Genomic DNA, 144,179 nt, shown 5'->3' with positions numbered 1-144,179 from the left:
GGCTTCTGGTGGCGTTTGTACGTTGGTCCATACAGACATTGCTAGCACGTGGATTCCTCTCCAAACTACATTGGAAGCGGTTGCTGTTAGGGTCCACTTAGACTCTGCAGTCACAGTATGCAATCTTTATCTCCCTCCTGACAGGACTCTTACACCTGCTGCCTTAACCACCCTTCTTCAGCAACTTCCTTCTCCCTTCCTCCTCCTTGGGGATTTTAATGCTCATCATCCTTTGTGGGGCAGTGCCTTTCCATCTAGACGAGGTCTTCTTATAGACCAATTTATTGCAGACCACGACCTGTGCCTTCTTAATGATGGCTCCCCTACTCATTTCAGTGCTGGTCATGGAACCTTTTCTGCCATTGATCTTTCTCTTTCTTCTCCCTCTCTCCTCCCTTCATTACACTGGTCGCCACACGACGACCTTTGTGATAGTGACCATTTCCCGTTGATTATCACGCTCCCTTCCCGCTCCCCGATGGAGAGGTTACCTCGTTGGTCTTTCCACCGCGCCGATTGGCCTCTATATACTGCACAGGTCGAGTTTTCTCCCTCTTTGTCGGGTTGTATTGATGACGTCCTACGTGACGTGTCTGACGCGATTGTTCGCGCTGCTAACCTTGCTGTCCCGCGCTCATCTGGACAATTTCGTCGTCGGCAAGTCCCGTGGTGGAGTACGGCCATTGCCATTGCCATCCGTGATCGCCGTCGAGCTTTGCAACACTTTAAGAGGCACCCATCTGTAGCCAGCCTTTCTACCTTTAAGCGCCTTCGCGCTAAAGCCCGTTATTTAATCAAACAGAGCAAGCGGATATGTTGGGAACGATTCGTTTCTTCCCTTGGTTCCACTGTCCCTCTGTCACGGGTATGGGCTACACTTCGCTCTCTCCAAGGTTGCCATCGGCAGTCCACCCTCCCAGGCCTTCACCTCCCAGATGGCATTTGTACGGACCCATTAGTTCTTGCAGAACATCTTGCGACCCATTTTGCAGTGGCATCAGCGTCGGCCTCCTATCCAGCTGCTTTCCTTCATCAAAAACAGCAGGCTGAAGCTGTCACCTTATGTTTCACCACTTGTGAGTCAGAATCTTACAACGAACCTTTCACTGAATGGGAATTTCTTTCTGCTCTATCTGCTTCTCATGATACGGCTCCTGGCCCAGATTCCATTCATAACCAGCTGCTTCAACATCTCAGTGCTCCACAATGGCACCATCTTCTTCGGGTGTTTAACCGTATCTGGCTCCAGGGTGACTTCCCTTCTCAGTGGAGGGATAGCATTGTGGTTCCTGTCCTTAAGCCTGGTCAGAACCCCCTATCTGTTGACAGCTATCGGCCAATTAGTTTGACCAATGTTGGTGGTAAGTTACTTGAACGGCTGGTAGCCCGTCGGCTCACTTGGGTCCTCGAATCTCGGGATCTATTGTCCCCTTACCAGTGTGGCTTTCGAGAGGGACGATCTCCAATCGATCATTTGCTTCGCTTGGAATCCGCAGTTCGGCAGGCTTTTTCCCAGCGCCGCCATTTGGTTGCAGTGTTTTTTGACCTTCGCAAGGCCTATGACACGGCCTGGCGCCATCACATCTTACTAACCCTTCATCAGTGGGGTCTTCGGGGCCCACTCCCGATTTTGATCCGCCAGTTCCTGATCCATCGGTCATTCAGAGTTCGAGTTGGTACTGCTTTTAGTTCTCCACGGACCCAGGAGACGGGCATCCCACAGGGTTCTGTCTTGAGTGTCCTTCTTTTCCTCATTGCTATCGATGGACTTGTGGCCTCTGTCGGTCCCTTGGTCGCCCCTGCCCTGTATGTGGATGATTTCTGCATTTGGGTTAGTTCCTCCTCGATGCCATCTGCAGAACGGCAGCTCCAGGTGGCTATACGGCGTGCCTCTGCATGGACCCTCTCCCACGGGTTTCAATTCTCTCCTTTAAAATCGCGGATGGTCCACTTCTGTCGCCGTACTACGGTCCACCCTGATCCAGAGCTCTATCTCGCTGCACAAAGATTGCCTGTGGTTCCACAGTTTCGTTTCCTATGTCTTCTTTTCGACAACAAGCTCACTTGGCTGCCCCATATCAGACTCCTGAAGGTAGGATGTTTCCGTAAACTCAATGTCCTTCGCTTCCTTGCCCACTCCTCCTGGGGTGCGGACCGTTCCCTCCTCCTCCGTCTTTATCGTGCTCTAGTTCTGTCACGTTTGGACTATGGTTGTCAAGTTTATGGTTCAGCTGCTCCTTCCACGCTGCATGTGCTGGATCCAGTCCACCATTGTGGTATCCGTTTGGCCACCGGTGCCTTCCCTACTAGCCCTGGTGATAGTCTCCTGGTTGAAGCTGGGATCCCCCCCCTTTCTGTTCGGCGGTCCCAGCTTCTGGTGTCTTATGCCCTTACTATCCGTTCTTCTCCCGCTCATCCTTCCTATTCTATCCTATTCCCAGACCATGGACGTCGCCCGCCTGACTCCCGCCCTCGGGCGGGTTTACCGGTTGGGCTGCGCCTTGCGTCTCTTACCCGTGATTTTCGGCTTCCTTCTTTGTCCTGTCTTCCTCGCTCCCTCCCCTCCACCCCTCCTTGGTTAGTTCCTCGGCCTCGACTTCGGATGGATCTCCGCCGCGGACCGAAAGATTCCATCCCCCCGGTGGTGTTCCGTACCTTTTTCCGCCAAATTTTATGGGAGTTTCGGGATGCTGTTATTTTTTACACTGATGGCTCTAAATCTGCTGATCATGTTGGTTATGCCTTCACGTCCTCTGTTGGAACGGAAAATCATCTGCTGCCACCTACATGTGGGGTCTTTACTGCGGAATTGATGGCAATTTCCCGGGCACTTACCTTTATTAAACAATCCCAACACAACCGCGTTTTGTTATGTACGGACTCGATGAGTGGCCTTCTTGCTATTGACCGGTGTTTTTCACGCCATCCCTTGGTCTCTGCCATCCATGACCATCTCGCTGATCTTCACTGTGCTGCTTGTTCCATTGACTTCTTATGGGTCCCGGGCCATGTGGGTATCCCGGGTAATGAGCTCGCTGATCGTTTGGCTGGGGGAGCAGTTACTTACCCCCCGTTTTCCGTAACCCCTCCTGTAGCGGATTTACGGCTTCACATCAAATCCCACTTTGCACAGTCATGGGCCAATTCTTGGGAGGCTACTCCACTGTCTAATAAACTTCGTGCCATTAAGGTGAATACAGGCCCATGGCGTTCTTCCTTTAGCCTCTCCCGCAAGGACTCGTCCACACTGTGTCGTCTCCGCATTGGCCATACCAGGCTGACCCATGGTTTCCTTTTGCGTGATGAGCCACCCCCGCTATGTGGTTGTGGAGCCTTCCAGTCAGTGGCCCACATTTTGGTTGAATGCCCCCTTCTTTTGGCTCTGCGTGCTAAGTACAGACTCCCCCACACTTTACCTTTGATGTTGGCTGACGATTCCCGGATGGTCTCTCTGGTTCTAGGTTTCCTCCGGGAGAGTGGTTTTTATTCTCAGTTTTAAAGTTTTTAATCTCCCTCTGGTGTTGGGGCAGTGCGGTGAGTGTTTGGGTGTCTCCCACTGTAGGCAGTGTTCAGAGATTCCCGATTCACCTCCCTGACCGGAATCCTCTTTTCTTTCCCTTTTACTCTGTTTTTACCCCTTCTTTTTAAGGCTTGGTTAGTTTTTCTATTCCCATACGTACTTTCTGCATTATAGCAGTTGTACCTTTTAAGTCACAGGTGGTCTTGCCTATGCTGTTTCAGCATAGTGTTGGGTTCGTTCTCTTGCCAACTTCCCTCATTTGTTTTTACTAATGACAACGTGACTGCCCTTTTACGTTTCCCCTTTATCCGTTTTATTTTTCTGACTATACTGAGATGTCCCGTTAGCAGAATGGAGTCTATTTGAAACAAGGGACTGATGACCTTGCTGTTTGGTCCCTTTAACCTCAAACAACCAACCAACCAACCAACCTTTCATTGTTTCCAATGATCTCTGTGTTGCCATCGGTCAGCAGGTAGCGTCCCTTTGGCATTACCACTGTTCTTCCTTTAATGGGAACAAGCTCCAGGGAATAAAAACCTCTCTCAAACGCTTGGCCAACCTCCTCCTCGGCCCTCTCACAGTGAAGGGATCATTTTAGGTAGGTTGTATATTAGCCACTGTCATTTTAACCGTATCATTTGTTAAGTGGTGATCCCTTACAATTTTGTGTTAATTGTCATCAACCTTTGATGGTTCACCATTTTCTGACAAAATGGCTATTTTTTTAACCACTTACAGTCCAATTTTTTTCCATGTGAGTTACTGGCCATTTTAGCAAATGATGTGCACGCCATCAACTGTGTTTTACTTCTTATCCATCGTAGAAATATGGACATTTCATCTTCAGTTCAGGACATGCCTCCTCTCTACAGTTTATTTTATGGATCTTTTTCCAGGAGGAAGTTGTTATTTTTAGCTGTTTTTGCATCTGTCAGTTGGGATTAGTGTGTACCCATTTTTAACACCTCCTTTGTCTTTGTTCTAAGGTCCTGGCATGGGTGCATTTGACCTTAGTAGATCTTGTGCCACAGAACTAAACAATTAGTATTAAGAACATCCTTGATGGATCAGCTAAAAACAAATACAATTTGAATCTGAAGAACCTTACAGATGTGCAGCTCTTCACAACTTTGACTGGGCTGCCTTTATGGGTGCTGACAAGAAATCTACTATTGGGTTCTGTAGAAGTCAAGTAGGGTTTTTCCATGTATAAGGAACTATTGAGCTCAAAATGTCTGCGACTTGGCGTGTAAAAATATTGAAATGACAGAAGCCTTTAAATGGGGCAAACAAATTTAATGTAGCTGATAAAAATCAAATGAAAGTGATTTCATCAGCAGCTTTTGGTATGTATGTTTAGAAACTTCTTGTCCCTTTGTGGCCATAATTTGTCACTAAAAATACTCTATTTATTATAAAATTTTGTAGGAAAGAATAAGGAGAAGATACATATAAGACACAATTTGCTGTATGACATGCTTGATTATTTTAAAAAACAGTTGATCAATTCCTATAAAATACTTGATGTATTCCATCATAGAGTTAAAATTTGGTAAATTGGAATACATTTTGCAATAAACATTTATTTATCATTCTTTCACCTTTTAACAACAGACAGTATTGCTGAACTGTGAAGAATTCTGTTCATAGCAGTTCCTCTTGACCCATGCACTGATGAAAAGTTTGTTGTTACATCAACATAGTACTGTAAGTGATCGTTGAATGGCATTAGATTATTAGCGGTCTGCCTCCTGCCCACACCACTACTGATTCACAGCAAAACCATGCAGATTGATGCTTATCAATCCTATTCCCTCATCACTTGTACTTGCACCAATACAATTCATTTTAATGCGGAATATTGTGTTTATAATGAATCATTTAAGATTGATTTACTGCCACAAACCATTAATAATTACTGCACAAGTACTTTTGGTGTGTGTAGTTTCTTAAGCTTGCTATACATGCATTTAATGGTGTCATTTTTTGTCAACTGGGACTCAAAATTTCAAATTATATTTCAAAAAATATTGACAAGTGGGAGCCTGCTGTGACATGCGGAGATTTGGATGGGAGAGCTGTTGTGGAGAGCTGCATCAATCCAATGTCCTGACTGAAGACAACAAGAACATTATTTTTGTTTTGAGTTGCTGTGCACTGAAAGGCAGGAAGTGCTATCATATGAAATCAGTGTCATTGACAGGGTCTAGGTCTTGTTTTCCTGTCAGATCACACATTGTCAGTTTCTTCCTTTACTCCTCCATTTGGTCTCCTATCTATTTTCTGGGGTTTGGTTCTGCTCAGAAATCATGATAACTTTGTAGTGCGTTTCAGAATTCATCACTGGCATTGAGTGCATTTTTAATGATGATGCTAGTATTTTATTTTTATAAAGTGATTCAACCTAGCTGAAGAGTACAGTGTTGTGCTGTCACCTCCCTAACTGCCAAAGTGGGAGGGAGGGCTATTTTTTTAAAGGCTGTTGTCAGTTGGCTAGTGTGTGATGATGAACACTATGAACTGCAACACACCTTCCAACAACAGGTAAAACTTGATCTTTTATGCAAGTCATTGGTGCTTAAGCTAAAAGAAAGTGTGCTAAATTGTCATGTGAAATACATACCTAAATGCCAAGCCTCATACAAATGAATTTTGTTGCACCAAAGGATGAAATCACCACCTGCTGCTCCAGTGTAAGGTTTGAGGATGACACCATTGTGCTTTCTCAACTGTGGAGTTTCAGTGGAGTGATTAAAACACAATAGGATAGAAGAGGTCATATCAAGGAACTGGATAAGGAGTTCATTGTGGCTTTCGATATTGGAATACAGTGTTGCAGATGCACCTAAAATTATGTAGCATGTCCACAAGTTGTACTAACCAAGTGAGAATAGTGTTATGTTCTACTGTGCTTTAATTACTTCACTGAAATGACACACTTACATTTTATTGCTGAATAGTGGAATAACATAGGTGAAGAGAAACGTCTGTTTTGGGAAAAACCACGACACACACATTGGATGTGTGAGCATATATTAATCATACAGATGTTTTAGTTTCTTGCAAAATAGTACCACATCTATGATTTTGGAATCTTGTGGTAGTAATGATTTGCTGCATACTATCGTTTCTTCAGTGGCTTATTTCTGTAGTCCCTGTCATGTCTTTCAAACAAAAATTATACACAAATTTTGAGCTTTACAGCTAAATGATTTTGAAAGGTGGTAGCACAGAAGCAGACTAGTACTTAAAATCATGTTTATTCAGGTTTAGACTATTGAGTGGAGGTATTTTCCATGGTAATATACTTTAACTGATAATGTTCCAGCTGCCAATTAACTTTCATTGTAGTCCATTTGGTAAAAGACATACTGATGACACTTGACAGAGTTGCTATTTGTTCCATGTGTGTGTCCTCTCACAGCACCAAACAGAATCCTCCTCTCAAACACAGTTACCTGCTGTAGCTGTGTATTGTAAGCAGATGGCATTGACTGGATTCCTCTGCTCTAGTAGCAATATAAGCATTTGTGACTGTTGCTTCCTGTTTTCCTGAGTTATTTCTGTTTGTGATCCCCTATAATTTCTGAGAGACTGTCCAGTTCTGCATGGTCCAATTGAATGATATTCAAAGATGAAATATTTGTTTTATAGCTTGATGCAATAGAAACTGAATAAAATCAATGCTTGGTTCAGCCTACTAAAGTGTGTGTTAAAATAAAGATTGAGGAGCTAGAGTGAGTGTTGAAAGTAATGGTTGTCAGCCACAAATAGTGTGGGAGAGGTCATTGTATCACATTTTGTACTGCTTCTAACTGGTGGTAATAGTAGTTGCTCCTTCTAGAATATACAGTATCGTTACCCAGTCTAACATAAGTGGAATATTAATGAGCACTTACTACAGATATTTATTTGCTCGTATTTGCAGTTACATCAGTCATCACCCTTGGGTGCATTGTGCTTCGTGTGTGGGAAAGCTGCTGTATCTAATGCATCACCACTGTCATCGCGGACAGAGACACGAAAAATAAAACTGTATAAGTGTCTCCAGCTTCTTGCAGAAGATATATTAGACATAGAGATAAATCACGATGGAGTAGTCTGCAATGACTGCTGCTGCATAATTAACATAATTGATGAGTATGAAAGCAAAATAAAGAAGTTCAGGAAAAAAATTCTGCAGCAACTGCTCCATCGTGATGAAGTCTTTCGTCACCATGTGGATGATGCCACACACTCCGCAGGTGAGTAACATTATCTGATTTTTAGTGTATATGATCATTTTGTTTGATGTTACTTGCTAACATGAAGTCTTGAAACAAATTTTCTGAGAGCTCAGGGCAACACGGGGAATGTAGGGAGGATATGGTGTGATCATTCTAGTGGAGAGCTGTTTATGGTTATTGTAATGAACTTTCCATGTTCTAGTGTGAGAGGGAAACTTCTAATGCACTCTTTCCTGTTTCGTATTTTATTTTGCTATGGCAGGGGTTCCAAAACTACCACTCTGATAAAGCACTCTGAGAATTCCACTACATTGACGGAGCACCTAGCTTATCTTGAAAGCTAATAAATGTAAAAGAGTCAGAACCTTATTTTATTCAGTGATTTTTTCGGTTTTAAATTAGAGCTTGTAACCCTCTCACAATTTTCCGGGAAGCCACTTGTAACACTCAAGTGTCATACGCAATATGTCATTAAAACTTATACTATGGTAAGTTGATGGGCTTCACCTTATAAGAAAGGATTTTGGTATATATGTTGACCGCGTGTACCTGAATGGAGGCAAAATCAGACTTTCACCCACTCAGTAACAACCATGATACGCCAAGCAAGTCTGAAGTGTAACTACTCGTTAGGACGGACAAGAAACGACACCACAGATGCTACCAAATTATTAATAATACGGTCGCCAGCCTAATTAGGCATTAACTGAGTTTCATCCCACTACAAGTTCAAGTACGTTCATACCAAACAACACGTAACAACACTGCATAATATGGTAAATTTTAGAACCAGAAAATCTACTGAACTAATAATTCCACATTCTGTACTAATATGAACAAGCCATAAATACACAACAATACACTATAGTGTTTACTACAAACTTTGTACTGTCTACTGATCTGATTAAAATCGGGCATAGGTTACCCTAGAATTAGCACTTTCAAAACACACATACAATGTCAATTTTGAAAAAGGTAAAACACTAATAAATTTTGGTTTTATATTGACTTTAACTTTGCTGGTCAAATCAGTTCAGTACACTTCATTATTCAAATGAATAGAAAAGAAAAAAGGGGGGGGGGACCCTGAAACTGTTATGATCACTGTATTGAAACTATTAACTATTGAAAGCATTAAGCACTCAAGATTTCAAATATATGAGTTACTACTCTTTTTGTCTTATTACCTGCTCATTTAACTACCATTATTTTTGTCTCAAATTAATTAAACTTCATTACTAAACCAATTTCAACATTCTCTTCCAACTTTGTCATACCTATTTTATTTGCTTATATATTCTTTAACAACAAAGTTCTTTAAACATCGTTCTAACATAGATAGGTCTGCTGGTAATTATTATTAACATAAACTTTAAATCTTCATCTCGGGACACTCGGATTGCACAACATGTGGAAAGGACCCTGTCTAGGTTAGTGATGAGGATCATTAAATGATAGGACAGTTCTGGTAAAAGTTAAGTTGTTATTGAACAGTCAGGAACAAAAGTAACACTGGTCCACACGAATACAGTACTAAAAGATTCAACCTGTTCATATCGATGTGGCAATTGGTGGACGGTGAGATGGCGAGGCACAGAGCACACATACAATCACAGCTCTTGATGTATCGGCACTTTACTTCTTCATAGCGTCGCAATGCTTTCCCTTTAGTGCCTATGGAATATTGCCATGCTGTATAGGCGTCTGAAACAGCACATCCGAGGCTCAATGAAATCACGTTTTCCAGGAGAGCCTCCTCGATCCAGAACGTGTTGCTCAGATCAAAGCCCAACTCCAACTACTACTGCTGAGCCCATTATGCCGTGCCGCGCCGGTGTGCATTTTTCCCATGCTTGCCTGCCATCCACCTTTTACCGCTCCCCTACAGACAGGGTATTCACCAAAGGTTTTGCATTCTACATATCCTAATACATTGCCTACATATGGACCAGGCGCACAATTACAACTTTAACATCTTCCAACAGTTTCAACATTTCTTACATTTAAATTTTGTTATAATATTGCTTGCAATTTGACATAAACATTAATATTTACACCGAAAATTGTTTACAGTTTCTTTAACATAATGACATGACAAGAAAAGAAATGAATTCAGAACATCGATTACACTAATTTATCGAAAATTGGAAGAAAAAATTATTATATGTACAGTTGTTGTTGTTACAAGCTAACAACACAGAAATCAGAACAAGGCAAAAAAACCTTTTGTGATGATCCAAAGGTTTTATTATTTTGGGATGTGTGTGGAGACTGTGAGAAAATTATGGAATATGTCCAGTGAATCAGTGTGCCTTACCTCTGATATTCACAATATTTATTGCCATCTTCCTAACATCCAGAAATTTAGTTCTAAAGAAAACCCTATTCATGAGAGACGACATGCGGCATGACATCCAAAATACTGATTTCTCTATCATGTGCAACTACATCTATTAATCATTGGTGTAATTCTTTGAAATCTTCACCAGAAATGACTTCACAACACATGGTAACACATTTCCCTGTTACACTATTGTTTATTACTGCTGGTATCACTGAAAGAGCTGTGTCAGTGTCAGTTTTACAGCAAATGTGTCAGTTTAAATCAGTTGTTCCTGTCTGGAAACACAATATTGGAAAGCAGCATGTGTACTTAGTAAACTTCATGTTCTCATACACAACCTATCGAAATTTATTCCATACTTCATTGTTTGAATCCACCATATTTACTTCTTCAATGTGTATGCATTGGTTTCAGTCTTACTTCTCACTGCATTGGCTTTCTCATGCTACAGGATCATTCATGCACAAAGCAGAAGACAGTACTGGAGATAATCAGGGACTGTAGACACATTTAACACGTTTGGAGTGAAAACTATTTAGGGCTGACAAAAGAAATTTGACTTTTACTGGAATAATGGATAGAAACAACACAATCATGACACATGAACATTTGTGCCACACCAGGATGCAAACAAAAATTTTTCATTTTATGCCATTTGTTGCCTTGACTGCTTGGGTTATCAGTGTGTGTTCCCTATTAATTTCCATATTCTGGAAACTGCAGACTAGTGTATCCAGTATGTTATTCTTCCTTGCTTCTAGATCTACTGTATTTGTGAGGGACACAAGACATTACAGTCCATCTGCATGAGAGGCTGGTATGCTGTCAGGCACATATATTTATATAGGTGTGGCACCCATTCCTTCAGAATAGATAGGCTGAAACTATCAAATCTCACATTTTGTACTCGCTTACTCAGTTGGGTGGGACTCCAACCCCTGTGTGATTCATCTGTGAACTGCAGTTTCCTTCTCATGTTGTACTTTCCTATGGCTGCAGTCAGGTGTCTTGTGGTGAAACTATTTAGTAAAATGTGGTATTATCTTCCACGTCTTATCTTCCGTACATCTTCCCAAAATGTATTAAAAGTACTTTAAAATTTGGATTGTGTGTCATTGCTACACCACATGTTTAATAACTTTCCATATTACTTTTGACTTAACAAATAATTTAATTCTTTCATCTTTACATTTACGAACTACACTTAAACACCACCTTCATTCATTCAGTATAAAAGAGAGACAATGATTTCCAATTTTCCCCTTCCGTATCTCACAATAACTGTCCTTTGGAAGCCCATGTATCTGCAGCACAGTGTGGTGACCCACAGAATACCTATTTCTACAGCTGGGCAGGTACTTTCTCATGAAAGCTGCTGCAATAGCTATCCTGTGCTGAAGGTTAATATTGGCCCCTGACATAAATCACCACACATAAAATAGAAATAAAACTAATGAACAACATCTGCACATTTATGTTCAACAGGTTCTATTAGGTTGCTATTTACATGATGATGTATAAGTAATTCCATTTTTGAAAATGTCATTCATTGTTAACAATGCATAGGTATGTGCATCACTCCTGGAGTGATATGTATATGCACAGTCCAGAAAAGTTGTATCCCAATGGACTCATTTTATTTGTCTTTTTTCTTTTTTTATTACACAAATGGCATGATACTGATTACTGTTTCTTACTAATGGCATCTGACATTAGTTACAGGGCCAGTATACCATTGTGTGTTTTAAAATATATGTATATCTGTCATTGCAACCATTTAGGAATAGTAGGAGCAGCATGTCAGTAAAGCAATACATAAAGTTCTTAAAAGATGTTTCCCTTTGTACAACCGTAGGCACAGCTGAACCACAGCAGCTTCCCACACAAGAGGCTGGAAGCAATACTGAAGCTGGGGCCAGGACAGCTACAGATGTGCTCAGTGAGTAACAGAAATAGCCCACAGTGGGAGGCTTGTGTTCCTACTCTATACACCAGTGAATGAAATGTATCTGGACACTTATTAGTGGACATTAAGACTGTGTGTGTCCACCCTTCCCCTTTATGATGGCTTGAACTCCTCTGGGGGCACTTTCAGTGAGATGTCTTAATCTGTTAGAACGAATGGCAGCGCATTCTTCCTCTAGGGCTGAAACCAGAGAAAGTACAGATGTTGGGTGCTGGATTTAGAGTGAAGTCACCTTTCTAACTCATCCCAGAGGTGTTCCATTCAATTCAGGGTGGCACATGGGGCAGGAAAGGTCACTTTAGGAGTGCCACATCCACAAACCATTGCATCACAATGCTGCTACATGACAAGTGGCATTTTTGAAACAATTCAAGCAATCATTGCCTCTGAATTGTTCCTCTGCTGCATATAGTACACAATACTGCCAAATATGTACTTGTTCTTCTACATTTGACATTTCCTAAAGTGTGATAAGGAGAGAACAAATTAATAAGGAGAAATTGCATGCTGTAATACTGCCTTCCTGCACTTCATTGTTGGCATGAAAGATGACACGTAATGTTCACATTGGATTCAACAAACCCAAATTCATCCATTGGATTACTGTGGGGTATTGTCTCCAAAAGTCCACTGTCCTGTGGTCATTGCTCTTTACACTACCTGGAGAATGGCTTAATGTTGAGAACAGAAATGTGTGATTTTCAGAAGCTGCTCAGCCATTGTGACTAGTTTCTTGTAACTCCCTGTGCACAGACCTTTTCTTATGGGACTGCTAGTAGCATATCAAAACTAAGTGACCACAGCAGCTATATTTTACCACCACCCACCACAATGTTAGACACCCCCTGTCCAGCAGCACATTAGGTCTGCCCAGACTTCATTTAGCTTTTAATAATTTTTTTCATAATGTAGGGCCACACTCATAATATATTTCCTTATATTGCCATTAGACTGTTGTTTATTTGCAGTGTTACATTTACACTTACACGAACATGATTTTGTCTTCAAAGTGCCATTATCAAGTGTTTTAAGTGTTATACAGTGCCTAAGGTGGCATACTCTCATATTTCAAATACACTATTAGATACATTGTCTAAGGGTCGATATTTCTGGTAAAACCTGCTGCTTTGTTTCATCTGTGACTATACCATCTTGACTGAATGACAGTTGGCCAACTGTCATTCAGTCAAGATGGTATACTCAGTGATGAAACAAAGCAGGTAGGCTTTACCAAAAATATCAACCCTTAGACAATGTATCTAATAGTGTGTTTTAAATAAAAGAGTATGCCATATTGGTCACTGTATAAAACTTAACACTTGATAATGGCAGTTTGAAGCCGAAATCATGATCATGTAAGTGTAAATGTAACACTGCAAATAAACAACAGTCTAATGGCAGTACTGGCTTTAAAGTCATTTAGCCTTGTTTTTTACTTAATATTCCCTCTTCACTGTCACATCCATGACTGTTGACTTGTGCAAATTCAGGAGGGTTGAAATGCCTTCCTGTTTTAATTATTCAGGTGACATCCAAAGACAAATCCATGTTAAATGTGCTGAGCTCTCCTGACTGACCAAGTCTGCCATTACTGCTCCTTAACTGATAAAGCAGTACCACCTGGCACCTTCTGTAATGGTAGGTCCACCTCTTCAGAAATATAGTGGTCAATTCTGCCCTAAATAAGTGTCCAGGTGCTTTGATCAGATAGTGTTTGGTAATTCTTATTTGTGATATCTGTAACCCCTTAGTCATCTGGCCACACTAAAATGAATTAGAATTGACAAATTACAATATGTTTTATTGCAATACTGTTCATTAATATTGAGGAGCAAGTAGATACTGACTTACAAAATTGAAAGTTTGTGTGGATAGCAGTGGAGAAATGAAAGCAGAGAATTACCTAGAGAGACAGGGAAACAAAATGATCAGGGAACAGACTGGAGTAGGAGACTTCGTGGGAAGGAAGTGGTGTGGCATGCATTTGGGGAATGGGCTGCAGATGGGATGAGAGAAATACATCCTGTAATAGTGAAGAGGAGAAAAACTGTGGTGATAATCTGACTAAATGGGGAGTGGACATGCGTATAGCTTGTGACTGGAATACCAGGAGAAGTCTGGAGGGAGGCTTTGTCCAACAGTGGGGCTCCAGTGATGATGCTAGTAGAAAAAATTAGGAAGATTGGAATTTCAAAATTGAACATCTATGTGCAACCCAGTAAGGTAGTAACTGAAATGAAATATTGGGGTGTGAATCTGGTTTATAACTGGCCCTAGCTGTTAAGTGAAATACTACCATATGAAGTGCTTGGTACTAACATTTTTCAGAGGCTCCCTCAACCATATTGTGATCAGTCAGATGTAAGCATCCCATCAACACATTTGTTTCAGTGTCCTTAGGACTATAGGAATGTCCCATTTCTGTGGGGAAATGTTTTTGCTTTGTTGGTACAGTAGTGTGTACAGTATGTTTCATAGAAAGAGCTTCCAATCTTTCGCTTTGGTTTCTGTAAGTGACAGTCTGTGAAGATACACGTTATCTGTTGCATTATTTGCTATCTATATAGTGTTAAACATATATATATATTCATTGATAACATTTTCTTGAAGAGAACAGGTGTCCATCTCTCTTAATCAGAAGGTTAAGAGAAATAAAAATTTTCATCATTTCTTCACATTCAAAACTACATTCCTATACTTATAATAGCGACCACAGCTAATTCTGATCATCATTCATTGGACAACATGTCTGGTATTGCAGTAATAGACTATACAAACCAACCTTGCTAATTAATCCATGTATATGCTTATGAGAACCATATAAAAATCCCAACTGTAAATGGGGTTAGCACTCAAAAACGTAGATATATGGTTTCCCATGTACTATTTTTCTTACTTACTGTGAGATGGGGCACTGGAGACAGTTGTATTATCTTTATTTTGTCTTGGGTGTCCTGATAGCTTTTTGGAGTCTTCAGTTGCTACAGTCCTTCTTGGAGGTATCTGTTGTCATTCTTCGTTGGGGGGGGGGGGGGGGTGTTATAAAGAAGCCTCTCAGCAGAAAATAAGGTTTCTGTGATCTATGTTAAGATAAGAGAGCTAATCATCTCTGAAATGAAGGTGCTGGGAGTAAATAGTGTAATGTAAACAGCTGTAGCATAGCACACAGGACAAATGGGTTGACATTGAAAAGAATGGCTGATAAGTAACCAGAGGTTATGTACATACTGTATCAGTTCTTGTTCCCTTCTTCTATTTCAGGTGACACTCCATCTGAACATAAATGTTTCATTATATGACTTCCACTACAGTTTGTTTCTAGACCAATCTGTTCATCTTTGTGCCTCACATCTCTACAGGGAGACCAGCAGAAAACTTGCTTATGCCATCTGCAACCGATTCTCCTGGCCACATGTCCCAAGTATTGTGGGTGATGAATGCACAAAAGAAATGTGCTCAAGGAGCAATGAGTGGCAGCCCTTCATTGCAACATGGAAGGTACATAATGTTGAGCAAGTGAAACAGTTTCCTAGTGAAGGCAACATAAAAATTGTCCTGATGTGCTTTGAGTGTCACCAACACAGTGAACCTGCTTGAAGGTACAAATTGAGCACTGGCAGCTGCACTTGGGGTGTCCTAGATTCCAATGATATATGCTGCACTCAGAGGAATAGTTGTGACTGGACCGACAGCAAAATATAGGGAACTGTCACCTCAATGAATTAGATGGCAGTGCCATCCAGGAGGCACAGACCTTAAACAAAACTACAGGAATCAGGCAAGGACATGATTAAGGAAAACTGTTGCGTGGCTCAAGGCAGCTTGATCTGGTGAGGCTACGCTTGTGGCAAAATTTCCAGTATCAGGGAAGAGGAGTGACAGTGAAAGACAACTGAGGATCCAGAATCGGTGCCCTGGAGAAGAGGCTGGCACTCAGGAGATGACAAAGATTGGAGATGACCAGGGTCAAATGGCAATGACCTGAGGCTGGGTGATGGCATGCTGCGAAGGTGCCTGTTGGAGGAGAAACCCATTGTGTTACAGATGCTACAGTGAAACTCAGAATATTTGGGTGGGGAAGGAAGTAGTGACCCCAAGAATGGGTGCAGAGCAGCAGCAATGGGTGGGAAGCTTGAGGGAATGAAGGGCCACTTGTTTGGAGGAGACAAGAAGTGGACAGTATTGATAGATGTGGATGGATATTTGCCACCATTGTACTGACCCCTGCAGGTCTGGGGGTTAGAATAGCCCCAATGTATTCTTGCTCGTCATAAGAGGCAACTAAAAGGAGTCCCACATATTTTGGCCTCATGTGGTGGTCACTTTTAGGGTTTGAACATTTTTCAAAATTTTCCCAAAGAGTGAGCCAATTGGGGAAGGGCGCCTTAAAAGATGCATAGTGTCCATCGTGCACTGAGACATTTAGCCCACTTCGTCGTGGCATTGCAGTCCCACTCATTCTCCATCTCTTGGGCAAGGGCACCTTCCTGGGTGTGTTTCCCTCCATCCACTATGCAGTGTCCTTTTCAGCACTGATGACGACCATAGACTCACTTGCACCTCATATCCAGCATGGTAGCCAGTCTGTTGTTGTGGGCCACCATGTAGCCTGTTGGTTGTAGCCCCCTGACCCCACAGAGTTCACTCTGCTCATGCCTTTGCCATTAACCCCCCACGTATGCCAAGGAATAGTTCCCTGTCACCCTGGGCCATCGGGACTCACGGCAGTGGCATCGTGACAGGTGGCCCTGGCTGCGGCTAGGTGGCACACAAGGGGATGGGCATTGGAGTGGGTGGCATCAGGGCTGATGACGTGCCATGAAGTGTAGTAAGTCTTTAAGCAGTCGAGGTCTAATTTCAATGTGTAGAAGTATGACCCCAAATCGTTCTCCTCCCTGGACACACCATGGGAGGAATGCCAGGCTAAGGATGGCAACAAAGCTTATTCACCCCAGTAACTTGTATGTACAATACTTTATGGGGAATTTTCCATGTCAATGAAGCCTCAGTTTTCTGTGGAGAGTTAGACAAGTTTGGGGAGGTGGACGGTTTGTCCAAAATGTGCTCTGGGTCAGTCTTGAGAAAAACAGCATCCTCCGTCCAGTCATGGGCATTACTAACACCATTGGGGGATGTTTGTTACCATCACGCCACATAACAGCTTAAATATGGTCAAGGGTATTATACTCCATAGGGACCTTCATTTGCAGTCTGACGATGAGATGCACGCCAATTTAGAGCAACAAGGTGTTCATTTCACCTGGCGCATTCACCGGTGTCAAAGGGATAATCAGGTTGCCACCGGTGGCTTCATCTTGGCCTTCGAGGGTCAAGGTGATGGTCTACCACTGTGATGTCAAGCCATATATCCCTCCCCCGATGTGGTGCTTTAAGTGTTGGAAGCTTGGCCATATGTCTTCCTGCTGTACTTCCAGCATCACGTGTTGAGATTGTGGATGTGCATCACATCCCAGTACACCTTGTGTCCAGCCTCCCATCTGCATCAACTGTGGAGAGCAGCATTCACCTTGCTCCCCAGCCTGCATGATTTTGCAGAGAGAGAGGAAAATAATGGAATGCAAGACCCTTAACTGACCAACCTACACTGAGGCTGTGCATATGACATTGACTTAAGCTGCTGCTGCTATGGCAACAGTTTTAGCACCTTCTGTTCTGCTGTGTACCTCTGAGCCGTCAGACTTCACCTGCCTCCTTGATGGGGGTGGGCACTTCCCTCCCTGTTGCTCCCCCACTTCTCAGCTGGAGAAGCAAAGTCTTCTTTGGTTCCTCTTGCTAGTAAGGGGTCACTTGGGTCACTCCCTTCCCAGGTTCCTACCAGTGGCAAAGCAGACACCCGCCAGTGGATGAAGCAATGACAGGTAGCTGGTTGTAGGACATCACGGTCCTCTGTCCAGGAGATTGACTCAGTGAAGCCCTCAGAGCTAGAGAAACCAAAGGAGCAGTGAGAGAGCCAAAAAGTGGTAGTCCCCCAAGAACTCGAACCTTGCAGTGGCACCCATACCTCTACTCCATAAAAGCTCTGTGTCTGAGGATGGTTGAGAATCTGGTGTCCCCTGAGAACCTAGATCTCTCTAGGTCCTCAGACACAATGCATATTGATTGCACAGGTACTTGGTGGCAGCCAGTGACGCCGTGGTGTAGCCTGCCTCACTGAGTGTTTCATGCCTTCCCTGCCTCATACATCGTCATATTCCAGTGGAATTGTGGTGCTTATTTTCTCCACCTGGCTTAGCTGTGGCAATTGTTAAGCTTCACACCTGCTTTCAGCATTGCCCTCCAGGAAACCTGGTTCCCAGCAATGTGGAACCCTGCTTCTGTGGCAATAGGGGATATTACAAGCACTGTAACAAATATACTGTCTGGAGTTTGTCTATGTCCTGGATTCAGTATGTAGTGAACCTGTGCCCCTTCACACTCTTAAAGCTGTGGCTGTTAGGATAAGGACACTGCAGGAAATAACTGTCTGCAACGTATATCTCCTTCCAGATGGTGCAGTAGCCCTAAACATTTTAGTTGCACTCATTGATAAACTCTGTAAACTTTTCCTACTTTTGGAGATGTTAATGCCTATAACCCATTTTGGGATGCCACTATGCCTACTGGCAGAAACAGAGGGGTCGAAAATTTACTGTCCAAGCTCGACCTCTGCCTCCTAAATATTGGGGCCCCCACACATTTCAGCGTGGCTCATGGTACTTACTTGGCCCTTGATTTATCAATTTTGCAGCCCAGGACTTCTTCCATCTGTCCACTGGAGAGCCGATGGTGACTTGGGGTTGTAGTGACCACCCTCCCATCTTCCTTTCACTACCCCAGCACCCTGACTACGGATGACTACCCAGATGGGTTTTAAACAAGGTATCCTCGAAACTTTGACTTCTGCTGTCACCACTGAATCTCCCCCACATGGTACCATCGATTTGGTAGTTGAGCTGGTTACCAGAACAATCGTTTCTGTGGCAAAAAACGCGATTCCTTGTTCCTTAGGGTGCCCCGGCAGAAGGCTGTACCTTGGTGGTCGCTGAAAGTAGCTGAGGGCATTCAAAAGTGCAGGTGGGCTCTACAGCGACATAAACAGCACCCTTCTCTGGAGCACCAAACCGCATTTAATTGGCTCCATGCCAGCATTCATCAGCTTATAAAAAGACGAAAACAGGAGCATTGGGAGAGGTATGTCTTGACAATTGTGCGCCATATGTCACCTTCCCGAGTCTAGACCAAGATCAGATCTGTTTTTGGGTACAGACCTCAACAGGTGCCCCTGTCATTCACACCAATGCTGTATTACCTATGATGCAAATGTGATTGCCGAGCACTTCGCTCAGCACTATGCTCAAGCCTCTGTGTTCGAGAATTACTCCCCATCCTTTCGTGCCCTCAAATGGTTGATGGAAGGGAATGTCCTCTTGTTTACTACATGCCACAGTGAACCCTTTAACACACCTCTGAGTGCGAGCTCCTCAGTGCCCTTGCACATTGCCCCAACACAGCTTCTGGGCCAGATCGGATCTACAGTCAGATAATTAAACATCTCTCATCCAATTACACGTGACATCTCACCATCTTCAGCTGGGTCTGGTGCAATGGCATCTTTCCATAGCAATGGCAGGAGAGCACCATCATTCCCTTGCTCCAACCCAGTAAAAACCCACTTAATGTGGATAGCTATCAGCCCACCAATATTCTTCATAAGCTGCTAGAATGTATGGTGTGTCAGCCGTTGCGTTGGGTCCTGGAGTCACGTGGTGTTCTGGCTCCATGCCAGGGCAGTTTCCACCAGGGTCGCCGTACCACTGATAATCCTGTGTCCCTCATATTCTTGCCACATTACATGAGTGGGGTCTTCAGGGCCCGCTCTTGATTTTTATCCAAAATTTCCTGTCGCTCCATATGTTCAAAGTTGGTGCCTCCCATAGTTACCCCCCATAACCAGAAGAATGGGGTCACCACAGAGCTCTGTCCCCCCTGCGGGTCCGGGGGTTAGAATAGGCCCGACGTATTCCTGCCTCTCGTAAGAGGCAACTAAAAGGAGTCCCTCCACCTCAAGGGGGTAGTTAGCACCTGCGTCCAGAGACGGATGGTTCCACGACCTATATTTGCGGTCATTTTGGTTTTTCACTTCTTCTGGTCTCTTCCTTCCTTTGGTTGGTTCCTTTCTTTGTTCTTCTCCATCTCACTGTCTTTCTTACTCTTTCCCTTGCCTTCTTCTCCTTGCCTTCTTCTCCTTGCCTCCTTCTCCTTGCATTCTTCTCCTTGCCTTCTCTGGTCTCCGCCTCTGCGTTTGAGACAGTCTCTCTCCCTCTCTCCCTTCTTTTTCCTCTTCTTCCTTCCTCCCTGTGCGTGCCTGAAGGCCGATCCACATGTTAGCATGCGTAGCCAGTGACGGGGTAACGTGTAATTCCCCACCCTGGGTAGACAAGTAAGGCACGCACGTACCCCCTGGTAAAGGCCAGGCCCAGGGAGGGGTGATTGCCTGAGCTGACACCTTCCGACCATTCCGATTGGTCCCTCCCTCCGTCCGTTTCTCGGGAGGCGTGACCTGAGGTGTAAACATTCAACTAAGGTGGGAGTGCCCTCTGAGAGGGTCCCCACAAGGAAGGAGCACGCCATCGGAGACGTTGGCCATCATGGGGGATTCCTCTGCAATGGATTTCTCCTCTCTCTCGACTTCTGCCCACAAACGGAAACTTGACCAGCCACCAGTGACAAAAGTAATACCGCCTGCCCCACAGTTCCTCGTAGTTTCTCGATCTGAGGACGGAAAGGATTTTTCTTCTGTCAACCCTTTCGTTATCCAGAAGGGCTTAGATGCCATAGCCAGATGTGTCAAGTCCTGTACCAGGTTGCGTAACGGTACCTTGTTACTTGAAACTGAGAGTGCCTTTCAGGCACAAAAACTGCTTCAGGCCACACTCCTGTACATGTTCCCAGTCCGGGTGGAGGCTCACCGCACTTTGAATTCGTCTCGTGGTGTGGTATATACTAGATCACTCGACGGATTGACTGACGAGGAAATTGTCTTTCCTCGCTGTGCAGGGCGTGACAGCTGTCCATAGGGTCATGAAAGAGGTCAACAATGACCTTCTACCGACCCAGACACTTTTCTTGACCTTTGATAGTGTTCAGCTGCCGTCACGCATCAAAGCTGGCTACGAGGTTATTTCTGTTGGCCCCTATGTCCCGACACCTACGCGCTGCTACCAGTGTCAGCGTTTTAATCACACTCGCCAGTCTTGTTACAATGCGGCTAAATGTGTCACTTGTGGCAGGGATGCCCATGAGGGTGACTGTCCACCTCCGTCTCCTTATTGTGTGAACTGTCAGGGTGACCATACAGCATCCTCACACGACTGTCCCATCTACAAGGAAGGACACTGTATACAGGAAATTCGGATCAAAGAGAAAGTGTGCACGTCGGCTGCTCGCAAGCTATTTGCTAGTAGGAAGCCCACGCTGCTCCCAGCGGGGAAATACAGTATTGTCCTCGCCTCTCCTCGGACTACCAGGGAGGTGGCGACGCAGACATGCGATCTGACTTTCAGCACTACAGTCGTCCATTCGGCCAGTGCTAAGATCGCCCGGTTGATATCTCCTCTTACTCCAGTCACCCCTCAGACACAAGCACCTTCATCAGCTTCTGCCAAAACGAAGACCCAGAAGTCAGATGCACGGGCCTTCAGGAAGGAACCGTCCCGTGCAGACTTCCTACGTACCTCGAACTCCCAGCCATCGACCAGTACTTCCACTAAACGACCTTCCAAGAAGGCTCATAGGAAGTACAGTTCCCCTTCTCCGCCACGGCGCATTTCTTCTCCTGCGCCACCCAGCGGTTGCCACACCAGGCCATCATCCGTTTCGCCTGGCTGCACCGCTGGTAGCCGAACATCTGGCCGTTCACCAGCGGAGGAAGCTCCCCCTCTCGTCCATCTTCACAAGATGGTCGATGACCCTATAGAACCAATGGACGATGACTGTCTGCCTATTGACAGCGGCGGCAGTGCTCGCTCGAAGCCAGGCCCTCGGCAGCCTTCGAGGTGACCCCTTCTTGCTTTTTCTTCTCATGATGGCACTTCTTCACTGGAATATTCGTGGCATTCACTCCAACCAAAAGGACTTCAAGTTGCTGCTCCACTTGCACCGTCCGCTCGTCGTAGCCCTCCAGGAAACGAAGCTACACCCATGCAATCAAATTGCCTTGGCACACTACACCTCTGTGCGTTTTGACCTAACCCTGTGGCAGGTGTTCTGGCTCATGGCGGGGTTATGTTGCTGGTCTGGGATGATGTTTACTACGATCCCATCACATTGTACACCGGCCTGCAGGCAGTTGCCGTCCGAATTACTCTCCCCACTTTTACATTTTCCATTTGTACCGTTTACACTCCATCATCGTCTGCTGTTACTAGGGCAGACATGATGCAAATTATTGCTCAGCTCCCTGCACCATTTTTGTTAACTGGAGACTTCAATGCCCACCATCCCCTTTGGGGCTCTCCAGCATCCTGCCCGAGGGGCTCCCTGTTAGCAGACCTTTTCAACCAGCTCGATCTTGTCTGCCTCAATACTGGCGCCCCTACTTTTCTTTCGGACACATCTCACACCAATTCCCATTTAGACCTCTCTATATGTACTCCCCAACTTGCACGCCGGTTTGAGTGGTATGCACTTTCTGATACATATTCGAGCGACCACTTCCCGTGTGTTATCCATCTCCTGCAGCATACCCCCTCTCCGTGCTTCTCTAACTGGACCATCTCCAAGGCAGACTGGGGGCTCTTCTCTTCCAGGGCGACCTTTCAGGATTAAACCTTCACAAGCGGCGCTCGTCAGGTCGCACACCTCACGGAAGTCATTCTCGCTGCTGCTGAATATTCCATCCCTCACCCTCCTTCTTCTCCACGTCGCATACCGGTCCCCTGGTGGACCGCAGCATGTAGCGACGCTTTACGTGCTCGTCGACGTGCTTTACGCACATTTAAACGCCACCCTACAGTGGCGAATTGTATCAATTATAAACGATTACGTGCTCAGTGTCGTCGTATTATCAAAGAAAGCAAGAAAGCCAGCTGGCCTGCTTTCACAAGCACCTTCAACAGTTTTACTCCTTTTTCTGTTGTCTGGGGTAGCCTGCGCCGGCTATCTGGCACTAAGGTCCACTCACCAGTTTCTGGCTTGAAGGTCGCGAATGACGTCCTTGTGGCCCCTGAGGCTGTCTCCAATGCCTTCGGCCGCTTTTTCGCAGAGATTTCGAGCTCCGCTCATTACCACCCTGCCTTCCTCCCCCGCAAACAGGCAGAGGAGGCTAGGCCACCTAACTTCCGCTCCTCGAATTGTGAAAGTTATAATGCCCCATTCACCATGCGGGAACTCGAAAACGCACTTGGCCGATCACGGTCCTCCACTCCAGGGCCAGATTCTATTCATATTCAGATGCTGAAGAACCTTTCTCCTGCGGGTAAAGGTTTTCTTCTTCGTACATACAATCGCATCTGGATTGAGGGACATGTTCCCGCATGCTGGCGCGGGTCTATTGTTGTCCCGATTCCTAAGCCGGGGAAGGACAGGCACTTGCCTTCCAGTTATCGACCTATCTCGCTTACCAGCTGTGTCTGTAAAGTGATGGAGCGAATGGTTAACTCTCGATTGGTTTGGCTGCTCGAGTCTCGACGCCTACTTACCAATGTACAATCTGGATTTCGTAGGCGCCGCTCGGCTGTTGACCATCTGGTTACCTTGTCGACCTTCATTATGAATAACTTCTTGCGGAAGCGCCCGACCGCGGCTGTGTTCTTTGATTTGGAGAAGGCTTACGACACCTGTTGGAGGGCGGGCATTCTCCGCACCATGCATACATGGGGCCTTCGCGGTCGCCTCCCTCTTTTTATTCGTTCCTTTTTAATGGATCGACAGTTCAGGGTACGTGTGGGTTCTGTCCTGTCCGACACCTTTCGCCAGGAGAATGGGGTGCCACAGGGCTCAGTTTTGAGCGTCGCTCTCTTCGCCATCGCGATCAATCCAATAATGGATTGCCTCCCAGCTGATGTATCAGGCTCCCTTTTCGTGGACGATTTTACCATATATTGCAGCGCGCAGTGTACACGTGTCCTGGAGCGCTGTCTTCAGCGTTCTCTTGACCGTCTTTACTCCTGGAGTGTCGCCAATGGCTTCCGTTTTTCTGCCGAGAAGACGGTCTGTATTAACTTCTGGCGCTACAAAGAGTTTCTCCCACCGTCCTTACGACTCGGTCCCGTTGCTCTCCCAATCGTGGAGACAACCAAATTTTTAGGCCTTACATTTGACAGGAAACTTAGCTGGTCTCCACATGTGTCATATTTGGCCGCCCGTTATACCCATTCTTTAAATGTCCTCCGTGTTCTCAGTGGTATGTCGTGGGGAGCGGATCGAACCGTCCTACTTCGTCTATATCGGTCGATCGTCCGCTCCAAGCTGGATTATGGGAGCTTCGTATACTCCTCTGCACGGCCATCCATCTTACGCCGCCTCACCTCCATACAACATCGGGGTTTACGACTTGCGATCGGAGCATTTTATACCAGTCCCGTAGAGAGTCTTCATGCTGACGCTGGCGAATTGCCACTCACCTACCGGCGCGATATACTGCTTTGTCGGTATGCCTGTCGGCTACTGTCAATGCCCGACCATCCGTCTTATCGTTCCTTTTTTGACGACTCTCTTGACTGTCAATACGGGTTGTATGTCTCTGCCCTGCTACCCCCTGGAGTTCGCTTTCGTCGCCTCCTTCAACACCTTAATTTTTCACTCCCTGCAACCTTTCGAGTGGGCGAGAGCCGCACGCCACCTTGGCTCCAGGCTCAGGTCCGCGTTCACCTTGACCTCAGCTCGCTCCCAAAAGAGGTCACCCCCGGTTCTGTCTACCACTCCCGTTTTGTCGAAGTTCGTTCGAAGTTCATTAATATGACCTTCATTTATACAGATGGCTCTAAGACCAATGACGGGGTCGGGTGTTCCTTTATTGTCGAGGCACAAAGTTTCAAATACCGGCTCCATGGCCATTGTTCGGTCTTCACAGCTGAGCTCTTTGCCCTCTACCAGGCTGTTCTTTACATCTGCCGCCACCGACATTCTGCTTATGTCATCTGCTCAGATTCCCTGAGCGCCATCCAGAGCCTCAGTGATCCGTACCCGGTTCACCCTTTCGTACACCGGATCCAACGCTCTCTTCAGCAGCTGGTGGACGTCGGTTCTCCAGTTAGCTTTATGTGGGTTCCTGGCCATGTCGGTATCCCTGGGAACGAAGCTGCAGATGCTGCGGCCAAGGCTGCGGTCCTCCAGCCTCGGACAGCTTCTTGTTGCGTCCCTTCGTCCGATTTTAGCAGGGTCATTTGTCGGCGCATCTTATCGCTGTGGCATGCCGATTGGGCTGCACTTACCGACAACAAGCTTCGGGCCTTAAAACCTCTTCGCGTGGCTTGGACGTCCTCCTCACGCCCTTCTCGGCGGGAGGAGGTCGTTTTAGCCCGGTTAAGAATTTGACACTGCCGGTTCAGCCATCGCCATCTGCTGACGGCTGCGCCGGCGCCGTTCTGCCCATGTGGGCACTTGCTGACGGTTAGACACATTTTAATGTCCTGTCCAGATCTTAACACACTGCGCCTTGATCTTAACCTGCCAAATACTTTCGATGCCATTTTAGCAGATGACCCACGAGCAGCTGCTCGTGTTCTTCGTTTTATCAATTTGACAAACCACGCTAAGGACATTTGATGATGCTGTTTTTTAATCCTATGCCTGTCAGTCTGTCTTTTATCGTGTTTTCCCTTTTAGTTGTTGTGGTCAACTTGTGCCTCGCGGTGCAATCTTAGAGTAGTCAGGGCGCTAATGACCATTGAAGTTGTGTGCCCTAAAACCACAAAAAAAAAAAAAAAACACCAGTTTCTGGCTTGATGGTCGCGAATGATATCCTTGTGGCCCCTGAGGATGTCGCCAATGCCTTCGGCCACTTTTTCGCATAGGTTTCGAGCTCCGCTCATTACCACCCTGCCTTCCTCCCCCGAAAACAGGCCGAGGAGGCTAGGCCACCTAACTTCCGCTCCTCAAATAGTGAAAGTTGTAATGCCCCATTCACCATGCGGGAACTCGAAAACGCACTTGCCCGGTCATGGTCCTCCACTCCAGGGCCTGATTCTATTCATATTCAGATGCTGAAGAACCTTTCTCCTGTGGGTAAAGGTTTTCTTCTTCGTACTTACAATCGCATCGGGATTGGGGGGCATGATCCCGCATGCTGGCGCGAGTCTATTGTTGTCGCGATTTCTAAGCCGGGGAAGGACAAGCACTTGCCTTCCAGTTATCGACCCATCTCGCTTACCAGCTGTGTCTGTAAGGTGATGGAGCGAATGGTTAACTCTCGTTTGGTTTGGTTGCTCGACTCTAGACGCCTACTTACCAATGTACAATGTGGATTTCATAGGCGCCGCTCTGCTGTTGACCATCTGGTTACCTTGTCGACCTTCATTATGAATAACTTCTTGCGGAAGTGCCCGACCGCGGCTGTGTTCTTTGATTTGGAGAAGGCTTACGACACCTGTTGGACAGCGGGCATTCTCCACACCATGCATACATGAGCCCTTCGTGGTCGCCGCCCTCTTTTTATTCGTTCCTTTTTAATGGATCGACAGTTAAGGGTACGTGTGGGTTCTGTCCTGTCGGACACCTTTCGCTAGGAGAATGGGGTGCCACAGGGCTCAGTTTTGAGCGTCGCTCTCTTCGCCATAGTGATCAATCCAATAATGGATTGCCTCCCAGCTGATGTATCAGGCTCCCTTTTTGTGGATGACTTTGCCGTCTACTGCAGCGTGCAGCATACATGTTTCCTGGAGCGCTGTCTTCAGCTTTGTCTTGACCGTCTTTACTCCTGGAGTTTCGCCAATGGCTTCCGTTTTTCTGCTGAGAAGACGGTCTGTATTAACTTCTAGTGCTACAAAGAGTTTCTCCCACCGTCCTTACGACTTGGTCCTGTTGCTCTCCCATTCGTGGAGACAACAAAATTTTTAGGTCTTACATTTGACAGGAAACTTAGCTGGTCTCCAGATGTGTCATATTTGGCTGCCCGTTATACCCATTCCCTAAATGCCCTCCGTGTTCTCAGCGGTACATCGTGGGCAGCGGATCGAACAGTCCTACTTCGCCTATATCGGTCCATCGTCCGCTCAAAGCTGGATAATGGGAACTTTGTATATTCCTCTGCACGGCCGTCCATCTTACCCCTCCCCAACTCTATACAACATCGGAGGTTACATCTTGTGATCGGAGTGATCTATACTAGTCCCATTGAGAGTCTTCATGCTGAAGCCGGTGAATTGTCACTAACCTACCAGCACGATATACCGCTTTGTCGGTGTTCCTGTCGGCTACTGTTACTGCTCGACCACCCGTCTTATCGTTCGTTTTTTGACGACTCTCTCGACCGTCAATACAGGTTGTATGTCTCTGCCCTGCTACTCCCTGGAGTTCGCTTTCGTCACCTCCTTCAACACCTTGATTTTTCACTCCCTGCAACCTTTCGAGTGGGCGAGAGCCACACTCCACCTTTCCTCCAGGCTCAGGTTCGCGTTCACTTTGACCTCAGCTCGCTCTCAAAGGAGGTTACCCCTGGTTCGGTATACCACTCCCGTTTTGTCGAACTTCATTCGAAGTTCATTAATATGACCTTCATTTATACAGATGGCTCTAAGACCAATGATGGGGTCAGGTGTTCAATTATTGTCGGGGCACAAAGTTTCAGATACCGGCTCCATGGCCATTGTTCGGTCTTCACAGCTGAGCTCTTTGCCCGCTACCAGGCTGTTCTTTACATCTCCCGCCACTGTCATTCTGCTTATGTCATCTGCTCCGATTCCCTGAGCGCCATCCAGAGCCTCAGTGATCCATATCCAGTTCACCCTTCCGTGCACCGGATCCAACACTCTTTTCAGCAGCTGGTGGATGATGGTTCTCCGGTTACCTTTATGTGGGTTCCTGGCCATGTCGGTATCCATGGGAACGAAGCTGCAGATGCCACGGCCGAGGCTGCAGTTCTCCAGCCTCGGACGGCTTCTTGTTGTGTCCCTTCGTCAGATTGTAGCAGGGTCATTTGTCGGCTCATTTTGTTGCTGTGGCAAGCCGATTGAGCTGCACTTACGAACAACAAGCTTCGGGCCTTGAAACTTCTTCCCACGGCTTGGACGTCCTCCTCACGCCCTTCTCGGTGGGAGGAGATCGTTTTGGCCCTGTTACGAATTGGACACTGCTGGTTCAGCCATCGCCATCTGCTGACGACTGCGCCGGCGCCGTTCAGCCAACGTGGGAAATTGCTGACGGTTAGCCACATTTTAACGTCCTGTCCGGATTTTACTACACTGCGTCTTGATCTTGGCCTGCCATGTACTCTGGATGCCATTTTAGCGGATGACCCAGGAGCAGCTGCTCACGTTCTTCGTTTTATCAACTTCACAAACCTGTCTAAGGACGTTTGATTATGCTGTTTTTTTTTTTAAGCCTATGCCTGTTAATACGTCTTTTATAGTGTTGTCCCTTTTAGTTGCTGTTTTAACCTTGTATCTTGCGGTGCATTTCTAACTTAGTCTGGGCGCTAATGACCATTGTAGTTGTGCGCCCTAAAACCACAAAGAAAAGAGCTCTGTATTGTCTGTCTGTATTTTTAGTGGCCATTAACGGTCTAGCAGCAGCTGTTGGGCCACCTGTCTCACCTTCTCTGATGCAGAAGACAACTGCATTTCGTACTGCTGCTCCAGTACTAGTGCTGCTGAGCAGCCCCTACCGGGAGCCATCCACAAGGTGCAGTCATGGGCACTCGCCCACAGCTTCCTATTTCTGGTTGTGAAGTCATGTCATGCATTTCTGTCGACGTCGCACCATTCATCCAGAACCAGAACTTTACCTTCACGATGATCCACTCACTGTAGTGGAGACTTCGATTCTTAGGACTGGTTTTCGAATCCCAGTTGACTTGGCTACCTTACCATCGTCTTAAGCGGAAGTGCTGGCAGCACCTCAGTGCCCTCCGCTGCCTGAGCAACACAAACTGGGGTGCATATCGCTCTACGCTATTGCAGCTCTACAGAGACCTTGTTCAATCCCACCTTCCCTATGGGAGTCCGGTTCATGGTTCGTCAGCACCCTAGCATTGTTTGCACTTGATCTAGTGCACCACTGCGGCGTTAAACTAGTGACAGGAGCTTTTAGGAAGAGTCTGGTGACCAGCATACTGGTGGGGGCTGGAGACCCTCCATTGAAGGTTAGGCATACACAACTGCTCGACAGTTACATTGCACACCTTCATAGTTCTCCTGAGTATCCAAATTACTGTCTACTCTTCCCAACCATGGCATTTCATCTTCCACATCTACGTCCCAGGTCAGCACTTATGATTGCAGTTTGCATGTGATCACTTCTGTCTGAACTGGAGTCCTTCCCTTTACCACCTCCATTCCAGGTCAACCCACATACTCCTCCGTGGTGTTAACTTTGGCTGCGGCTTTGTCTGGAAACTTTCATATGGCCCTAAGGATTCAGTTACTCTAGCGGCTCTCTGCTGTCACTTCCTCTCAATTCTTGACGTTTTCTGGGGCTCTGACATGGTTTACACTGACGGCTCAATGGCAGTCATTGACAGAGTTGACAGAGGCCCTATTGAACAGCATTCCTTCCCTGATGGCTGCAGTGTTCTCACTGCACAGCTGGTGACTGTTTTGTACTTTTGAGCATATCCGTTCTTGCCCTGGGGAGTCGTTTCTTTTGTGTACTGAGTCGTTGAGCAGCCTACAATATATCAACCAGTGCTACCCTTGTCATCCTTTGATTTTGATTGGATTTGATTTTATCAGAGAAGCTAAAACAGCTTATGACTAACCCGCCAATGCCCACACCGAAACTAAGTTTATTGCACGGTATCACTCCCTGTCTACCTAGTAAAGCCAACCAGTGCCCCTAAATATTGCAAGGAGACCAACTACCAGTTTTTTGTTAGACACAATTTCTTCAGGTCTGGATCTTCAGAAGATTCTGTACCTTTTACTCTCCAATGCCATGCATTCAAAGATTAGGTATGATGAAGTTTCTTATCCCTCATCACAGATCCTACATTTAGGGCCCTCTTCCATTTTACCCATTGTGTGTAGGTGTTTTTTGAGATTCCTATGGCTGGTCGTAACTCCATTCATGAGTTTGATCTCTTTCCTGTTCAACCCCAGGATTAAAGAGATTCTTTTAAAACATGACTTGGGCATTATTACCTTCCCATGTTTTTGTTTATGGACCTTGGTCCAGTGTCCTACTTGCTGTTTCCTAAGCCAGTTCCATAGTTGTAATTTAATCGTAGCCTTGGTGATTGTCAGGACAGGTTCCAATCCAATAAATGGAGTTGTTGTCCACATCCTAACCAACCTGTCGGCTTGTTCATTGCCACAGATCCCTGAGTGGCCAGGGACCTACACTAGGTTTACCATATTGCTTCCCCCTAGCTCCACCAGAGCCCTGTGTCATTCTGCAACAATCTTAGATCTCATTGTAGGAGCTGCCAATGGTTTCAGAGCTGCCTGCCTGTCTGAATAGATGCAGATACTAGGCTTCTTGTAGCACCTATGTATATTCTCCTCCACATGTGCCCCGATTGCGGTAATTTCAGCTTGGAATACAGAGGCCAGTTTTCGTTGAGAGGTGGTGCCCTCCAGTCTTGGCTGAACCACATACACCCCTGCCCCAATGTCTTGGTCAATGTTTGATCCATCAGTGAACCAAATTATGTCCCCGTACTGTGTCGAACTGTTCCCTCACTTCTCCCTGCTTCCAATTATATTTTAAGGCTTGTCAAAGCAGTTGGGAATTATTATGTAGTCAGCAGGCATTTCCCTAGCCATTCCTATATTTACCTCACTCACTATGTTAGTGTGTGACTCTCGATATCTGAGTGAGACCCAGTTTTTGCCAGTTTTAGGTCTGTGTGCCCCAGCTGCTGCTTCCATCCTGACCTAAAGGTGTAGTGGAGGCATGTCCAGTGTGGCTTCCATTTCAGTGGTTGCTGTGCTGCTAATTTCACTCACTATGGCTAAACAGGCCAATCTCTGCACCTTAGCCAGCTCCTTAGCTGCAACCTGCTGTTCTACCTTCTGCCACCAAACTATGGTCCCGTGGGAAATCGTAGGTCTGACCACTGTGGTGTATATCCAGTGCATACCCCTGGGGCTTAGGCCCCAGTTTTAGCCACAAGCCCTTCTAGTACTCACTAGTGTACTTTTTGCCTTGGAATGGACACTCTTAGTGTTAGGGGTCCATGTTAGCTTCTCATCTAAGGTTACCCCTAAATATTTCACTATCCCCTTCACAGGTCAAGTTTCATCGAAGAGCTTTGTATTCCAACTTGAGTGTCGAATATGTCTCTTTGTAAATGGCACCATAACAGTCTTCTTAGGATTAACACTGAGATCCTGTTTAATGCACAAATTTTGCCCAATGTTCAAACTTTCTTGTGCCATATTTCTAACTGTATGAGTAAATTTGCCTAGTATTACTAGGACAAGGTCATTTGCATATCCTTGGCAGAAGCATTGTCTGGAAATTAATTCCACAATGATTTCATTCACCACTAGATTCCACAATAGCGGGGACAGAACTACTCCTTATGTGCAGCCTCTAGTGGTGTTAATTACCATCACTTCATTCATCATGGTAGCCTCCACATTCCGTCCACTAAGCATGGCCCTGGTCCACCTGCATATTGTGGTCCCTGGGTCATGCACCTCTGCTACCCTTACCAAGGAATTGAAGGTCATGTTACTGAAGGCCCCCTTGGTATGTAGGAAGATACACAGGGCTATTTCCAGGAAGTGATTTCTCCACCTTCCCAACGAGTTGGAGGAGAGCTGACTCGTATGATTTACCTGGTTGATACGCATGCTGGTTTGAATGTAGGGGGGCACTACTTAGCATCCTCTCCTTAATATATACATTAACCAGTTTTTCCAATGTTTTGAGAATGGAGGAGGACAGACTGATTGGTCTCATATCCTTCACCTTCGTATGATAAATTGTCTCTGGCTTTGGAACGAAGACAACCTTCACTGCCCTCAAAGCACTGTGAATGATTCCTACTGATAGGCTAACCCTGAATAGCCTGCATAGAACTCTTATGAGCTTCTCTCCTGCCTGTTGAATGAGAGCTGGAAAAATTCCATCTGGGCCAGGTGACATGAACAGTTAGAATGTTCCCACCCCCCATAGTATTTTATTAAAGTTCACACATTCCTTGGCCGATTCCCAGTCCTCTCTTTGAGTGCCTGAGAACTGTTGTCTCTCAGGGATCACATTTTGGACTGTGTGGTCTGGCAGAGCATACTGAGGAAAGTGAGTTTTGAGGAGCAGTTCCTGCATCTCATGTGCTGTTGTGGTATATTCCATATCCTCCTTCCTCAATGTATCTCCTGGATTGGTTGGTACTCTAGTGAAAATCTTGTGCAGCTGTGCACTCCACTTTCTCACAGAATGCCTCCCAGGATGCCTCCTTTGCTTGTCTGATTGCAATATTGTAGTTGACAAGGGCCTCAAGATATCTAGCCCATTGTCCTTTACGTCTCCCAATATTAAACAGTCTCCATACCTGTTTCCTTTGCATTTCTAAGTTATTACACCAAGGTACAATCCTATATGTGCACTTCTTAGTGGTTGTGCAGTTGTCCTGATATGAGGTCATTATGGCAGAGGTAACTGCCTCTGCTACTTCTTCCAATTCTACTTCTTCCAATTCTACTGGATTCCTTATTGAGGTTTTAACTTCCAATAAGCCTAAATCAAGGTCCCTCATATATCTCTCCCAGTCTGTTTTCCTGGGATTCCTATGGGTCATGGTCTGTCTGATTCCCATTTCAACCTTGAATTTAATAATTTAATATGGATGTGGTCCAATGAGGATGGCTACAGCACCACATGCCATTGTTTGACATAGCTGCCCATCATCATGACACCAAAGGTTATGTCAATTACTTCGTCCCTCCTGCTATTCCTGAATGTAGGTTAATTGCGCTATTCAGGACCTCTAAGTTGATAGCTAAAAGGAATTCAAGGAGGTATTCACCTCTACAGTTGGTCTCCTTGCTGCCCAACAGTAGGTTATGGGCATTGGCGCCACATCCCACCAGCAGTTGGTCACTTTGCTGATGGCAAGTCTCTGCCAGTCTCCTCACCTCCAAGGAGGGAGGAGGAGAGCTGTCTTCATAAGGGAGGTATGCTGAGGCCAAAACAATTTACATTGTGGTAACTTCATCAAATTGCTGCAATTTAATGGTCACTAAATCCCTTGAGGAGAAGTCCTTCATTGGCATGAAAGAAATTCCATTTCCTACGTAGATGCATGGTCTGGAGTTTCTTAGATATCTAACATGGAATAGCTTACCTCCAGTACCATCGAGACCCAATACACCCCCTTCATATAAATAGATTTTTTGTGTTGTGGCCACGTCCACTTCCTGCCTCCCCAGGCAGTGACTCAGGGCAGCAGAGGCACCCTTTACTGTGCTGCAGATTAATCTGCAACATCTCCTGTCTCCATTTTTGAGGTCTTTGAGAACCCTGACACTGACCTGCAAGAACCCTAAAAGCAATATCAGACAAGCCTTTGATCTTAATCCTATGTGCCATGCACCTGTTGGCACAGATCCCATCACAACTTGAGTTGGGTCAGGGAGTTGGGTAGGACTAGGAATGGATAGGGAAGATGGGATGTTTTGGGACACTCTTAGTCTGATCCATCGGCTGAGGCCTTTCCAGCAGTAGATCCTCTACCTTAGGCATAGCCCTCAGCATCACGTGGATACGCAAGCCTCTCCACATCCACAGACAGTTCTTTGTCAAAGTGGTGTCCCACGGAGAGGTCATCATACTTTGGTAGCAACCATCAAGGAGTCCATCTATGCCATGGAATGGTCTAGTCATTCTGTGGTGTTTGTCTGGGCTCCTGGTCACATCAGAATCCATGGAAATGAGCTTGCCGACAGGCTGGCCAAATAGACTACACGGAAACAGTTTCTAGAGATAGGCATTCCCGTAATTGACCTGCCTTCATTATATGCTGCAAGGTTTTTTGGCCTTGGGAGACTTAATCACATAAGCTCAGTATGCACACCAAATTGCGAGCCATTAAGGGGACTGCGAATGTGTGGAAGTCATTGAAGAGCACCTCTTGCAGGGACTCTGTGGTTCTCTGCCAGGTCCACATTGGCCACACACGGGCGACCCACGGCTATCTCGTGCACTATGAGGATCCACCTCAGTGTCAATGCAGTACCCAGTTGACAGTGGCCCATTTTCTGGTCACTGCCCCACTTTGACTGCCCTGTGACGAAATCTTCGGTTACTAGTCTTGTTGCCACTAATTTTATCTGACAATGCCTTATCGTCGTTGTTGTTGTTGTTGTTGTTGTTGTTGTTGTGGTCTTCAGTTCTGAGGCTGGTTTGATGCAGCTCTCCATGCTATTCTATCCTGTGCAAGCTTCTCCATCTCCCAGTACCTACTGCAGCCTACATCCTTCTGAATCTGCTTAGTGTATTCATCTCTTGGTCTCCCTCTACGATTTTTACCCTCCACGCTGCCCTCCAATACTAAATTGGTGATCCCTTGATGTCTCAGAACATGTCGTACCAACTGATCCCTTCTTCTAGTCAAGTTGTGCCACAAGCTCCTCTTCTCTCCAATTCTATTCAATATCTCCTCATTGGTTATGTGATCTACCCATCGAATCATCAACATTCTTCTGTAGTACCACATTTCGAAAACTTCTATTCTCTTCTTGTCCAAACTATTTATCGTCGATGTTTCACTTGCATACATGGCTACACTCCACACAAATACTTTCAGAAATGACTTCCTGACATTTAAATCTATACTCGATGTTAACAAATTTTTCTTCTTCAGAAACGCTTTCCTTGCCATTGCCAGTCTACATTTTGTATCCTCTCTACTTCGACCATCGTCTGATATTTTGCTCCCCAAATAGCAAGACTCCTTTACTAATTTAAGTATCTCATTTCCTAATCTAATTCCCTCAGCATCACCCAACTTAATTGGACTACATTCCATTACCCTCGTTTTGCTTTTGTTGATGTTCATCATATATCCTCCTTTCAAGACACTGTCCATTCTGTTCAGCTGCTCTTCAAAGTCCTTTGCTGTCTCTGACAGAATTACAATGTCATCGGTGAACCTCAAAGTTTTTATTTCTTGTCCATGGATTTTAATACCTACTCCGAATTTTTCTTTTGTTTCCTTTACTGCTTGCTCAATATACAGATTGAACAACATCGGGGAGATTCTGTACAATCTCTGGTTCTTTCAGTTTATCCAGGTCCCATCTCCTTAAATTCCCACCTTTTTGAAGCTTCTTCAGTTTTAATACACAGTTCATAACCAATAAATTGTGGTCAGAGACCACATCTGCCCCCTGGATATGTCTTACAATTTAAAACCTGGTTCCTAAATCTCTGTCTTACCATTATATAATCTATCTGATACCATTTAGTATCTCCAGGGTTCTTCCATGTATACAAACTTCTTTCATGATTCTTGAACCAAGTGTTAGCTATGATTAAGTTATGCTCTGCGCAAAATTCTACCAGACAGCCTCCTCGTTCATTTCTTAGCCCCAATCCATATTCACCTACTATGTTTCCTTCTCTCCCTTTTCCTACTACCGAATTCCAGTCAACCATGACTATTAAATTTTCGTCTCCCTTCACTACCTGAATAATTTCTTTTATCTCATCATACATTTCATCAATTTCTTCATCTGCAGAGCTAGTTGGCATATGAAGTTGTACTACTGTAGTAGGCATGGGCTTTGTGTCTATCTTGGCCAGAATAATGCGTTCACTATGCTGTTTGTAGTAGCTTACGCGCACTCCTATTTTTTATTCATTATTAAACCTACGCCTGCATTACCCCTATTTGCTTTTGCATTTATAACCCTGTAGTCACCCGACCAAAAGTCTCGTTCCTCCTGCCACCGAACTTCACTAATTCCCACTATATCTAACTTTAATCTATCCATTTCCCTTTTTAAATTTTCTAACCTACCTGCCTGATTAAGGGATCTGACATTCCACGCTCCGATCCGTAGAACTCCAGTTTGCTTTCTCCTGATAACGACGTCCTCTTGAGTAGTCCCCTTCGGAGATCCAAATGGGGGACTATTTTACCTCCGGAATATTTTACCCAAGAGGACGCCATCATCATTTAATCATACAGTAAAGCTGCATGCCCTCAGGAAAAATTACGACTGTAGTTTCCCCTTGCTTTCAGCTGTTCGCAGTACCAGAACAGCAAGGCCATTTTGGTTAGTGTTACAAAGCCAGATCAGTCAATCATCCAGACTGTTGCCCCTGCAACTACTGAAAAGGCTGCTGCCCCTCTTCAGGAACCACACGTTTGTCTAGCCTCTCAACACATACCCCTCCGTTGTGAATGCACCTACGGTATGGCTATCTGTATCGTTGAGGCACACAAGCCTCCCTACCAACGGCAAGGTCGGTCCATGGTTCATGGGGGGGGGGGGGGGGGGGGGGGGGGAGGAGGAGGAATGCCTTATCAGCTGATTTATTTTTATATTTTATCCATTAGGGTGGGTTTTATCTTTTGATCTAAGTTTCAGCGCATGTTCTTCATCTATCTGTTTCCTTCACCCTAGTGCTTTTAGGCTGGAGGTTTTAATGTTTTCACAGTGGCTGGCTGCTTCTTTTTTATTCTTGTGGTCAGCCAATCATGGTCATCTGCTCTCCCTCCAACCTGTTTCTTCTGCCTCTCTGGTTTTCATGTCCTGTTTTGTTCACTGTAGTGTTCGTTGCCCTTCTGTCATTCTTGTGATTTTTCTCCCCAATTTTGTGCTGTGTCGTTTTATTCTTTCTCTTATGGAATTATTTTAATTGGACCAAGGGACCAATGACCTCAGTTTGATCCCTTCCCCCCCTCTTTTGACTAATCAGCCGTTGGACTGAGAAGGTGCTGGCATGCATCATGTAGGTGCTTACAGGGGGACAATGGCTTCTGGTATGCAAGTCAGAAATAAGAGGCATGTGTGCCAGCGATGGTTTTCGAATCCAAAAGGGCACCAGGGTTGGTGGCACTAGCACTAGGAGCACTTGAAAAGGGCGTTGGATGTGCCCCTTGCTGCAGCCATGTGTCTTTTTTGTAACACTGATGCAGGCTGGCTGGGAATTGGACAGTGACAGGACACAGGTGGCAAATGGGAGGCACACAGGTGGGACATGAGGGTGCCAACGGGCCAGACAGGCAGTAACAGCTGGAGATGACATAACAGAAGCTGGGCCAGATGTAACAGTGCAAGCAAAATGCACCAGGAGACCATAGGTTTCTCTTCACAAAGTGCAGCAACTGCAGAGGGAGGAAAGAAAGCTGATCACAGCAATGGACTTTTGGCAGAAGGTATGAGCAGCATTGGACATCGCTGGTGGAGTCAAGCTGTTGGGTCAACATAGACAAATGAGTGAAGAGTAAACCTGGAAAAATGAAACATTTGTGGCAGCATTGTTTAGAAAGGGCAACTGGGCCGCCAAAAGTGAGACACTAGTTGAACCTTGGCGTTGAAACAAAAGTTTAGAGACAAAAACTGAGATGAGCAGGGAAGTTAATGAGGCTGTAAGAGATGGCCGTGGTGACCAGACCACAGCACTGCCAGGCAGGGCCTGACCAAAGACAGAAGGCAGGCCATGCATGTGTCAGTCAGAGAACAAAATAGGGCAAGAGCCACATTGACCAAAGAGGAGGACCAGGAGGGGAAGGAAGAGACCTAAGATGGGCTTAAGGCATCGGTGAGAGCAGACTGATGGGAGACATGGCAGGAGGTGAGAGATGAGATCTGACCACAGGAGACAAACATATAGCAATGGTACCAGGGGAGAGAGAAGGGGGAGCATCCAGAGTGCAGAGGATTCTGGGGGCTGCAGAAGATAAGGTTTGGGCATGGAAGGAGCCGAGGTAAATGAGCAAGTGAGAGCAATGGCAAAAGCGTGAAAGAGATCCCTAGGTTGACAAGATGGTGGAATGGCACATCAGGACGACACCAGAATAAAGGAATGAAGTGTAACCACCACAAGACAGAAAAAGAGAGAGAAAGTAAGAATAAGGCAAAGACTCACTGAACATGAGACAACAAAAGTGTGCAGTCATCTGCAATGCAAAGGAACCATGAGCAATGTTTTTTGAACAGAGTAAAACCATGCAAACACTGTATGGAAGCAAAAAACACATAGAGGAAGGCTACCTGGTGGAACACAAGTATCCGGAGGCAAGAAAATAATGAAAAATGCACAAGAGGGATGCTCCCAGTTAACCAAGAAGAGTAGAACTTCATTGCAATCTGAGGAAAGTACATGATAACTAGGATCAAATGAAGCAGCTTTCTAGTGAAGGCCAGTTAAAGATGGTCCTGCTCTACTAAAAGATTGGTGCTAATATGAGAATTATTCATGAAGTTACCAGTTGGGTGCTTTATCTGTGATGACTGACAAACACTGCTGTAGGAACCATCAGTACCCATTGCACGGGGAATGCTAATATTGTGGGCTGCACTCTTAGGAATATAGTCATGCCACTCCTAAGTAGGTAACGGATGTCAAGCTTGGAATTTGGATAGGTTGGTGAGCTGCTGTGTAGTGTCCTCTAAAGGATGTCCAGTGGATGAATACTGGGAAGTTTTCCAGTGTCATATGGCCCACAGGTATGAGGTACGCAGTGCCTGTCACAGGCAAGATGAGCTGGACAGTGTTTTGGGATCATGATTTTGTGTCATCGCATTGTCACTGTAGTCTTGTACCATGGAAAGCAAGGACAGTATGTTGGTTCATGGTTGGTTCATCTTTCTATAATGCAAACTGCAAGCATATATTAACTGGGTTCTTTATTTGTAAGAATAGATTACTTAACTCAAGATAGTCCTGGTGGTGCTGTAGAAGTTCTCTGTAACAGACCATGTTAGCCTCACTGCTGGTGAAGTAAAAGTCTGCCATGTACACTATTCTGGTCACTTAGTACTGCCTGCGATGGTCCCCTACTGTAAGTGACTATGACTGCTGACTCTACTTGTTCGATGAAAGATAGAAACAGACTGACTGCCCCCCCCCCCCCCCCCCCCGGGGGTCCACAACTCTTTTGTGGACACGTGCGTAGCGAGCACGGGACACCGAGCTAATGTGGCCCTCCTTCCTTTCCGGGCTGCATACCTTCCCTTTCCGCATCCTTCCCCGTCCCCCATCTTCCCCCCCCCCCCCCCCCCCCTCACCGCTGGCTCTTTCCTTCCCTTTCTCCCCCTCTGGGAGTATGGTTTGTGCCTACGTCTGGAGACGGACGCTCGAAACTTTTACAAATTCCTTGCTTTCTACACTTGCCGGCCTTTGTCCTTCCTCTGTCCTTCTCTTTTCCTTCCCTCTTCTCTTTGCCCTTTTCTCCGCTGCAGCGTTTCAGACCCCTCTTCTTTCCTTTCCCTTTCTCTTTTTCCTCCCTGTGCGTGTCTGAAGGCCGACCCACGCACTTCCATGCGTAGCCGGTAACGGGGTAACGCATAATTCCCCGCCCCGGGTAGACAGGTAGGACACATACGTACCCCCTGGTAATCGCCAGGCCCAGGGAGGGGTGATTACCCGAGCTGATACCTTCCGAAAGTGCCGATTGGTCCCTTCATCCATTTTTCGGGAGGTGTGACCTGAGGTGTGAACAATCACCTAAGGCAGGAGTGCCCTCAGAGAGGGCCCCCACAAGGGAGGAGCGCGCCATCGGAGACACCGGTAATCATGGGAGATTCTTCCGCAATGGTTTCCTCACCTTCCAATATGTCTGCTCACAAACGTAAGTTCACTGAGTCTCAGCCACAGACAGTTCTTCCATCGTTGCCACAGTTCCTTGTTGTTTCTCCGTCTGACGAAGGTTACGACTTCTCCAGGGTCAACCCTTTCATTATTCAGAAAGGTGACGACGCAATTGCAGGTCCTGTAAAGTCTTGTTCTAGATTACGGAATGGCACCCTATTGTTAGAAACAGTCAGTGCCCTCCAGGCACAAAAATTGCTGCATAATTCTCTGCTGCACACCTTCCCTGTCCGGGTGGAACTGCACCGTACCTTAAATTACTTGCGTGGAGTCGTTTATACACGCTCCCTTGATGGATTGTCTGACGAAGAAATTCAGCACTACCTGTCTGACCAGGGCGTAACGGCTGTTCATACAGTTATGAAAAGGGTTGACACGAACATCATTCCAACCCGCGCTGTCTTCTTGACATTTGACAAAGTTCAACTCCCATCGAAAATCAAAGCAGGCTATGAGATAATTTCCGTTCGCGCTTACGTCCCAAACCCTACGCGTTGCTATTGATGTCAGCGGTTCAATCACACCAGCCAGTCCTGTTCGAATCCGGCCAAATGTGTTACGTGTGGCAAGGATGCCCATGAGGTTGGTTGTCCACCTCCATCCCCTCGCTGCATCAACTGTATGGGTGACCACGCTGCTTACTCTCGAGATTGCCCCGTTTTTAAGGACGAAAAGCTCATCCAGGAAAAAAGAGTGAAGGAAAAGGTGTCGACCGTTGTTGCTCGAAAATTATTCGCCAGTCGACAGCCCACCGTGCCTCAGACAGGAAAATACAGCACTGTCCTTGCTTCTCCTCGGCCAACAAAGGAGGCGGCCACGCAGACTTGCGACCTCACCTTTAGTGCCACGGTCGTCAGATCGGCCAGCACAAAGATCGCCCGTTCAACCTCACCACTTTCGCCTGCCCACTCTATGGCTCACCCTTCGTCGGGTTCTGCTAAAACTCGAGTCCAAAAGTCAGACACCAAGACTTCCAAAAAAGAGCATACTCATGAAGAGTTTTTACGTACTGCAACTTCACAACCATCGGTTCCTCCTTCATCTAAACATCCCCCCCAGGGGGTCCACAACTCTTTCGTGGATACGTGCGTGGCGAGCACGGGGCCCCGAGCCATTGCAGCCTTCTTTCTCTCCCGGGTTGCATTTCCTTTCCCTTCCCCTCCTTTCCCCTCCATACCCCTTTCCCCTCGCCCTCTCCTCTCCCTCTATTGGTGTCCTTGCTTGTGTTGGCCCCCGCTATCCTCCTGGTTCTGTTGGTTTTACACTCTGGCTTTGTTGCGTAATCATCTCCTCCTTTTGGCATTCCTTGGTCCCCCTCTGGGGTTTGACCTCCATTCCAAAATTTCTCTTCCGTAGTGTGAGCCATTTGGGGAAGAGCACCTTACCTAGTGTCTCCGACGTGTGCCCTCCTAGTATATTCCACCTTTTCTTCTCCGTCGTTGTTTGATGCTAGGGTGCATAGCCAGCACGGTAGCCAGCCCGTGTGGTGGGGTCGCTATGTACCCTTTTGGTTGAGCCCCCTGAACACACAGGGATCACACTTCTGATGCCTGAGCTGTGACCTCCTCATGCATGCCTTGGAGTGGTTGCTCGTCATCCTGGAGCATCGGAACTCCCGGCAATGGCTGCCGTGCCAGACGGCCCTTGCTGTGGCTGGCTACAAAGAAACCCAGTTCCTCTCCTTCTCCGCCAAGGCGTGTCCCATTTACAGCACCACCTGGCGGAAATCGCCCTCGGCCGTCTTCTGTGTTTCCGAGGCGCACTGCTGGTGGCCGGTCAACCGGCCGATCGCTGGTGGCAGGAGCTGCTCCTGACCAACCTATGGATCAGGATCTTCTACCTTCAGCTGAATGCCATTCCATGCTGTCGGTCGCAAGCTCTGAGCAGTCTTTGAGTTGACAGCAACTTTGGTCACATTCCTCCATTTTCTGTTCACCCTATGTCCATTATCCACTGGAATATCCACAGCATTCGAACCAATCAGGATGAATTGTCGATCCTCTTACGATCCTACTCGCCCGTCATCTTCTGTCTTCAGGAAACAAAGCTGCGTCCCCATGACCGCTTTGTTCTCCCTCATTTTCAGTCCATCCGATATGATCTCCCCTCTGTTGAAGGCACTCCAGCACATGGAGGACTCATGATTCTTCTCCATGAAACTCTCCATTATTACCCAATCCATTTAAACACTTCCTTTCAAGCTGTCGCCGTCTGTCTTTCCCTTTCCACATACACGTTCTCTCTTTGTACTGTATACATTCCATCGTCCACACCAATGGGACGAGCTGATCTCCTTCATCTTCTTGGTCAGCTTCCACCCCCCTATTTGCTGGTTGGGGACTTCAATGTGCACCACCCGCTTTGGGGTTCTCCACATCCTTGTCCACGTGGCTCACTATTGCTAGACGTCTTCCACCAAGCGTTTCTAGTTTGCGTCAACACTTGGGTCCCTACATTTTTGTCTGCCTCCACGACAAATTGATCTCATTTGGACCTTGCGGTCGGTACTGTTCCGCTAGCTCGGCGCTTCGAATGGTTCGCCCTTGATGATACACACTCGAGTGACCACTTTCCATGTGTCCTTAGACTGCAGCCTCAACAACCATATATGCGGCCGCGACGCTGGAAGTTTGCCCAAGCCGATTGAACACTTTTTTCGTCTCTAGCGACATTCGATGACCGTCGCTTTACCAGCGTCGACGATGAGGTCACCAATATTACCGACGTTATTCTTACAGCTGTGGAACATTCAATACCACGCACCTCCGAATTGCCCCGGCGCCCCCCAGTTCCTTGGTGGAACGAGGCATGCCATGATGCAATACGTGAGCGGCGACGTGCTCTCCGCGTTTTCCGCCACCATCCTACTTTGGCCAACTGTATCCGCTATAAGCAGTTCCATGCGCGGTGCCGTCGCGTCATCTGCGATAGCAAGAAGGCAAGCTGGAAATTCTTTATTAGCTCATTTAACACCTTCACTCCCTCCTCGGAAGTTTGGAGTCGGCTTCGACGGTTCTCAGGCGCGCCTAGTTTCTCCCCGGTCTCTGGGCTCACTGTCGCGCATGATACATTCGTGGACCCCGTCGCAATTTCTAACTCGTTGGGTCAGCACTTTGCTGAGATTTCGAGCTCTTCCAATTACCCGCCAGCGTTTCTCCCGAAGAAACGTGCAGCGGAAGTTCGACCTCTTGCTTTCTCCTCTCAAAATCGCGAAAGCTATAATACTGTTTTCTCCATGCGGGAACTCCAACATGCACCCTCTTCTTCTCGCTTCTCCGCCCCAGGACCGGATGGTATCCACATCCAAATGTTGCTGCATTTATCAACCCATAGTCTGCGTTACCTCCTTCGCCTTTATAATCGAATTTGGACCGACAGTACTTTTCCCAGACGATGGCGGGAAGCTATCGTCGTTCCTGTTCCGAAACCTGGAAAGGACAAACATCTCCCCTTTAGCTGTCGCCCCATTTCTCTCACGAGTAGGGTCTGTAATGTTTTGGAGCGTATGGTGAATTACCGTCTAGCGTGGTGGCTGGAATCCCACAGTCTTTTAACACCTGCCCAATGCGGATTCCGAAAGCATCGTTCTGCAGTTGACCATCTTGTTGCTCTCTCCACTTATATCATGAACAATTTTCTCCGGAAACGCCAAACAGTAGCAATATTTTTTGATCTGGAGAGAGCATACGATACCTGCTGGAGGACAGGCATCCTCCGCACATTGTTCTCTTGGGGCTTTCGAGGTCCGCTACACCTTTTCCTTTGCGAATTTATGGCAGAGCGTTCATTTAGGGTGCGGGTGAACACTACTCTCTCCCGTACTTTCTCCCAGGAAAACGGGGTACCCCAGGGCTCCGTGCTGAGTGTTGTACTGTTTTCCATTGCCATAAATCCAATTATGGATTGTCTCCTTCCTGATGTCTCGGGCTCCCTCTTTGTGGACGATTTTGCGATCTACTACAGCTCTCAACGGACCAGCCTTCTTGAACGACGTCTTCAAGGATGTCTCGATCGCCTCCACTCTTGGAGCATCGAAACCAGCTTCCGTTTCTCTCCCAGCAAGACCGTTTGTGTAAATTTTTGGCGACGTAAGTAGTTTCTTCTGCCCTCCTTACATCTAGGTCCTGCCAACCTTCCGTTTTCAGACGTCGCTAAATTCTTGGGTCTTATGTTTGACAGAAAACTGTGCTGGTCCTCCCACGTTTCCTATTTTTCGGCTCGCTGTCTGCGATCCCTCAACACCCTACGTGTCCTGAATGGTACCTCCTGGGGAGCGGACCGAGTGGTCCTTCTCTGAATCTATCGTGCCTTAGTGCGCTCGAAATTGGATTATGGAAGCATAGTCTACTCCGCTGCTCGGCCGTCTATTCTTCGGCGTCTCGACTCTATCCACCACCGTGGATTACGTTTAGTGTCTGGAGCTTTTTACACTAGCCCTGTGGAAAGCCTTTATGCTGAGACTGCCGAACCTCCGCTGTCCAATCGGCGAGCAGTCCTTCTGAGTCGTTATGCTAGCCATCTGTCTTCCATGCCTGCTAATCCAGCCCATGACCTTTTTTTTTACACCTCCTTTGATGTAGGGTATGCGGGCCGCTCCTCCTCCCTACTACCCCCGGGAGTCCGCTTCCGTCAACTGCTCCATTCTCTTTCCTTCCGCTTTCCTAAAACCTTCTTGACAATTTGGGGTACATCACCACCTTGGCTCCATCCACGGATCTGCCTGCTCCGTGACCTTTGTCGATTTCCCAAGGATGGTACCCCTACACTTGTTTATCATCGGGCATTTGCTGCTCTATGTGCACAAATGATGGACGCCACATTTATTTACACCGACGGCTCGAAAACATCGTTAGGTGTAGGGAGTGCCTATATTGTTGGCGACACCCCAAATCACTTTTGGCTTCCCGACCAGTGTTCGGTTTATACTGCGGAGCTTTACGCTGTTCTCCAGGCTGTCCACTACATCCGCCGCCATCAGCGGATACAGTACGTTATCTGCTCAGATTCTCTCAGCTCTCTCCTCAGTCTCCAAGCTCTTTATGCTGTGCACCCTCTGGTCCACCGGATTCAGGTGTGTCTGCGTTTGCTCCACCTGGGGGGCATCTTGGTGGCGTTCCTCTGGCATTGGTCAACACTTCCCCATAATAAATTGCGGGAAGTGAAAGCTCTTCCTTGTGCTTGGACCGCTTCCTCCCGAACGTGTCGTCGGGAGGAGGTAATCTTAACTAGACTTCGGAGAGGGCACTGTCCTTTTAGCCATCGACATCTTCTAAGTGGCGATCCTGCCCCACTCTGTCCCCACTGCTCTCAGCTGTGGATGGTAAGACACCTTTTAATTGAGTGCCGCTATTTTAATCCGTTACGCTCCCGTCTACAGCTATCGCCTTATCTATCATCGATTTTAGCAGATGACACGCGCTCAACCGACCGCGTTCTCAAGTTTATTAGTGCCAGTGAAATGACGTCAGTCATTTGAAGCTTTTTTTTGGGGACAATCAACCTCTTTCTGTAGTGGTTTTTTAAGCCTTCCTTCTGCTTTTAGTTCCTCCAATTTTATGACTTTGTTCCCATTGCTGCTGGTTTTCGATTTTGGTTTTTTACTGTTTCCTAAGTCATGGGCTGGGCGCTAATGACCATAGCAGTTTTGCACCCTAAAACAAAAAAAAAAAAAAGACTGACTGGCCCGTCCAGACCAAGGTGGTGATGTAAAAACTGGTTTTGCAGGATAGTCAGTCAGGTTATGGTTGTGGTGGGGGCCGTAATCAGTTACTGTTAGCTGCACAAAACACACAAAAGTTTATTTTCCTAAGAACCACTAAATTACACTTAGCCTTAAAAGGATCAAATCAAAACAATATGGCTGAAGGCATAGATAAGAAAACTTGCAATTGCTCTTGGGATGAAAGCCCAAACAGCATAGTGAGTACATTATTGTGGCCAAGATAGACACAAAGCCCACGCCTACTACAGTAGTACAACTTCGTATGCCAACTAGCTCTGCAGATGATGATGATGAAATTGAAGAAATATATGATGAGATAAAAGAAATTATTCAGCTAGTGAAGGATGCGAAAATTTAATAGTCATGGGTGACTGGAATTCGAGAGTAGGAAAAGGGAGAGAAGGAAATACAGTGGGTGAATATGGATTGGGGGAGAGAAATGAAAGAGGCCATCTGGTAGAATTTTGCACAGAACATAACTTAATCATAGCTAACACTTGGTTCAAGAATCACGAAAGAAGGTTATATACTTGGCAGAATCCTGGAGATACTAGAAGCTATCAGATAGATTATATAATGGTAAGACAGAGATTTAGGAACCAGGTTTTAAATTGTAAGACATATCCAGGGGGCAGATGTGGACTCTGACCACAATTTATTGGTTATGAACTGTGTATTAAAACTGAAGAAGCTTCAAAAAGGTGGGAATTTAAGGAGATGGGACCTGGATAAACTGAAAGAACCAGAGATTGTACAGAATTTAAGGGAGAGCATAAGGGAACAATTGATAGGAATGTGGGAAAGAAGTACAGTAGAAGAAGAATAGGGAGCTCTGAGGGATGAAGTAGTGAAGGCAGCAGAGGATCAAGTAGGTAAAGAGACGAGGGCTAGTAGAACTCCTTGGGTAACATAAGAAATATTGAACTTAATTGATGAAAGGAGAAAATATAAAAATGCAGTAAATGAAGCACGCAAAAAGGAATACAGAAGTTTCAAAAATGAGACCGACAGGAAGTGCAAAATGGCTAAGCAGGGATGGCTAGAGGACAAATGTAAGGATGTAGAGGCGTATCTCACTAGGGGTAAGATAGATACTGCCTACAGGTAAATTAAAGAAACCTCTGGAGAAAAGGGAACCACTTGTATGAATATCGAGAGCTCAGATGGAAACCCAGTTCTAAGCAAAGAAGAGAAAGCAGAAAGGTGGCAGGAGTATATAGAGGATCTATACAAGGGCGATGTACTTCAGGACAATATTATGGAAATGGAAGGGGTTGTAGATGAAAATGAAATGGGAGATATAATACTGCGTGAAGAGTTTGACACAGCACTGAAAGACCTGAGTCGAAACAAGGCCTCGGGAGTAGACAACATTACATTAGAACTACTGATGGCCTTGGGAGAGCCAGTCCTGACAAAACTCTACCATCTGGTGAGCAAGATGTATGAGACGAGTGAAATACCATCAGACTTCAAGAAGAATATAATACTTCCTATCCCAAAGAAAGCAGGTGTTGACAGATGTGAGAATTACAGAACAATCAGTTTCATAAGTCACAGCTGCAAAATACTAACGCGTATTCTTTACAGAAGAATGGAAAAACTAGTAGAAGTCGACCTCGGGGAAGATCAGTTTGGATTCCGTTTAAATAATGGAACATGTGAGGCAATATTGACATAACAACTTATCTTAGAAGAAAGATTAGGGAAAGGCAAACCTACGTTTCTAGCATTTGTAGACTTAGATAAAGCTTTAGACAATGTTTATTGGAATGCTCTCTTTCAAATTCTGAAGGTGGCAGGCATAAAATACAGGGAGCAAAAGGCTATTTACAGAATGAGATTTTCACTCTGCAGCGGAGTGTGTGCTGATATGAAACTTCCTGGCAGATTAAAACTGAGTGCCCGACAGAGACTTGAACTCGGGACCTTTGCCTTTCGCAGGCAAGTGCTCTACCATCTGAGCTACCGAAGCAAGACTCACGCCCAGTCCTAACAGCTTTACTTCTGCCAGTATCTCGTCTCCTACCTTCCAAACTTTACAGAAGCTCTCCTGCGAACCTTGCAGAGCTAGCACTCCTGAAAGAAAGGATGCTGCGGAGTCATGGCTTAGCCACAGCCTGGGGGATGTTTCCAGAATGAAGTTTTCACTCTGCAGCAGAGTGTGCACTGATATGAAACTTCATGGCCCTTCCATGCCTGCAAAAGGCAAAGGTCCCGAGTTTGAGTCTCGGTCGGGCACACATTTTAATCTGCCAGGAAGTTTCAGGCTATATACAGTTTGTACAGTAACCAGATGGCGGTTATAAGAGTTAAGGGGCATGAAAGGGAAGCAGTGGTTTGTAAGGGAGTGAGACAGGGTTGTAGCCTCTCCCCGATGTTATTCAATCTGTATATTGAGCAAGCAGTAAAGGAAACAAAAGAAAAATTCGGAGTAGGTATTAAAATCCATGGAGAAGAAATTAAAACTTTCAGGCTCGGCGATGACATTGTAATTCTGAGACAGCAAACGACTTGGAAGAGCAGCTGAAAGGAATGGATAGTGTCTTGAAAGGAGGATATAAGATGAACATCAACAAATGCAAAATGAGTATAATGGAATGTAGTCGAATTAAGTTGGGTGATGCTGAGGGAATTAGATTAGGAAATGAGACACTTAAAGTAGTAAAGGAGTTTTGCTATTTGGGGAGCAAAATAACTGATGATGGTCAAAGTAGAGAGGATATAAAATGTAGACTAGCAATGGCAATGAAAGTGTTTCTGAAGAAGAAAAATTTGTTAACATCAAGTATAGATTTGTCAGGAAGTCGTTCCTGATTCACCTATTTTAATTTCTTCTTAAAAATGTTGTATTGTCTCTTTTGAGCCTCTGTGTTTTATTTAATCTGTTTTTGCTGTCTTTTGTGGTTTTATTAGGGAGAAGATTGAGTTTAATTTGTCATGTGATAAGAGAGAAATTCCCTGTTTCTTGTTACTTTCACATTCATGATTTCTTTAGTATTGTTTTGAGAAATAGCCACTTGATCTTATTGCATTGCATCTAGTATTATATTTGGAGATAGCCACCATTTTGCTTTCCTTGTCATTTTATGACAGAAGCTGACATAAACTTCAACTGAAATGTTTTATGAAGATTAGTAAGTCCTGAAACATTTTCGTTCATTTTTTTTTCTTTTTATGGGCTGGATATTCTCTTAAAATACCCCAGTAGCATCACAAAATTTGTTTATGTAAATTTTGATATTTTGTCTTCAAAAAGTTATTAAATGCTGCTACTTCTCTCATATTTTTCTTATCGTCATTAATTGGAATGTGGCAATTAACAATTATACTGTTTATTTTTGCATTTCGTGTTGAGAAGTGTGTCTTTCTCAATGGGATTGAAATTGCCACACTGTATTCAGACTTTTTATGAACATAGGAGGCAGTACCAATTATTGGCATACCTATTATAATTCTTATTGCTGGTTTCTTTCATGTACCAAATGATTTATATCATTGGTTTACACCACAAGGCGCTTCTTTCTTGATATTCAACAAGATATCCCTGATTTCCAACAGTTGCTATTTTTAAGTAACTAAAAAATTAAAATTTTTAATAATTTTAGCTCAGAGCCAAATTAATTTGGAAACTTCAGAATGCCACCATGTGCAGAAAATTGCAGACTGCAAGTTATCAGAATTTTAGGAAAGTGTGACTGTGTACAGGGATAGGTGGTGACTTGAAATAGTATCTTAAGTAATTAATGACTTTTGAACTACATAAGTAATGTATACATAATTACTACTTCAGTGTCAGGAACAACTGACCTACAAAGCTGACTAGGTTGTTGTTTCCCAAGGTTAAATTGTGACACATGTATTTTTTGCTTAGTAATAAATATACAGTATATTGAAATTGTATCTTTCATGAAATAATTAACAAAACTGGTAAACAATTGTCACAAAATATTCAGGCTTGAAGAAAGTACAAATAGTGAACCAGAACTCCACCGACAAACGTCTAGACATTGTTCAGGGGTCCCTAAGTATTTTGGTATAAGGAACACACTGTCTACAGCAGCTTGTCACACAGTAAGATTAATTGATTTAGTCTGTTACCCATATTACAATGGTTTCTATGAAAAAATGGAAGAGTTTGCATATTTAAACATCAAAACACAAAACGCAGGTTAATGCCACTACACATTGATGAAACTGTGGTGTGGTGGCCTTTGCTGTGGGAATAGTTCAGCACAGTGTAATCATTCCACAGCATTCAATGAACCCATACAAAAACTACATGTCGGCCAATTCTAAGTGAGCTACGTTATCCATAGTTGTGTGTGTCACTGTTCATGTAGAACTAATAGGGGTGGAAGAACAATCCTGAGACAGAACTGAGCAGTACTGAATGCAAGCTCAAAGATGAAGAGTAAGATATGCATTATGTTGCTAACAGTAACTACTGTTAATGAATGGAACAGATTTCTTTCCAAATGCAAGACATGGCAGACACCATTGGTATGTGATGTTGTGCTGATGTATTCAGTACATATGAAGTGCTGAATGTGCACCTAGATCTATTAATCATTGGCCTAGTTCTTTAAAACCTTCACCAGAAACAGCATTAGAAGGACTTGTACCTTTAGCACACATGCCTACACCCTTTGTTGTTAACCTATTGTTTAATATGTTCAGTATCACTGAAGGAGCTGTGTCAATGTGGGATTTCTTACAAATGCATTGCCTTCAATGAGTAGTTCCTGACTGGAAACACAATAATGCAAAGCAGTATATGTACATAGTTGACTTCCTGTTTTCTCACTTTACATGAGTGGTCACCTTAATTGCTCTGGCTGTCAGAGCATGTTTCCTATCTAACCCAAATCTCCATATGATGGACACTACAGCATGTTTTTCCCAGTATGTTGTTCTACTTTGCTTGCAGGTCTATTGTGTTTCTGTGAAATAAGACAACATCGTGCATCTGGACTGAAAGGCAAATATGCCATTAGGCATGTGTATTTATAAAGGTATGGTGTCTGTTGCTATGGATGTGTGACCAAAAGAACAGACACTATGTCTTTAAATTATCTAGGTTTGCCACATTTTCTGTGCTTGGCTATGACAGGTGGTGTGGGCAGACTAGATCTACATCTACATCCATACTGCCCAAACCTCCTGACGGTGTGTGGTGGAGGGTACCTCTAGTACCTCTATCGGTTCTCCCTTCTATTGCAATCTCGTATTGTTTGTGGAAAGAAAGATCATCAGTATGCATCTGTGTGGGCTCTAATCTCTCTGATTTTATCCTCATGGTCTCTTTGCGAGATATATGTAGGAGGGAGCAATATACTGCTAGAGTCCTCAGTGAAGGTAAGTTCTCCAAACTTCAACAAAAGCCCGTACCGAGCTACTGAGAGCCTCTCCTGCAAAGTCTTCCACTGGAGTTTATCTACCATCTCGATAACACTTTCGTGATTACTAAATGATCCTGTAACAAAGTGCCTTCTCTCCGTTGGATCTTCTCTATCTCTTCTATCAACCCTATGTGGTATGGATCCCACACTGCTGAGCAGTATTCAAGCAATGGGCGAACAAGTGTACGGTAACCTACTTAGTTTGTTTTCAGTTTGCATTTCCTTACGATTCTTCCAATGAATCTCTCTATCATCTGCTTTACCAACGAACAGCTTCATATGATCATTCCATTTTAAATCACTCCTAATGCCTACTCCCAGATAATTGATGGAATTAACTGCTTGCAGTTGCTGACCTGCTATATTGTAGCTAAGTGAGAAAGGATTTTTCTTTCTATGTACTCGCAGCACATTACACTTGTCAACATTGAGATTCAATTGCCACTCCCTGCACCATGCATCGATTCATTGCAGATCCTCCTGCATTTCAGTACAATTTTTCATTGTTACAATCTCTCAATATACTACAGCATCAACTGCAAAAAGTTTCGGTGAACTTCCGATGTTATCCACAAGGTCATTTATGTATATTGTGAATAGCAATGTTCCTACAACACTTTCCTGTGGCACACCTGAAATCACTTGTACTTCCGAAGACCTCTCTCCATTGAGAATGACATGCTGCATTCTGTTATGTAGGAACTCTTCAATCCAATCACACAATTGGGCTAATAGTGCATATGCTCTTTGTTCACTAAATGACTGTGGGGACCTGTGTTGAACACCTTGCAGAAGTCAAGAAACACGGCATCTACCTGGGAACTCGTGTCTATGGCCCTCCGAGTCTCATGGGTGAATAGCGTGAGCTGGGTTTCATACGATGGACTTTTTCAAAACCCATGCTGATTCCTACAGAGTAAATTTCTTGTATCCAGAAAAGTCATTATACTCGAACATAGTACGTGTTCCAAACTTCTACAACTGACAGACATTAGAGATATAGGTCTATAGTTCTGCACATCCGTTCGATGTCCCTTCATGAAATCGGGGGTGATCTGTGCCCTTCTCCACTCCTTTGGAATGCTATGCTCTTCTGGAGACCTACGGTACACCACTGCAAGAAGGGGGGCAAGTTCCTTTGCATACTTTGTGTAAAATCGAACTGGTTTTCCATCAGGTCCAGCAGCCTTTCCTCTTTTGAGCGATTTTAATTGTTTCTCTATCCCTCTGTCAACTATTTTGATATCCACCATTTTGTCATCTGTGCAACAATCTAGAGGGAACTACAGTGCAGTCTTCCTCTGTGAAACAGCTTTGGAAAAAGACATTTAGTATTTCGGCCTTTTGTCTGTCATCCTCTGTTTCAGTACCATTTTGGTTACAGAGTGTCTGGACATTTTGTTTTGATCCACCTACCACTTTGATATTAGACCAAAATTTCTTAGGATTTTCTGCCAAGTCAGTACACAGAACTTTACTTTTGAATTCATTGAATGCCTCTCGCATAGCCCTCCTCACACTACATTTCTCTTTGCATAATTTTTGTTTGTCTGCAAGGCTTTGGCTATGTTTATGTTCGCTGTGAAGTTCCCTTTGCTTCCGCAGCAGTTTTCTAACTCGGTTGTTGTACCATGGTGGTTCTTTTCCATCTCTTATGACTCGCTTGGCACATACTCATCTAATGCATACTGTACAATGGTTTTGAACTTTGTCCACTGATCCTCAACACTATCGCTACTCGAGACAAAACTTTTGCATTGAGCTGTCAAGTACTCTGAAATCTGCTTTTTGTCACTTTTGCTAACAGAAAAATCCTCCTAGGTTTTTTAATATTTCTATTAATGGCTGAAATCATCGATGCAGTAATCACTTTGTGATCACTGATTCCCTGTTCTGTATTAACTGTTTCAAATTGTTCGGGGCTGTTTGTCACCAGAAGGTCTAACATGTTAGTGCCACGATTACGTTCTCTGTTTAACTGCTCAAGGTAGTTTTCACATAATGCATGTAAAAACATTTCACTGGATTCTTTATCCCTGCCACCCGTTACAAACGTTAGAGTCTCGCAGTCTATAGCCAGCAAATTAAAATCTCTACCCAGAACTACAACATGGTCAGGAAATCTATTCAAAATATTTTCCAGGTTTTCCTTCAGGTGCTCTGCCACAACAGCTGCTGAGCCAGGGGGCCTGTAGAGACATCCTATTATCATGTTTGAGCCCACTTTAACCATGAACTTCACCCAAATTATTTCACATTTCGGATCTCCGTCTATTTCCTTCGATACTTTTGTACTTTTTATCACTATAAACACACCTCCCCCTTCACTGTCAAGCCTGTCTCTGCATTATACATTCCAATCTGAGTTTAAAATTTCATTCCTGTTTACATCTGGTTTAGCCAACTTTCTGTCCCTAGTACTATGTGGGCGTTATGACCATTTATTAATGAGAGCCGTTCTGGGACCTTTCTATAGACGCTCCTGCAGTTTACCATTAGCACATTAATAGGGCTGTTCCCCCCTTGTGTTTTGCCTACTACTATAAATTTAGCCTGTGGTCACTTAATATCAAATTTTGTGCTCATTTGCTTAATTGTGCAAGACGCCAGCACCGTCTCACTCCTCTGTCAACCACAGCTTCCGTTTCATGTCTTTTTTCTCCTAACACTACAGTCAGATGTGTTGTGGTGTAACTATGTAGTCAAATGACAAACTATCTTCTTTACCTTATCTTCTATACTTTCCTGAAACCCTTTTAATAATTACTTTAAAATACATAATTAATGTCTTTGCTACGTCACATTTTTATAAATAACTTACTGTATTACTTTTGATTTAACAAATTATACTTTCCCTCAAAAACACACACACACACACACTCACACACACACACACTCACTCACACACACACACACACACACACACACACACACACACACACACACTCTCTCTCTCTCTCTCTCTCTCTCTCTTTCTCACTTGAAGCCGCTGCAATAGGCGTCCACTGCTGAATGTGCATATTGTCCCCCGACATATGTCACACATACACAATACAAATAAATCTAATGAACAATATCTGTACATTTATGTATGATATGTTGTTTAAGGTCACTATTTTCATACTGTATTAATAATATTACTTTTTTAAGTACATTGTTAATAGGGCATAGTTCTGTGCTTCATTCCTCGGGAGTATCATGTATAAGCACAGTTCATAAAATGTGTGTCCCGGAGAACAAGGCCAAAAGCTTTTTTTCTTTCTTTCTTTCTTTCTGTCTTACAAACATGCAATGGCCATGGGTCTCTTTTTCTTAATAATGGCTGCTGAAATGAGTTGTAGGCTCACTACACTTCTGTGTATGATAAAATATGCTTATACGCATCATTGGAGGTATAATAGGAACACATCATTAAAGCAATAGATAAAGATTTTAAAAGAAGTTTTCCTCTGTGTGTTTACAGCTGGAGGTGCTGGGGGTAAGACCAGGCAGCGTCATCTGGAGCCGGAGCCTGGCCCCAGTTCCAGGTCTCCAGCTGCACACACACCAGGTAAGTAACAATAAGAGCCCACAGTTGGAGGTTGGTGTTTCTACTCTACTCTACTCTACTCCGCTCTACTACTCCTACTCTGGAATCAAATGTGTTTGGGCACCTGTTTGTTGACTTCAAGATGGGGTGTGTCCACACTTCTCCTTTAAATGATTGAACTCATTTGGGGAAACTTTAATCCATTCTTCCTCGATAGTCGATACTGGAGAAGATGGAGAGAGTGGACATTGGGTTTGGAGTGAAGCCACCTTCATATCTCATCCCTAAGATGAACCATTGCTTTCATGCTGGATCATGGGCAGAAAGGTACACTTCAGGAATGTCACTGTCCATAAATAATTTTCTCACAATTCTGCTTCATGACAGGTGGCATTGTTGAACTGATTCAAATGGTCATTGTCTCTGCAATCTTCCTCTGCTGTACACATTACACAGAACTGTCAAATATATGCTTATCCTTCTGCATTTAGCATTTGTGAAAGTGCAATAAGGGGAGAACAAGTTAATGAGGATGACTGGCATATTGTAAGACATGCCTCCTGTGAATGTCATTGTTTGCACTAAGATAATGGCAGGTAAAGTAAACATCGGGTTTTTCAAACTGAACCCAGCCATCAGATTGCCATGGAGCATGATACAGGGGTGGCCGCTATCTAGAAATATAGCAACCCAATTTTATTGTCAATGTAACATACTTGGTGTGGCTCTGGGAGCTTGCATAAGTTAAAAATTGATTTTCATGGTATTGTTATACTAACCCAATTTTATTGTTATTTTAAAGGTGGTTTGACATGAAACATTACAGTTTAAGGAATATTGAAGATCAACAAAATGTGCTCATTGGGATAAAATAAAGAGTATATGTAATTTCTTATTAAAACACTAACCACATCTTTACAATTGCAATTGGTTTATGCATGACGATTTGTATCCCTGTAGGAAGAATTGTGATAGTGCAACTATCCTACAGTACAGGGTAAAAATGTAAACGTTATGCACTTCCTCAAAACCAGGAGATCAAATTGGTTGGTTCTATTGTCTTACGTGTGGTATAGACAGGACTTTCGTTGCTTTAATATGCCATCTTTTCCATGTGGGATTCCTGAGAAGCTGCAATATCCCCAATTTCTTCTGTACGAAAAGAAAAAAACTGTGGGGATGTCCACTTTTGCAGTTTCTTTTGATTGGAAATAAGGGAAAATTTTACTGTTGGTTCTAAAGATGATATTCTCAGGGAACATCAAAACTTTTATTTATAACATTACTTGTTGCTAAGAACCAGTGGTTTAGAGTTGTCATACTTTCGTTGCAAATTATGCATGTAATTACTGGTCTGATGCATAAATATAGTTTTGTCTGATGCCGTGGATGTGTGGCAAGGTTTGTAGGGTCATCAATGATTTCTCAGGTCACAAAATTATTTTTTTAGTCATATTTTTTTAGTCATACTTTTTTCACCAGTGATGCTTCATGATCAGTCGCTCTAAACAATAGGCACTTGATACTTATAAAGATATGGCTAGAGTGGTATTGCGGTAACAGAACATAGGGTAACAAGGATCTTAATATACCTGGGAAGAGAAAGATGGTAAAAATCTTGTAAAAACTGGGAAGACTGGAAATTCAGTAAAATATTTCTAACCGTTTTACTCTTATTTCCTGATTACAATCTACAAATTCCAAAAACCAGTCAAGTGTTTGACATTTATCGGTATCCTTATCACAGTAAATATAATGCAGGGTGAATGTTGTTTGTTCAGTGTGATTTGAATCTGGAGTTGCAGCAACAGTAATTGAGAAAAATGTTTTATTTTCTCTCTGTTCCAATATGGCACCAGTGACATAAATAGAAATGTGTTCATTGTGAGCATCGCATATCAGATAATGCACATGTAAACTCTTTCCAGACACTTGTTGGTATCTGACCTTGCTTATGTATTGGATCATTGTAGAAATAAGGGTACTAATATTCACAAGAGATTTTCTTTGTTTGTATCTGCAATTTCCTGAGCGGAACCTCTGACTGCCAAGCCTCTTTGACCAAGAAATAATATCACATCAAGTAACATGAGAGCTCCAATGCAAGTTGGCTATTCTACAGATGAACAGAAAACATTACGTCTCCACTACCAAGCACTCTTCCATGTCATTTCACTCCTTCACTTTCATGATTTTCCCATCAAAAATATTTAGAAATGGGAGTATTCCATTTGAGGTTTGCTCTTGGATGAAAAATATTTTCTATGTACTCATTTTTCATTCATTGAGGATGATTTGAATTTCAAAACAGAATATTGTTGTACAGCCTCTTAGGGGAGAAAATGAAATTAAATATTGGGGTGTGAATCTAGTTTGACAGGCTGTAGTTGATAAATTGAGCACTACCCTATGAAGTATTTGGTACCAACATTTTCAGAGGCTCCCTTAACTCTTCTGTATAACCATTGGACTTAAGGGACCTGCCAGAATGTTTGTTTCTGAGTCCACACATCTGTAGGAATGTCCAATTTCTGTGTGGTACTGTGATGTGTTGTTGAGTTTGCGTACTATCTGACCACACAAGCTGACAGTTGGTGTTAGAAATGTATATTTCTGCTGTATTTCTTCAGAACCGATCACTGTATGTTTTGTGGAAGGAGCTTCTTATCTTTCCCTTCTTTGTGGGTGGCAAAGTCAGTGAAGGTATTATACTACAATATTTGCTACACTTCTAGTCATGGATGTATATGTTCACTGATGACTTATTATGAAAGAGAACTTATGTCTGTGTCTTGTAAGTAGACTGTTCAGAAAAATTAACATTCTGACCATTTCTTTACATCAAAAACTGTTTCTACATTTCTCATAGCTACCACAGCTAACACTAGGTATCAATGGCTGGACATGTCTGGCATTGCAGTAATAGGCTATAAAAACCAACCTTGCTAACTAACCCGTGTGTCTATTAATGCAAAACCATGTGAAAATCCTGACTGTAGTTTTAGATTAGCCCTCACAAATGTACAGATACTGTATCAAAAGATAATGTACATACAATAACACATCTTGTCCTCTTGATTTATGTGGGATGCCATTGCCTTTGCTCATAAAATTTTTCCCACTAAGCCTTTCTCTACAGTCTGTTCCCAGACCAATGTGTTTGTCATTCTGCCTCATCTTCTATAGGGAGTTCAACAAGGAACTCCCTTGCCCAACCTACGACCCACACTCATGGTACCACCAATTCTGGATGATCCATGCACAAGAAAGAAATGTGCTCAGGTAGCCATGAACATTAGAATATCATTGCAACACGGAAGAAACAACATAATACTCAGCAAGTGGAACAGCTTCCTAGTGAAAGCAATGTGTAAATAGTCCTGACAGACTGTAATGTTGTCACTAAAGAGAATCATCCATGAAGGTGCAAGTAGGGCACTGCAAGGTGCACCGGTGATGTCCTAGATTCCAATGTTGTGTGCTGTACTCAGGGGTAAAGTTGTCACTGTAACAGCAGCAAAAAATATGAAAACTGTTATTCCCATGGAGGAGATGGCAGTGCCATCAAGGAGGTGCAGACCTGGAAGAAAAATACAGCAATCAGGCCAGGACATCTTGAAGGAGGGACTGTGTGGTGTAATGACACTGGCAGCAAGATACCAGAATGAAGGGATGAAGTGGCACAAGACAGGCACAAGATAAAACAGGTACGAATGAGCCAAATAAGCACAGAACATGAGAAAACAAAAGTGTATAGTCATCTGCAACCCAAAGGAAACAAAATTAATGTTTTTTAAACATGGAGCAGAACCATCAAGCTTGGTGTGGAAGCACATGAACACAGATCGGAATGCTACCTGATGGAACACAAGACAATGGAAATAAATTTTCAGAGACAAAAGTAAGGAAAAGTGCACAAGAAGAGAGATGTTCCTGAATAGGCGAGAAGAATAGAGCTTCATTGCAACACACACATTGTACACGGTAACATGCAGCAAATGAAACAGTGAAGGCAAGGTAGACATTGTCCTAATCCACTAAAAGATTGGCTCTAATATGGGAACTATTGCTGAAGCTTACTTTGCTGCACTCTGTCTTGTAACAACTGACAAACACTGCTGTAGGCACCATCAGTATAGGCTGCACTTGAAATACCAATATTGTGTGCTGCACTGCTAGGAATATAGTCACAGTGCTCCAAAGTAGATAATTGGAGTTGTGCCTGGAACTTGGATTGGGTGGTGCTCCACTCTGCAGTGACATATAAAGGCTGACCATTGGAGTAATGCTTGAAAGTTCTCCAGTGTCACATGGCTCATGGATGGGAACTATACCGTGGCTGTCACAGGCAAGATCATAGGCATTGATTTTGGATTTCAGGCTCCTTAACATGGCAGCATCAGACAGCTGTCTGTTGTGTGGTGTAAGGATGGATTTTAAGGCAGCAGTCAGAGGGTACATCACCCACTTGCACCTCAATCCTATTGTCTCCCCTATTCCGTCATGTTGTCATAACCATCCGCTTTTCTTCCTGCCCCACTTCTACAAAGAATCCAGCTGAGAAATACCCCACATATTTGCCACTCATTCTCCTGGCTGCATCTACTCATCAGTAAGTAAAGAAAGGAGAGTTACATTGCATGTGTTTGGTGTGGCAATTTTACTGTGTGAACAGCAAAAATCTTGTAAGCGATAAACATTTTTCCTATAACTATGTGTTGGGTATACCTGAGAAAAATTCATGATAGTTTGAAATTGTGGGTGAAGCTTTTTGCTAGTCACTATGTTCTCTCTTTGCAAAAGACTGGATTAATATAATGTGAGTATATGCCTACAGTGAGCGAGGCTGCTTATAGTCTTATTCACTGTTTGTAACTGTAGAACTTGGCACAGTGAGTTAACTCTGTAACATAAGGTTTTGTGTTTTAATAGGCAGATGACTACAGGATTTAAAATTTCAAAATTTGTTCAGTAATGTTTTGAAATGTTGATGGTAAACGTTTGTTTGCCTTGAAGGTCTTCAGATGGCCAGCCTCCTACTGGAGTAAAGTTCTGGCGTTCTGGAAGTTTGTTAGTAATGTTGATTCTTGTGCAAAATTGAGTAGATTAGATGCTGATCATTCACTTATCAGTAGGGATTTGAAAAGACTGACATAAATTATTCAATTCTCTTTCATTTTGTGTTGAAACAATCTTATTTTATTTGGTTGCTTTAGGTTTGCAGGTAAAATGTTCGTTGCATTAACTGCAAATTTCTTTTTCTGTCAATCAGGACCTCTTCAAGAGGAGCTGTCCCCGATACTGGGGAAGAGGGGACAGTCAGGCGGCACCCCTGAGCCTGGCAGAGCACATGTGAGTTTCACCAGGAGCAAGAAAGTTAGATTTTGTAGCATATAATTCACATCACATTGCTTCCTGACCTCTTTCCACAAATTTAATCAGCCCAGAGGTTTCAGCCATTACAATACTTCCTGATTTTGTGTGCTGCCCTGCACACTTCCAACTTACTTAATGAAGTAAACTCCTTTCTGCTCATCCTATTTACCACAACTTCAGTAACATTATGTCCAGCACTCCAGTTGGTTTCCAGACCCCAGAACCTTTGCAACTTCTTCTGCACTGGTAACTGAAATGTTAGCTAAAGTCTAAATTCTCTATGAACAATCCAAAATGTTTATCAAAGAATACTGACATACTGCATCTTCATCTAGAAGAGAATCTCTCCTTAATAACTAAAGGCTGTACATAGTATATGGAATCTTAATGACAATCAACTTCATTTTCATTCTATTGATGTAATGGCAGTACTCACAGTGCTCACAGGTCTAAGGGCACGGCACATAACTGAACCAGATTGAGACGGCATGGAATAAACAACTCAAATCAGCAGATACAGTGAAGCACGATAAAGTAGCTATTGTCCCACCTTGCAGAAAAGCTTCATTCACCTGCACCAGATTTCATGCACAAGAGAGAGAGAACTCCGAAAGCATATAAAAGTGTAAATCCTTTATTTGAACTTAAAAATAACTTTATGGTAGCCACTGTCATTCATACATACTATACACATTGTGAAATACATAACGTTACCAAAGTAATAGGTTATATGACAGTTTGTGTTATATATACACAGATTACAACCCATGAGCGAACAAAAGATTTTATTAGGTAGAACTAGGCCACCACTTAATTTTACAGAAAGATAAACTTTCTTCAAAACCAAAAGGTTTCTTCTCCTACCAAAATTTTATAACAAGCCAAAGAATATGCCACCTCATTTAATCGAAATATTAGCAACTCATCTGAATTTACATTATTTTGTTGGGGTTTTCTCACAATGTTTTCTGGCAGATGACAAGGAAGTACAGGGATGCAGTGTCTGGGGTCGGTGGCTGGCATAGTAAAGACGTGGCACCTGGATGTTCTGGCTGCATTGAAGTATATTCCACGTGGCAGTCTGTGGCAAGTTGAAGGACGCCGGTTTCACTTTCTTGCAGCTATTTAACCCAGCAGCTCCAGTCTTCCTCCGCTGATTCCAGAGTGATGATTGGCAGCCGTTGGTGATCCCTGACTGGCAGATGGTCATATCATAGTGTGACCATCTGTGCCGGAAAAAGGCTCGTGCACATGCTTAGTTGGTGGCTGATTGAATGTTTGGTGGGAACGCCTGTAGTGCTGGCTGGCGGAAGGTGCTGGCAGTAAGTTGCAGACGCCACTTAACTGTGCTTCGGTAGCCAACTGTTGTGTTTGTGTGCCTGCGCACATCACGACAGTTAGTATTCATTAAACATGCCAATTGCCACTTACAGTTTACAAAAATATTTATATGTATTGCAATTACACATCCAAGTACTCTTCTAAAATGACAGAAGAGCCACTCCTCTTGATACATTTGTGGCCGGACAAACTTCCTAAAATCTTCATAAAATACTTCACTGGTTTTTAAATCAATATCGCACACACTTCATAGACAGGTCTTATTGTCTCTGGGTATCAAGAGTTTCACACACATGTTGCTTAGTAATTCAATAAAACTGACTTCATTTTTTTAAGCTCATGTATCACAGCTTGTGCAGTGTAATGTAAAAGTAACTTTGTAGCTACGTAATATTCAGATAGGTCTGTGGTACGTGAAACAGAATCAAATGATGATTCTTTCGACAATCCGCCTGTTCTTGTACTGACTTCTTTATGCTGACAGGTGTCCCTCCAGCAATGACTCTATGATCAACACAGCTGCTGTCTGTCATAAAAAATTCACTGTATAGTGTCTGCCACAAGGAGTGCAATTCTAAAGGCAAGGGCTCATTCCACATTAACTTACATTGCCATAGTCAATGTCAAATATCTTGCATGTGCTCACAATGGGCCTAATTAATCCAAATGAATAAAAATGTGATGAAGTGACAAACAATACAGAGCATTTTATGAAGCTGTAGACATCAGGGGCTGGTTTGACACAGTTCACAAGATGCTGGATGCTAGAGTGAACCTAAAGTTTTAACGTCCTCATTGTTGTCAAGCAGTAGAGGTAATTGTGTTTCTCGCGCCACTGAGGGGATATTTTCGAGTAGTCACACTGTTGCTGCACCATTTCTATAGTGAGGATCCACCTTTCATAAATATCCTTGTGAGATATTGCTGGAGCTTGATTGCTGGCCCTACTGAATCACAACGAAAGATTGTCCACAGTGAAACAATTAGTGATGATGTTTGCTGCTTCAATGTGGTCACTCTCTTTGTGAGCTGGTTGAAACAGACATCATTCTGCAAGAAAGGTTGCACAAGCCGTTTGTCATGTGACTGTCTTCAGTTGGTATTCCTGAAGTGTTGCACATACCACTATTCCACAATATTTGTTGGTAAGCATGATCTTCACCTGCTACCAGAACTTGTCAATATGTCTTCTCTATATCTGCTGTGAAGGCAATGCAGTGCATTCAGAAACACAATATTATGGATTACAATTCCCATTGACTGATTGGTCCTGTCATTAGCAAACTGTTTAGTTACTAATCCATGTTCAATATGGTAGAAAATCAAACACTACTCTCAGTCAGTAGTCGATCTGCCTTCCTCAGAGACAGTACTATGCACCATGTAACACAAAATGGCATCTGTAATGACTACTGGTTGCTAAGTCTTTGTACTCCCTCATAAACTCGGCATAGCTTTCTTTAAACTTTGGTTGTCTCACAAGTTTCTATTCAGTCTGAGAGAAGCATTTTGCTGCAGTGTGAAAAGAATTGAGTACTGACTCATCTCTTCCCAAAACAGAAGACAAACAATGAACCTGCCTGTGGAATCTATATCTGTGTGTTTTTGCATTGCTGCTCTTCTCATCATTACAACATGATTTAGTTCTTCTGTCTCCAAGAATCTGTTCAAGGAAGTTTGAGCATCAGTGTAAGTTTTTGCAAAGCATAACATGACTGAATACCTTGATGAAATGTGCTCTACCATTTGATACTGCCCTGACATATACAGAAGCACAGGACGATCACTTCCTATGGAGACAATCCTTGCCTTCTAATAGCAACTTAGATTTGGCTCCAATGCCCTAAGTACTTGGCATTGGAGGGAGACAGCTGTTTGTTCCCAGGTGTGCTGTGCCATTGTGGTACTGTAGTCTTGTGATCTGCAATGATTCACATTTATTTTTGAGGAAAGCACTCTCTCTTCAGATGACCAGGAGCTATTGGGACTCAGACTGGCTTCAGATTTTGTTCTTACAGACTGGTCAACTTTTTCTTTCAGGGGCTGAAACCTAATCATGTCTTGCAGGGATGCATCTAGTTGTAATGCCGCCAGTGCATGCACAATTGCCTTGTTAAGCAGTGCATGAAATGCACTTGCCCATGCCCTTGTCATTGATGGGAGTGCTAAGTTTCTTCCCACGTGTTGATGCAAGAAACTGAGTGTTATTGTATCTGTTGCAAACCATAATAAAGGCCACATTAAAGTAAGTGCTAGTCACTAGAAAATGAGCAGTGGCATTGTGAGCTTCACATTACTTAACTAAGCAAATGATAATGCTTAGCAGTGCCCTGTAATTCCTCATTATTTACCACAAGACTCAAAAATGTCATAAAAATGCCTGAACTGCATTACATCACCATTAAATGGTGGCAGTTAAGTGATGGGCAACTTGATGGTACTTTTGATGTACTCAAGTCAGATCCACCATCTAACGGAACCTTGTCACATGCATTGGCACAACACACTCACTGCAGTCTCGGGCAACTGAGACCACTCTCATACCATTACATCTTACCCTGGATTTTCATTGTTTGAATGTAGATCTCTAATAAGACCCCAATGGTTCATTGTAATAAGAAGAATTATGTTTCTTTTAGTGAGGATTTCTTCATATTGTGCTCTGCCATAATTAATTATTGTTTCTGAGACAGCTGACACCTGTGAACAGCTCATTAGCAGGCTCATATGGGTAGATCCACAATATAAACCCTGGAACCAGAACATATCTTTTGGCAGATTGTTTAGCTTTTGCTAAGTGAATAATTTTTAAATAACATTCAAAACGATAAATTACTAGCTTGCAGGACATGGCTGACAATATTTATTTCACTGATATTGCCAAAAAGTTGGCACAAGTTGCAAATTAAATAAAGGATTTATTGGTAAACACTGAAATATACTTAGTGTGGACAAGGTGGATTGCCACTTGACCCTTTTTCAGAGACAAAAAGAGTTCAGATTATTGCTGGGGATCATGGTGAGAATGTAACAATAGTTGAATGTGGAGATGCTGTAATTGCAAGCATCCCAGATATAATTCTGTTCAGAGGAATCCTGTGTAAAGATGAAAAGCATTAAAAGTTCTGTGATGACACCTGTTTCAAAATAACAGAAAAAGCTCAATGACAGCCAGTATCCTTGCAAAACCTTCCTACTTCTTAATGGAGCTAAATCACATCAGGATGCCTAGTATTGTTGCTGCCACTTAAGAAAACAAAATATTCTATTGCCTATAAAGGAATTAAATGTGAATGTATGCCAATTGATAAATGTTTTCAAAACATTTGAATATTCTGGGACGTTGCTGACCTAATTCCTGGACATCTGGAAAAGTTGGGAGTTATAGATGTGATATTTGTAAGTGCCTGGTTGAGAGAAATGACACAAATGAGCCTGACTGCTGTTTCAAAGAAACAGAAATCTTTCCTTCCAATCTCGTAAGTGATTCACAAGTCTAGATTTGCACCTTCAGTTTTTACTGAGCATTCTATTGAAACAAATTTCGGCCATGATGCATCAAACTTACCATGTGATGATTCAGCAGTTGACAGTTCTCCATAAGCTATTGATCTAATGTAGGGGGTACTCAATAGAATCACGCAGGGAATACTACCAAAGTAGTAGTAGTAGTAGTAGTAGTAGTAGTATGGTATTCTGCCTTACAGCAGCTCTTATCGTGGATTAAGCCTCTTCCACTTTTGTCTGTCTATAGCCAGTCTTTTCATTTCTGAATATTTGCCTTCTTTCATATTGTCCAACATCTGATATCTTCTTTTTCCTCTTCCTCTTGTTCCCTCCACTATTCCTTCTATTCCTTCCTTCAATAAACAGTCCCTCCTTAAACAATGTCCAATCCAGTTCCGTTTTCTCTTTCAGCTGACTTTGAGCATGTTTCTTTCTTCTCCAACTCACCTTAATACTTCTTCATTCCTTACTCGGTCTTCCCAGTTCACTTTTTTCTTTCTTCTCCATAACCAGATCTATAGTGCCTCCAATCTTCTTTCATCTTCCTTCCTCAATGTCCAGGTCTTTGCACCATATAGTGCAATGCTCCAGATGTGACATTTGGCAAGTCTTTTCCTCAGATTTTTGTTGAGTGGTCCATAAAGTAATTTGTTTCCTCTTGAATCCTTCTTTTGCCATTGCAATTCTTTTCCTAATTTCTGTTGAGCAATACATATCATCCATTATTACAGTTTCCAAGTAATTGAAGTTATTCACTTTCTTTATTTCCTCTCCCCCTATTTTCATACAGAGTTTTGTCCCCTTTTCTCCAATTACCATGCTTCTTGTTTTCTTCTTGTTAATTTTCATTTGATGTTCTTCTAATTTTGTGTTTAGATTATATAACATTTGTTCCATCTCTCTTGTACTCTCTGCCATCACAACCATTTCATCTGCAAATCTTATACACTCCACTCTCTGACCCCCTATATAAACTCCTCCCCTTCCATCAAAACTTTCATTAATAATTTCCTTGAGGTATATACTGAACAGTGTTTGTGATAAGCAACCACCTAGTCTTACACCTCTTCAGAGTTCAATTTCTTCATTCATCACACCTCCTACTTTTACTCTTGCTCTCTGGTTCAAATATAGATTTTAATTAGCCATCTATCCATTCAGTCAGCTCCATGTTTCCTTAAGATTTCCATCAGTTTGTCCCATCTGACAGTGTCAATAGGCTTCTCAAGATCAATGAATGCATTATACACCTTCCTTTTCCTCTCCATGTACGTTTTCCCTATCACCTTTAGTAGCCCAATGACACCTGTAGTCCCCACTCCTCACCTGAAACCAAATTGTTCATCTCCTAGTAGGCAATTCAACTGTCCACATAGCTTTGTGCTGAGCATCCTCAGCAAGACTTCCTCTGCATGTGTATCAGGCACACTGATCTATGTTTCTCACACTTTTTGCTGTTCTTTTTCTTTTCTACAGGTATTAAGATTCTTTCTGTAAAGTCCATTGGTGATTTTCCTGTCATGAATATTTGATTACACAATTCAATCAACTCCCTTTTCCCTTCTTTCTCCAATGACTTTATAGACTCTTAAATCTCACTAGTTAGTATTGCATTTCCTTTGTCATCATCTGCAACTTCATCTTCTTCGTCTATCCCAATGTCTTCTTCACTTGGTCGGCTGTTTACAGCATATAGCCATTTTATATATTCTCCCATCTTATCATAATTTCTTGGGATTCACTCACCATTTTACCATCTGCTGCCTCTACTTCCTTCAGTCCATTGTCGTTTCTCTTTTCCCCTGAATGTCAAATCCATTGCTTCTTTGTACATGAAATCATATTTTCCTTCTTTCTCTAATTTCACTGTCTTGTCACACTCTGCTGTCAGCCATTTGTCCTTTGCTTCTTCTGTCTCCCTTCTTAATTCATTATTTAAACTTCTGTAGTTATGCTTCCCTTCTTCTGTGTCTACAGTTTTCCATTTCCTGCAATCACCGATCTTGGTTATCATAACTGGTGTTACCCGTTCTTTATTTATTATTTTCCTCTCCTTGACTCAGTGTTTCCTTAGCTGCATTTTTGATCCTATTTTTAAAACGATCCTGCCTTCCGTCTGTGCATTCCATTTCCTGACTTTTCATTATGATTTCACAATATGCATTCTCCAATTTTTCACAATTGCCTTTGTCTTTGTTTCTCAAAGTTAATGTGCTCTCTCTTCTGTCCTTCCCAGGTTCCTTTCAATTAAACTAGAACATCAGCTATTACTAATATATGATCTGAATAAGTATCTGCCCCTGGATAGCTTTTGAGACTCTTTAGGCAATTTTGGTGTCTTTGTTGTATCATTATGTAATCAATTTGATATCTTTTGTTGTCAAATCGAGGTATCCAAGTACACTGTCATCTTTTGTCGTTACCAAATAGAGTATTTCCAACTACCATGAAATTTTCATTGCAGTATTCCAAAAGCATTTGCCTTTTCTCATTTCTTTCACCCAGTCCATATTTTCCCAGAGCTTCTCCTTCTGGTCCTTCACCAACTACCACATTCCAATCACCCATTATAACAATGCATGCATTTCTTTTCTCTCTCTGCTAAGTTTTCTATCATCTCACAACATTCTTATACCTCTTCATCTGAACGATTACTTGTTGGCATATAGACCTGGATGATAAGTAAGTCTTTCTTTTTCTCTCTGTCTCATCATCAATATTCTTCCACCAACATATTTAACCTTGATTACCTTGTCCTCCACCTGTCAAAATTTCAACCTTATTCATTCCATTTTTGTCTTCACCTGAATAGTACAATCAGAAGTCATCACTTTCTAGTTTTCCACAACCACCCAACTCACCTCACACATACAGAGTATACCCAATTCGTTTCTTGTCACTTCATGTTTGGCGTTTTCTAATTTCCCTTCCTGGAGAAGGGTTAAGACATTGCAACTACCAATCCTCAATAAGTCTTCCTTCTTCTCCTTCGTTCCTTTTCCATTTTCCCAAATCTCGGGACTCCTCATTGTATTTGCCCCCTGGAGAACAGATTGAGGGGAAGCTTTACCTCTGGAATATTTTACAAAGAGATCAAGCCCATGAACATCTAGGGAAGTAATTCCAGTGGTGGTTCCCCATTTCCTTCCACTGTCCTCCATATGCTGTCAGCTTGCTGACCCAGTTCACCACTGGGGTAGGTTACCCAACCATCCACTGGGTTGCTCAGCTTAACAGGACCATGATGTGTAGGTAGGATTGTGGAGAATTAAGATGAGAGAGGCTAAGACAACTCTCTTGTTGCGTTCTTGTATTTGCATCTCACCCCATTTTTAGCCAGAGTCAAAAGGTTGTAGCAGTGATCGGCCCAAGTAATCTCCCAGGCCTACCAAAGGATGACAGATAACTTCACTTCTCCTGATAATGAGGATGACCTATAAAATATAGTTGCACATTGTATCAACAACTTAACCTGGAACTTTCATTTTTCTGCTTGCATAATTATTTTCCTCTGTAAATTCTAACTGAAATTAGTATTCTTTAAGTAAGGGCCATGTGATGAATAACTCTGTTATTTATACCGGAACAACTATGAAGTTCATAATTCACCTTCTCTACCCATCAAAGAGAGAGAGAAATTGACTGGCTAGTACCGTAGGAGGATTGCCATGAATTTCTAAATTAAAGAGTCAGAATGTACTGGCCTCCAAGTTCCTTGCTGTATAATGTCGAGAGTTACAGAAGGGATAGATTGCTGCTCATTGTAAATGCGACACATGACCTACTACAGGAAAGTGGAACACCCTGCACAACATGTAGATAAACATAACATGCCCAATTTCAATGGCTGCTTCACAACCCATGCAATCTGTGTTGTCGCATACACCACCAGCTTTTCTGAACTCTGGAGACTGGAGTTACCCTTAAACCACATACTCTGCTCCTGAAACCATCCCTGCCTCAACCTACAGTAACCTACTGTCTCCCTTCTTCTGCCAAAATGTTCCCTCCCACCCTCACCCCACTGTGCACGGCTCTCTGCAAGTGCACCAACCAGTCCCTTCTCCTTTTGTGTGCTCCTTTCCTTTCTGCTCAGTTTTTTCCCTCCCTCCCTCCCTCCCACCCACCCACCCACCCACCCACCCACCCAAACTCCCTCCTGATTCTAAACCAGATAGCCTCATCTGCCACCTCTAGTCCCTGCACACTCTGCTAAGTTGCACTGTTCCCTCCTCTTCAACCTGTGTGGGATGTCCCTCTACCTCCTCTGCTCCACTATGGATTGTTAGTTCTGTTTAATATATTGGTCTGGCCTGAGCAGCTAGAGATATGGTGTGGTGGTGGTGGTGGTGGTGGTGGTGGTGGTGGTGTAGCTTCTTTTTCAGTAGTTGTAGTGGCAACTGCCTGTAACACAAGTTTGTTCTTGTAACATCTGTGAATATGGACTTGATGTGCTGGTACCATGAACAGCTGAAATCGTGGAGAAACTACAGCCATTCTTTTCTTGTTGCTGTGTAGCTCTTCTGTGTGACTTAACCCATCAAACCCAATTTATTTTTAGTCATTATATATTCTGTATTTTTGGGAAACTGTGTCCTCGCAAAAAGGTACCAGTAACACTTTCTATCATGATGACCTCATTGTTGGGCACTAATGAGATTCGCACACACGAGGGGACCAGAGTAAGTGTTCAAACTCAAAGGAGTGTTTCCGGAGTCACTCGGCAGCAATTCCGGAGATGTGGAGTGTCGCATTTACCTGCTGGAATTGCTGAAGTCTGTTGGAATGCACAATGGACATGAATGGATGCAAGAGATCAGCCAGGATTCTTAAGTACATGTCACCTGTCTATCACATCTAGACATATTAGGGGTGTCCATCCCTGGTATTTGAGTGGTCAGTTCGACAAAATATCATACTTAACGGCCCAGGTTCGAATCCTGGCTGCGTCGGGGATTTTCTTTGCTCAGGGACTGGATGCTGGGTTGTCCTTACATTCATAATTTCATCCCCATCAACACACAAGTCACCAAAGTGGTGTTAACACGCAAGATTTGCACCAGGCTAACTGTCTACTTGATGGGAGGCACTAGCTACGTGGCATTTCCATATCAGGGGTTCAATATCACTCAAATTGCACATGCCCCACACCATTGGAGAGCTTCCACCTCCTGTCTTGTGGGGTCTATGGATCCGTGAGGTTGTCTCCATACCCATACACTTTCATCCACTTGATACAGCTTGAGATGACTCATCCAACAAGGCAACAAGTTTCCAGTCAAGTCCAAGACCAAGGTTTGAAGTGCAATTACTGATGTAGACATACGATGGATTTTCACTTTTATATAACTTGTTGAACACAAACCAAACATCATGGTAAAGAATAGAAACACTAAAACCAATAATTCACAGTATCATTCAGTTGCTGGCCTAATTAAGCAAAATAATGCAATAAAATACTTGATTATCTTCCAACAGGTCTCATCTGTCACAAGTGCCAAACTATTAGTTTACTTTCCATTACCATGCTTGTGTATGACCCAGTGCAATATAGACATTGTGAAGTGCAGATCCACAGACAATTTTATGGCAAAAAATGTCCAATTTCTTCACAGGATTTACATTATAATTCAGGTCACACATGGTTTGTACTGAACGAGAGTTCTAGCATACTGTATATCATGTGGATGCATGTGCAATTATTTACAAGCAAATTAACAACAGACTAATTGCTCCAAAAAGAAACAATGAGAAAGGGAAGATCAGGAAGATGATGGTGAGTTGAGCAGTCTTGCGATGGACCATCATAGCAACAATAGTTTGGAGCACAGAGGAGTGAAGATGTCATGGGAGGGCTTTGAACACTTGCAAGGCCCTAATTACTAGTGACAAACATAACAAATCAACATAGATGAAAAAATACACCATTGGCTGTCATCACTCATTACTTGGGTACAAATCAAACTGCTGATGTCTGCTTCACTGCGACATCCTTTTGGTGCTGATGGTGAATGGATGATTGTAACTGAGGTATTGTCAAAGGTGGTTGACTTACATACAACAAATAGCATATTGATCAAGTTTTGATTTTGCTCGCATCATGCTAATAATGTTGAAAACAATTAAAGAAATTTTCTTGCCCAAATGGCCTGACCTCTAGTGTAAGCTGTTAAGGATTCGGCAAACATCTGAAGTATGCAGATGAATCGACTTTCGATCAATGCAGGTCATGTATCTGGCACATTAATGAATTTCTAGGTATCCTCCATTCACACAAATACTATTATTTGGTGGGGACAGGTAATGTTAAAGCTATACAAATTCATCTCAAGGTCCCCCTGCAGGTACGGGGGTTAGAATAGGCCCAAAGTATTCCTGCCTGTCATAAGAGGTGACTAAAAGGTGCCTCAAATGCTTCAACCTATATGTGATGGTCCCCTCTTGGGTTTGACCTCCATATTTCCAATTCTTCTGAAGAGCGAACCAATTGGGGAAGGGCACCTTACATGGTACATTGTGCCCATTGTGCATAGAAACCTCTAGCCAGCCTTCTCATCGCTGCACTGCCATTCTGTTTGTTCCCCATCTCTTTGGTGAGGTTACATTCCTAGGTGCAATTTCCACCATGCACTGTGCATTGTTGCTTTTTGCGGAACTGATGACCAAGGACTTCCTTGCACCTAATATGCAGCATAGTAGCCAGTCAATTGTGGTGGAGCTGCCATGTACCCTGTTGGTTGTAGCCCCCTTACAACACAGGGATCACTCTGCTGATGCCTGCGCCAACTCCCCACGTATGCCAAGGAGTAGAGGCCTATCTCCCTGGGGTATCAGGACTCCCGGCAATGGCCATCCTGCCAGGTGGCCCTTGTAGAGGCTGGGTGGTGCCCGTGGGGAGGGCCCTTGGTCGGAGTGGGTGGCATCAGTGCAGATGACCCACAATGAAGCGTGGTACATCATCTCTTGCTGGTGGCCATCTACCAGCAGTCTCTAAGCATTCTTGGGCTCAGTTCAATGCTCAGAAATACAATCCCAAATCATTCCCCTCCCTGGCCACACTGTGGGAGGAGTGTCTCAGGATGGCAGTGATACTTATTTGCTCTGGTTCCTAGTTTGTACAAGAGCTGAAGTCTTTCATGTCAAAAAAGTCTAAATTCTTCATAGAGCGTTTAGAGGACATGTTTGGGGAGGTGGAGGGCTTGTCCAAAATGCGCTCTTGGTCAGTATTGACAAAAACAGCATTCTATGCCCAGTCCTGGAGATTACTTGCTTGTGACAAGTTGGGGGATGTTTCAGTTACCATAACACACCATTGTTGTTGTTGTGGTCTTCAGTCCTGAGACTGGTTTGATGCAGCTCTCCATGCTACTCTATCCTGTGCAAGCTTCTTCATCTCCCAGTACCTACTGCAACCTACATCCCTCTGAATCTGCTTAGTGTATCCATCTCTTGGTCTCCCCCTATGATTTTTACACTCCACGCTGCCCTCCAATACTAAATTGGTGATCCCTTGATGCCTCAGAACATGTCCTACCAACCGATCCCTTCTTCTGGTCAAGTTGTGCCACAAACTTCTCTTCTCCCCAATCCTACTCAATACTTCCTCATTAGTTATGTGATCTACCCATCTAATCTTCAGCATTCTTCTGTAGCACCACATTTCAAAAGCTTCTATTCTCTTCTTGTCCAAACTATTTACCGTCCATGTTTCACTTCCATACATGGCTACACTCCATACGAATACTTTCAGAAATAACTTCCTGACACTTAAATCGATACTCGATGTTAACAAATTTCTCTTCTTCAAAAACGATTTCCTTGCCATTGCCAGTCTACGTTTTATATCCTCTCTACTTTGACCATCATCAGTTATTTTACTCCCCAAATAGCAAAACTCCTTTACTACTTTAAATGTCTCATTTCCTAATCTAATACGCTCAGCATCACCCGACTTAACTCGACTACATTCCATTATCTTCGTTTTGCTTTTGTTGATGTTCATCTTATATCCTCCCTTCAAGACACCATCCATTCCGTTCAACTGCTCTTCCAAGTCCTTTGCTGTCTCTGACAGAATTACAATGTCATCGGTGAACCTCAAAGTTTTTTTTTTTCTTCTCCATGGATTTTAATACCTACTCCAAATTTTTCTTTTGTTTCCTTTACTGCTTGCTCAATATAGAGATTGAATAACATCGGGGAGAGGCTACAACCCTGTCTTTCTCCCTTCCCAACCACTGCTTCCCTTTCATGTCCCTCAACTTTTATAACTGCCATCTGGTTTCTGTACAAGTTGTAAATAGCCTTTCGCTCCCTGTATTTTACCCCTGCCACCTTTAGAATTTGAAAGAGAGTATTCCAGTCAACATTGTCAAAAGCTTTCTCTAAGTCTACAAATGCTAGAAACGTAGGTTTGCCTTTCCTTAATCTTTCTTCTAAGATAAGTCGTAAGGTCAGTATTGCCTCACGTGTTCCGGTATTTCTACGGAATCCAAACTGATCTTCCCCGACGTCGGCTTCTGCTAGTTTTTCCATTCGTCTGTAAAGAATTCGTGTTAGTACTTTGCAGCTGTGGCTTATTAAACTGATTGTTCGGTAATTTTCACATCTGTCAACAACTGCTTTCTTTGGGATTGGAATTATTATATTCTTCTTGAAGTCTGAGGGTATTTCGCCTGTTTCATACATCTTGCTCACCAGATGGTAGAGTTTTGTCAGGACTGGGTCTCCCAAGGCCGTCAGTAGTTCCAATGGAATGTTGTCTACTCCGGGGGCCTTGTTTTGACTCAGGTCCTTCAGTGCTCTCTCAAACTCTTCACGCAGTATCGTATCTCCCATTTCATCTTCATCTACATCCTCTTCCATTTCCATAATATTGTCCTCAAGTGCATCGCCCTTGTATAGACCCTCTATATACTCCTTCCACCTTTCTGCTTTTCCTTCTTTGCTTAGAACTGGGTTTCCATCTGAGCTCTTGATGTTCATACATGTGGTTCTCTTATCTCCAAAGGTCTCTTTAATTTTCCTGTAGGCAGTATCTATCTTACCCCTAGTGAGATAAGCCTCTACATCCTTACATTTGTCCTCTAGCCATCCCTGCTTAGCCATTTTGCACTTCCTGTCGATCTCATTTTTGAGACGTTTGTATTCCTTTTTGCCTGCTTCATTTACTGCATTTTTATATTTTCTCCTTTCATCAATTAAATTCAATATTTCTTCTGTTACCCAAGGATTTCTACTAACCCTCTTCTTTTTACCTACTTGATCGTCTGCTGCCTTCACTACTTCATCCCTCAGAGCTACCCATTCTTCTTCTACTGTATTTCTTTCCCCCATTCCTTTCAATTGCTCCCTTATGCTCTCCCTGAAACTCTGTACAACCTCTGGTTCTTTCAGTTTATCCAGGTCCCATCTCCTTAAATTCCCACCTTTTTGCAGTTTCTTCAGTTTTAATCTACAGGTCATAACCAATAGATTGTGGTCAGAGTCCACATCTGCCCCAGGAAATGTCTTACAATTTAAAACCTGGTTCCTAAATCTCTGTCTTACCATTACATAATCTATCTGATACCTTTTAGTATGTCCAGGGTTCTTCCATGTATACAACCTTCTTTCATGATTCTTAAACCAAGTGTTAGCTATGATTAAGTTGTGCTCTGTGCAAAATTCTATCAGGCGGCTTCCTCTTTCATTTCTTAGCCCCAATCCATATTCACCTACTACGTTTCCTTCTCTCCCTTTTCCTACACTCTAATTCCAGTCACCCATGACTATTAAATTTTCGTCTCCCTTCACTATCTGAATAATTTCTTTTATTTCATCATACATTTCTTCAATTTCTTCGTCATCTGCAGAGCTAGTTGGCATATAAACTTGTACTACTGTAGTAGGTGTGGGCTTCGTATCTATCTTGGCCACAATAATGCGTTCACTATGCTGTTAGTAGTAGCTTACCCGCATTCCTATTTTCCTATTCATTATTAAACCTACTCCTGCATTACACACCATAAGAGTTTAAATATGGTCCAGGTTATTATTTTCCATAGGGACCACCTTTTTAGTCTAATGACTAGCTGCGCGCCAATTAAGAACATCAAGGTGTTCATTTCATCTGGCACATACTTTGGGGTCTGAAGGATAATCAGATTGCTACTGGTGCCTTCATCTTAGCCTTCAAGGGTGATACATGACTGGAGAAGGTCAAGGTGATAGTCTACCACTGTGACATCAATCCCTATATCCCTCCCCTGACAAAGTGCTTTACGTGCTGCAATGTTGGCCATATGTCTTCCTGCTGTACTTCCAGCCTCACATGTCGAGATTGTGGATACCCATCATATCCCAATACTCCATGTGCCCCACCTCCCATCTGTGTCAACTGCAGAGAGCCTCATTCACCTTGCTCGCCGGACTGCCGGATCTTACAGAAGGAGCAGGAAATCATGGACATAAGACACTGGACCGACTGACTTATACTGGGGTTAAGAGGAAATATGAATGACTCCATCCTGTGTGAATGGCATCCTCATATGTCACCACAACCACCACCATGATGGCCCTATCAGCTCAGAGAATTACAGTCGGCTCACAAAGTCGATCAAGTTCAAACACCCCCTTGACCATGGGGGCACTACCCACCCTGCTGCTCCTGCTCCACCTACTTTGGGAGCAACCATCCCCTCCCCACACACCTATTGGGTATTGGGGATGTCTGTCCCCACTTCTAAGCTACTCCATGCAGGAGACTGAATTGGTGAAGCCCTCCCAGCCAGTGAAACCCAAGAGGCAGGGAGAAAAATCCAAGAAGAAGCCCTCTAAGATGAAGGAACTTGTGATGGCATCCAGCCCACCGCAACCTACAAGCTCTGCATCTGAGGGCGAGGTAGATAACTGGCGTACGCTGCGGACCAAGATCTGGCCTGACTCTGACACAATGGATGTCACTCACACAGGTGCTCAATCGGTGGCAGCAGGTGACCCAGCGGCGTAATCTGCCTCTTGGGTCCCTTCACACCTTTCTCAGCCATTGGCAATGTCAGCCTCCATTGGAACTGCAGTGATTTTTTTCCGCCATCTTGCTGAGCTCAGTCAACTTCTCAGCCTTGACCCTTTCCTCTACATTGTTCTTCAGGAATCTTGATTTCTGGTAACGCGTACCCCTGCCCTCCATAGCTACAGGGATTATTATAGGAACAGGGTAGCTTATGAGAGGGTACCTGGTGGTGTCTGCATCTATTTCCATCACTCCCTTTACAGTGAGTCTGTCCCCCTACAAATGCCTTTAGAGGTTGTCACTGTTCGGGTGTGGATGCCTCCGGCTGTTACTATCTGCAGTCTCTCTCTTCCACCAGATGGTGATGACCTGCAGCATGTCCTGGCTGCGCTGATAGTCCAATTGCTGCCATCTTTCTGTTACTCAGCGACTTCAATACCCATAAACCTCTGTGGGGTGGATCAGTGGCAACAGGCTGAGCCACCATCATTGAACAAGTATTGGTACAGCTTGACCTTTCTCTTTTAAATAGTGGTACCTTCACACATTCCAGTGTGGCACATGGCACATAGTCAGCAAACGATCTTCTCAGCTGCAGCCCTAGCCTATTGCCATCTGTCCCATGGAGTGCGCTTGACAACTTGTGTAGTAGTGACCACTTTCCAATATTTCTGTCACAGCCACAGCAGGGGCGCCCCTGCAGATGGACTATGAATAAGGCTGACTGGGACCTGTTCACCTCCATTGCCACTATTGAGAGTCATTCCAATGATGCCATTGATGCCGTGGTTCACTCAGTCACCACCGGCATCATTACTGCCACAGAATGTGCCATTCTGTGTTCTTCTGGGACCACTTGGTGGAGGACTGTGCCTTGGTGGTTGCCCGAGATGGCTGAGGGGATTAAAAATCTCAGGCGGGCACTCCAGCATCACAAGTGGCATCCCTCATTGGAACACCTCATCGCCTTTAAACAGCTTTGTGTGCAAGCTCACTGCCAGATTCGTCGATGCAAGCAGGAGTGCTGGGAAAGGTATGTCTCCACCATTGGCCTCCGTACCTCTCCATTGTGGGTTTGGGCCAAGATTAGGAGACTCTGTGGCTATCATACCCTCGTCAGTGTACCTGCACTTCCACTGATTGGAACAGTCTGTACGGACTCAGACACAAATGCAAACCATTTAGCAGAGTATTTTGCTCAGAGTTCCACTTCTGTGAATTACCCACTGTCCTTTTATTCCCTGAAGGAGTCGTTGGAATGTCGTAGCCTTTCATTTCACACGCACCACCCTGAATCGTACAATGCTCCGTTAAGTGAAAGGAAATTCCAAAGTGCCTTAGCCACTTGCCCTGATATGGCGCCTGGGCCAAATGGCATCCACTGTCAGATGCTCAAACACCTCTCAGTGGACTGCCAGCGATTCCTCCTAGACCTTTTCAATCATATCTGCATTGAGGGTTAGTTCCTGTCACAATGGTGAGAAAGCATCGTAATCCCCATGTTGAAACCTGGCAAGAACCCACTGGAGTTGGACAGCTACCGCCCCATTAACCTCACCTACTTTCTTTGCAAGTTGCTCGAACCCATGATGAGCCAGAGGTTGAGTTGGCTAGTTGAGTCTCAGGGGCTTCTGGCTCCATCTCAGGGTGAGTTCTGTAAGGGCCGCTCTGCCACCAATAATCTGGTATGCCTGTTGTCTGCAATCTGTACAACCTTTGCCCACCATCAGCATCTGGTCGCCATCTTTTTTGACAAGTGGAAGGCATACGATATGACATTGCAACATCACATCCTCTCTATGCTTCATGGTTACGATCTTTGGGGTCCCCTCCCAATTTTAATACAAAATTTTCTGTCGCTTGGTTCCTTCCGTGTGCAAGTTGTGGCCTCCTATAGTTCCTCCTGAGTTCAGGAGAATGGGGTCCCACAAGGATCTGTATTAAGAGGCTGCCTCTTTTTGATAGCAATTAATGGGCTTGCTGTGGTGGTGGAATGCCTTTCTCATCTTCCTTGTAGGCTGACGACTTCTGCCTGTGCTATAGCTCCACTGGCATTGCAGCTGCTGAACAGCAGCTGCAGGGTGCTACCCAAAATGAGCAGTCTTGGGCTGTAGCACAAGTCTTCCAGTTTACGGCTGCCAAGACCTGCGTTATGCATTTGTCAGTGACACGTTGTTCAACATGAGCCATGGCTTTATCTTGACACCAAACCTCTTGTGTTGTGGAGACGCATCAGTTTTTGAGATCGGTTTTCGATACCTGGTTGACTTGGCTGCTTCATATTTGGCAGCTTAAACAAATGTGCTGTCGGCATCTTAATGGTCTTCATTGCTTGGGTCACACCAACTGAGGTGCCGATCAGTCTACCCTTCTACGGCTGTACCAGGCGTTAATTCAGTCCTGCCTAGATTATGGAAGCCTAGCTTACGGTTCGTTAACACCTTGCGCATAGTGATTGCTGGGCCCAATATTTCACAGCGGGGTCTGACTCACCACTGGTGCTTCCCTGACAAGCCCTGTCAACAGTTTACTTGTGGAGGCAGTTGTCCCTCCATTGTGGTTCTGACGCCAACAATTACTGGCCGCTTATGCTACACACATCTGTAGCTTGCCCGGGCATCCCACTAATCGTCTTCTGTTTCCTCATTCAATCGTCCACCTTCCGGAATGGTAGCATAGGTCAGGGTGTACGCTCACAGTTTCCGTCAGAGCTCTTCTCTCTGGGCTTGAGGTTTTCCGTCTTCCATTCTTTTCTGGGCCCCACAGTGTATACCCCCAGGATGTGTGTGCCACCCATGGTGTTAGCTCAATTTGGCACTGGGCCTGAAGGACTCAGTCCTTCCTGAGGCCCTCTGTTGCAGCTTTCTCTCAATTCTTGCCACAGTTCAAGGCTGTGACATTGTCTATACTGATGGTTCAATGGTTGCTGGTCATGTCGGTCATGCTCTTATTCTACAGGAACATTATGAACAACACTCACTGCCAGCTGGCTGCAGTGCTTTCACTGCCAAGATGGTCACCATCTCTCGCGCTCTAGAGTATTTGTGCTTCTGCTCAGGTGAGTACTGCATTATCTGTAGTGACTCCCTGAGCGGTTTACGAGCTATCGACCAGTGTTTCCCTCACTCTCGTCTGGTGATGGCTATCCAGGGGTCCCTCCATACTCTTGCTAGTAGTGGCTGCTCTGTGGTCTTTGTGTGGACCCTGGGTCCTGTATGCATGCTGGGAAATTAATGTGTTGACACAGTGACCAAACAGGCTGTCAGTGCACCAGCCATGGAGATTGGCCTTTTGGAGTGTGACCTCTGGTCAGTTTTGCGGCAGAAGGTACTTCGCACCTGGGGTGAAGAATGGCACGCCCTTCCTTCACCCAACAAACTTCGGGCCATCAAGGAGGCTACCGGTGCGTGGCACTCCTCCTTGTGGGTCTCTCACATGGACTCTGTTGTCCTCTGCTGGCGGAGCATTGGTCTCACCTGGATAACGCACAGCTATTTATTGCAGAATGAGGACCCACCTTTGTCGCTGTGGGCCACCTTTGACTGTGGTCCTCATCTTGTTGGATTGCTTGCTTTTAACGCTGCTCAGGCAGACGTTTGCACTTCCTGATACACTTTCTAAACTTTTATCAGCAGATTTAGTTTTGAGTTTAATTGATGCAGGAGGTTTTTATCGCTTAATCTAAGTGTGTGTCATTTTTTTTTTTTTTTTTTTTGTGTTAAGTCTGGCATTTGGTCTACAATTTTAGACTGGGTTTTTAGTGGGTTTCGTGGTGGTTGGTTTTTCCTTTTCCTTTTTTTTTTGTTTTTTGTTTTATTTGATTTTATGGTTGGCCAACCACTGTCACACTCCGTGTGATTCTAATTCCTTTTGTCAGGTATCTGTCTGTGTCTTTCTTGTCCTGTTTGTTGTCTCTTGTCATCTCCATTCTTTGTTTTTATTCCTTGTGGTGGTTTCAAGTTCATGGAAAAAGGGACATATGGCCCTAGTAGTCTGGTCCCTTCAATCTCACAAACCAACCAACCATCTCAAGGATGACAATAGGAATGGAAGTTGCTGGAGTATTGGGAACTGTAGATTAATATCAACTTGTTTGATGGATGAATCTTTGGAATGTCAGACTCGTGTCCCAATAAAAGGATGTTATTAAGGACAAAGCATCAGCAACTAACATACATTACATGGGTTACATTACATGTGTATCTGCTGTAGCTGCTTCTGTTCTTCCTTTTGCTTAAGAATTCAAAATTGGACACATGTATATTAAAATGGTTCATCCTTGGATCAAATTCAAACTAGCTGCCTATGTCTTCTCAACTTAGTTGCATTTGCAACAAGTCAACCAGACAAACTTTTTCCCTTTATCTATATATCTTCTGAAGCATCAGACTCTGACACATCTGCTATAGTCACTGGCATTCAGAGACTCACCAGTACGGTTATCAAGTAATTGTTCAAGGTAAGATAAGTTTCTTAAGAACTGGTTCATAAATTTTTATTTAGGGACAGAGATACGAATAGATGTGCAAAAACTCAAGGAAGCATCACATCTGTCAGAGGTGGGATCAAGACCTACAACCCCTGGGAAAGCATCTATCTTGCCCTACACAGCCTCCACAGGCAGGCACCACAGTGGTTATGCCCAGACAGTGATCAGCCTGTCACCACAGTCACACCTTTTCATGGCAGCATATTTACTTCCTCCCCAGGCATCAGCATGAAAGTGACAAGAAGAAATAACATTGCGAGCAAGTAGTTGCAATGACTCACTGGTAGCATTCAGTTGGAGACAGTTGACACTCTGATTCTAGAATACAAGTGTTTGGTTTCAGATGCATGTGGGAGATATGGCACGCCACTGACTACTGTAGAGATATTGGAAGAATTATGTTGAAACAGGCACCACCAGCAGAATTCCTTGCTCGAGCAGGAAGAGACTGAGCGCAAAGCAGGGCCATATGGAGCTTGTGTGTAAGAGTTGTCCTCTCGTTTCCTAAATATGAAGCAGTTGAAGTGAGTGACCAACTTCAGTTCAAATGACACAGTTAACTGAAGGCAGAGGAAAGCTGTACTGCTTGCCCAAAGATAAACTGTAAAACAGGAACTCAGTGAGGAAAATGTGGTATATTGGCTGGCAGTTGCAGAATTCTGTCTGAATGCAGCATGGGAAGATGTATTTTTCACACATAAGGTATCTAATGATTTTTCATCTTATGCTGCTTACTTTTCTGTCTGAGGGCCAGTGGAAAATCCCTTGGTGACGGGAAAACATCAAACGTGAGATGAGAAAATTTGAGCTAGTTCTAGTTCACTTCATTCTTGTAACTGAAATAAACTACTTCCAGTTACGTTTTGATTATTATATTCTGTTTACTTAATCTGTGCCGACATACATGAATTGATATAAATCAAGAGAGCATTGTTTTAAAGCTATTTTTTGTTATTTTTGATTTGCCCGCCTTCCACTCTATTGCTATCCTCTGGACTTGCCCACAAATAATCAAAACATTTATTCTAACATTATCTCCCTCTCTCTCTCTCTCTCTCTCTCTCTCTCTCTCTCTCTCTCTCTCTCTCTCTCTCTCTCTCTCTCTGGAACCAGGTTATGAGAATGGCTTGTAGTTTCTAAATAGTGTTCAAATATTGAAACTGGCCTGTGTGCTGTAGTTAATTGATGGAGTGTGCTCTTCTTCCTATAGTGGTCATAGGATAATAAAGAATGTCATATTTGTTTGCATTGGACAAATTTTTTCTGAAGGGTGGACTATAGTATTGAAATTGTTCTTCCTGTAAATGGAGAACAAATGGAACTATTGACACTGCATCATGTAATTTCCATCGTGCTTGCTTCATAGCCTGATAAAGCACAGCATTGTTAAGAGTCCATCTGATCTCAACAATTGATCATTTTGCCTAGTTAGTGCTACATAACAATAGCAAGAGCAGGCACTAAATTTCCTTGCTAAGTGGCAATCTGTCTTACATTCCTGCACCTTTCAATAGGAGCAGATGATATGAGGAGTGGGGAGTAACCACAATGCCACTTGTCTCTGACACTTCATACCCTCGTCTCTCCACAAACATTGTTAAATTGATTATCATATATGTAAATCTGGCAGGAGGCATAGTATGATCACATCACAGCACACAGAGATGGCTCTCACAAGGAAGGAGCACACCATTGGAGGTGCTAGTAACCATGGGACATACTTCTGCAAGGGTTTCATCATCATCTACTATGTCTGCTCACAAGCGAACATTGAATGAGTTACAGGCACAGACAATTCTTCCATCAGTGCCACAGTTCCTTGTTGTTTCTCATTTGGATGAAGGTCAACCCTTTCATTATTCAGAAAGGTGTTGACATGATTGCAGTTCCTGTAAAGTCTTGTTCCCAATGACGAAATGGCACCTTGTTGTTAGAAGCAGTCAGTGCCATCCAGGCACAAAAATTGCTGTGAACTTCACTGCTACACACCTTCCCTGTCTGGGTGGAAGTGCAATGCACTTTAAATTCATCATGCAGTGTGGTTTATACACACTCACTCAATGGATTGTCCAATGAGGAAATACGACCTTGTCAGACTGGTAGTTTGTAACAACTGTACATAGTCATGAAAAGCGTTGACAAGGACTTGGTACCAACCTGTACTATCTTCTTGATATTTGACAGAGTTCAACTTCAATCAAACATTAAAGTGGGCTACAAGATAATTTCATTTCACCATTACATCCCAAATCTAGGCATTGCTAACAGTGTCAGTGGTTTAATCATACCAGCCAGCCATGTTCAAATCCGGGAAAATGCTTTTCATGAGGCAAGGATGCCCATGCTGCTTCCTCTCGAGATTGCCCCATGTTCAAAGATGAACATCTCATTCAGGAAATCAGAGGGAAGGAAAAGGTGTTGACACTTGCTGCTCGTAAGTTACTCACAAGTCACAAGCCCACTGTGCCTCCCACAGGTAAATATAGCACTGTCCTTGCATCTCCTCAGCCTACTAAGGAGGCAGCCCCGCAGACTTGTGATCTCACCTTTGATGCCACAGTCATCAGATCGGCCAGCGCAAATATCATCCCTTCAACCTCCCCATTATCACCTGCTCACTCTAGTGACATTTGATGACCGTCACTTTCATAGCGTCGACGATCAGGTCACTCATATTAAAGAAGTTATTCTTACATCCATGGAATGTTCAATACCTCAGACGTCCGATTTATCTGCCCCCCCCCCCCCCCCTTGGCAATTCCATGGTTGAATGAGGCGTGAGTGGCAACATGTTCTTTGGGTTTTCCGCCACCATCCTACTTTGGCCAACTGTATCCACTATAAGCAGTTATGTGTGTGATTCTGTCGCATCATCCGCAATAGCAAGAAGGCAAGCTAGGACTTCTTTACTAGCTCTTTTGACACCATCACTCCCTCCTCTGAAGTTTGGAGTCAAATTCGACAGTTATCTGGTGCACCTAGTTTCTCTCCGATCTCTGGGCTCACTGTCATGCATGATACCTTAGTGGACCCAGTCGCTATTTCTAACTCATTGGGTCAACACTTTGCTGAGATTTCAAGCTCTTCAAATTACCTGCCTGCCTTTCCCCTGAAGAAATGTACAGCAGAAGTTCGACCCCTTGCTATCTCCTCTCAAAATGGCGAAAGCTAGAATACTGTTTTCTCCATGTGGGAACTCCAGCACGCACTCTCTTCTTTTCTCTCTTCCACCCCGGGACCAAATGGTATCGACATCCAAATGTTGCTGCATTTACCGTACCACAGTCTGTGCTACCTCCTTCGCCTTTATAATCGAATTTGGACCGAGAGTGCTTTTCCCAGAAGATGGCAGGAAGCTATTGTCATTATTGTTCTGAAACCTGGAAAGGACAAACATCTCCCCTCTAGCTATCCCCCATTCCCCTCACGAGTAGTGTAAATAAGGTTTCAGAGCATATGGTGGATTGCCATTCAGCCTGGTGGCTGGATCCCTGAAGTCTTTTAACACCTGCCCAGTGCAGCTTGAAAAAGCATCGTTATGCAGTTGACCACCTCGTTGCTCTCTTCACTTCATCACGATAAATTTTCTCAGGAAACTCCAAACAGTAGCAATACTTTTTGATCTGGAGAGAGCATAAGATACCTGTTTGAAGACAGGCATCCTCCGCACACTGTTATCTTGGGGCTTTCGAGGTCTGCTGCCCCTTTTTATTTGCGTATTTATGGCAGAGCGCATATTTAAAGTGTGATTGAACACTACGGTCTCCCGTACTTTCTCCCAAGAAAACGGGGTACCCCAGGGCTCTATGCTAAGTGTTGTACTGTTTGCCATTGCCATAAATCCAATTATGGATTGTCTACTTCCCGATGTTGCAGGCTCCTTCTTTGTGGACCATTTTGCGATCTACTACAGCTCTCAATGGACCAGCCTTCTTGAACGAAGTCTTCAAGGATGTCTCAATTGCCTCCACTCTTCGAGCATCGAAACTTGCTTCCGCTTTACTCCCAGTATGACCGTTTGTCAATTTCTGCCATTGTACAGAGGTTCTCCGGCCTTCCCTACATCTAGGTCCTGTCAAAAATCCATTTGCGGAGGTCGCTAATTCTTGAGTCTTACGTTTGACAGGAAACTGAGCTGGTCCTCCCACATATCCTATCTTACGGCTCGCAGTCTGTGATCTCTCAACATCCACTGTGTCCTGAATGGTACCTCCTGGGGAGCGGACTGAGTGGTCCTTCTCTGCCCCTATCGCACCTTAGTACACTCTAGTACACTTGAAATTGGTCTGTGGAAGCATAGTTTACTCCTCTGCTTGGACATCTATTCTTCGGCGTCTCTACTCTGTCCACCACTGTGGATTGCGTTTAGCATCTGGAGCTTTTTACTCCAGCCCTGTGGAAAGCCTTTATGCTGAGACTGCTGAACCTCTGCTGTCCAATCGGTGAGCTGTCCTTCTGACAATGAGTCATTATGCTAGCCATCTGTCTTCCATGACTGCTAATCTGGCCCATGACATTTGTTTTTGGCAGCTTCTTGGATTTAGGGTATGCAGGCCGCCCTTACTCTCTACTACCACCAGGAGTCCACTTCTGTCAATTGCTATGTTCTCTTCCCTTCCACTTTCCTAAAACTTTGTTGACAATTAGGGGTAGAGCACCACCTTGGCTTCATCCCGGACCTGCCTGCTCAGTGACCTTTGTCAGTTTCCCAAGGAAGGTACCCCTCCTTCTCTTGTTTATCATCAGGCATTTGCTGCTCTATGTGTACAAATGAGGGATGCCACATTTATTTACACTGACGGCTCCAAAACATCATTTGGTGTAGGGAGAGCTAATATTGTTGTTGACACCCCTAATAAATTTCGGCTTCCTGACCAGTGTTCAGTTTTAACTGCGGAATTTTATGCTGTTCTCCAGGCTGTCCAATACATCTGTCGCCATTAGCAGATACAGTATATTATATGCTCAGATTCACTCAGCTCTCTCCTCAGTCTCCAAGCCCTCTACCCTGTCCACCCTCTGGTCCACCAGTTTCAGGACTGTCTTCACTTGTTCCACTTGAGGGCCATCTCTGTGGTGTTCCTCTGCATGCCAGGACATGTTGGTATCCATGGAAATGAGGTGGCTCATATAGCAGCCAAGGCTGCAGTCTCTCTTCTTCAGCCTGCTGTTCGCACGGTTCTCTTAACCGATCTACAGAAGGTTTAATGTCATTGTGTTGCTCTTTTATGGCACTCACATTGGTCTGCAGTTCTCAATAATAAATTGTGGGATGTGAAAGCTCTTCCTTGTGCTTTGACCTCTTTCTCCAGACCTCATCCTCAGGAGAAGGTAATTTTAACTAGACTCTGGATAGGGCACTGTCTTTTTAGCCATAGACATCTATTAAGTGGTGGTTCTCCCGTGCTTTGTCCCCACTGCTCTCAACTGTGGGCTGTGAGACACCTTTTACTTGAGTGCCCCTATTTTACTCTGTTATGCACCCGTCTACAGCTGTCACCTGATATGTCTTCCATTTTAGCAGATGACACGAGCTCAGCTGATTGCAATCTCGAGTTTATTAGTATCAGTGAGATGACATCAGCCATTTGAAGCTCTTTTTGGGGACAAACAACCCCCCTTGTATAGTGGTTTCCTAAGCTTCCCTTCTGTTTCTTAGTTTACCCATTTTTTTGAGTTTCCACTCTCATTGCTCCTGATTTCCAGTTTGGTTCTTTACCTTTTCCTAAGCCACAGATTGGGCACTAACGACCATAGCAGTTTTGCATCCTAAAACCATAACAAAACAGGCTGTAACAACCAAAATGGATATGCTTCCCATTCAGAGGATTAATAACTTACCACTGCTGCAACCCCACGGCAAACTGTGGACATTCATGGACCGGATTAAGATATGTTGCTATTTCTCCACTTTTTGTTCCCATTTTAATTTTTCTTATTTTATTTATTGTGTATGTCACTCAGACCCCTAGCCCTTTGCCTGCCCCAGTCAAATTATGCCCCTGCTCATGTCACGACTCCACAAGCATTTCTTACTTGCAGTTTTGTGTTTATTGGACATGTTCACATTGGTCACATTGTGCTGCTGCTGTCACATCACCTTCCATCTGTATTAGTCATGATCACAGAGGATACACCAGGCCAAAATACAAAGAAGCTTCGAAATTGCCCACATCAACAGCTCTAGCATCTTCCTGATCAAATGCTAGAGTGTATCAAAAATGGAGTATGGATGCATTGACTGTAGCTCTATTGAACAGTGATCTTACAGACTATTTTAAGCATTCCATTTTGACACTTTGTATCTCCTCCAGGTGATGTAAGATTTCCCTTTTGCACATCACAGAATCCAAAATTACATTGCAGTTGGATTTTGTATAAATGTTTAATTAGCTACTTGTAATAGTTCTAACTACATATAAGGACTGCCTAATGTTAAATCATGACTACTGAGTACCACACTTGTTCATGGTAATTTGCTGGATAAGCTGTGTATCCACATGGACATGTGGTTCATTTCGTTGCAGGATATAAAATTTTGGAGATGTTGGAACTCCCATACTGGTGTGCTGTTTCCTCGCTCCCACTGTTCCTCTCTGCAGTGTCAAGATGAATACATGTTAAGCTGTCACAATACTTTTGCATTGTGATATCATCGATCCCACTGTCACATAGTCAACTCAAAGACATGTACACTATCTTCTTTGTAAATTAGACATACATTTCTGCATAGCACCTTAACGCCATCCACAGTAATAAGTGTTCGCTATGAAACACATAAGTCTCACTTCTCTGTGTGTACAGCTACAATGCAGTGAGGCTGGTTCACTGATGCCAGTGGCCACAGATGAATGCCATCAACAGCTATTTGGATGCCCACAGCGCTATGTTTGTCACATTTGCAGTCTGCTGTAGCCACTTGAACTGCAGTAATTCACGACTGTACTATGGTGACTAACAGACTGTGTGCTAACACACACACACACACACACACACACACACACACACACACACACACACACGCACACGCACACGCACACGCGCACACACACGCGCACACACACACACACACACACACACACACACACACACACACACACACACACACAAATACATATTTTCACATAGCGGGAAAATAACTTTCTGGATCCGAACCAACACTGTACCTTGAACTGTCTATGTGCATCAGTAAGAAGCAACCTGAAAGTGTTGCATGGCCCTCTATCTTAAGTATCCGTGACCACATCATCAACATGCTCCAGGACAGGTAATAGCATGTTAGATTCAAACAAATGAACCCTGATGAGGAATTATTCTAAGATGCAATTCCCTGGGACAGGTCAGTCTGTCCATAAATAGACAAATCTTACAAAATAATAATGTACAGTTGAGGTCAGTGTCCTCCAGTTGCATAGGCATGCAGTCATTACATTATTTGCAAAAAGATAACATTGCTATGATCGGGATTCACAGTGATCATGTGACCTTTAGTGCTTCTTCTCAGCATCACACTGCCAATAAAAAAGAAAGGGATTCATATATGAAGCTACAGTTCTAAGCTACCACAACTCTACTACACTGTGTGGCGTATGTCTTGTGATGTCTGCTAAATGGGACTAGAACCACCAAGCCTCAAAAGTTAGGGATCTGTTGGTGATCAGTAACCTGGAATACAATGGAGACCATTATGTGCCATATCATCTCCTACTTCCTACCTCCTGACTGACAACCTGTAATTTTATAATGGTCTGTTACTCCTTTCCCTTTTCATGATCACTTGGACTATTTCACCAGGTCATAGCTGAGGTAGTGTTCATTTTTGCAAACTATACTGTATTTGTCACTGGGAGTATGCTTACACCAACCTTCGAACATCTGGCAGCTGAGGTCTGCATTCCCACCATGCTAACTTGCATTTCCTGGCCACCTTTGTCTGCTCTGTGACAGTGGCTGTACATGGCAGCTGGCAGCTCTAGTGAATTCACGTAATTGAGCTCACTTGAAACTCGAATATTTTGTGATTATTCACTTGGATCATTATGCAGTTTTCATAAATGTCACTTCAATAAACTTTCACATCTATCTACTTGTATCAGCACCTGATTTGTTATCTCCAATACTATTTTAATTTACCATCTTACTAATACAGAGATGAGCATTGCAGTGACATGACATACTACTGCCATGTTCAAAGGCATTTGATTTACACTTAAATTCAGTTCATATATATTATTGTTATTGTTATTGTTATTGTTATTATTATTATTATTTTTTTTTTTTTTCAGCTCCCTAAAAAGATACGGCTCGAGGAGCTGTTGGCAGGTGAGATTTTTGCTTTCTTCAGTAGCTTAATTATACATTAATGATTGCATGTAAAAGTTTTGTTCTGTGGTACTTTCCTTTTAGTCTTCTTCTTTGACTTTAATCCTTTATTTGTGGTATGCTAAATTAGTTTAGTGAAACAGTTGTTCAAAATTTTAATCTTAAACTTGACACTGGATATTAATTATCTAGCACATAATTCATAGTGTATAATTGGCAGTGTCATCATAACTACAACAGATAGTTGTGTTCAAAATGTTTACTGTGGTAGACTGCGAGGGAAATGTGATCAAAGATAAAGAAGACAAATTGTTAAGTATCAAACTGACATTTAAAAATGGCTCACAATGAAGGTAAGTAATGATTGCCAATTGGCACACTACGATAAGCAGCAATGTTTAGACCCCACACACTTTATTCTGTAGTCATGGCACATATTCAGCTCATCATCTTGAGATAAATATATTTAAGCATACAACTGTCACTCAACATAGCTGAGATTCTTGAAGAGTAAAATTTCCAATATTATTGGGGACTGGAAAAAGTCAACCACATTCATAGCCAGTGATTTGAAACCTCATTGTCATGTCTTGAAATGAAGAATAGTGTCCCTTTAATCCTTCTCCTCTCCCCCAAACCAGTATTTTTCCACATGACTGATGTCTGAAATAGCCTGGTCCATTTGGGAACCACAATTGCTCTCAATCCGCATACTGCAAGCATGCAATTGACTACGCCGTGACAACATGCTGTTGTGCACAAGATGCCTGACTTGTTGGCAGCTTCACAACCTGTGGCCTGGAGACTCCACTCCCATACCAGCTTTCCTTATTTAAACATATAGGAATACCCCTTAACTCATTCTTAAGTTGCACAATCCTCCTTGCCTCAGTACTCACTAGCACCTATCCTGACCTTTCCTGTACATAGCTCCATCCTGACCTTCTCACCTGATCTGCCCAACACAGGTCCTCACCCAGTTGGCCTGAAGGTCTAAGACGATTTATCTGATTTGCAGATAGACACACAGTGGCAAATGTTATTCCAGGCTTTGCCTTTCAGTGCTTGTTCCCATGTTAACCCTTTCATGACCAATGGAACATACTAAGTTGACATATAAGACTATAGTACTGTCTTAAAGATCAGTAATAAACATGAAGGTTATGTATAATGGAGACTTCAGTCATCATCAGTAACATAATCTGCTTCACTGTGTACTACAGTCTGTAAATACTGGGGTAACATTCTGAATTAGCAGCTCTAGAAATAATATGGTTTTGTAGTGAAGGACTCGTGCAACAATGTTCACAGTGTATTTTCACCCTGAGAGGAAGTTTAGTGAAGGTCATTTGACAGAGCAGAAAAGGTGAAAACAATCAGGTGAAAAAGGTGGGCGCAGAATGACTTCTGAACCCTACTCTGGTATAGTGTTTCTTGTCAATCTAGTAGAATGCTGGTGGGTGTTATTGTGGACTAGCATCACTTCACATAGCCTTCCTGGTTGTTGTTCTTGATTGCATCTGCAGGAGGTCAGTTGTTGACAATAAATGCCAGCAGTGAAGATAACACCTCAGGGAAGAAATTTGTGGAACACCACATGATCTCTGTTCCACCAGTTGCATAATATTATCTTTTGTGGTTGCACACATGTCTTTGTATGGGGAGTTTCTGCTTTGTTTGGACTCAAGCATTCCTTTCCATTTTTCCTCTTACTGAAGCATAAATACAATATTTTTGGTCATCATTAATGGTAGGGGATAGGAATGGTCAGTGCTGTTCAAATCCTAATCAACAACAAGCAAGCAGATGGGGCAAATACTGCCTCCCATAGCAATCAGAATACCAACCTGCCAAACAGAAACTATATGAACTTGGGTACCATCATTATATTTTTAATTTTTTGTGCCTCGAACTAAAAGGCGATTAACATTTTAAAGTCATGTTTATCTCTTAGCATTAAATCCACTTATTCATAAACACCACTGTCCCTCATTTTACCCATTCAACCATTTTAAATTAAAAGCTAGGAGTGCTTTGTGTGAACATAACATCCATAGGTTGACTATTTGCTGAAGACAATATGTCCACATTATGTGAGAACAAGGTAATGTAATTTATAAAAATAGTGGAAAAGCACACTTTAACCTTTGGACTGTAGGCAAATGAACTTGTGTTAGATCATGTGTAATGCCCCTAACAATAAAAGCACAAAGAATGGAAAGGCTGACTCCAGGCATGAATAATTTTCTCACCATTATTGGTATCAGCTGCATATATACCAATAACAGATTTAACAGGATGCACTAAAGATGTATCTCTTCTGTGTTCCAAAACTTGTCAATCTAATGGTGTACCAGCATCATAAAATATTGATGTTTTTTCCACTAAGATATGTACGAAGGAAATACAATTTGTGACCAGACTGAGGATATGTTGGTAGGTAAGACACAGCCTAGAGCTTCACAGAATGTAGTAGAAGTAACTTTAGATGTGCTCTAGGGAAGTGTGTGGCCCATGCTGTGGATGTATATTAATGATTTGGCAGACATTATTCTCCCACTTTTCTTTTTCCATTTGGGTCTGCTAGTGACCACATGCAGTCTTAATGCTTCCACCTTTGTTCCTCTTCTTTCTTCTTCCTCCTGGTTTCTTTCATCTTCTCACTATGTATCCTTTTATCTCCTCAGACAATTATGACCCTGTTCTCTTCTCCCTCCTGCCTTGTATCCTTTCATTTGCAACAATTTCCTCTTAAGACTGTCTTTATGTTGCATCTTTATACTTATGCTTCTTTGCAAATCTTTGCCAACTTCTTGAATCCATGCTGTTGTTGCTTTCTTGTTACAAATATATTTAAAAATCTATTTGGTGAACCTGCTGCTGTTTATTCAATATAAGTGTCCAAAAAATAGCGATCACCTCTTCTGTAGCATTTTAACTATGTTTTCTATGTTGTGATTTAGTTATTTATTACTTCCCAATATCTACACCTCCATATTTCTTAGCACAGTGAGCATGTTTCAAATGATTCTTCTATCTATCACTTAAAATTTGTGTAATTTGTTATTCAACACCAAACCTTCACCTGGCTCTGCAACTGGGTTGTAGTGCTATATTTTCAAATTGTTAGACAGAGACCTTGTGTTGTAAACATTCATGGTTATACCACATGGTATCTCCATTTACCATTTGTCCCAAAAATTTAATTGCCTTTTTAAAATATATAAATGTTAAAGCTATGCCCTTAGAGTTTGTAAGTGTGTGGCAGATTATGGGCTTGATGTTGAAATTCTGTTCTGAGGAAGATCTGCCCTTTCTAAATCCACTCTGATATTCTCACAAGTAGCTATCAAGTGTTGCTTCTACCTGCTCACTGACAGCAGAAATACATCTCTGGAGCTATTTACATTATGCTTATTGCCTTTTTTGTGCACAGGATGGTTAAGAGCCACTTTAGAGCCTTTTGGCATCTTTGCAGTTTCCCGTATTTCTTAAAATACGGTCTGAATTCATCTTTTTTGGTTGAGACCATTTTATAATTTTCTCCGCTGGCTTTTTTGTTTTTCAAGGTATTTATTGCCTTTTTTTAGATTTCCTTGGCTGTAGCTGGTGGATTTGCTTCTGTTTTTCCATGAAGATGTGGAAATTATAGCTGACAGTTCAGTTCTCCAGAGTTAAAGATTTGTTGAAAGTACCATACTTCCTCATTAATTCACAGGTTATTTGCTTATTTTGCTTATTTTACCATTTTATTCTCTGAAGTAAATACTTAAAGCTTGGCAGCCCTTTAGGTGATTTTTAAACAACCTATAGAAATTCTGGGTGTGGTTTTTAACAAAGCTGTTTTGTATGTCAAGAAGTTTACACTTCCCAAAAGACCATTTAGCACCCTTTATTATTCTTTCAGTTTCTTTCCTTTGCACTTCAAATTCATCAAAGTGCTTAGTCTTCCAAGAACATTTCCATTTTGTTTCTGCAACTGCTTTTTCACAGGTTTCATTCCACCAGACTTTCTTCTTTTTTGTTGTACCAATAGATTCTTCACTGCCCTATTGATTGCTTTGGATAATTCTTCCCATTTTCCTGATTTTCCTATTTTAATTTCTTCTTAAAATGTTGTATTGTTTCTTTTGAGCCTATGTAAATTTTGATATTTTGTCTTTAAAAAGTTATCAAATGCTGCTACTTCTCTCATATTTTTCTTATCGTCATTAATTGGAGTGTGTCAGTTAAAAACTATACTGTTCATTTTTGCATTTCACGGTGAGAAGTGTGTCTTTCTGAATGGGATTGAAATTGCCACATTATATTCAAACTTTTTATGAATATAGAATGCAGTACCAATTATTGCCATACCCTTTATAATTCTTATTGCTGGTTTCTCCTCAAAAAATTTTGTTGTTTTCTTTGATTATGTAACATTTTTGTCGAAAAATTCTGTTTCCTGTACTGCTAAAATTTGTATGTCATGCTTGTCTAAGAGAATTCAAAGTTATTCCTGTTTACCAAATGTTAGTAATGAGTTCACATTCAAGGTGCCTGTGAAGAATTTCCTTCTGAACTTAAGATTGGAAGAACACCAAGGATGCTCTGACTCATCCTTCATGCTGTCTTTGATGTTTTTGTTGTTGTTGTTGTTGTTGTTGTTAATGATGTTGTTGTGGTAAACAGATGAGTTTTAGGACTTATTCTTTCATGTACTAAATGATTTATATCTTTGGTTTACACCATAAGACGCTTCTTTCTTGATATTCAACAAGATATCCCTGATTTCCAACAGTTGCTATTTTTAAGTAACTAAAAAATTTAAATTTTTAATAATTTTAGCTCAAAGATTTAGCTTTATCTTTAGCTTTAGCTTTAATAATTTTAGCTCAGAGCCAAATTATTTTGGAAACTTAAGGATGCCATCATGTGCAGAAAATTGCAGACTGCAAGTTATCAGAATTTTAGGAAAGTGTGACAGTGTACAGAGATAGGTGGTGACTTGAAATAGTATCTTAAGTAATTAATGACTTTTGAACTACATAAGTAATGTATACATAATTACTACTTCAGTGTCAGGAACAACTGACCTACAAAGCTGACTAGGTTGTTGTTTCTCAAGGTTAACTTGTGACACATGTATTTTTTGCTTAGTAATAAATATACAGTATATTGAAATTGTATCTTTCATGAAATAATTAACAAAACTGGTAAACAATTGTCACAAAATATTCAGGCTTGAAGAAAGTACAAATAGTGAACCAGAACTCCACAGACAAACGTCTAGACATTGTTCAGGGGTCCCTAAGTATTTTGGTATAAGGAACACACTGTCTAAAGCAGCTTGTCACACAGTAAGATTAATTGATTTAGTCTGTTACCCATATTACAATGGTTTCTATGAAAAACTTTTGCAAAAATGGAAGAGTTTGCGTATTTAAACATCAAAACACAAAACGCAGGTTAATGCCACTACACATTGATGAAACTATGGTGTGGTGGCCTTTGCTGTGGGAATAGTTCAGCACAGTGTAATCATTCCACAGCATTCAATGAACCCATGCAAAAACTACATGTAGGCCAATTCTAAGTGAGCTACGTTATCCATAGTTGTGTGTGTCACTGTTCATGTAGAACTAATAGGGGTGGAAGAACAATCCTGAGACAGAACTGAGCAGTACTGAATGCAAGCTCAAAGATGAAGAGTAAGATATGCATTATGTTGCTAACAGTAACTACTGTTAATGAATGGAACAGATTTCCTTCCAAATGCGAGACATGGCAGACACCATTGGTATGTGGTGTTGTGCTGATGTATTCAGTACATATGAAGTGCTGAATGTGCACCTAGATCTATTAATCATTGGCCTAGTTCTTTAAAACCTTCACCAGAAACAGCATTAGAATGGCTTGTACCTTTAGCACACATGCCTACACCCTTTGTTGTTAACCTATTGCTTAATATGTTCAGTATCACTGAAGGAGCTGTGTCAATGTGGGTTTTCTTACAAATGCATTGCCTTAAATGAGTAGTTCCTGACTGAAAACACAATAATGCAAAGCAGTATATGTACATAGTTGACTTCCTGTTTTCTCACTTTACATGAGTGGTCACCTTAATTGCTCTGGCTGTCAGAGCATGTTTCCTATCTAACGCAAATCTCCATATGATGGACACTACAGCATGTTTTTCCCAGTATGTTGTTCTACTTTGCTTGCAGGTCTATTGTGTTTCTGTGAAATAAGACATCATCGTGCATCTGGACTGAAAGGCAAATATGCCATTAGGCACATGTATTTATAAAGGTATGGTGTCTGTTGCTATGGATGTGTGACAAAAACAACAGACACTATGTCTTTAAATTATCTAGGTTTGCCACATTTTCTGTGCTTGGCTATGACAGGTGGTGTGGGCAGACTAGATCTTCATCTACATCCATACTCCCCAAGCCACCTGACGGTGTGTGGTGGAGGGTACCTCTAGTACCTCTATCGGTTCTCCCTTCTATTGCAGTCTCGTATTGTTTGTGGAAAGAAAGATCATCAGTATGCATCTGTGTGGCCTCTAATCTCTCTGATTTTATCCTCATGGTCTCTTTGCGAGATATATGTAGGAGGGAGCAATATACTGCTAGAGTCCTCGGTGAAGGTAAGTTCTCCAAACTTCAAAAAAAGCCCGTACCGAGCTACTGAGAGCCTCTCCTGCAAAGTCTTCCACTGGAGTTTATCTATCATCTCGATAACGCTTTCGTGATTACTAAATGATCCTGTAACAAAGTGCACTTCTCTCCGTTGGATCTTCTCTATCTCTTCTATCAACCCTATGTGGTATGGATCCCACACTGCTGAGCAGTATTCAAGCAGTGGGCGAACAAGTGCACTGTAACCTACTTCCTTTGTTTCCAGATTGCATTTCCTTAGGATTCTTCCAATGAATCTGTCTGGCATCTGCTTTACCAACGAACAGCTTCATATGATCATTCCATTTTAAATCACTCCTAATGCCTACTCCCAGATAATTGATGGAATAAACTGCTTGCAGTTGCTGACCTGCTATATTGTAGCTAAATGAGAAAGGATCTTTTCTTTCTATGTACTCACAGCACATTACACTTATCAACATTGAGATTCAATTGCCACTCCCTGCACCATGCATCGATTCATTGCAGATCCTCCTGCATTTCAGTACAATTTTCCATTGTTACAACCTCTCAATATACTACAGCATCATCTGCAAAAAGTATCGGTGAACTTCCGATGTTATCCACAAGGTCATTTATGTATATTGTGAATAGCAATGTTCCTACAACACTCCCCTGCGGCACACCTGAAATCACTCATACTTCGGAAGACCTCTCTCCATTGAGAATGACATGCTGCATTCTGTTATGTAGGAACTCTTCAATCCAATCACACAATTGGGCTGATAGTGCATATGCTCTTTGTTCACTAAACGACTGTGGGGAACTGTGTTGAACACCTTGCAGAAGTCAAGAAACACGGCATCTACCTGGGAACCCCCGTGTCTATGGCCCTCCGAGTCTCATGGATGAATAGCGTGAGCTGGGTTTCATACGATGGTCTTTTTCAAAACCCATGCTGATTCCTACAGAGTAAATTTCTTGTATCCAGAAAAGTCATTACACTCGAACATAGTACGTGTTCCAAACTTCTACAACTGGCAGACGTTAGAGATATAGGTCTATAGTTCTGCACATCCGTTCGATGTCCCTTCATGAAAACGGGGGTGATCTGTGCCCTTCTCCACTCCTTTGGAATGCTATGCTGTTCTAGAGACCTACGGTACACCACTGCAAGAAGGGGGGCAAGTTCCTTTGCATACTTTGTGTAAAATCGAACTGGTTTTCCATCAGGTCCAGCAGCCTTTCCTCTTTTGAGCGATTTTAATTGTTTCTCTATCCCTCTGTCAACTATTTTGATATCCACCATTTTGTCATCTGTGCAACAATCTAGAGGGAACTACAGTGCAGTCTTCCTCTGTGAAACAGCTTTGGAAAAAGACATTTAGTATTTCGGCCTTTTGTCTGTCATCCTCTATTTCAGTACCATTTTGGTTACAGAGTGTCTGGACATTTTGTTTTGATCCACCTACCGCTTTGACATAAGACCAAAATTTCTTAGGATTTTCTGCCAAGTCAGTACACAGAACTTTACTTTTGAATTCATTGAATGCCTCTCGCATAGCCCTCCTCACACTACATTTCGCTTCGCGTAATTTTTATTTGTCTGCAAGGCTTTGGCTATGTTTATGTTCGCTGTGAAGTTCCCTTTGCTTCCTCAGCAGTTTTCTAACTCGGTTGTTGTACCATGGTGGTTCTTTTCCATCTCTTATGACTCGCTTGGCACATACTCATCTAATGCATACTGTACAATGGTTTTGAACTTTGTCCACTGATCCTCAACACTATCGCTACTCGAGACAAAACTTTTGCATTGAGCTGTCAAGTACTCTGAAATCTGCTTTTTGTCACTTTTGCTAAACAGAAAAATCCTCCTACCTTTTTCAATATTTCTATTAATGGCTGAAATCATCGATGCAGTAATCACTTTGTGATCACTGATTCCCTGTTATGTATTAACTGTTTCAAATTGTTCGGGGCTGTTTGTCACCAGAAGGTCTAATATGTTAGTGCCATGATTACGTTCTCTGTTTAACTGCTCAAGGTAGTTTTCACATAATGCACATAAAAACGTTTCACTGGATTCTTTGTCCCTGCCACCTGTTACAAACGTTTGAGTCTCGCAGTCTATAGCCAGCAAATTAAAATCTCTACCCAGAACTACAACATGGTCAGGAAATCTACTCAAAATATTTTCCAAATTTTCCTTCAGGTGCTCTGTCACAACAGCTGCTGAGCCAGGGGGCCTGAAGAGACATCCAATTATCATGTTTGAGCCCACTTTAACCGTGAACTTCACCCAAATTATTTCACATTTCGGATCTCCGTCTATTTCCTTCGATACTTTTGTACTTTTTATCACTATAAACACACCTCCCCCTTCACTGTCGAGGCTCTCTCTGCATTATACATTCCAATCTGAGTTTAAAATTTCATTCCTGTTTACATCTGGTTTAGCCAACTTTCTGTCCCTAGTACTATGTGGGCGTTATGACAATTTATTAATGAGAGCCGTTCTGGGACCTTTCTATAGACGCTCCTGCAGTTTACCATTGGCACATTAATAGTGCTGTTCCCCCCTTGTGTTTTGCCTACTACTATAAATTTAGCCTGTGGTTACTTAATATTACATTTTGTGCTCACTTGCTTCGTTGTGTAAGACGGCAGCACCTGTCTCACTCCTCTGTCAACCACAGCTTCCGTTTCATGTCTTTTTTCTCCTAACACTACAGTCAGATGTGTCGTGGTGTAACTATTTAGTCAAATGACAAACTATCTTATTTACCTTATCTTCTATACTTTCCTGAAACCCTTTTAATAATTACTTTAAAATACATAATTAATGTCTTTGCTACGTCACATTTTTATAAATAACTTACTGTACTACTTTTGATTTAACAAATTATACTTTCCCTCAAAAACACACACACACACACACACACACACACACACACACACACACACACACACACACACACACACACACTCTCTCTCTCTCTCTCTCTTTCTCACTTGAAGCCGCTGCAATAGGCGTCCACTGCTGAATTTGCATATTGTCCCCCGACATATGTCACCACATACACAATACAAATAATTCTAATGAACAATATCTGTACATTTATGTATGATATGTTGTTTAAGGTCACTATTTTCATACTGTATTAATAATATTACTTTTTTAAGTACATTGTTAATAGGGCATAGTTCTGTGCATCATTCCTCGGGAGTATAATGTATAAGCACAGTTCATAAAATGTGTGACCCGGAGATCAATGCCAAAAGCTTTTTTCTTTCTTTTTTTCTTTCTTTCTGTTTTACAAACATGCAATGGCCATGGGTCTCTTTTTCTTAATAATGGCTGCTGAAATGAGTTGTAGGCTCACTACACTTCTGTGTATGATAAAATATGCTTATACGCATCATTGGAGGTATAATAGGAACACATCATTAAAGCAGTAGATAAAGATTTTAAAAGAAGTTTTCCTCTGTGTGTTTACAGCTGGAGGTGCTGGGGGTAAGACCAGGCAGCATCATCTGGAGCCAGAGCCTGGCCCCAGTTCCAGGTCTCCAGCTGCACACACACCAGGTGAGTAACAATAAGAACCCACAGTTGGAGGTTGGTGTCTCTACTCTACTCTACTACTCCTACTCTGGAATCAAATGTGTTTGGGCACCTGTTTGTTGACTTCAAGATGGGGTGTGTCCACACTTCTCCTTTAAATGATTGAACTCATTTGGGGAAACTTTAATCCATTCTTCCTTGATAGTCGATACTGGAGAAGATGGAAATAGTGGACATTGGGTTTGGAGTGAAGCCACCTTCATATCTCATCCCTAAGATGAACCATTGCTTTCATGCTGGATCATGGGCAGAAAGGTACACTTCAGGAATGTCACTGTCCATAAATAATTTTCTCACAATTCTGCTTCATGACAGGTGGCATTGTTGAACTGATTCAAATGGTCATTGTCTCTGCAATCTTCCTCTGCTGTACACATTACACAGAACTGTCAAATATATGCTTATCCTTCTGCATTTAGCATTTGTGAAAGTGCAATAAGGGGAGAACAAGTTAATGAGGATGACTGGCATATTGTAAGACATGCCTCCTGTGAATGTCATTGTTTGCACTAAGATAATGGCAGGTAAAGTAAACATCGGGTTTTTCAAACTGAACCCAGCCATCAGATTGCCATGGAGCATGATACAGGGGTGGCCGCTATCTAGAAATATAGCAACCCAATTTTATTGTCAATGTAACATACTTGGTGTGGCTCTGGGAGCTTGCATAAGTTAAAAATTGATTTTCATGGTATTGTTATACTAACCCAATTTTATTGTTATTTTAAAGGTGGTTTGACATGAAACATTACAGTTTAAGGAATATTGAAGATCAACAAAATGTGCTCATTGGGATAAAATAAAGAGTATATGTAATTTCTTATTAAAACACTAACCACATCTTTACAATTGCAATTGGTTTATGCATGACGATTTGTATCCCTGTAGGAAGAATTGTGATAGTGCAACTATCCTACAGTACAGGGTAAAAATGTAAACGTTATGCACTTCCTCAAAACCAGGAGATCAAATTGGTTGGTTCTTTTGTCTTACGTGTGGTATAGACAGGACTTTCGTTGCTTTAATATGCCATCTTTTCCATGTGGGATTCCTGAGAAGCTGCAATATCCCCAATTTCTTCTGTACGAAAAGAAAAAAACTGTGGGGATGTCCACTTTTGCAGTTTCTTTTGATTGGAAATAAGGGAAAATTTTACTGTTGGTTCTAAAGATGATATTCTCAGAGAACATCAAAACTTTTATTTATAACATTACTTGTTGCTAAGAACCAGTGGTTTAGAGTTGTCATACTTTTGTTGCAAATTATGCATATAATTACTGGTCTGATGCATAAATATAGTTTTGTCTGATGCCGTGGATGTGTGGCAAGGTTTGTAGGGTCATCAATGATTTCTCAGGTCACAAAATTATTTTTTTTGTCATATTTTTTTAGTCATACTTTTTTCACCAGTGATGCTTCATGATCAGTCGCTCTAAACAATAGGCACTTGATACTTATAAAGATATGGCTAGAGTGGTATTGCGGTAACAAAACATAGGGTAACAAGGATCTTAATATACCTGGGAAGAGAAAGATGGTAAAAATCTTGTAAAAACGGGGAAGACTGGAAATTCAGTAAAATATTTCTAACGGTTTTACTCTTGTTTCCTGATTACAATCTACAAATTCCAAAAACCAGTCAAGTGTTTGACATTTATCGGTATCCTTATCACAGTAAATATAATGCAGGGTAAATATTGTTTGTTCAGTGTGATTTGAATCTGGAGTTGCAGCAACAGTAATTGAGAAAAATGTTTTATTTTCTCTCTGTTCCAATATGGCACCAGTGACATGACAACTAGAAATGTGTTCATTGTGAGCATCACATATCAGATAATGCACATGTAAACTCTTTCCAGACACTTGTTGGTATCTGACCTTGCTTATGTATTGGATCATTGTAGAAATAAGGGTACTAATATTCACAAGAGATTTTCTTTGTTTGTATCTGCAATTTCCTGAGCGGAACCTCTGACTGCCAAGCCTCTTTGACCAAGAAATAATATCACATCAAGTAACATGAGAGCTCCAATGCAAGTTGGCTATTCTACAGATGAACAGAAAACATTACGTCTCCACTACCAAGCACTCTTCCATGTCATTTCACTCCTTCACTTTCATGATTTTCCCATCAAAAATATTTAGAAATGGGAGTATTCCATTTGAGGTTTGCTCTTGGATGAAAAATATTTTCTATGTACTCATTTTTCATTCATTGAGGATGATCTGAATTTCAAAACAGAATATTGTTGTACAGCCTCTTAGGGGAGAAAATGAAATTAAATATTGGGGTGTGAATCTAGTTTGACAGGCTGTAGTTGATAAATTGAGCACTACCCTATGAAGTATTTGGTACCAACATTTTCAGAGGCTCCCTTAACTCTTCTGTATAACCATTGGACTTAAGGGACCTGCCAGAATGTTTGTTTCTGAGTCCACACATCTGTAGGAATGTCAAATTTCTGTGTGGTACTGTGATGTGTTGTTGAGTTTGCGTACTATCTGACCACACAAGCTGACAGTTGGTGTTAGAAATGTATATTTCTGCTGTATTTCTTCAGAACCGATCACTGTATGTTTTGTGGAAGGAGCTTCTTATCTTTCCCTTCTTTGTGGGTGGCAAAGTCAGTGAAGGTATTATACTACAATATTTGCTACACTTCTAGTCATGGATGTATATGTTCACTGATGACTTATTATGAAAGAGAACTTATGTCTGTGTCTTGTAAGTAGATTGTTCAGAAAAATTAACATTCTGACCATTTCTTTACAACAAAAACTGTTTCTACATTTCTCATAGCTACCACAGCTAACACTAAGTATCAATGGCTGGTCATGTCTGGCATTGCAGTAATAGGCTATAAAAACCAACCTTGCTAACTAACCCGTGTGTCTATTAATGCAAAACCATGTGAAAATCCTGACTGTAGTTTTAGATTAGCCCTCACAAATGTACAGATACTGTATCAAAAGATAATGTACATACAATAACACATCTTGTCCTCTTGATTTATGTGGGATGCCATTGCCTTTGCTCATAAAATTTTTCCCACTAAGCCTTTCTCTACAGTCTGTTCCCAGACCAATGTGTTTGTCATTCTGCCTCATCTTCTATAGGGAGTTCAACAAGGAACTCCCTTGCCCAACCTACGACCCACACTCATGGTACCACCAATTCTGGATGATCCATGCACAAGAAAGAAATGTGCTCAGGTAGCCATGAACATTAGAATATCATTGCAACACGGAAGAAACAACATAATACTCAGCAAGTGGAACAGCTTCCTAGTGAAAGCAATGTGTAAATAGTCTGACAGACTGTAATGTTGTCACTAAAGAGAATCATCCATGAAGGTGCAAGTAGGGCACTGCAAGGTGCACCGGTGATGTCCTAGATTCCAATGTTGTGTGCTGTACTCAGGGGTAAAGTTGTCACTGTAACAGCAGCAAAAAATATGAAAACTGTTATTCCCATGGAGGAGATGGCAGTGCCATCAAGGAGGTGCAGACCTGGAAGAAAAATACAGCAATCAGGCCAGGACATCTTGAAGGAGGGTTTGTGTGGTGTAATGACAATGGCAGGAAGATACCAGAATGAAGGGATGAAGTGGCACAAGACAGGCACAAGATAAAACAGGTAAGATTGAGCCAAATAAGCACAGAACATGAGAAAACAAAAGTGTATAGTCATCTGCAACCCAAAGGAAACAAAAGCAATATTTTTTAACCATGGAGCAGAACCATCAAGCTTGGTGTGGAAGCATATGAACACAGATCGGAATGCTACCTGATGGAACACAAGACAATGGAAATAAATTTTCATTGACAGAAAAGTAAGGAAAAGTGCACAAGAAGAGAGATGTTCCTGAATAGGCGAGAAGAATAGAGCTTCATTGCAACACACACATTGTACACGGTAACATGCAGCAAATGAAACAGCTTTCCAGTGAAGGCAAGGTAGACATTGTCCTGATCCACTAAAAGATTGGCACTAATATTAGAACTATTGTTGAAACTTACATTCCTGCACTCTGTCTTGTAACAACTGACAAACACTGCTGTAGGCACCATCAGTATAGGCTGCACTTGAAATACCAATATTGTGTGCTGCACTGCTAGGAATATAGTCACAGTGCTCCAAAGTAGATAATTGGAGTTGTGCCTGGAACTTGGATTGGGTGGTGCTCCACTCTGCAGTGACATATAAAGGCTGACCATTGGAGTAATGCTTGAAAGTTCTCCAGTGTCACATGGCTCATGGATGGGAACCATACCGTGGCTGTCACAGGCGAGATCATAGGCATTGATTTTGGATTTCAGGCTCCTTAACATGGCAGCATCAGACAGCTGTCTGTTGTGTGGTGTAAGGATGGATTTTAAGGCAGCAGTCAGAGGGTACATCACCCACTTGCACCTCAATCCTATTGTGTCTCCTATTCCGTCATGTTGTCATAACCATCCGCTTTTCTTCCTGCCCCACTTCTACAAAGAATCCAGCTGAGAAATACCCCACACATTTGCCACTCATTCTCCTGGCTGCATCTACTCATCAGTAAGTAAAGAAAGGAGAGTTACATTGCATGTGTTTGGTGTGGCAATTTTACTGTGTGAACAGCAAAAATCTTGTAAGCGATAAACATTTTTCCTATAACTATGTGTTGGGTATACCTGAGAAAAATTCATGATAGTTTGAAATTGTGGGTGAAGCTTTTTGCTAGTCACTATGTTCTCTCTTTGCAAAAGACTGGATTAATATAGTGTGAGTATATGCCTGCAGTGAGCGAGGCTGCTTATACAGTCTTATTCACTGTTTGTAACTGTAGAACTTGGCACAGTGAGTTAACTCTGTAACATAAGGTTGTGTGTTTTAATAGGCAGATGACTACAGGATTTAAAATTTTAAAATTTGTTCAGTAATGTTTTGAAATGTTGATGGTAAATGTTTGTTTGCCTTGAAGGTCTTCAGATAGCCAGCCTCCAACTGGAGTAAAGTTCTGGCTTTCTGGAAGTTTGTTAGTAATGTTGATTCTTGTGCATAATTGAGTAGATTAGATGCTGATCATTCACTTATCAGTATCGATTTGAAAAGACTGACATAAATGATTCAATTCTCTTTAATTTTGTGTTGAAACAATCTTATTTTATTTGGTTGCTTTAGGTTTGCAGGTAAAATGTTCGTTGCATTAACAGCAAATTTCTTTTTCTGTCAATCAGGACCTGTTCAAGAGGAGCTGTCCCCGATACTGGGGAAGAGGGGACAGTCAGGCAGCACCCCTGAGCCTGGCAGAGCACATGTGAGTTTCACCAGGAGCAAGAAAGTTAGATTTTGTAGCATATAATTCACATCACATTGCTTCCTGACCTCTTTCCACAAATTTAATCAGCCCAGAGGTTTCAGCCATTACAATACTTCCTGATTTTGTGTGCTGCCCTGCACACTTCCAACTTACTTAATGAAGTAAACTCCTTTCTGCTCATCCTATTTACCACAACTTCAGTAACATTATGTCCACCACTCCAGTTGGTTTCCAGACCCCAGAACCTTTGCAACTTCTTCTGCACTGGTAACTGAAATGTTAGCTAAAGTCTAAATTCTCTATGAACAATCCAAAATGTTTATCAAAGAATACTGACATACTGCATCTTCATCTAGAAGAGAATCTCTCCTTAATAACTAAAGGCTGTACATAGTATATGGAATCTTAATGACAATCAACTTCATTTTCATTCTATTGATGTAATGGCAGTACTCACAGTGCTCACAGGTCTAAGGGCACGGCACATAACTGAACCAGATTGAGACGGCATGGAATAAACAACTCAAATCAGCAGATACAGTGAAGCACGATAAAGCAGCTATTGTCCCACCTTGCAGAAATGCTTCATTCACCTGCACCAGATTTCATGCACAAGAGAGAGAGAACTCCGAAAGCATATAAAAGTGTAAATCCTTTATTTGAACTTAAAAATAACGTTATGGTAGCCACTGTCATTCATACATACTATACACATTATGAAATACATAACGTTACCAAAGTAATAGGTTATATGACAGTTTGTGTTATATATGCACAGATTACAACCCATGAGTGAACAAAAAATTTTATTAGGTGGAACTAGGCCACCACTTAATTTTACAGAAAGATAAACTTTCTTCAAAACCAAAAGGTTTCGTCTCCTACCAAAATTTTATAACAAGCCAAAGAATATGCCAACTTATTGAATCGAAATATTAGCAACTGAACTGAATTTACATTCTTTTGTTGGGGTTTTCTCACAATATTTTCTGGCAGATGACAAGGAAGTACAGGGATGCAGTGTCTGGGTTCGGTGGCTGGCATAGTAAGGACGTGGCACCTGGATGTTCTGGCTGCATTGAAGTATAGTCCAGGTGACAGTCTGCGGCAGGTTGAGGATGCCGGTTTCCCTTTCTTGCGGCTATTTATTCCAGCAGCTCCAGTCTTCCTCCACTGATTCCAGAGTGATGATTGGCAGCTGTTGGTGATCCCTGACTGGCAGATGGTCATATCATAGTGTGACCATCTGTGCCGGAAAAAGGCTCGTGCACATGCTTAGTTGGTGGCTGATTGAATGTTTGGCGGGAACGCCTGTAGTGCTGGCTGGCGGAAGGTGCCGGCAGTAAGTTGCAGGCGCCACTTAACTGTGCTCTGGCAGCCAACTGTTGTGTTTGTGTGCCTGCGCACATCACGACAGTTAGTATTCATTAAACTTGCCAATTGCCACTTACAGTTTACAAAAATATTTATATGTATTGCAATTACACATCCAAGTACTTTTCTAAAATGACAGAAGAGCCACTCCTCTTGATACATTTATGGCCGGACAAACTTCCTAAAATCTTCATAAAATACTTCACTGGTTTTTAAATCAATATCGCACACACTTCATAGACAGGTCTGATTGTCTCTGGGTATCAAGTGTTTCACACACATGTTGCTTAGTAAATCAATAAAACCGACTTCATGTTTTTAAGCTCATGTATCACAGCTTGTGCAGTGTAATGTAAAAGTAACTTTGTAGCTATGTAGTATTCAGATAGGTCTCTGGTACATGAAACAGAATCAAATGATGATTCTTTCGACAATCCGCCTGTTCTTGTACTGACGTCTTTATGCTGACAGGTGTCCCTCCAGCAATGACTCTATGATCAACACAGCTGCTGTCTGTCATAAAAAATTCACTGTATAGTGTCTGCCACAAGCAGTGCAATTCTAAAGGCAAGGGCTCATTCCACATTAACTTACATTGCCGTAGTCAATGTCAAATATCTTGCATGTGCTCACAATGGGCCTAATTAATCCAAATGAATAAAAATGTGATGAAGTGACAAACAATACAGAGCATTTTATGAAACTGTAGACATCAGGGGCTGGTTTGACACTGTTCACAAGATGCTGGATGCTAGAGTGAACCTAAAGTTTTAACGTCCTCATTGTTGTCAAGCAGTAGAGGTAATTGTGTTTCTTGCGCCACTGAGGGGATATTTTCGAGTAGTCACACTGTTGCTGCACCATTTCTATAGTGAGGATCCACCTTTCATAAATATCCTTGTGAGATCTTGCTGGAGCTTGATTGCTGGCCCTACTGAATCACAACGAAAGATTGTCCACAGTGAAACAATTAGTGATGATGTTTGCTGCTTCAATGTGGTCACTCTCTTTGTGAGCTGGTTGAAACAGACACCATTCTGCAAGAAAGGTTGCACAAGCCGTTTGTCATGTGACTGTCTTCAGTTGGTATTCCTGAAGTGTTGCACATACCACTATTCCACAATATTTGTTGGTAAGCATGATCTTCACCTGCTACCAGAACTTGTCAATATGTCTTTTCTATATCTGCTGGGAAGGCAATGCAGTGCATTCAGAAACACAATATTATGGATTACAATTCCTGTTGAATGATTGGTCCTGTCATCAGCAAACTGTTTAGTTACTAATCCATGTTCAATATGGTAGAAAAATCAAACACTACTCTGTCAGTAGTCGATCTGCCTTCCTCAGAGACAGTACTATGCACCATGTAACACAAAATGGCATCTGTAATGACTACTGGTTGCTAAGTCTTTGTACTCCCTCATAAAGTCGGCATAGCTTTCTTTAAACTTTGGTTGTCTCACAAGTTTCTATTCAGTCTGAGAGAAGCATTTTGCTGCAGTGTGAAAAGAATTGAGTACTGACTCATCTCTTCCCAAAACAGAAGACAAACAATGAACCTGCCTGTGGAATCTATATTTGTGTGTTTTTGCATTGCTGCTCTTCTCATCATTACAACATGATTTAGTTCTTCTGTCTCCAAGAATCTGTTCAAGGAAGTTTGAGCATCAGTGTAAGTTTTTGCAAAGCATAACATGACTGAATACCTTGATGAAATGTGCTCTACCATTTGATACTGCTGTGATCATCCTGCTGTGTAAGGCGTGTGACCTTGAAGCGGACTTAGCAGCTGAGTGAGGCAGCCGGGCAACACGGGTCCTAGTATTACTAGGCCCGTGTTGCTGGATAATCAAGATTGCACAACACTGATAAGGCACGCTGGCTCTGTGCACGCGAGTGGGGGCCGGAAGTTCCTACGTCATGGTGCTTGATAACTGTGTCGAGAGGCAGCAGCATGCTCATTCGACTCGAGGCAGCCGCACGAAGCACACAGCCATGCCGTACCGCCGCAGAAGAAACATGAGGAGGAGCAGACTTCCAGTGTACAAGACAGTGGACACTTTCAGTTTTGTTCCTAATAATGTTGCTCAAGAAGAGCTACTGACTGGTCCTATCACATTTGTTGGATGCAAGATTAACTTTTCATGTACTACTGAAGCACAGGATGATCACTTCCTATGGAGACAATCCTTTCCTTCTAATAGCAACTTAGATTTGTCTCCAATGACCTAAGTGCTTGGCATTGGAGGGAGACTGCTGTATGTTCCCAGGTGTGCTGTGCCATTGTGGTACTGTAGTCTTGTGATCTGCAATGATTCACATTTATTTTTGAGGAAAGCAGTCTCTCTTCAGATGACAGGGAGCTATTGGGACTCAGACTGGCTTCAGATTTTGTTCTTACAGACTGGTCAACTTTTTCTTTCAGGGGCTGAAACATAATCATGTCTTGCAGGGATGCATCTAGTTGTAATGCCACCAGTGCATGCACAATTGCCTTGTTAAGCAGTGCATAAAATACACTTGCACATGCCCTTGTCATTGATGGGAGTGCTAAGTTTCTTCCCACGTGTTGATGCAAGAAACTGAGTGTTATTGTATCTGTTGCAAACCATATTAAAGGCCACATTAAAGTAAGTGCTAGTCACTAGAAAATGAGCAGTGGCATTGTGAGCTTCACATTACTTAACTAAGCAAATGATAATGCTTAGCAGTGCCCTGTAATTCCTCATTATTTACCACAATACTATAAAACACCATAAAAATGCCTGAACTGCATTACATCATCTTTAAATGGTGGCAGTTAAGTGATGGGCAACTTGATGGTACTTTTGATGTACTAAAGTGAGATCCACCATCTAACGGAACCTTGTCACATGCATTGGCACAACACACTCACTGCAGTCTCGGGCAACTGAGACCACTCTCATACCATTACATCCTACCCTGGATTTTCATTGTTTGAATGAAGATCTCTAATAAGACCCCGATGGTTCATTGTAATAAGAAGAATTATGTTTCTTTTAGTGAGGATTTCTTCATATTGTGCTCTGCCATAATTAATTATTGTTTTTGAGCCAGCTGACACCTGTGAACAGCTCATTAGCAGGTTCATATGGGTAGATCCACAATATAAACCCTGGAACCAGATCATATCTTTTGGCAGATTGTTTAGCTTTTGCTAAATGAATAATTTTTAATAACATTCAAAACGATAAATTACTAGCTTGCAGGACATGGCTGACAATATTTATTTCACTGATATTGCCAAAAAGTTGGCACAAGTTGCAAATTAAATAAAGGATTTATTGGTAAACACTAAAATATATTTAGTGTGGACAAGGTGGATTGCCACTTGACTCTTTTTCAGAGACAGAAAGAGTTCAGATTATTGCTGGTGATCATAGTGAGAATGTAACAATAGTTGAATGTGGAGATGCTGTAATTGCAAGTATCCCAGATATAATTCTGTTCAGGGGAATGCTGTGTAAAGATGAAAAGCATTAAAAGTTCTGTGATGACACCTGTTTCAAAATAACAGAAAAAGCTCAATGACAACCAATATCCTTGCAAAACCTTCCCACTTCTTAATGGAGCTAAATCACATCAGGATGCCTAGTATTGTTGCTGCTGCTTAAGAAAACAAAATATTCTATTGCCTATAAAGGAATTAAATGTTAATGTATGCCAATTGATAAATGTGTTTTCAAAACATGCGAATATTCTGGGACATTGCTGACCTAATTCCTGGACATCTGGAAAAGTTGGGAGTTATAGATGTGATATTTGTAAGTGCCTGGTTGAGAGAAATGACACAAATGAGCCTGACTGCTGTTTCGAAGAAACAGAAATCTTTCCTTCCAATCTCGTAAGTGATTCACAAGTCTAGATTTGCACCTTCAGTTTTTACTGAGCATTCTATTGAAACAAATTTCAGCCATGATGCATCAAACTTACCATGTGATGATTCAGCAGTGGACAATTCTCCATAAGCTATTGATCTAATGTAGGGGTACTCAATAGAATCACGCAGGGAATACTACCAAAGTAGTAGTAGTAGTAGTAGTAGTAGTAGTAGTAGTAGTATTGTATTCTGCCTTACAGCAGGTCTTATCGTTGATTAAGCCTCTTCCACTTTTGTCTGTCTATAGCCAGTCTTTTCATTTCTGAATATTTGCCTCCTTTCATATTGTCCAACATTTGATATCTTCTTTTTCCTCTTCCCCTTGTTCCCTCCACTATTCCTTCTATTCCTTCCTTCAATAAACAGTCCCTCCTTAAACAATGTCCAATCCAGTTCCCTTTTCTCTTTCAGCTGACTTTGAGCAAGTTTCTTTCTTCTCCAACTCACCTTAATACTTCTTCATTCCTTACTCGGTCTTCCCAGTTCACTTTTCCTTTCTTCTCCATATCCAGATCTATAGTGCCTCCAATCTTCTTTCATCTTCCTTCCTCAATGTCCAGGTCTTTGCACCATATAGTGCAATGCTCCAGATGTGACATTTGGCAAGTCTTTTCCTCAGATTTTTGTTGAGTGGTCCATAAAGTAATTTGTTTCCTCTTGAATCCTTCTTTTGCCATTGCAATTCTTTTCCTAATTTCTGTTGAGCAATACATTCATCCATTATTACAGTTTCCAAGTAATTGAAGTTATTCACTTTCTTTATTTCCTCTCCCCCTATTTTCATACAGAGTTTTGTCCCCTTTTCTCCAATTACCACGCTTCTTGTTTTCTTCTTGTTAATTTTCATTTGATGTTCTTCTAATTTTGTGTTTAGATTATATAACATTTGTTCCATCTCTCTTGTACTCTCTGCCATCACAACCATGTCATCTGCAAATCTTATACACTCCACTCTCTGACCCCCTATATAAACTCCTCCCCTTCCATCAAAACTTTCATTAATAATTTCCTTGAGGTATATACTGAACAGTGTTTGTGATAAGCAACCACCTAGTCTTACACCTCTTCAGAGTTCAATTTCTTCATTCATCACACCTCCTACTTTTACTCTTGCTCTCTGGTTCAAATATAGATTTTAATTAGCCATCTATCCATTCAGTCAGCTCCATGTTTCCTTAAGATTTCCATCAGTTTGTCCCATCTGACAGTGTCAATAGGCTTCTCAAGATCAATGAATGCAATATACACCTTCCTTTTCCTCTCCATGTACGTTTTCCCTATCACCTTTAGTAGCCCAATGGCACCTGTAGTCCCCACTCCTCACCTGAAACCAAATTGTTCACCTCCTAGTAGGCAATTCAACTGTCCACATAGCTTTGTGCTGAGCATCCTCAGCAAGACTTCCGCTGCATGTGTATCAGGCACACTGTTCTATGTTTCTCACACTTTTTGCTGTTCTTTTTCTTTTCTACAGGTATTAAGATTCTTTCTGTAAAGTCCATTGGCGATTTTCCTGTCATGAATATTTGATTACACAATTCAATCAACTCCCTTTTCCCTTTTTTCTCCAATGACTTTATAGACTCTTAAATCTCAGTAGTTAGTATTGCATTTCCTTTGTCATCATCTGCAACTTCATCTTCTTCTTCTATCCCAATGTCTTCTTCACTTGGTCGGCTGTTTACAGCATATAGCCATTTTATATATTCTCCCATCTTATCATAATTTCTTGGGATTCACTCACCATTTTACCATCTGCTGCCTCTACTTCCTTCAGTCCATTGTCGTTTCTCTTTTCCCCTGAATGTCAAATCCACTGCTTCTTTGTACATGAAATCATATTTTCCTTCTTTCTCTAATTTCACTGTCTTGTCACACTCTGCTGTCAGCCATTTGTCCTTTGCTTCTTCTGTCTCCCTTCTTAATTCATTATTTAAACTTCTGTAGTTATGCTTCCCTTCTTCTTTGTCTACAGTTTTCCATTTCCTGCAATCACCAATCTTGGTTATCATAACTGGTGTTACCCGTTCTTTTTTTATTATTTTCCTCTCCTTGACTCAGTGTTTCCTTAGCTGCATTCTTGATCCTATTTTTAAAATGATCCTGCCTTCCTTCTGTGCATTCCATTTCCTGACTTTTCATTATGATTTCACAATATGCATTCTCCAATTTTTGACAATTGCCTTTGTCTTTGTTTCTCAAAGTTAATGTGCTCTCTCTTCTGTCCTTCCCAGGTTCCTTTCAATTAAACTAGAACATCAGCTATTACTAATATATGATCTGAATAAGTATCTGCCTCTGGATAGCTTTTGAGACTCTTTAGGCAATTTTGGTGTCTTTGTTGTATCATTATGTAATCAATTTGATATCTTTTGTTGTCAAATCGAGGTATCCAAGTACACTGTCATCTTTTGTCGTTACCAAATAGAGTATTTCCAACTACCATGAAATTTTCATTGCAGTATTCCAAAAGCATTTGCCTTTTCTCATTTCTTTCATCCAGTCCATATTTTCCCAGAGCTTCTCCTTCTGGTCCTTCACCAACTACCACATTCCAATCACCCATTATAACAATGCATGCATTTCTTTTCTCTCTCTGCTAAGTTTTCTATCATCTCACAACATTCTCATACCTCTTCATCTGAACGATTACTTGTTGGCATATAGACCTGGATGATAAGTAAGTCTTTCTTTTTCTCTCTGTCTCATCATCAATATTCTTCCACCAACATATTTAACCTTGATTACCTTGTCCTCCACCTGTCAAAATTTCAACCTTATTCATTCCATTTTTGTCTTCACCTGAATAGTACAATCAGAAGTCATCACTTTCTAGTTTTCCACAACCACCCAACTCACCTCACACATACAGAGTATACCCAATTCGTTTCTTGTCACTTCATGTTTGGCGTTTTCTAATTTCCCTTCCTGGAGAAGGGTTAAGACATTCCAACTACCAATCCTCAATAAGTCTTCCTTCTTCTCCTTCGTTCCTTTTCCATTTTCCCAATTCTCGGGACTCCTCATTGTATTCGCCCCCTGGAGAGCCGATTGAGGGGAAGCTTTACCTCTGGAATATTTTACAAAGAGATCAAGCCCATGAACATCTAGGGAAGTAATTCCAGCAGTGGTTTCCCATTTCCTTCCACTGTCCTCCATATCCTGTCAGCTTGCTGACCCAGTTCACCACTGGGGTAGGTTACCCAACCATCCACTGGGTTGCACAGCTTAACAGGACCATGATGTGTAGGTAGGATTGTGGAGAATTAAGATGAGAGAGGCTAAGACAACTCTCTTGTTGCGTTCTTGTATTTGCATCTCACCCCATTTTTAGCCAGAGTCACAAGGTTGTAGCAGTGATCGACCCAAGTAATCTCCCAGGCCTACCAAAGGATGACAGATAACTTCACTTCTCCTGATAATGAGGATGACCTATAAAATAAAGTTGCACACTGCGTTATCAACTTAACCTGGAACTTTCATTTTTCTGCTTGCATAACTACTTTCCTCTGTAAATTCTAACTGAAATTAGTATTCTTTAAGTAAGTGCCATGTGATGAATAACTCTGTTATTTATACCGGAACAACTATGAAGTTCATAATTCACCTTCTCTACCCATCAAAGAGAGAGTGAAATTGACTGGCTAGTACCGTAGGAGGATTGCCATGAATTTCTAAATTACATCTACATCTACATCTACATTGATACTCCGCAAGCCACCCAACGGTGTGTGGCGGAGGGCACTTTACATGCCACTGTCATTACCTCCCTTTCCTGTTCCAGTCTCGTATTGTTCGCGGGAAGAACGACTGTCTGAAAGCCTCCGAGCGGGCTCTAATCTCTCTAATTTTACATTCGTGATCTCCTCGGGAGGTATAAGTAGGGGGAAGCAATATATTCGATACCTCATCCAGAAACGCACCCTCTCGAAACCTGGCGAGCAAGCTACACCGCGATGCAGAGCGCCTCTCTTGCAGAGTCTGCCACTTGAGTTTATTAAACATCTCCGTAACGCTATCACGGTTACCAAATAACCCTGTGACGAAACGCGCTGCTCTTCTTTGGATGTTCTCTATCTCCTCCGTCAGACCGATCTGGTACGGATCCCACACTGATGAGCAATACTCAAGTGTGGGTCGAACGAGTGTTTTGTAAGCCACCTCCTTTGTTGATGGACTACATATTCTAAGCACTCTCCCAATGAATCTCAACCTGGTACCCGCCTTACCAACAATTAATTTTATATGGTCATTCCACTTCAAATCGTTCCGCACGCATACTCCCAGATATTTTACAGAAGTAACTGCTACCAGTGTTTGTTCCGCTATCATATAATCATACAATAAAGGATCCTTCTTTCTATGTATTCGCAATACATTACATTTGTCTATGTTAAGGGTCAGTTGCCACTCCCTGCACCAAGTGCCTATCCGCTGCAGATCTTCCTGCATTTCGCTACAATTTTCTAATGCTGCAACTTCTCTGTATACTACAGCATCATCCGCGAAAAGCCGCATGGAACTTCCGTTTGCTAAAAACTCTTCAATCCAGCCACACAGCTGGTCTGATATTCCGTAGGCTCTTACTTTGTTTATCAGGCGACAGTGCGGAACTGTATCGAACGCCTTCCGAAAGTCAAGAAAAATAGCATCTACCTGGGAGCCTGTATCTAATATTTTCTGGGTCTCATGAACAAATAAGGCGAGTTGGGTCTCACACGATCGCTGTTTCCGGAATCCATGTTGATTCCTACATAGTAGATTCTGGGTTTCCAGAAATGACATGATACGCGAGCAAAAAACAGGTTCTAAAATTCTACAACAGATCGACGTAAGAGATATAGGTCTATAGTTTTGCGCATCTGCTCGACGACCCTTCTTGAAGACTGGGACTATCTGCGCTCTTTTCCAATCATTTGGAACCCTCCGTTCCTCTAGAAACTTGCGGTACACGGCTGTTAGAAGGGGGGCAAGTTCTTTCGCGTACTCTGTGTAGAATCGAATTGGTATCCCGTCAGGTCCAGTGGACTTTCCTCTATTGAGTGATTCCAGTTGCTTTTCTATTCCTTGGACACTTATTTCGATGTCAGCCATTTTTTTCGTTTGCGCGAGGATTTAGAGAAGGAACTGCAGTGCGGTCTTCCTCTGTGAAACAGCTTTGGAAAAAGGTGTTTAGTATTTCAGCTTTACGCGAGTCATCCTCTGTTTCAATGCCATCATCATCCCGTAGTGTCTGGATATGCTGTTTCGAGCCACTTACTGATTTAACGTAAGACCAGAACTTCCTAGGGTTTTCTGTCAAGTCGGTACATAGAATTTTACTTTCGAATTCACTGAACGCCTCACGCATAGCCCTCCTTACGCTAACTTTGACATCATTTAGCTTCTGTTTGCCTGAGAGGCTTTGGCTGCGTTTAAATTTGCAGTGAAGCTCTTTGCTTTCGCAGTAGTTTCCTAACTTTGTTGTTGTGCCACGGTGGGTTTTTCCCGTCCCTCACTGTTTTACTCGGCATGTACCTCTCTAAAACGCATTTTACGATTCCCTTGAACTTTTTCCATAAACACTCAGCATTGTCAGTGTCGAAACAGAAATTTTCGTTTTGATCTGTTAGGTAGTCTGAAATCTGCCTTCTATTACTCTTGCTAAACAGATAAACCTTCCTCCCTTTTTTTATATTCCTATTAACTTCCATATTCAGGGATGCTGCAACGGCCTTATGATCACTGATTCCCTGTTCTGTACATACAGAGTCGAAAAGTTCGGGTCTGTTTGTTATCAGTAGGTCCAAGATGTTATTTCCACGAGTCGGTTGTCTGTTTAATTGCTCGAGGTAATTTTAGGATAGTGCACTCAGTATAATGTCACTCGATGCTCTGTCCCTACCACCCGTCCTAAACATCTGAGTGTCCCAGTCTATATCTGGTAAATTGAAATCTCCACCTAAGACTATAACATGCTGAGAAAATTTATGTGAAATGTATTCCAAATTTTCTCTCAGTTGTTCTGCCACTAATGCTGCCGAGTCAGGAGGTCGGTAAAAGGAGCCAATTACTAACCTAGTTCAGTTGTTTAGTGTAACCACCACCCATAATAATTCACAGGAACTATCCACTTCTACTTCACTACAGGATAAACTACTACTAACAGCGACGAACAGTCCACCACCGGTTGCATGCAATCTATCCTTTCTAAACACCGTCTGTACCTTTGTAAAAATTTCGGCAGAATTTATCTCTGGCTTAAGCCAGCTTTCTGTACCTATAATGATTTCAGCTTCAGTGCTTTCTATCAGCGCTTGAAGTTCCAAAACTTTACCAACGCAGCTTCGACAGTTGACAATTACAATACCGATTGCTGCTAGGTCCCCGCATGTCCTGACTTTGCCCCGCACCCGTTGAGGCTGTTGCCCTTTCTGTACTTGCCCAAGGCCATCTAACCTAAAAAACCACCCAGCCCACGCTACGCAACCCCTGCTACCCATGTAGCCGCTTGTTGCGTGTAGTGGACTCCTGATCTATCCAGCGGAACCCGAAACCCCACCACCCTATGGCACAAGTCGAGGAATCTGCAGCCCACACGGTCGCAGAACCGTCTCAGCCTCTGATTCAGACCCTCAACTCGACTCTGTACCAAAGGTCCGCAGTCAGTCCTGTCGACGATGCTGCAGATGGTGAGCCCTGCTTTCATCCCGCTAGCGAGACTGGCAGTCTTCACCAAATCAGATAGCCGCAGGAAGCCAGAGAGGATTTCCTCCAATCCATAGCGACACACATCTTTGGTGCCGACATGAGCGACCACCTGCAGATGGGTGCACCCTGTACCCTTCATGGCATCTGGAAGGACCCTTTCCACATCTGGAATGACTCCCCCCGGTATGCACACGGAGTGCACATTGGTTTTCTTCCCCTCTCTTGCTGCCATTTCCCTAAGGGGCCCCATTACGCGCCTGACGTAAAGAGTCAGAATGTACTGGCCTCCAAGTTCATTGCTGTATAATATCGAGAGTTACAGAAGGGATAGATTGCTGCTCATTGTAAATGTGACACATGACCTACTACAGGAAAGTGGAACACCCTGCACAACATGGAGGTAAACATAACACGCCCAATTTCAATGGCTGCTTCACAACCCAGGCAATCTGTGTTGTCACATACACCACCAGCTTTTCTGAACTCTGGATACTGGAGTTACCCTTAAAACACATACTCTGCTCCTGAAGCCATCCCTGCCTCAACCTACAGTAACCTACTGTCTCCCTTCTTCTGCCAAAATGTTCCCTCCCACCCTCACCCCACTGTTCTATCATCTCCCAATTCACATCCCCACTGTGCACGGCTCTCTGCAAGTGCACCAACCAGTCCCTTCTCCTTTTGTGTGCTCCTTTCCTTTCTGCTCAGTTTTTTCCCTTCCTTTCCTCCCTCCCTCCCTCCCCCCTCCCCCCTCCCTCCCTCCAATCCTTCCTCCCTCCCTCCCACCCAAACTTCCTCACGATTCTAAACCAGATAGCCTCATCTGCCACCTCTAGTCCCTGCACACTCTGCTAAGTTGCACTGTTTCCTCCTCTTCAACCTGTGTGGGGTGTCCCTCTACCTGCTCTGCTCCACTATGGATTGTTAGTTCTGTTTAATATATTGGTCTGGCTTGAGCAGCTAGAGATATGGTGTGGTTGTGGTGGTGGTGGTGGTGGTGGTGGTGGTGGTGGTGGTGGTGTAGCTTCTTTTTCAGTAGTTGTAGTGGCAACTGCCTGCAACACAAGTTTGTTCTTGTAACATCTGTCAATATGGACTTGATGTGCTGGTACCATGAACAGCTGAAATCGTGGAGAAACTACAGCCATTCTTTTCTTGTTGCTGTGTAGCTCTTCTGTGTGACTTAACCCATCAAACCCAATTTATTTTTAGTCATTATATATTCTGTATTTTTGGGAAACTGTGTCCTCGCAAAAAGGTACCAGTAACACTTTCTATCATGATGACCTCATTGTTGGGCACCCATGAGATTCGCACACACGAGGGGACAAGAGTAAGTGTTCAAACTCAAAGGAGTGTTTCCGGAGTCACTCGGCAGCAATTCTGGAGATGTGGAGTGTCGCATTTACCTGCTGGAATTGCTGAAGTCTGTTGGAATGCACAATGGACATGAATGGATGCAAGAGATCAGCCAGGATTCTTAAGTACATGTCACCTGTCTATCACATCTAGACATATTAGGGGTGTCCATCCCTGGTATTTGAGTGGTCAGTTCAACAGAATATCATACTTAACGGTCCAGGTTCGATTCCTGGCTGCGTCGGGGATTTTCTTTGCTCAGGGACTGGATGTTGGGTTGTCCTTACATTCATAATTTCATCCCCATCAGCACACAATTCACCAAAGTCGTGTTAACACGCAAGACTTGCACCAGGCTAACTGTCTACTTGATGGGAGGCACTAGCTACGTGGCATTTCCATATCAGGGGTTCAATATCACTCAAATTGCACATGCCCCACACCATTACAGAGCTCCCACCTCCTGTCTTGTGGGGTCTATGGATCCGTGAGGTTGTCTCCATACTCATACACTTTCATCCACTTGATACAGCTTGAGATGACTCATCCAGCAAGGCAACAAGTTTCCAGTCAAGTCCAAGACCAAGGTATGAAGTGCAATTACTGATGTAGACATACGATGGATTTTCACTTTTATATAACTTGTTGAACACAAACCAAACATCATGGTAAAGAATAGAAACACTAAAACCAATAATTCACAGTATCATTCAGTTGCTGGCCTAATTAAGCAAAATGATGCAACAAAATACTTGATTATATTCCAACAGGTCTCATCTGTCACAAGTGCCAAACTATTAGCTTACTTTCCATTACCATGCTTGTGTATGACCCAGTGCAATATAGACATTGTGAGGTGCAGATACACAGACAATTTTATGGCAAAAAATGTCCAATTTCTTCACAGGATTTACAATATTATCCAGGTCACACATGGTTTGTACTGAACGAGAGTTCTAGCATACTGTATACTGTATATCATTGTGCAATTATTTACTAGCAAATTAACGACAAACTAATTGCTCCAAAAAGAAACAATGAGAAAGGGAAGATCAGGAAGATGATGGTGAGGTGAGCAGTCTTGCGATGGACCATCATAGCAACAATAGTTTGGGGCACAGAGGAGTGAAGATGTCATGGGAGGGCTTTGAACACCTGCAAGGCCCTAATTACTAGTGACAAACATAACAAATAAACATAGATGAAAAAATACACCATTGGCTGTCATCACTCATGACTTGGGTACAAATCAAACTGCTGATGTCTGCTTCACTGCGACATCCTTTTGGTGCTGATGGTGAATGGATGATTGTAACTGAGGTATTGTCAAAGGTGGTTGACTTACATACAACAAATAGCATATTGATCAAGTTTTGATTTTGCTCGCATCATTAAAGAAATTTTCTTGCCCAAATGGCCTGACCTCTAGTGTAAGCTGTTAAGGATTCGGCAAACATCTGAAGTATGCAGATGAATTGACTTTCGATCAATGCAGGTCATGTATCTGGCACATTAATGAATTTCTAGGTATCCTCCATTCACACAAATACTATTATTTGGTGGGGACAGGTAATGTTAAAGCTATAAAAATTCATCTCAAGGTCCCCCTGCAGATACGGGGGTTAGAATAGGCCCACAGTATTCCTGCCTGTCATAAGAGGTGACTAAAGGGAGTCTCAAATGCTTCAACCTATATGTGATGGTCCCCTCTCGGGTTTGACCTCCATATTTCCAATTCTTCTGAAGAGTGAACCAATTGGGAAAGGGCACCTTACATGGTACATTGTGCCCATTGTGCATAGAAACCTCTAGCCAGCCTTCTCATCGTCGCACTGCCATTCTGTTTGTTCCCCATCTCTTGGGTGAGGTTACATTCCTAGGTGAAATTTCCACCATGCACTGTGCATTGTTGCTTTTTGCGAAACTGATGACCAAGGACTTCCTTGCACCTAATATCCAGCATAGTAGCCAGTCAATTATGGTGGAGCTGCCATGTACCCTGTTGGTTGTAGCCCCCTTACAACACAGGGATCACTCTGCTGATGCCTGCGCCAACTCCCCACATATGCCAAGGAGTAGAGGCCTATCTCCCTGGGGTATCGGGACTCACGGCAATGGCCATCCTGCCAGGTGGCCCTTGTAGAGGCTGGGTGGTGCCCGTGGGGAGGGCCCTTGGTCAGAGTGGGTGGCATCAGTGCAGATGACCCACAATGAAGCGTGGTACATCATCTCTTGCTGGTGGCCATCTACCAGCAGTCTCTAAGCATTCGTGGGCTCAGTTCAATGCTCAGAAATACAATCCCAAATCATTCCCCTCCCTGGCCACACTGTGGGAGGAGTGTCTCAGGATGGCAGTGACACTTATTTGCTCTGGTTCCTAGTTTGTACAAGAGCTGAAGTCTTTCATGTCAAAAAAGTCTAAATTCTTCGTAGAGCATTTAGAGGACATGTTTGGGGAGGTGGAGGGCTTGTCCAAAATGCGCTCTTGGTCAGTATTGACAAAAACAGCATTCTATGCCCAGTCCTGGAGATTACTTGCTTGTGACAAGTTGGGGGATGTTTCAGTTACCATAACACACCATATGAGTTTAAATATGGTCCAGGATATAATTTTCCGTAGGGACCACCTTTTTAGTCTAATGACTAGCTGCGCGCCAAATAAGAACATCAAGATGTTCATTTCATCTGGCACATACATTGGGGTCTGAAGGATAATCAGATTGCTACTGGTGCCTTCATCTTAGCCTTCAAGGGTGATACATGACTGGAGAAGTTCAAGGTGATAGTCTACCACTGTGACATTAAGCCCTGTAACCCTCCCCTGACAAAGTGCTTTACGTGCTGCAATGTTGGCCATATGTCTTCCTGCTGTACTTCCAGCCTCACATGTCGAGATTGTGGATACCCATCATATCCCAATACTCCATGTGCCCCACCTCCCATCTGTGTCAACTGCAGAGAGCCTCATTCACCTTGCTCGCCGGACTGCCGGATCTTACAGAAGGAGCAGGAAATCGTGGACATAAGACACTGGACCGACTGACTTATACTGGGGCTAAGAGGAATTATGAATGACACCATCCTGTGTGAATGGCACCCTCATATGCCACCACAACCACCACCATGATTTCCCTATCAGCTCAGGGAATTTCAGTCGGCTCACAAAGTCGATCAAGTCCAAACACCCCCTTGACCATGGGGGCACTACCCACCCTGCTGCTCCTGCTCCACCTACTTTGGGAGCAACCATCCCCTCCCCACACACCTATTGGGTATTGGGGATGTCTGTCCCCACTTCTAAGCTAGAGAAATGTCAAACTTGTTCAGCTGCTCTCTCTTGCAAGGGGTCCCTTGGGTCCCTCCCTTCCCAGGTTTCCACAAGTGGGAAAGATGACCCCCAGCAATGGCATAAGTGCCCACAAGTAGCTAGTTCTAGGGCTTTGTGATCCTACTCCATGCAGGAGACTGAATTGGTGAAGCCCTCCCAGCCAGTGAAACCCAAGGGGTAGAGAGAAAAATCCAAGAAGAAGACCTCTAAGATGAAGGAACTTGCGATGACATCCAGCCCACCGCAACCTACAAGCTCTGCATCTGAGGGCGAGGTTGAGACTCTGGCGTACGCTGCCGACCAAGATCTGGCCTGACTCTGACACAATGGATGTCACTCACACAGGTGCTCAATCGGTGGCAGCAGGTGACCCAGTGGCGTAATCTGCCTCTTCGGTCCCTTCACACCTTTCTCAGCCAGGGGCAATGTCAGCCTCCATTGGAACTGCAGTGGTTTTTTCCGCCATCTTGCTGAGCTCAGTCAACTTCTCAGCCTTGACCCTTTCCTCTACATTGTTCTTCAGGATTCTTGATTTCTGGTGACGCGTACCCCTGCCCTCCATAGCTACAGGGATTATTATAGCAACAGGGTAGCTTATGAGAGGGTACCTGGTGGTGTCTGCATCTATTTCCATCACTCCCTTTACAGTGAGTCTGTCCCCCTACAAATGCCTTTAGAGGTTGTCACTGTTCAGGTGTGGATGCCTCTGCCTGTTACTATCTGCAGTCTCTCTCTTCCACCAGATGGTGATGACCTGCAGCATGTCCTGGCTGCACTGATAGTCCAATTGCTGTCATCTTTCTGTTACTCGGCGACTTCAATGCCCATAAACCTCTGTGGGGTGGATCAGTGGCAACAGGCTGAGGCACCATCGTTGAGCAAGTATTGGTACAGCTCGACCTTTCTCTTTTAAATAGTGGTACCTTCACACATTTCAGTGTGGCACATGGCACATAGTCAGCAAACGACCTTACCAGCTGCAGCCCTAGCCTATTGCCATCTGTCCCATGGAGTGCGCTTGACAACTTGTATAGTAGTGACCACTTTCCAATATTTCTGTCACAGCCACAGCAGGGGCGCCCCTGCAGATGGACTATGAATAAGGCTGACTGGGACCTGTTCACCTCCATTGCCACTATTGAGAGTCATTCTAATGATGCCACCGGCATCATTACTGCCACAGAATGTGCCATTCTGTGTTCTTCTGGGACCCCTTGGTGGAGGACTGTGCCTTGGTGGTTGCCCGAGATGGCTGAGGGGATTAAAAATCTCAGGCGGGCACTCCAGCATCACAAGTGGCATCCCTCATTGGAACACCTCATCGCCTTTAAACAGCTTTGTGTGCAAGCTCACTGCCTGATTCGCCGATGCAAGCAGGAGTGCTGGGAAAGGTATGTCTCCACCATTGGCCTCCGTACCTCTCCATTGTGGGTTTGGGCCAAGATTAGGAGACTCTGTGGCTATCATACCCTCGTCAGTGTACCTGCACTTCCACTGATTGGAACAGTCTGTACGGACTCAGACACAATTGCAAACCATTTAGCAGAGTATTTTGCTCAGAGTTCCACTTCTGTGAATTACCCACTGTCCTTTTACTCCCTGAAGGAGTCGTTGGAACGTCGGAGCCTTTCATTTCACACACACCACCCTGAATCATACAATGCTCCGTTAAGTGAAAGGAAATTCCAAAGTGCCTTAGCCACTTGCCCCGATACGGCTCCTGGGCCAAATGGCATCCACTGTCAGATGCTCAAACACCTCTCAGTGGACTGCCAGCGATTCCTCCTAGACCTTTTCAATCATATCTGCATTGAGGGTTAGTTCCTGTCACAATGGTGAGAAAGCATCGTAATCCCTGTGTTGAAACCTGGCAAGAACCCACTGGAGTTGGACAGCTACCGCCCCATTAACCTCACCTACTTTCTTTGCAAGTTGCTTGAACCCATGATGAGCCAGAGGTTGAGTTGGCTAGTTGAGTCTCAGGGGCTTCTGGCTCCATCTCAGGGTTGGTTCCATAAGGGCCGCTCTGCCACCAATAATCTGGTATGCCTGTTGTCTGCAATCTGTACAACCTTTGCCCACCATCAGCATCTGGTTGCCATCTTTTTTATTTATTTATTTATTTATTTATTTATTTATTCTTTGCCCATGGACTCCAGCTGAAAATCCAGCTGAGAGTATTGGGTGTGTCATACAATAGCCTATTAACATCAAACTTGATTTCAATATATATATAAATGAAACAAATGATTAAACAGAAATAGTCCATAATCATACAAAGGTTTTACATGTTTCACATTATATGTACACACAAATCAAAAAAACATACAGAAATGATAATTTTTACAGGTACATTTCAGTAATGATATATTTAAACACATCTTAGTATTCACTCAAACTGTATATACATTTCTCTGTGAGATATAGTTTCAAATGATTTTTAAAACATTTTAGATCTGTTTCTTTTTTAATGATTTTGGGGAGTTTATTAAAAAACCTTTTGCCTGCTTCTTCTGGGGCAGTCATAGACAGTTTTAGATTTCTGTTTATCATGTAGTAATTTTCATTTCCTCTTGTACCGTGTTTGTGTACATCTTTATTTAGGAGGTGTTTATCACTTGACCTTACCACCATTATGCTTTGGTATATATACAGTGAATATACTGTCATAATATTATAGTGTACAAAAGCTTGCCTACAGGTCTGTCTTGGTGGTATTTTTGCAATGCATCTCACTGCCCTTTTCTGAATTGTGAATATTCTTTTTAGGTAGCCAGCTTGTGCATTTCCCCATACATGAACTGAATAAGACAAATGTGGGAAGACAAGTCCATAATACATTGATCTGAGGACTTTATCATCCACAGTCTTAGCTGTTTTATGCATGATGAAGATCTGTTTGTTTATCTTTTTACACAGTGCATCTATGTGCTCCCCCCATGCCAAATGTTTGTCTATTATAGTTCCTAGAAAATTTGTGCTGGTTACTTCTTTAATAGTGTTTCCATTTATATTAACATTTATATTATAATTTTCACTATGCTTGGTCTGAAATACTACATTCATTGTTTTAGACTGATTCATAAACAGGTTGTTTTGTGTTAAATATTTATTTGCATTTTCAATAGTCAGGAGTGCTTCCTTCTCAAGCTCCTCCTTTGTGTCAGCTGTGCAAATGATTGTTGTGTCATCAGCATACATTATAAGTTTCAAATTTATATAGTTAGGGAAGTCATTTACGTAGAGTATAAATAGTATTGGCCCAAGCACAGACCCTTGCGGCACACCGTGTTTAACTGTTTGTAATTCTGATATGTAGTTTGTTATGTTTCCCCCACTAGTATGTCTGATTTCTGTACATTGTTTCCTATTTGTAATGTATGATTTAAGTATGTCATAGCATTTTCCTCTAATTCCATACTGATATAATTTCATCATTAATTTTGAGTGGTTCACACAATCAAATGCCTTAGATAGGTCCATAAAAATCCCGCAAGTCTTTTGTTGCCTGTCAAGTAAATTAAGAATGTGCTCAATTATATCTGTTGATGCTGTTTTTGTTGACTTCCCTTCTCTGAAACCATGTTGTGATGAATGCAGTATACTGTACTTTGTTATAAAACTTACAATTCTATTCTTTATTATCATTTCATAGATTTTAGCAAATGTTGAGATCAATGATATTGGCCTGTAATTTCCTAATTCATCCCTGTTCCCTTTCTTAAATATTGGCTTCACTTTACTTACTTTCAGTGAATCTGGAAATATACCTTCTTCTATCGCAGCATTCAGCATGTGTGTCAATGGTTTTAATATACATTCTCTGCATTCCTTTATGAGATGTGATGTGACACCATCCAAGCCAGAAGAATGTTTTATTTTAAGTTGTTTTATTAGGTTTGACACTTCTGCATCTGTTGTAGGTATGAAAACCATAGTATGATTTGTATGTGGGGGGTTTAACAAGGTACTTACTGCATTTGTTTTATTTTGACTTATTAATTCGTCTGCTACAGTAATATAATATCTGTTAAAAGTATTGGCTACTTCTAGAGGGTTTGCGTTGCTTTTCCCACTCATCAGTGGGCAGATGTCCTCTGCCCGATTTGTTACTTTTCCTCTCTCTCCATTAATGAACGACCATAAACCTTTTGAGTAGTTCTTTCCCTTATCTATAGACATCCTGATGAATGATGCTTTAGTTTCTCTGATAAAACTACAGTACTCTTTCTTTTTTATTTTATACAATGTGTTGTAGGCCTCATTATTTTTTTGTTTGGAGAGGTCATAATACACTCTCAGATTATTTCTGGCATGGATTACTTCTCCAGTCACCCAGCTTTTCTTTTTTTGTTGCTGTTTGACAAGCCTTTTACTAACAGGACATGTAACATCATAATAATAATTGAATAAAGAATAAAACTGGTTCCATTTGGTGTTTGCATCTTTAGCTGCATATATTGTTTCCCAGTTTTCTGCCTCTAACATCTTTTTTAGCAGTTTTATGTTATGTGGGTAGTTCTGTCTTCTCATCTCCCATATCTTCTGCACTGAATCACTAGTCTTTATATTTATGTCTATCATGATTGCAAAATGGTCTGCTAATGTGGAGTTTATTACCTGTGTGTCACAATAGCATGTAGGAATATTTGTTATTACATGATCAATAATAGTTTCACTATGCTTTGTTACTCTGGTTGGTTTATCTATTTTTATTTTTAGATTGTATATGCACAATAAGTCCAGTAGGGTCTTAGTATTGTCTGTATTTTTACTCGTGTCTATGTTCAGATCTCCTATAATGATCAAATAAGCATATGTTTTTGAGAGGTGTTGGATTATATCTTCCAGCTGTTCAAAGAAAGTTTTAATTATACCATTTGGTGATCGATACAAACCTAATACACAACATAAATTCCCAGCAATTTTAGTTTCCAGTGCTGTAGCTTCAAAGCTCAATTCTATAGCATATTTTGTTATATTTATGGCTTTAGTTGATTTATAGTTAGAAAAAATAGCAACCCCACCACCTTTATAGGAAGTTCTGCAAAAACTGGCTACTTTCACATAATTCTTCAAGTTGTACATTCCTATGTGATTTTCTTTTAGCCCATGTTCTGTAACTACTAGAATGTTTGGCCTATACTCCTGTAATATTACCTCTAGTTCCTCTGTTTTATTGTTTATGTATTGAACATTTTGGTGAAGTATTCTAACAGTTGGCTTCAAATGTAATAGTTCCCCTTCCTGTAATATACTAAGCAGTTCACTTGCTCCCTTTGCTTCTGGTACTATGCAGTGATTTTTTTCAGTTTGTGTCATTAAACCTGGAACGTATCTTTGTCCGGTGTTTATATTCCTCTCACTATTGTCACACTGGTATTTAAAATGGACAGTTTTACTTACATCTTTTTCCATGTTCTCTTTCTGCTTACTCGGTACCATAAAAAATTCTCACTTAGTGTAGCAGATCTCCTAGTTCTCAGGCATCTGTCTTGATTGGAAGCTGCTTCTGCTGTTGATCTCCCAGGCCTCAGGCACCTCTTCTGTGTGGTTGCTGTTGCTGGTGGCTCCTGTGCTCGCCGACTTGGTGACTGCTCTTCTTCGTTAGCTGCTGCAGCTAATGACCTTCGTATGTTTTCCTCACATGCATTTTCATTGCCTTGAGGTAGTATTTTGGGGTCTGCTGTTCTGGATGCTGCTGATGATGACGACAGCTCTGCTGATGATTGTGGTGATTCTGCTGCTATTGGTTTATCAGACACTGCTGCTGAGAACATCTGAGCCTTTGCTGCTGCTGCTGGTGTTTGTTGTAGCTCTACTGCAGATAATGATGGTTCCACTGTTACAGACAACTCTTGTTTTGGCGGAATTGGGATTGGAGACACTTCCATTACAGATGACTCATTAATAAATTTAAGTATTTCGGCACTAATAATCTTTTTCCCTTTTACGTTCATGTGGAGACCATGTCTTGTGAAGTGCTCTCTGTGAACACTGTTTATCTCTACAAAAGTCGTATTCTGGAAACCTCGACATATTTTCTCAAATAGCCTGTTTGCTGTAACAATCTCGATGTTTACGCACGAGTTTTCCATCAGATCGTGCCTCCTGGGGATACTAACAATGTAGAAATGCACTTGAGGCATCCTTTTGATTGTTTCCTTTAGGATTCTCGTTGCACGCCGAGTTTCATTACAGTAAACATCATTTGCGCCTCCTATTATGATGCAGCTGTTACCCGTCGTTAATATGTTGTCACTGTTTTTCAGAATTTCGCGTAATGGCGCGCCTGGTTTGATGATGCCTGTTACATTAAGGTCTGGGTGATTTCTTCTCATAATTTCCGTAACTCCTCTCCCATGACTATCTGCAAAAATATATGTCTGTTGCTTGTATCCTTGCTTATGCATAACGTGGTTGTTTACTTTTTTTTCCTTACGAATATTTACCTTGTGTTTTTCTCCGTTTAATCCACTTGTATATTTTTGTGTGGAAAATTTGTTCATATTTTTATCCATAGATGCACTATTAACACTTTCTTTTCTTGCGTTTAATTCACTTGTGTCTTTTAGAGTGATCAGTTCGTTCATATTTCTAGTTACAGTCGTACTGTTTACACTTTGTACATTTGGTTGTGCATACCTACGAATTTTATGGCTAGCATTAATGAGATCTTGTTGCCTTGACGATTCAGACAGTTCCCGTATGGATAGTACCAAATTTTCCATTGTTTTTATATATTTTTTTATAATGTCAAGTTCTTTTTGAAGTTCGTCATGCACGCTATCTTCTATTCCCGCGTAGCACTTTTCACTCGCGATCTCGCGGCCGTTACACTCTATGTCACATTTACACTGTATTTGTAAATCTTCTTGAGCATAACAGCGTGAATGGCACCATTTATGTTTAAACACGCATATTCTAACTCCATTTAGCACTGTTTCGTCACAAACAACACACTTGATTGAAATTAAGTCCTCAAAAACTGCAGAGCGGTTTAAAGTTACGTGTACACTTGCCGCCATTGTTTTTAACAGGACATGTGGAAGGCATATGATATGACATTGCAACATCACATCCTCTCTACGCTTCATGGTTACGATCTTTGGGGTCCCCTCCCAATTTTAATACAAAATTTTCTGTCGCTTGGTTCCTTCCGTGTGCAAGTTGTGGCCTCCTATAGTTCCTCCTGAGTTCAGGAGAATGGGGTCCCACAAGGATCTGTATTAAGAGGCTGCCTCTTTTTGATAGCAATTAATGGGCTTGCTGTGGTGGTGGAATGCCTTTCTCATCTTTCTTGTAGGCTGACGACTTCTGCCTGTACTATAGCTATACTGGCATTGCAGCTGCTGAACAGCAACTGCAGGGTGCTACACAAAATGTGCAATCTTGGGCTGTAGCACATGTCTTCCAGTTTTCGGCTGCCAAGACCTGTGTTATGCATTTGTCGGTGACACGCTGTTCAACATGAGCCATGGCTTCATCTTGACACCAAACTTCTTGTGTTGTGGAGACCCATCAGTTTTTAGGATCAGTTTTTGATACCTGGTTGACTTGGCTGCCTCATATTTGGCAGCTTAAACAAATGTGCTGTTGGCATCTTAATGCTCTTCATTGCTTGAGTCACACCAACTGAGGTGCCGATCGGTCTACCCTTCTACGGCTGTACCAGGCGTTAATTCAGTCCTGCCTACATTATAGAAGCCTGGTTTATGGTTCGGTAACACCTTGCGCATAGTGGTTGCTGGGCCCAATATTTCACAGCAGGGTCTGACTCACCACTGGTGCTTCCCTGACAAGTCCTGTCAACAGTGTACTTGTGGAGGCAGTTGTCCCTCCATTGTGGTTCTGGCGCCAACAATTACTGGCCGCTTATGCTACACACATCTGTAGCTTGCCCGGGCATCCCACTTATCACTTATCGTCTTCTGTTCCTCATTCAATCATCCACCTTCCAGAATGGTAGCACAGGTCAGGGTGTACGCTCACAGTTTCCGTCAGAGCTCTTCTCTCTGGGCTTGAGGTTTTCCGTCTTCCATTCTTTTCTGGGCCCCTAAGTGTATACCCCCAGGATGTGTGTGCCACCCATGGTGTTGGCTCGATTTGGCACTGGGCCTGAAGGACTCAGTCCTTCCTGAGGCCCTCTGTTGCAGCTTTCTCTCAATTCTTGCCACGGTTCAAGGCTGTGACATTGTCTATACTGATGGTTCAATGGCTGCTGGTCATGTCGGTCATGCTCTTATTCTACAGGAACATTATGGACAACACTCACTGCCAGCTGGCTGCAGTGTTTTCACTGCCAAGATGGTCACCATCTCTCGCGCTCTAGAGTATTTGTGCTTCTGCTCAGGTGAGTACTGCATTATCTGTAGTGACTCCCTGAGCGGTTTACGAGCTATCGACCAGTGTTTCCCTCACTCTCGTCTGGTGATGGCTATCCAGGGGTCCCTCCATACTTTTGCCAGTAGTGGCTGCTCTGTGGTCTTTGTATGGACCCTGGGTCATGTATGCATGCTGGGAAATTAATGTGTTGACACAGTAACCAAACAGGCTGTCAGTGCACCAGCCATGGAGATTGGCCTTTTGGAGTGTGACCTCTGGTCAGTTTTGCGGCAGAAGGTACTTCGCACCTGGGGTGAAGAATGGCGCACCCTTCCTTCACCCAACAAACTTCGGGCCATCAGGGAGGCTACCGGTGCGTGGCACTCCTCCTTGTGGGTCTCTCACATGGACTCTGTTGTCCTCTGCTGGCGGAGCATTGGACTCACCTGGATAACGCACAGCTATTTATTGCAGCATGAGGACCCACCTTTGTCGCTGTGGGTCACCTTTGACTGTGGTCCTCATCTTGTTGGACTGCTTGCTTTTAACGCTGCTCAGGCAGATGTTTGCACTTCCTGATACACTTCCTAAACTTTTATCAGATGATGTTGCGATGGCAGATTTAGTTTTGAGTTTAATTGATGCAGGAGGTTTTTATCGCTTAATCTAAGTGAGTCTTTTTTTTTTTTTGTGTAGAGTCTGGCATTTGGTCTACGATTTTAGACTGGGTTTTTAGTGGGTTTCGTGGTGGTTAGCCTTTCCTTTTCCTTTTTTTTTGTTTTTTGTTTTATTTGTTTTTATGGTCGGCCAACCACTGTCACACTCCGTGTGATTCTAATTCCTTTTGTCAGGTATCTGTCTGTGTCTTTCTTGTCCTGTTTGTTGTCTCTTGTCATCTCCATTCTTTGTTTTCATTCCTTGTGGTGGTTTCAGGTTCTTGGAAAAAGGGACATATGGCCCGAGTAGTCTGGTCCCTTCAATCCCACAAACCAACCAATCATCTCAAGGATGACAATAGGAATGGAAGTTGCTGGAGTATTGGGAACTGTAGATTAATATCAACTTGTTTGATGGATGAATCTTTGGAATGTCAGACTCGTGTCCCAATAAATGGATGGTATTAAGGACAAGCCATCAGCAACTAACATACATTACATGGGTTACATTACATGTGTATCTGCTGTAGCTGCTTCCGTTCTTCCTTTTGCTTAAGAATTCAAAATTGGACACATGTATATTAAAATGTTTCATCTTTGGATCAAATTCAAACTAGCTGCCTATGTCTTCTCAACTTAGTTCCATTTGCAACAAGTCAACCAGACAAACTTTTTCCCTTTATCTATATATCTTCTGAAGCATCAGACTCTGACACATCTGCTATAGTCACTGGCATTCAGAGACTCACCAGTACGGTTATCAAGTAATTGTTCAAGGTAAGATAAGTTTCTTAAGAACTGGTTCATAAATTTTTATTTAGGGACAGAGATACGAATAGATGTGCAAAAACTCAAGGAAGCATCACATCTGTCAGAGGTGGGATCAAGACCTACAACCCCTGGGAAAGCATCTATCTTGCCCTACACAGCCTCCACAGGCAGGCACCACAGCGGTTATGCCCAGACTGACAGCCTGTCACCAAAGTCACACCTTTTCATGGCAGCATATTTACTTCTTCCCCAGGCATCAGCATGAAAGTGACAAGAAGAAATAACATTGCGAGCAAGTAGTTGCAATGACTCACTGGTAGCATTCAGTTGGAGACAGTTGACACTCTGATTCTAGAATACAAGTGTTTGGTTTCAGATGCATGTGGGAGATATGGCACGACACTGACTACTGTAGAGATATTGGAAGAATTCTATTGAAACATGCACCACCAGCAGAATTCCTTGCTCGAGCAGGAAGAGACTGAGTGCAAAGCAGGGCCATATGGAGCTTGTGTGTAAGAGCTGTCCTCTCGTTTCCTAAATATGAAGCAGTTGAAGTGAGTGACCAACTTCAGTTCGAATGACACAGTTAACTGAAAGCTGAGGAAAGCTGTACTGCTTGCCCAAAGATAAACTGTAAAACAGGAACTCAGTGAGGAAAATGTGGTATATTGGCTGGGAGTTGCAGAATTCTGTCTGAATGCAGCATGGGAAGATGTATTTTTCACACATAAGGTATCTAATGATTTTTCATCTTATGCTGCTTACTTTTCTGTCTGAGGGCCAGTGAAAAATCCCTTGGTGACAGGAAAACATCAAACTTGAGATGAGGAAATTTGAGCTAGTTCTAGTTCACTTCATTCTTGTAACTGAAATAGACTACTTCCAGTTATGTTTTGATTATTACATTCTGTTTACTTAATCTGTGCAGACATACATGACTAGATATAAATCAAGAGAGCATTGTTTTAAAGCTATTTTTTGTTATTTTTGATTTGCCTGCCTTCCACTCTATTGCTATCCTCTGGACGTGCCCAAAAATAATCAAAACATTTCTTCTAACTTTATCTCTCTCTCTCTCTCTCTCTCTCTCTCTCTCTCTGGAACCAGGTTGTGAGAATGGCTTGTAGTTTCTAAATAGTGTTCAAATATTGAAACTGGCCTGTGTGCTGTAGTTAATTGATGGAGTGTGCTCTTCTTCCTATAGTGGTCATAGGATAATAAAGAATGTCATATTTGTTTGCATTGGACAAATTTTTTCTGAAGGTTGGACTACAGCATTGAAATTGTTCTTCCTGTAAATGGAGAACAAATGAAACTATTGACACTGCATCATGTAATTTCCATCTTGCTTGCTCCATAGCCTGATAAAGCACAGCATTGTTAAGAGGCCATCTGATCTCAACAATTGATCATTTTGCCTAGTTAGTGCTACATAACAATAGCAAGAGCAGGCACTAAATTTCCTTGCTAAGTGGCCATCTGTCTTACATTCCTGCACCTTTCAATAGGAGCAAATGATATGAGGAGTGGGGAGTAACCATAATGCCACTTGTCTCTGACACTTCATACCCTCATCTCTCCACAAACATTGTTAAATTGATTATCATATATGTAAATCTGGCAGGAGGCATAGTATGATCACATCACAGCACACAGAGATGGCTCCCACAAGGAAGGAGCACACCATTGGAGATGCTAGTAACTATGGGACATACTTCTGCAAGGGTTTCATCATCATCTACTATGTCTGCTCACAAGCGAACATTGAATGAGTTACAGCCACAGACAATTTTTCCATCAGTGCCACAGTTCCTTGTTGTTTCTCATTTGGATGAAGGTCAACCCTTTCATTATTCAGAAAGGTGTCGACAGGATTGCAGTTCATGTAAAGTCTTGTTCCCAATGACGAAATGGCACCTTGTTGTTAGAAGCAGTCAGTGCCATCCAGGCACAAAAATTGCTGTGAACTTCACTGCTACACACCTTCCTTGTCTTAGTGGAAGTGCAATGCACTTTAAATTCATCATGCAGTGTGGTTTATACACACTCACTCAATGGATTGTCCAATGAGGAAATACGACCTTGTCAGACTGGTAGTTTGTAACAACTGTACATAGTCATGAAAAGCGTTGACAAGGACTTGGTACCAACCTGTACTATCTTCTTGATATTTGACAGAGTTCAACTTCAATCAAACATTAAAGTGGGCTACAAGATAATTTCATTTCACCATTACATCCCAAACCTAGGCATTGCTAACAGTGTCAGTGGTTTAATCATACCAGCCAGCCGTGTTCAAATCCGGGCAAATGCTTTTCATGAGGCAAGGATGCCCATGCTGCTTCCTCTCGAGATTGCCCCATGTTCAAAGATGAACATCTTATTCAGGAAATCAGTGGGAAGGAAAAGGTGTTGACACTTGCTGCTCGTAAGTTACTCACAAGTCACAAGCCCACTGTGCCTCCCACAGGTAAATATAGCAATGTCCTTGCATCTCCTCAGCCTACTAAGGAGGCAGCTCTGCAGACTTGTGATCTCACCTTTGATGCCACAGTCATCAGATTGGCCAGCGCAAATATCATCCGTTCAACCTCCCCATTATCACCTGCTCACTCTAGTGACATTCGATGACCGTCACTTTCATAGCGTCGACGATCAGGTGACTCATATTAAAGAAGTTATTCTTACAGCCATGGAATGTTCAATACCTCAGACGTCCGATTTATCTGCCCCCCCCCCCCCCCCCCCCCCCTTGGCAATTCCATGGTTGAATGAGGCGTGAGTGGCAACATGTTCTTTGGGTTTTCCGCCACCATCCTACTTTGGCCAACTGTATCCACTATAAGCAGTTATGTGTGTGATTCTGTCGCATCATCCGCAATAGCAAGAAGGCAAGCTAGGACTTCTTTACTAGCTCTTTTGACACAATCACTCCCTCCTCTGAAGTTTGGAGTCAAATTCGACAGTTATCTGGTGCTCCTAGTTTCTCCCTGATCTCTGGGCTCACTGTCATGCATGATACCTTAGTGGACCCAGTCGCTATTTCTAACTCATTGGGTCAACACTTTGCTGAGATTTCAAGCTCTTCAAATTACCTTCCAGCCTTTCCCCTGAAGAAATGTACAGCAGAAGTTCGACCCCTTGCTATCTCCTCTCAAAATGGCGAAAGCTAGAATACTGTTTTCTCCATGCGGGAACTCCAGCACGCACTCTCTTCTTTTCTCTCTTCCACCCTGGGACCAAATGGTATCGACTTCCAAATGTTGCTGCATTTACCATACCACAGTCTGTGCTACCTCCTTCGCCTTTATAATCGAATTTGGACCGAGAGTACTTTTCCCAGATGATGGCAGGAAGCTATTATCGTTATTGTTCTGAAACCTGGAAAGGACAAACATCTCCCCTCTAGCTATCCCCCATTCCTCTCACGAGTAGTGTAAATAAGGTTTCAGAGCATATGGTGGATTGCCGTTCAGCCTGGTGGCTGGAGCCCTGAAGTCTTTTAACACCTGCCCAGTGCAGCTTGAAAAAGCATCATTATGCAGTTGACCACCTCGTTGCTCTCTCCACTTCATCACGAAAAATTTTCTCAGGAAACTCCAAACAGTAGCAGTATTTTTTGATCTGGAGAGAGCATAAGATACCTGTTTGAGGACAGGCATCCTCCGCACACTGTTCTCTTGGGGCTTTCGAGGTCTGCTGCCCTTTTTATACGCGTATTTATGGCAGAGCGCATATTTAAAGTGCGATTGAACACTACGCTCTCCCGTACTTTCTCCCAAGAAAACGAGGTACCCCAGGGCTCCATGCTAAATGTTGTACTGTTTGCCATTGCCATACATCCAATTATGGATTGTCTACTTCCCAATGTCGCGGGCTCCTTCTTTGTGGATCATTTTGCGATCTACTACAGCTCTCAATGGACCAGCCTTCTTGAATGAAGTCTTCAAGGATGTCTCAATCGCCTCCACTCTTCGAGCATCGAAACTGGCTTCCGCTTTACTCTGAGTATGACCGTTTGTCAATTTCTGCCTTTGTACAGAGGTTCTCCGGCCTTCCCTACATCTAGGTCCTGTCAAAAATCCATTTGCGGAGGTCGCTAATTCTTGAGTCTTACGTTTGACAGGAAACTGAGCTGGGACTCCCACATATCCTATCTTACGGCTCGCAGTCTGTGATCTCTCAACATCCACTGTGTCCTGAATGGTACCTCCTGGGGAGCGGACTGAGTGGTCCTTCTCCGCCCCTATCGCACCTTAGTACACTCTAGTACACTTGAAATTGGTCTGTGGAAGCATAGTTTACTCCTCTGCTTGGACGTCTATTCTTCGGCGTCTCTACTCTGTCCATCACTGTGGATTGCGTTTAGCATCTGGAGCTTTTTACTCCAGCCCTGTGGAAAGCCTTTATGCTGAGACTGCTGAACCTCTGCTGTCCAATCGGTGAGCTATCCTTCTGACAATGAGTCATTATGCTAGCCATCTGCCTTCCATGACTGCTAATATGGCCCATGACATTTGTTTTTGGCAGCTTCTTTGATTTAGGGTATGCAGGCCGCCCTTACTCTCTACTACCACCAGGAGTCCACTTCTGTCAATTGCTATGTTCTCTTCCCTTCCACTTTCCTAAAACTTTGTTGACAATTAGGGGTAGAGCACCACCTTGGCTTCGTCCTGGACCTGCCTGCTCAGTGACCTTTGTCAGTTTCCCAAGGAAGGTACCCCTCCCTCTCTTGTTTATCATCAGGCATTTGCTGCTCTATGTGTACAAATGAGGGATACCACATTTATTTACACTGACGGCTCCAAAACATCATTTGGTGTAGGGAGTTCTAATATTGTTGGTGACAATCCTAATAAATTTTGGCTTCCTGACCAGTGTTCAGTTCTAACTGCGGAATTTTACGCTGTTCTCCAGGCTGTCCAATACATCTGTCGCCATCAGCAGATATGGTATATTATATGCTCAGATTCACTCGGCTCTCTCCTCAGTCTCCAAGCCCTCTACCCTGTCCACCCTCTGGTCCACCAGTTTCAGGACTGTCTTCACTTGTTCCACTTGAGGGCCATTTCTGTGGTGTTCCTCTGAATGCCAGGACACGTTGTTATCCATGGAAATGAGGTGGCTCATATAGCAGCCAAGGCTGCAGTCTCTCTTCTTCAGCCTGCTGTTCGCACGGTTCTCTTAACCGATCTACAGAAGGTTTTATGTCATTGTGTTGCTCATTTATGTCCCTCACATTGGTCTGCAGTTCTCAATAATAAATTGTGGGATGTGAAAGCTCTTCCTTGTGCTTTGACCTCTTTCTCCAGACCTCATCATCAGGAGAAGGTAATTTTAACTAGACGCTGGATAGGGCACTATCTTTTTAGCCATAGACATCTGTTAAGTGGTGGTTCTCCCGTGCTTTGTCCCCACTGCTCTCAACTGTGGGCGGTGAGACACCTTTTACTTGAGTGCCCCTATTTTACTCTGTTATGCACCTGTCTACAGCTGTCACCTGATATGTCTTCCATTTTAGCAGATGACACGAGCTCAGCTGATTGCAATCTCGAGTTTATTAGTATCAGCGAGATGACATCAGCCATTTGAAGCTCTTTTTGGGGACAAACAACCCACCTTGTATAGTGGTTTCCTATGCTTCCCTTCTGTTTCTTAGTTTACCCATTTTTTTGAGTTTCCACTCTCATTGCTCCTGATTTCCAGCTGGTTCTTTACCTTTTCCTAAGCCACAGATTGGGCACTAACGACTGTAGCAGTTTTGCATCCTAAAACCATAACAAAACAGGCTGTTACAACCAAAATGGATATGCTTCCCATTCAGAGGATTAATAACTTACCACTGCTGCAACCCCACGGCAAACTGTGGACATTCATGGACCGGATTAAGATATGTTGCTATTTCTCCACTTTTTGTTCCCATTTTAATTTTTCTTATTTTATTTATTGTGTATGTCATTCAGACCCCTAGCCCTTTGCCTGCCAGAGTCAAATTATGCCCCTGCTCATGTCACAACTCCACAAGCATTTCATACTTGCAGTTTTGTGTTTATTGGACATGTTCACATTGGTCACATTGTGCTGCTGCTGTCACATCACCTTCCATCTGTATTAGTCATGATCACAGATGATACACCAGGCCAAAATACAAAGAAGCTTCGAAATTGCCCACATCAACAGCTCTAGCATCTTCCTGATCAAATGCTAGAGTGTATCAAAAATGGAGTATGGATGCATTGTCTGTAGCTCTATCGAACAGTGATCTTACAGACTATTTTAAAGCCTTCCATTTTGACACTTTGTATCTCCTCCAGGTGATGTAAGATTTCCCTTTTGCACATCACAGAATCCAAAATTACATTGCAGTTGGATTTTGTATAAATGTTTAATTAGCTACTTGTAATAGTTCTAACTACATATAAGGACTGCCTAATGTTAAATCATTACTACTGAATAGCACACTTGTTCATGGTAATTTGCTGGATAAGCTGTGTATCCACATGGACATGTGGTTCATTTCGTTACAGGATATAAAATTTTGGAGATGTTGGAACTCCCATACTGGTGTGCTGTTTCCTCACTCCCACTGTTCCTCTCTGCAGTGTCAATATGAATACATGTTAAGCTGTCACAATACTTTTGCATTGTGATATCATCGATCCCACTGTCACATAGTCAACTCAAAGACATGTACACTATCTTCTTTGTAAATTAGACATACATTTCTGCATAGCACCTTAACGCCATCCACAGTATTAAGTGTTCGCTATGAAACACATAAGTCTCACTTCTCTGTGTGTACAGCTACAATGCAGTGAGGCTGGTTCACTGATGCCAGTGGCCACAGATGAATGCCATCAACAGCTATTTGGATGCCCACAGCGCTATGTTTGTCACATTTGCAGTCTGCTGTAGCCACTTGAACTGCAGTAATTCACGACTGTACTATGGTGACTAACAGACTGTGTGCTAACACACACACACACACAAGCGCACACACACACACACACACACACACACACACACACACACACAAACTACATATTTTCACATAGCGGGAAAATAACTTTCTGGATCCGAACCAACACTGTACCTTGAACTGTCTATGTGCATCAGTAAGAAGCAACCTGAAAGTGTTGCATGGCCCTCTATCTTGAGCATCTGTGACCACATCATCAACATTCTCCAGGACAGGTAATAGCATGTAAGATTCAAACAAATGAACCCTGATGAGGAATTATTCTAAGATGCAATTCCCTGGGACAGGTCAGTCTGTCCATAAATAGACAAATCTTATAAAATAATAATGTACAGTTGAGGTCAGCGTCCTCCAGTTGCATAGGCATGCAGTCATTACATTATTTGCAAAAAGATAACATTGCTATGATCGGGATTCACAGTGATCATGTGACCTTTAGTGCTTCTTCTCAGCATCACACTGCCAATAAAAAAGAAAGGGATTCATATATGAAGTTACAGTTCTAAGCTACCACAACTCTACTACAGTGTGTGGCGTATGTCTTGTGATGTCTGCTAAATGGGACTAGATCCACCAAGCCTCAATAGTTAGGGATCTGTTGGTAATCAGTAACCTGGAATACAATGGAGACAATTATGTGCCATATCATCTCCTACTTCCTACCTCGTGACTGACAACCTGTAATTTTATAATGGTCTGTTACTCCTTTCCCTTTTCATGATCTCTTGGACTATTTCACCAGGTCATAGCTGAGGTAGTGTTCATTTTTGCAAACTATACTGTATTTGTTACTGGGAGTATGCTTACACCAACCTTCAAACATCTGGCAGCTGAGGTCTGCATTCCCACCATGCTAACTTGCATTTCCTGGCCACCTTTGTCTGCTCTGTGACAGTGGCTGTACGTGGCAGCTGGCAGCTCTAGTGAATTCACATAACTGAGCTCACTTGAAACTCAAATATTTTGTGATTATTCACTTGGATCATTATGCAGTTTTCATAAATGTCACTTCAATAAACTTTCACATCTATCTACTTGTATCAGCACCCGATTTGTTATCTCCAATACTATTTTAATTTACCATCTTACTAATACAGAGATGAGCATTGCAGTGACATGACATACTACTGCCATGTTCAAAGGCGTTTGATTTACACTTAAATTCAGTTCATATATGTTATTGTTATTGTTATTGTTATTATTATTATTATTATTATTATTTTTTCAGCTCCCTAAAAAGATACGGCTCGAGGAGCTGTTGGCAGGTGAGATTTTTGCTTTCTTCAGTAGCTTAATTATACATTAATGATTGCATGTAAATGTTTTCTTCTGTGGTACTTTCTTTTTAGTCTTCTTCTTTGACTTTAATCCTTTATTTGTGGTATGCTAAATTAGCTGAGTGAAACAGTTATTCAAAATTTTATACTTAAACTTGACACTGGATATTAATTATCTAGCACATAATTCATAGTGTATAATTGGCAGTGTCATCATAACTACAACAGATAGTTGTGTTCAAAATGTTTACTGTGGTAGACTGCGAGGGAAATGTGATCAAAGATAAAGAAGACAAATTGTTAAGTATCAAACTGACATTTAAAAATAGCTCACAATGAAGGTAAGTAATGATTGCCAATTGGCACACTACGATAAGCAGCAATGTTTAGACCCCACACACTTTATTCTGTAGTCATGGCACATATTCAGCTCATCATCTTGAGATAAATATATTTAAGCATACAACTGTCACTCAACATAGCTGAGATTCTTGAAGAGTAAAATTTCCAATATTATTGGGGACTGGAAAAAGTCAACCACATTCATAGCCAGTGATTTGAAACCTCATTGTCATGTCTTGAAATGAAGAATAGTGTCCCTTTAATCCTTCTCCTCTCCCCCAAACCAGTATTTTTCCACATGACTGATGTCTGAAATAGCCTGGTCCATTTGGGAACCACAATTGCTCTCAATCCGCATACTGCAAGCATGCAATTGACTACGCCGTGACAACATGCTGTTGTGCACAAGATGCCTGACTTGTTGGCAGCTTCACAACCTGTGGCCTGGAGACTCCACTCCCATACCAGCTTTCCTTATTTAAACATATAGGAATACCCCTTAACTCATTCTTAAGTTGCACAATCCTCCTTGCCTCAGTACTCACTAGCACCTATCCTGACCTTTCCTGTACATAGCTCCATCCTGACCTTCTCACCTGATCTGCCCAACACAGGTCCTCACCCAGTTGGCCTGAAGGTCTAAGACGATTTATCTGATTTGCAGATAGACACACAGTGGCAAATGTTATTCCAGGCTTTGCCTTTCAGTGCTTGTTCCCATGTTAACCCTTTCATGACCAATGGAACATACTAAGTTGACATATAAGACTATAGTACTGTCTTAAAGATCAGTAATAAACATGAAGGTTACGTATAATGGAGACTTCAGTCATCATCAGTAACATAATCTGCTTCACTGTGTACTACAGTCTGTAAATACTGGGGTAACATTCTGAATTAGCAGCTCTAGAAATAATATGGTTTTGTAGTGAAGGACTCGTGCAACAATGTTCACAGTGTATTTTCACCCTGAGAGGAAGTTTAGTGAAGGTCATTTGACAGAGCAGAAAAGGTGAAAACAATCAGGTGAAAAAGGTGGGCGCAGAATGACTTCTGAACCCTACTCTGGTATAGTGTTTCTTGTCAATCTAGTAGAATGCTGGTGGGTGTTATTGTGGACTAGCATCACTTCACATAGCCTTCCTGGTTGTTGCTCTTGATTGCATCTGCAGGAGGTCAGTTGTTGACAATAAATGCCAGCAGTGAAGATAACACCTCAGGGAAGAAATTTGTGGAACACCACATGATCTCTGTTCCACCAGTTGCATAATATTAGCTTTTGTGGTTGCACACATGTCTTTGTATGGGGAGTTTCTGCTTTGTTTGGACTCAAGCATTCCTTTCCATTTTTCCTCTTACTGAAGAATAAATACAAAATTTTTGGTCATCATTAATGGTAGGGGATAGGAATGGTCAGTGCTGTTCAAATCCTAATCAACAACAAGCAAGTAGATGGGGCAAATACAGCCTCCCATAGCAATCAGAATACCAACCTGCCAAACAGAAACTACACTCCTGGAAATGGAAAAAAGAACACATTGACACCGGTGTGTCAGACCCACCATACTTGCTCCGGACACTGCGAGAGGGCTGTACAAGCAATGATCACACGCACGGCACAGCGGACACACCAGGAACCGCGGTGTTGGCCGTCGAATGGCGCTAGCTGCGCAGCATTTGTGCACCGCCGCCGTCAGTGTCAGCCAGTTTGCCGTGGCATACGGAGCTCCATCGCAGTCTTTAACACTGGTAGCATGTCGCGACAGCGTGGACGTGAACCGTATGTGCAGTTGACGGACTTTGAGCGAGGGCGTATAGTGGGCATGCGGGAGGCCGGGTGGACGTACCGCCGAATTGCTCAACACGTGGGGCGTGAGGTCTCCACAGTACATCGATGTTGTCGCCAGTGGTCGGCGGAAGGTGCACGTGCCCGTCGACCTGGGACCGGACCGCAGCGACGCACGGATGCACGCCAAGACCGTAGGATCCTACGCAGTGCCATAGGGGACCGCGCTGCCACTTCCCAGCAAATTAGGGACACTGTTGCTCCTGGGGTATCGGCGGGGACCATTCGCAACCGTCTCCATGAAGCTGGGCTACGGTCCCGCACACCGTTAGGCCGTCTTCCGCTCACGCCCCAACATAGTGCAGCCCGCCTCCAGTGGTGTCGCGACAGGCATGAATGGAGGGACGAATGGAGACGTGTCGTCTTCAGCGATGAGAGTCGCTTCTGCCTTGGTGCCAATGATGGTCGTATGCGTGTTTGGCGCCGTGCAGGTGAGCGCCACAATCAGGACTGCATACGACCGAGGCACACAGGGCCAACACCCGGCATCATGGTGTGGGGAGCGATCTCCTACACTGGCCGTACACCACAGGTGATCGTCGAGGGGACACTGAATAGTGCACGGTACATCCAAACCGTCATCGAACCCATCGTTCTACCATTCCTAGACCGGCAAGGGAACTTGCTGTTCCAACAGGACAATGCACGTCCGCATGTATCCCGTGCCACCCAACGTGCTCTAGAAGGTGTAAGTCAACTACCCTGGCCAGCAAGATCTCCGGATCTGTCCCCCATTGAGCATGTTTGGGACTGGATGAAGCGTCGTCTCACGCAGTCTGCACGTCCAGCACGAACGCTGGTCCAACTGAGGCGCCAGGTGGAAATGGCATGGCAAGCCGTTCCACAGGACTACATCCAGCATCTCTACGATCGTCTCCATGGGAGAATAGCAGCCTGCATTGCTGCGAAAGGTGGATATACACTGTACTAGTGCCGACATTGTGCATGCTCTGTTGCCTGTGTCTATGTGCCTGTGGTTCTGTCAGTGTGATCATGTGATGTATCTGACCCCAGGAATGTGTCAATAAAGTTTCCCCTTCCTGGGACAATGAATTCACGGTGTTCTTATTTCAATTTCCAGGAGTGTATATGAACTTGGGTACCATCATTATATTTTTAATTTTTTGTGCCTGGAACTAAAAGGCGATTAACATTTTAAAGTCATGTTTATCTCTTAGCATTAAATCCACTTATTCATAAACACCACTGTCCCTCATTTTACCCATTCGACCATTTTAAATTAAAAGCTAGGAGTGCTTTGTGTGAACATAACATCCATAGGTTGACTATTTGCTGAAGACAATATGTCCACATTATGTGAGAACAAGGTAATGTAATTTATAAAAATAGTGGAAAAGCACACTGTAACCTTTAGACTGTAGGCATATGAACTTGTGTTAGATCATGTGTAATGCCCCTAACAATAAAAGCACAAAGAATGGAAAGGCTGACTCCAGGCATGAATAATTTGCTCACCATTATTGGTATCAGCTGCATATATACCAATAACAGATTTAACAGGATGCACTAAAGATGTATCTCTTCTGTGTTCCAAAACTTGTCAATCTAATGGTGTACCAGCATCATAAAATATTGATGTTTTTTCCACTAAGATATGTACGAAGGAAATACAATTTGTGACCAGACTGAGGATATGTTGGTAGGTAAGACACAGCCTAGAGCTTCACAGAATGTAGTAGAAGTAATTTTAGATGTGCTCTAGGGAAGTGTGTGGCCCTTGCTGTGGATGTATATTAATGATTTGGCAGACATTATTCTCCCACTTTTCTTTTTCCATTTGGGTCTGCCAGTGACCACATGCAGTCTTAATGCTTCCACCTTTGTTCCTCTTCTTTCTTCTTCCACCTGGTTTCTTTCATCTTCTCACTATGTATCCTTTTATCTCCTCAGAAAATTATGACCCTGTTCTCTTCTCCCTCCTGCCTTGTATCCTTTCATTTGCAACAATTTCTTCTTAAGACTGTCTATATGTTGCATCTTTATACTTATGCTTCTTTGCAAATCTTTGCCAACTTCTTGAATCCATGCTGTTGTTGCTTTCTTGTTACAAATATATTTAAAAATCTATTTGGTGAACCTGCTGCTGTTTATTCAATATAAGTGTCCAAAAAATAGCGATCACCTCTTCTGTAGCATTTTAACTATGTTTTCTATGTTGTGATTTAGTTATTTGTTACTTCTCAATATCTACACCTCCATATTTCTTAGCACAGTGAGCATGTTTCAAATGATTCTTCTATCTATCACTTAAAATTTGTGTAATTTGTTATTCAACACCAAACCTTCACCTGGCTCTGCAACTGGGTTGTAGTGCTATATTTTCAAATTGTTAGACAGAGACCTTGTGTTGTAAACATTCATGGTTATACCACATGGTATCTCCATTTACCATTTGTCCCAAAAATTTAATTGCCTTTTTAAAATATATAAATGTTAAAGCTATGCCCTTAGAGTTTGTAAGTGTGTGGCAGATTATGGGCTTGATGTTGAAATTCTGTTCTGAGGAAGATCTGCCCTTTCTAAATCCACTCTGATATTCTCACAAGTAGCTATCAAGTGTTGCTTCTACCTGCTCACTGACAGCAGAAATACATCTCTGGAGCTATTTACATTATGCTTATTGCCTTTTTTGTGTACAGGATGGTTAAGAGCCACTTTAGAGCCTTTTGGCATCTTTGCAGTTTCCCGTATTTCTTAAAATACGGTCTGAATTCATCTTTTTTGGTTGAGACCATTTTATAATTTTCTCCGCTGGCTTTTTTGTTTTTCAAGGTATTTATTGCCTTTTTTTAGATTTCCTTGGCTGTAGCTGGTGGATTTGCTTCTGTTTTTCCATGAAGATGTGGAAATTATAGCTGACAGTTCAGTTCTCCAGAGTTAAAGATTTGTTGAAAGTACCATACTTCCTCATTAATTCACAGGTTATTTGCTTATTTTGCTTATTTTACCATTTTATTCTCTGAAGTAAATACTTAAAGCTTGGCAGCCCTTTAGGTGATTTTTAAACAACCTATAGAAATTCTGGGTGTGGTTTTTAACAAAGCTGTTTTGTATGTCAAGAAGTTTACACTTCCCAAAAGACCATTTAGCAC

The sequence above is a fragment of the Schistocerca piceifrons genome, chromosome 3, assembly GCF_021461385.2.
Source record: "Schistocerca piceifrons isolate TAMUIC-IGC-003096 chromosome 3, iqSchPice1.1, whole genome shotgun sequence".
Lineage (NCBI taxonomy): Eukaryota > Metazoa > Arthropoda > Insecta > Orthoptera > Acrididae > Schistocerca > Schistocerca piceifrons.
This window is presented reverse-complemented; position numbering follows the sequence as displayed.